This window comes from Ornithorhynchus anatinus, chromosome 17 (genome assembly GCF_004115215.2).
Source record: "Ornithorhynchus anatinus isolate Pmale09 chromosome 17, mOrnAna1.pri.v4, whole genome shotgun sequence".
Taxonomy (NCBI): Eukaryota; Metazoa; Chordata; class Mammalia; order Monotremata; family Ornithorhynchidae; genus Ornithorhynchus; species Ornithorhynchus anatinus.
The window spans coordinates 22,175,931-22,320,109 of record NC_041744.1 but is presented as its reverse complement, the minus strand read 5'-3'; positions in this window follow the sequence as shown (position 1 = coordinate 22,320,109).

Below are 144,179 nucleotides of genomic sequence, written 5' to 3'. Positions count from 1 at the left end.
AATCAAAACTGAATTCCTTACCCTCTATCTCATTGCTACTTGCAAAGCATGCAGTCAGGCAGATAAGACTAGGTTGATAACTAACCATCGAGTCCCTTGTTTCACCAGTCAAGACACAATACTGATCCTCTCCATATCCAAAGGGAAGGAAAGGCATTGAACAATTTTGGGCGGGCATGTTTGTTAAGTGTCATATGCCAGGCACTGAACTAAGCACTGGGGTAGATATAAGCTAATTAGGTTGGACCCAATCCAACAGCAGTTTGCCACTGCCATTATTCCTATAACAAGAATCAAGGAAAAAATGGAGTCCATCAATGAGATGACTATCTCTTAGGTAACAAGTTCTCATCTGAACTGGATTCTTCAAACTTGAATGCTTCCATTTTTGTGCTAGTGAATAGAGCATGGGCTTGTGAGTCAGAAGGACCTAATTTCTTAACCTGGCTCACCACTTTCACTGCTGTGTGACGTTGGGCAGGTCACTTAACATCTCTGTGCCACAGTTACCTCATCCCACAGTTACCTCATCTATAAAATAGGGATTAAGGCTGTGAGCCCCATGTGGTAGAGGGACTGTGTCCGACCTGATTAGCTTGTATTTACCCCAGTGCTTAGAACAGTGCTTGACACGTAGTAAGTGCTTAACCAATGCCGCCATCATCATCATCATCATCATTATTAACCTGGATCTAGCAAGGAAGCTCAAAGCTGTGAGGGTGGCCTTGCTTCCAGTCAGTAATTCAGGCACAGAACCACCTGCCCTGACATTGTTGTCCTACAGCCAAAGGGCCGTCTGGATTCCATTTTGGAATTTAAGCTAAATTCACTTCCACCTCTGTCCTTGAGCAGGATTCCAGGGGCCACTCTCTCAGGGCCCTAGCACACCTACTTCCTGCTGCTGCCTCCCGGGAACTCTGATCCTGCCCACTTCTCAGCAATGGGGACTTTTACCTCAGTGGTTTTCTAGCTGGGGGTTAAAGCCCCAGCGGCGGACTGGGCCGGACTCCTAGCTTCACTGAGCCCAAGTCCCCGACAAGACCTGAGAGCTTCAGGACAGGGATGAGAGGACCTAAACTTGCGTCTTTCTGATCCACTAGCTCTTTCAAACCTGTCTGCTGCTTTCCATCCTAGATGCTCCCCTGCCAAAACATCCCATTCCCTTCGGTTTCTACACTCACAATGAAAAAGGTAGTGCCAGGGCCCAAGGTGGATTTTCTGTTTGGAGAGCTTCACGTCAGCCCTTCATGTATTTCATTTGTGGGTGTGAGGGCGAGTATGTATATGAGGATATGAGGGGGAGAGAATGAGGGTGTGAGAGGGTGGATGTGTGAGGGTGAGTGTATATGATGGTGTGAGGGTCGTGTGTGTGTTTTTGGCAGGGGAGGTCACTTATGTGTTTTCTACTGGCTCCTTTTCTTAGGGACTTCAGAAGCGATTCCCTCATGATTTTAATGAAAAAATAATAAGGCTACTGATGATCTTGCCAAAGTATGTCAGTCAGTTAATCGCATTTATTGAGCACTTGCTGTGTGCAGAACATTGTACTAAGTGCTTGGGAGAGTACAATAGAACAAAAACCAGACACATTCCCTGGCCACAATGAGCTTACAGTCCAGAGGAGGTTTTGGGACAGGAAACTACTGCCTAAAACCCAAGTACTGTATTTGGGGCACCACATTTGTATCACTATGCTGAGCAGGGAAGCGCAGCACCCAAACACTGAAGACTCACTGCATGGGGAATGGGGGCTGGGACCAGAAGGGAAGTTCCCACTCTGGTGCCTGACACTGGACCCCGACGGACCTAGAAGGACCCATCAGCCTGAAGGGACATGACTCGTCCAAAGGGAAAGCAACTTACTCTTGCCTGCTGGGATCTAGCCCATTGCATGTACGTCAAATGGGATCCAAATGCAGGAACTTGCGTGGATTACATTGCTTGCTGTCAACTCTAAAAGCTGAAAGGTAATTACAAAGAGTAATTAGATGGAGTCTTGGAATATCAAGACTGGTGCATATTTGAATTTGATTATGTTTGGAGGCCTTTTTTCAAAGTGCCTTTCCGCTTTCGGAATAGGCTTAATAATCCATCACCTTCAGTTGCCTAGCGTCCTGTAATCGATACTTAGCCATTAGCCTCTCTGAGAATTAGACCTGATTGTTGGTGCCCTAACAGATGACTTCGCAAGATCCCTCCCAAAGACTCTTCCTCATTTTCACAAGGCTAGTAAATTGACACCCCTGTTAGACTGTGAGTTCCTTGTGGGCAAGAAATGTGTCACTTGCTTTTTCAATACTTCTCAAATGCTTAGTACAGTGCATTGCTCCCAGTGGATATTCAATAAACTCAGTGCTGTTACCACTGTTACTACTAACAGGTTCCACTAGTTCAGAGAACCTGGAAGAAGTGTGAAAATGAAGTCTTCACAACATAGATGTGATTTATATGGGAATTGAGAGTTGGACCTGGAAGGTGAGTCCCAGCCTGGAGATTCTTGGGGAGAGGAGAAGGAAGGGAGTGTCAGGTTTTCATGATCGCCTGAGGATGGGTGAGGAGAGCCCTGCTTGACTCTGGAATTCTACAAACATGTTACAACCATGGTCTGCCTGTGTCATGACATTTCTTGGTTCCACTGCTAACTTCAGCCAGAGCCCACAGCCCTGGAGAGAGAAGACAATTCTTTAGGATAAATAAAATAAAGAGACATATATTTTTTCTATATTAATTTCAGGTGTTTGTCCAGGGAGAAGAGGGGAGAACATCAAAATGTTCTGGAGAATGAAGCACTTGTCGGGCAGTTCCTTGTCTACCGTTTGGGTGGAAGAACTGGGCACGGTCACTGGCTAATGGTCTCGCCAGCCTGAGCTTCTGAGCAACGGAGCGTGGGAGGCAGTTTTCCAGCTCCATGTAATAGCAAGCAGAGAGGAAGGCTAGTTTGGAAAGCTAATGCCCAAGCTCTTTGGGTGGCTGTAAGCTTCAGAGCCTGGCTGATCTCTTCTGACTCAGTGGATCTCTGCAAGCCCCCTTGAGTGAAGCATTTGGCCCTCCACCCAACAGCGACCTTTCTTGGGTGGGCCTGGGAGATCTAGCTGACTAGTTCCTAAACTCCAGCCCGGTTTCTGGTCTGCAGATTTACAATCTGGGTTTGAACCCTACCACTGTCCTGGTGACTTCAGCTCCACAAAAATGGAATAGGCACCCCCTGGAAAGAGAGAATTGGGGTCAGGGGTTTCTGCCTGGGGCTCAGAACCCCTAGTTGGAGCCAGACCCCCCAGGACTGCAAACCATTCCCCCGCTCCTCGGCAAGTCACGTCCTCCGTGGGGGCTTTCCTCCCCTCCTGCAAGAAGGTGCAATTCAACTTGACATCTAGAGATTTGTCTGATAAAATATTTCTTGCATGGCTGCTTAAATTCCAGGCATCCTACGCCAACCCCTAAATTCTCCTTTTGGCATTTGGTGGACGCTATTTTTGTCTTTCATTTGCCCTAGCCAATGCCATCAAGCTAATGGAATTTGGGATTAATATAAATCATCTTGAAAGCCACCTCCCTCCCCACTTTAGAATTCTTCCCCAAGACTCATGGGCTCTGGAATGCCAGGGAAAGCCCTGCCACCCAGCCACCAGCCTCTCCCCAGCTTCCTAGAGCACAGCCACTCCGAACCAGTAGGGTGGAGGGGTAAGAGTTTCCGGTTGCACCTTATTAGTTGGGTTCCATGCTATGAGCTGTCCTCAAACTTACAACTCAATTGCTTCCTCAGCCCAATCGATGCAGAGGCAGTAAATCAGCCAGTCCCTCCCCAACCTGGTTCGGCACCTCCAGGTTCACTAGGTTTTTAATCTCTAAGTAATAAAAACACTTAAAATAAAAACTGAAACAAAGCAGCTTCCCAGCTCCCACATACCAGCTCGAGGTAAGGTGGTCAGAAATTTAGGAGGTGCAGTTAGAGGTGGACCCTAAAGGAGGTGGGGTAAAATTGGGTGTGAGTGAGAGAGCTGGGGAGAGGTAATAGCAAAAAAGAGGAATCAAGAGAAGGGGGAGGGGGAAGGGAGAAAAAGGGGACTAAGAAGATAAGGACAAAGAGTCAAAGGAGAGAAAACAAGAGAAGAGCATGAGTATGACCCATGGAACCTTAAGAGGTAGGCAGGACAGAGCCCCAAATTTTAGGACTTTCCCTCTGCAGTCAGGCTATATGGCCATCCAGGTTTGGAATACATATCCCATGTGACAATTGGGCCAAGAGAGAAGGATTGGAGAATCCCTCCTTAACCCTGCTGTCCCCTCCTGAGTGTCACATGTCCTGTTCCCCCAGCCCTCTTTCCCTCCATTCCCAATCACCCCTATTAGGTACCAGAGGCAAAGCCGTTGGAACGCTTCCTTCAGGCTCAGCGAATCCTTGCCGAAATCCAGTCAGAGCCAAAATCCCACAGACACAAAACCTGGCTATTTTAACACACTGCAACTCCACCTAGGATCTGGAAGACCCAGAGAGATAAATGTGGCAGATACTTTGGCTTAAAGTTATCGAGTGGTTGCTCCCTAAATACATTTACGTCTACTCCTACTTCTACTATGACTATCCAGATGCTTCCAAATCTTATAGCAAATTCCCTTCAGGCCTCACAGGGTTTGACTTGCCAGTAGACATTTCTGGACCAATTGTTTTCTCATAAAACAGATTATTTAAGCCAGGTGTGACTGCACCCCAAAAACAAAACACATTTTGGTTTTGGATACCCTACCAATAACTGTGGGAATTTAATGACTACAGCCTCCATGAATAAAACAATAACTCTACTACCACCTTTGGAGAGGGGGAAAAAATAATAATCTCTAATCTTTCCCAAAGTACAGCGCTTCTGCTCATGAACCGAAACGATGGGTTCTTCTTGAAGAAAACATCCTGAGAGTTTAGCTATCAACCCCAAAAGAGGATGCTGTGTTACTAATTTCTGACTGCTCACTGCAGTGATTCAGCTCGAGATTCTCAGAGAACAAGAGACTGGCTTTTTAGCTGTTTCATACACCTACGTCTCTGAACACAAATGCAGAGGGTTAGGGTGGAAAAAATTTAAACAATGTGTCTTTCTGGCTCCTGATGGGGTGTTACAGAATAATGGGGCTAGAGAGAGCTGGGTGCTTTAACTGAATAGAAGATAAGTAATTATCTATAATTCTTATTCTATGAAGGAAATAATTATAACGAACCCCTACTCTCGATCTCTGCTCCCGGCTCACAACTGAATACCATCTCCCAGCTTAATGTTAATCGAATAAATAGAACAAGATATCCCCATCTCTATTGTGGAGGGGTGGGGGTGGAATCAGAAGAGGAGCAAGGAATTCAATATTCTGCTAATTAATGCCTTTGAGAAGAACAACTCCAGGTAATTTCAAAATCGGATCCCCACCAGTCGAGTCTGCAAACCTCCTGAGATGACTCTGGGACGGAAACAAAGTCCTCATTAAGGACCCTTGCCAAATCCCCTTTCGAGCTCTGGAAGACAGATGATGCAAAAACATGGAAACGAACTTTACTCCCCTGGAAAAATACTATCTTCAAAAGGCAGACGGTTTGAATTGGAAATCCCCACAACGCCACAGTCTAGAAGGCTGACGTCTCTAGAAAGTCTTCCCAATATAGAAACTCAGAATAGCAGAAACAAAAAAGGCAGATCAGGAAAGATTCAGAGGAACGAAAGCAACTTGTTGAAAGTTTTAGCCTGTCCACTTCCCTGGTTAGAATGTGAGCTCCCTGAGGGAGGGGCGGGAGTGTGGGCTAGATTTGCTTGCTTTGTATGGTACTTATTAAGCTCTTATTATGTGTCGAACACCATTCTAAGTGCTGGGGTAGATACAGGTCAATTAGGGTGGACACAGACTGTGAGCCCCACACGGGACAGGGACTAAGTGCCTTGTTTCTATAATCCTTAGAGCAGCACTGTCATCCTCAACCTATCCCAACCCATGAGATGCACATAACATCAAGGTACAGTATGCGGTGAGACTTGATGACACCATACAGCCACCATGCTATGGAAGTTAATCAGATCCACCAGAACAGGCTTGAAACATTTCTCCAGGGACCCTTGGCCCCTCCCAATTGTCCCAGGAGGTCCGTATTTACTGCTGCACTCTGTCTGAGCTGTAATAATCATGATGGCATTCATTAAGTGCTTACTGTGTGCCAGGCACTGTTCAATGGCAAGAGCCACAGCAGCGATTTTCATCACACTGAAAGATTTTAAAATAACAGAAGAGGATCCAGTTCCATAATAACTCTGCACAGGGGCCAGCCCAGCTTCAAACAGGACTATGCAATCTAAATCTGGACAAATGGTCACCTTAACTGTACCCTCCCAAACACTTAGCACAGTCCTTTTACTTAGAAGCTGCTCAATCAAAACTGTTGACCTACAGATTGATTGAACCCCCCATGGTTCCAGAGGGAAAGCAAGGCTAGTCAATCTGCTAGACTGAAAGCTCCTTGAGGGCAGAGATCATGTCTACTAATGACTGCGTTCTCCCAAGAGCTAAGCACAGTGCCCTCCACAAAGAAGATGCTTAATAAACACTATGGTTTGATTGATTGATCAGCCATTCCCTATGAAGACAGACATGGTGGTTCCCTCAGATGATGAAACTGCCACTGAAGCTGGGTCTTTTTTGTTTTGGTTGTTTTTATGGTATTCGTTAAGCACTTTCTATATGTCAGGCACTGTACTAAGCACCAGGGTAGATACAAGCTAATCAGTTTGAACACAGTCCATGTCCCACATGGGGCTCACTGTAATAATCCCCACCTTATAGATGAAGCAACCGAGGCAGAGAGAAGTTAAGTGACTTGCCCAAGTGGCAGAGCTGGTATCAGAACCCAGGTCTTTCTGACTCCCAGGCTCATGCTCTATCCACTAGGCCATGCTACTTCCCTCTTCGTTCTTCTTGTCTCCCCCTTTTGCTTTAGGGCTAAGTTGGGGAGCATCATTATCTGTCTACCATCTCCCTTCAGGCTAAGGTTGAAGGACAGACAATGGTGCTTGCGTTTACCATGTGTATTGACTGTGGCTCTCTCATCCACTCTTCCTGCCCCTGATGGAACTGGGAATTCAGACGCCTGGGGAGAGTGGATACAAGGTTCCTTTCTTTCCTCTTGGACCCAAATCTGGGAACTGACAAACCCCATGAGTGAATTTTCAATCAAATAACAGAGGTAACTAGTTTTTCATCATTACAAGCTTACTTCTTTGTACAATTATTGCATTTATTAACCCATTTTCTACTTGCCAAGTATTGTCTTAAGGACTGGGGTTGATAAAGGATAATCAGAGCGGACACAGTGAGTCAGTGAACCATACGGAACTCACATTCTCAGTGGTGGGGAAGCAGATCTCTTATCCCCATATTACAGTTGAGGAAAGTGAGACACACTTGCCAAAGGAAGAGGGCAGGTGAGTGACAGAGCTGGAACTTGAATTTGGCCAATTCCCAGGCCCGTGTTCTTGCCACTAAATGCCTTCCCCCAATTGGAAGTATGTATCTTCTAACAAGATCAGCTGGTAAAATAGATAATTATCTACTGACCACCCAGATGGCACAGAACTCGCTACCAGCCCATGAAATGTGGCTAAGGGAACAGAGAAGTAGCATGGTCTAGTGGAAATAACACAGGACTGGGAGTCAGAGGACCTGGATTCTAATCCTAGCTCTGCCACTTGTCTGCTGTGTGACCTTAGGCAAGTCACTTCACTTCTCTGTCCTTCAATTTCTTCATTTGTAAAAGGGGGATAAAGACTGTGAGCCCCATGCGGGATAGAGACCTTGTCCAACCCGATTATCTTGTATCTAACCCAGCGCTTAGTACAGTGCTTGGCATATAGTAAATGCTTAACAGATATTATCATTACTATTATCATAATTAACAAACCCAATCGTTACCCTCAAGGGTTTTCCTTCTAAAAATGGCCTCCAGAAACACATCAACCCATATAAATGAATGTACCTGAGTGTGATGAGAAAAGGAATGGGACTATGGATTGTGCCATCAGATAAGATAACAACACTGGTATTCATTAAGCACTTACTATGTGCCAAACATTGTGCTAAATGCTAGGGTAGGCACAAGATCCTCCCATATAGAGCTCACAGTTGAAGAGGAGGAATGTGAGCCCGTTATTGGGTAGGGATTGTCTCTATCTATTGCCGAATTGTACATTCCAAGCACTTAGTACAGTGCTTTGCACATAGTAAGTGCTCAACAAATACTATTGAATGAAGTAGCATTAGAGAAGCAGCGTGGCTCAGTGGAAAGAGCCCGGGCTTGGGAGTCAGAGGCTATGGGTTCGAATCCAGCCTCAGCCACTTGGCAGCTGTCTGACTGTGGGCAAGTCACTGAACTTCTCTGTGCCTCAGTTACCTCATCTGTAAAATGGGGATTAACTGTGAGCCTCACGTGGGACAACCTGATTACCCTGTATCACCCCCAGCGCTTAGAACAGTGCTCTGCACATAGTAAGCGCTTAACAAATACCAACATTATTATTATTATTAAGTAAGGAAGGTCAAGTATTTTACAGATGAGAAAACTGAGGCACAAGGAAGTTAAGTGACTTCCCCAAGGTCACTTAGCAGGCAAGTGGAAGAGCTGGGACCAGAACCTGTTGATTCCCGAACCTGTGCTATTTCCTCTAGGCTACAATGGGTGGGGTACATGAGAGAAGGTTTCCTTGGGGAGAAGGGACTCAGACTGAAATTTAAAAGAGAGGTGACTGGAAGTCAGACAAAATCCCGGTCGCATACAGGATTTGCAAGTTAAGAGACAGGGAGGAAAAAGTTCCAGAGATGATAATTGGCTCACTGAAGGTCACACAGTATGGGACTGGCCCAGCTGAAATTAGAATTAGGGTCTGCTCCCAGTTTCACATTCTTTCCAGTAGGCCACACTGCTACTAACTCCCTGAGACTGGAATGTCTTTTTCATTTCAGGAACGCCAGATGCAGGAAACATGACTCCTGAAAACAAAGGCAATTCTGTCATTTGTTATGTATTCTGTAATTCTGCTGTTTTGAGTAGTATTAAACATTTCTGCTGCACTTGGTGGTTTCCTAGAGCATCCAAGTGCTGTCTACAAGAGGATGGTATCTCCTTAAAGCAGTCCAGATGCAGGCCAGTCCTCTGTGGCCCTCTTAATCCTGGCTGGTAGCGGACAGAGTCTCCAGTCTGCAGAGGAAGCTGAAGGCTCTGGTGACAGCTGACTAGAAAGCCAAAGTAAGAATGGTGTCAAGTCTACACTTTCCCAGTCCCACACCTCTTGGCGAAGTGTACAACTTGAAACACTTACAGGCCACGATTACTAGATAGCAGCCTGTCTCTGTCCTCATCCTCTTCCATACACTCCCAGCCTAACCCAGAAAATACAAAGGAATGAATACTGATATATAGGTAGTTTTAAGGTTAAGGCTTTGAATGAAGTGTTTTGGGTCCTGGTGATGATTCCCAGATAAGCCCCAGTTTTCCTCTGCTCTCCCTCCCCTCCCCATCGCCCCAACTCACTCCCTTTGCTCTACCTGCCCCTCCACCCCACAGCACTTGTGTATATATGTACGTATTTATAATTATAATTCTATTTATTTTTATAAATTATGTGCATATATAATTCTATTTATTAATAATGATGCTACTGATGCCGTTTACTTGTTTCGATGTCAATCTCCCCCCTTAGAGACTTTGAGCCTGTTGTGGGCAGGGATTGTCTATTTCTTCATTCATTCATTCATTCAATAGTATTTATTGAGCGCTTACTATGTGCAGAGCACTGTACTAAGCGCTTGGGATGAACAAGTCGGCAACAGATAGAGACAGTCCCTGCCGTTTGACGGGCTTACAGTCTAATCGGGGGAGATGAACAGACAAGAACAATGGCAATAAACAGCGTCAAGGGGAAGAACATCTCGTAAAAACAATGGCAACTAAATAGAATCAAGGCGATGTACAATTCATTAACAAAATAAATAGGGTAACGAAAATATATACAGTTGAGCGGACGAGTACAGTGCTGTGGGGATGGGAAGGGAGAGGTGGAGGAGCAGAGGGAAAAGGGGAAAAAGAGGGTTTAGCTGCGGAGAGGTAAAGGGGGGATGGTGGAGGGAGTAGAGGGAGAAGAGGAGCTCAGTCTGGGAATGCCTCTTGGAGGAGGTGAGTTTTAAGTAGGGTTTTGAAGAGGGAAAGAGAATCAGTTTGGCGGAGGTGAGGAGGGAGGGCGTTCCAGGACCGCGGGAGGACGTGACCCAGGGGTCGATGGTGGGATAGGCAAGACCGAGGGACGGTGAGGAGGTGGGCGGCAGAGGAGCAGAGCATGCGGGGTGGGCGGTAGAAAGAGAGAAGGAAGGAGAGGTAGGAAGGGGCAAGGTGATGGAGAGCCTTGAAGCCTAGAGTGAGGAGTTTTAGTCTGGAGCGAAGGTTGATAGGCAACCACTGGAGTTGTTTAAGAAGGGGAGTGACATGCCCAGATCTTTTCTGCAGGAAGATGAGCCGGGCGGCGGAGTGAAGAATAGACTGGAGGTGGGCGAGAGAGGAGGAAGGGAGGTCAGAGAGAAGGCTGACACAGTAGTCTAGCCGGGATATAACGAGAGCCTGTAACAGTAAGGTAGCCGTTTGGGTGGAGAGGAAAGGGCGGATCTTGGCGATATTGTAGAGGTGAAACCGGCAGGTCTCGGTAACGGATAGGATGCGTGGGGTGAACGAGAGAGACGAGTCAAGGATGACACCGAGATTGCGGGCCTGAGAGACGGGAAGGATGGTCGTGCCATCCACGGTGATAGAGAAGTCAGGGAGAGGACCGGGTTTGGGAGGGAAGATGAGGAGCTCAGTCTTGCTCATGTTGAGTTTTAGGTGGAGACGTCCCAGAGGCAGGAGAAGATGCGAGCCTGAAGGGAGGGGGAGAGGACAGGGGCGGAGATGTAGATCTGCGTGTCATCTGCGTAGAGATGGTAGGCAAAGCCGTGAGAGCGAATGAGTTCACTGAGGGAGTGAGTGTAAATGGAGAACAGAAGAGGGCCAAGAACTGACCCTTGAGGAACTCCAACAGTTAAAGGATGGGAGGGGGGGGAGGCTCCAGCGAAGGAGACCGAGAATGACCGGCCAGAGAGGTAAGAGGAGAACCGGGAGAGGACGGAGTCCGTGAAGCCAAGGTGAGATAAGGTATGGAGGAGGAGGGGATGGTCGACAGTGTCAAAGGCAGCAGAGAGGTCAAGGAGGATTAGAATGGAGTATGAGCCATTGGATTTGGCAAGAAGGAGGTCATGGGTGACCTTAGAGAGAGCAGTCTCGGTAGAGTGGAGGGGACGGAAGCCAGATTGGAGGGGGTCTAGGAGAGAATGGGAGTTAAGGAATTCTTAACTCCCAAATTCTTAATTTGTTGCTGAATTGTACTTCCCAAGTGTTTAGTAAGTGCTCTGCACACAGTAAGCGCTTAATAAATGCAACTGAATGAATGACAATTAGTCAATCACTAGTGTTTCCAGAGCACCTACTGGATGCCGAGCACAGTATTAAGTGCTCGACAAAGATCCTGTTTTATTGAATCATTTCCAGGACTTCAAGTGGGCAGGTCGGGGTGGGTCAACACCTCAGTTTGGCTTGTACTCTCCCAAGTGCTTAGTACAGTGTTCTGCACACAGTAAGTGCTTAATAAATACTACTGAATACTTATGTATATATTCCTATTTAGTTTTACTAATGTCTTGTTCCCCGTCTAGGCTGTAAGTTCATTATGGGCAGGGAATGTATCTGCTAATTTTGTTGCACTGTCCTCTCCCAAGCACTCAGGACAGTGTTCTGCATATAGATAGTAAGTGCTCAATAAATACCACTGATTGATTCCTTTACCAGGAGGGCTGAATCTTTCCATTACCTTTAAGGGATGGAATCCCCTTAAGGCTGCAGCACATACACTTCTGGATCCCCTCCCACTGCTCCTGGAGGAGAGGGAAGACTGATGGAATGAGAAGGAGGGAAGATTAGCATGTCAGCAGCCAAACTGACAATCACTGTAGAGGTAGCAACTGACAGAACTGCTGCCCTTCTCCTTCGAGCCCCAGCTTGTAATCTTTCTCCCTCTCCACACGTCCACCACACCTTTACCCTCCAACTGAGAGGGACAGCCTCAATCAATTGTATAATGGTGCTTGTGGGCAGAGCACTGCTCTAAGGCTCGGGGGAGTACAGTTCAATGGAGTTGGTAGACGTGATCCCTGCACACAGGGAGCTTACAGTTTAAAGGGGGAGTCAGATATTAAAATAAATTGCAGATAGGGAAAAAGCCGGAGTACAAAGATATGTAAAGATATGCTGTGGGCCTGAAGGAGGGGTATATAGCAAGTGCCTAAGGGGTACAGTTCCAAGTACACGGGTGACTCAGAAGAAGTGAGAACAAATAGGGAAAATGAGGGATTAGTCAAGGAAGGCCTCTTGGCAGAAATGTGATTTTTAGGAGGGCGTTGGAGGTGGAGCGAGTGATGGTCTGTCAGATATGAAGGGGGAGGGAACTCCAGGCCAGAGAAAGGATGAGGGTGAAGGTTCGTCGGCAAGACAGACGAGATCTAGGTGCAGAGAGTAGGTTGGAGGTGACTCAGGCCCTGAATACTAGCTGAATGATGCCCAAACACTAGAGAGGGGACTCTGCCAGCTGAAACACCAAACATGCCCAAGCAACTCAAGCATCAAAGCATTTGATATTGCAGATGGGCATTAATCTGCTTTTCCCCATTGCTAAGAGAAGATTAGTTCAGCATTCTAAGGATGCTCTGACAGTGACTCCATCAGTTAGAATAACAATGCCCTTGGTGTGTGCTTTTCCCTAATAGGATCATCCCCTTTATGAATGAGCCCAATCCTGGGTACGTTGGAATAAAACAAACTGCCCTTCCCTATGCATTTTACTGTTTACACATGAAAAATATTTGATTTTTGGTTTAGCCTATCAATAACGGTATTCCGTCTGCTGGGAGTCCCAGGGGATTTTAGCTGAAGGCAAGGTTATCTTACCATTCTTGATTTGGGGCAATCAGCCATCACAAAACAATTCCTAGGAGGCAGCAGTGTAGCGAGAAGCTGGAAAACAACTCAAGAATGATAAAGGATGCGCAAGAAGAAATAGATGGGGAGGGGAACTCAGGACAAAGCCAGCTAAGGGTGAACTGTCCAACTGTCTTCACCTGCCTTGCGGACCATGCTTTTGTCTCGAGGGGGGCGGTGGGTAGCCACCTGGTGTTCCCTCCGATGAGCCACCCCCTGTGCCTCTCAGCTTCCTTCACCCCAAGGACAAGTCTAGGGGACTCTTGGGGGCCAAGGACCAGTTATAATTTGCTTATATCCACCCTAGCATTAGTACACAACCTGGCATATAGTCAGAGCTTAACAAATACCACAGTTATTATTATTATAATTGTCACAGAGGCATTTTTTTCCAGAGCTTAGTATCATGCTTTGTCCCCAGTAGACACTTAAATACTCCTATCACACTCCTAAATCCTCCTGCAGCCTCTACTGTGGCTATTACTACTGCTGTGGAGGCTACAGCTCCTGCAGCTACTAGAGGAAAACTCAGGGATTGCCCACAGCAAGGTTCTGAACTATGGAGTTGTGCATCAGTACTGCCTAAGGTGAGCTCATACCCATGGGTGTTGAAGTAACACTGAGAAGCTCATGCCCATTTGCACACTGTGTCTAGGATAATACAATCTCTGGCTCCCTGTCTCTTGGTTAAGCACTGCTCAGACACCTGTGGTTAAGAGGCTAAAGTAAAGGTGTATTTCCCAGGACCAGCAAGATGTGTACTTAAGTGCTTTTCTGCAGTAGTAGTGATAGTTTGCACCAAGTCATCCACACTCTCTCATCTGGTCTTCCTAAGCCCCAGTGACACTGGCTGAGAGCCAACCAGTAGGGAGAATGGGTGCAGTCTGGGGTCATGGGACAGAATATGCTTCACTGTGTTTTGTACTATCCCAGACCACTGCACCAAGTGGGTGCTCGCTAAATACGACTGCAGTAACTACTAGACTTACAGGTTCCCTTCAAAGAACCGACAAGTCTCTTCCATCAGAGAGATTACCATCTGATGTACAGGCAATATAGACAGGGATAACTGTCGAAAATGTACAACTGCAGTAGCAATAAATTATTAAAGGGGGAGAGGTGGTAGTCACAGACTATATTGCTGGTTAAAGCCTTTGCAAGAAATTAACTGTTACTGAACTGATTGCAAGCTCCTTGAGGATAGGGAACATGTGTCTTGCTTCTATCTACTCTTCCAAGCATGTAGTACAATGTTCAGTAGACACTCAATAAATGCCATTAATTAATTGATGGATGGATTGAAGTCCTCAGACCATTAAATAGTTATTACATGCCATTCTAAAACAGGCCCAGGTTCCATGCTCAGACTTAGGGTGTCAAAGATGAGTCTCATTTTTGAAATCTACAACACACTGAGTCAAAATTGCATTTCTACTTTGTCCATCTTTGGGAAGTTATGAGACACCACCATTTTGGGGAGGTCTTAACCAGCCTCCATCTTATCAGTCAATCAGTGCTATTTATTGAGCAACTTACTATGTGCAGAGCACAGTTCTATGCACTTGGGAGAATGCAATACAAGAGAATGCGCAGACACGATTCTGCCTTTAATGATTTTACAATCTAGAGGAGGAGATAGACATTAATATAAATAAATGGGGGGGGGGGTGCCACCATTTCCTTTGACATTATGCCCAAAGGTGGCAGCTTACTTGGTTTACCACCTGAGGCAGGGTCTGAATGGATAAAGAGATTTGTGCACATAATTACAACTAGAAAGAACTGAACTCCAGGTGCCCTTTATGTTTATCAGGTGCAAAGCTGTTTCCATAAAAAAGGGTTCTTGGGTGAGGAAACAGAATCCAATATTATAAACAGACTAAGGATTCCATTAAATTTAATTCCCAGAGCGGCCCAATTAGAACTGTGGCCATCATCTAATAAATGAATTATTCCTCTTAAATTAGCTAGAGGCTTTTAAAACCTCTCCATCAGCATAAATTGAAAATTCAAAGTCCCTCAATATTCAGCTATCTGGGTTTTTTAAATTTTATATTATGAAGATCAAGAAGTTTTTGGCTCCAGAATGAACGAAAGCCACCCTCCCTTGCCTTTTTCTTTTTTTTTTTTGGATTTCCAAACAGGAACTATATTTCATTTGTCTGTGGGCAATCAAAGATAGCCCGCACTAATTAAAGATGTATTTACACTTTGCAAAGGCCAACACTAATCATGGAATATGTGTGCTATCAAGTAGTGACTGCGGTGCATAGTAATAAGTAGTCTAATTAATATTGTATTGTTGTGCTGCTTTTTTTTTTACATCAAATTTTAAACCGGGTGGTGTGATTAGCTGTTAATCTATACATCACTTGCTGGGAAACACTCAAGGGACACAACAACAACAGCAGCTTTCCAGGTTGCAGAAGACAATAGAGCAGCCATACAAAGAAAGGGGCATTCTCCGGAAGTGAGGGGCACTGCCCATTCTGGGGAAAAAAAGTGTCATTGGTTTATCAATGAATCCTTTCATGCAACTAAACTGTCAGATGTGAGATGGGCAGAATCCTTGGTTTGGAGGAAAATTGCAATTAAATCCATGAAAGGCCAAGAAAGTTACCTGTGGGACGGTGGGCTTCAACGATGAAAAAGGGCATGAACTATACTTCCACAATGGAAAGTCTGCTATAATTGTTCCTTTGACTTGTGCAATGGTCCCAACTTAGTTTTTACTTACATACAGCTGCATGGACCATTTTTCAATCAGTGGTATAAATTGAACACCTCTGGAGGGCAAAGAATTGCACAAGGAGCTTGGGAAGGTATAACAAAAGCCAACCCCCTCAATCTACTGTGTACAGAGCCCTGTACTAAGCATTTGTACAATACAACAGATGTGGGAGACATGATCCTGGCCCACATGGTGCTTACAGTCTACAATGGGAGACAGACCACTAGTAGAAGCAGCGTGGCTCAGTGGAAAGAGCCCGGGCTTGGGAGCCGGAGGTCATGGGCTCATATCCTGCCTCAGCCACTTGCCAGCTGTGTGACCTTGGTCAAGTCACTTAACTTCTCTGGGCCTCAGTTACCCCATCTGTAAAATGTGGATTAAGGCTGTGAGTCCCACGTGGGACAAACTGGTTACCTTCTATTTCCCCCAGTGCTTAGAACAGTGCTTGGCACATAGTAAGTGCTTAACAAATACCAACATTATTATTATTAGGATTAAGGGAAATAAAAGAGTATAATAGTAGAGTACAGAGTAGAGTTGGGGCTGGGGTGAGTATCAAGGTATTTAAAGGGGTGCAAAACTAAGGTCAAAGTAAACATAAAGGGGAGGGTGGATATGGGAAATATAGAACCTAATCTGGAAAGGCCTCTTGGAGGAGATGTGATTTTAGATGATTGGAGGGGAGAGTGTAGGATTGCTGGAAAGGAAGGGCGAAGTAGATCCAGACTTGAGAGAGAACATGGGCAAGGGGTCAGTGGTGGGATAGATGAGATCGAGGTACAGAGATTAGGTTGGTGAAAAAAGAGTGGAGTGTGTGGGTTGGGTTGAAGGATGAAGTCAACGAGGTTAAGTAGGGGAGAGAGAGCTGATATGGAGGAGGATGGGTAACGAGTGGAGTTTTTTGAGGAGTGGGGAGATATGGACTGAATGCTTTTTTTTCCTCAGGAAAAAAATGATCCGGGGAGCAGGGAGAAATATAAATTGGGGAGGGGAGAGAGAGAATGCAGGTAGGTCTGCAAGGGAACTGATGTAATAGTCAACAGGGGAAAGGACGTGTGCGTGGACCAGAGTCAAAGCAGTTTGGATGGAGAGGAAAGAGTAGATTCTAGAATTATGAAGGTAGACGACAGGATTTCATGACAGATTGAATATGTCGGTTGAATGGGTGAGATGAGTCAAGGATAATGCCTGCCAAAGTTATGGGCTTGTGAGACAGGGAGGACAGATTACAATGAAGTCGGGGAAGGACAGGGATTGGGAGAGAAGATGAGTTCTGTTTTGGACATTTTAAGTTTGAAGTGTTGGCATGATATCCAAGTAGAGATGTCCTGGGGACATGTGGAAATTCAAAACTGCAGAGAAGGAGATAGATCAGGGCTGGAAAGGTAGAGGTGGGAACCATCTACAGAGATGGTAGTTGAAGCTGTGGAAGTGAATTAGTTCTCCAAGGAGTGGGTGATTATGGATAATAAAAAAGGACAGAGGAGCAACCTGCAAAAAAGACTAAGAATGAGTAGTCAGAGAGATAGAAGGAGAATCAGGAACAGACATCTTTGGTGAAGCCAAGTTTAGATAATGTTTTCAGGAGAAGGGGGTGGTCCAAAGTATCTAAAGAGTTCCCTGGCCACAAGGAGCTTATCGTCAGCTGTGTGACCTTGGGCAAGTCACTTAACTTCTCTGTGCCTCAGTTCACTCATCTGTAAAATGGGGATTAAGACTGAGAGTCTCCCGTGGGACAACCTGATTACCCTGTGTCTACCCCAGCACTTAAAACAGTGCTCTGCACCTAGTAAATGCTTAACAAATACCAACATTATTATTATCTAATGGGGGAGGTGGACATATAAACAATAATTTACAAAATCTGAAAGTAGTGCAAAGAACAAGGAACAAACAGGAGGTACAGTGAATTTTCAAAGATCAAAGATGAACAATGGTGGTATTTGTTAAGCGCTTTGTCCAAAGTCATACAGCTGGCAAGTGGCGGAGCCGGGATTAGAACCCACACCCTCTGACACCCAAGCCCAGGCTTTTTCCACTGAGTCATCATCCTTCTCTAGAAGAAATAGATTAGGCAAGACTGACTGTACAACTGAGTATACAAAAATTCATATTCATTCATTCAATGGTATTTATTGAGCACTTATGTGCAAAGCACTGTATTAAGCGCTTGAGAGAATAAAACAACAAAGGTAGTTGGGAAGTACAGAACAACTAAGAAATAATAGTTAATCGTGCTATTATTAAGCACTTACTATGGGCTAGGCACTGTACTATGCACTGCATTGGGTATAGTAAGTGCTAAAAAGTCCCATCCTTCATCTCCCATGTCAGCATGCTCACACCCCCAAGAGCTTAAATACTGACAACCCACCTCCACGACACCTACGTACATATCTATTTTCTATTACTTCCTGTCTATATTTTAGTATCTTGTCTCCCCTACTAGATTGTAGGTTCCTGAGGGCAAGGATCATGTTTATTAACTCTACTGTATTCTAGCAAGTATTTAGTATAGTGCCCTGCACAAAGAGAGTAAGTCCTCAAAAAATACTATTGAGTGAGTGATGGATACCCTGACATTTCTGAAAAGCAGAAGTGACGTCTGAGACTGAGGTATTGTCTCTTCAGGCTAAGAATGGGCTGGTTGAGCCGGTAAGTCAGCGGTTCCAAGACTGGAGCTGAGATGGCCTTTCTAGTCTCCCCAGCCAGAATGATGTCCTGTCCTGACTAATATGGTTTAAAAAGTAACCCGAAGCTAAAATGGGATAAAAATGCAAATTCTTCACTGGAACATAACGCGTCACTATGCAAAGGGTGAAAATTAAACATTTTCTCAAACTACGGCATGGAACCATTTTCGGGTGAGTTCACTTGAAGGGGGCATTGAGATGAAATATTGATGTGAAATACTCCAGCAAGCTTCATAAACATTTAAAGAGCTCCCTAACTACAAAATCACACTTAAATAACACCACCCAGCTGAAACCACAACCTTGCACAAAAGTAATTTTCTTACCAAACACACAGCTACAGATTGCAGGCTAAGTAAAGGGAGCGGTAGTTTTCATATGAATGTAGCTAGCCGTGTCATTGCAGCTCTCAGAGAACAGAAAAATGCTTTTCTTTCTGTATGATTACAGGTCACAGGCCACATCGTGGGCAGCGATTAAACTATTTTACATTAATGACTTCAAATGGAAAATAAAATCCAAGAAATGAGTAGTAGTAATAGTATTTATAGTGTGCCCACTGAGGCCAATTGCACAGTGTTGAGTCCTCGGGAAAGTACAACATGAAGAAGTGATACATTTCCTACCCATAAAGAGCTTGTACCCCAAAGTGGGGAGACAGATATCAAAATCTTTCCATCTGGTGTCCCCAAAATAATTAAATGGCTTGCCTAATGATTTCATTTCTTTTGTTCTTTTCTCATCCTGAGTTCTCAGTGAAAACTGGTGATGGCAGGGGCGTTGAAAGTTTTTCTAGGAGAACAGATGTAATGCTCATAAGGTCATAAGCGGGGTCATTACAGTATCCTAACATTGGTCTATCCATCCCAGTGTTCTGTCTTAGACAGAGGCAATGGGAGATGTTACCTCCTTGACATCACCCTTACGGTTTGGGATGGACCATCCAACATCTCTAAATTTTCCCTGGAGAGAAATTGAAAGAGGAGTGGGATGCTAACATTTGGGAAGTTGAATTTGGCTAACACTAGTTTCTCTAATGATGACAGCAATAAAGATGGTATTTATTAGGTCCTTTCTCTATGTCAAGCACTGTGCTAATCACTGATGTAGATGAAAGAGAATCAGATCAGACTCAGTCCCTATACCCTTGTCTCTGAGGGAAAGAGAAGTGTTTAATTCCTATTTTACAGGTCATAACAGACACAAAGAAATACAGTCAATTGCCGTGGTCACACAGCAGGTGAGTATCAGAGAATGTGAGAGAACTGACTCTCAGTCCCCTTGTTTGTTCCACAAGACCACATTGATTCCTATCAGAGAGAACACCTGGGTTGAGTTCTAAATTTTTTTTTTGTATTTGTTTTGTTTCTGAAAGTCTTACTGTACCCAACACACTTCCTGAGCTAGCTCACTGACTCAGTAAGGCGTGGACCTCACCTCTGTTGAAGAGAGCAGTGCTAGAATGACAATGACAATCAAGGACGTTGATGACTACGATCCCCATCCTAGGTACGTTATTCTGACAGGTGGTTATGGGATGACACTTCAGGTCTGAAATACTCGCAATCACTGGAGCCAAGAATTTCCAGTTTGACAGGTTTGGCCTGACCTTTCACTCCTTGACAAAAGTGCAGTGCATTTCTCTGCCATTCACTCTGAGGAGGTCTGAAATCTTCAAACAATCTTTCCAAAGGCAGTGTGGCCAAGTGGAAAGACCACAGGCCTGGGAGTCAGAGGACTTAGGTTCCAATCCCGGCTCCTTAACTTGCCTGTTGGGTGACCTTGGACAAGTCACTTAACTTCTCTGTACCCCAGTTTCCTCATTTCTAATACGGAGATTAAATCCTACTCCTTCATCCTTAGATTGTGAGCCCCATGCAGGAAAGAGAATCTGTCCGACATGCATATGCTGTATTCTAGTATGTAGCACAGTGCTCGGCTTAAATAAATGTTTAAATACTATTAAAGAAAAAAAGGTGTTGCCTCTTTTTGAGGAATTTAAAGACTGCATGACTTTTTTTTTTTTACATTCTTCATATTTGGCAGGCATTAAGTGCTTGATAATAATAATAATAATAATAATAGTACTTAAGTGCTTACTATGTGCCAAGCACTGATCTAAGCAGGAGGTAGATACAAGTTAATCACAGTCCCTGTCTCACATGGATATCGCACTTTACAAATGAGTTCACTGAGGTCCAGAGAAGTAAAGTGACTTGCCCAAGGTCACACAGCAGATAAGTGGCAGAGCTGGGATTAGAACCCAGGTCATTCTTATTCCCAGGCATGCTCTTTCCACTAAACCACACCTATTTTCTTAGTCCCAAAGCTATTGGTCCTATAAGTTTTCTGTGGGCTGAGAACATTTGGAGAAGGAGCGTGGCTCAGTGGAAAGAGCACGGGCTTTGGAGTCAGGGCTCATGAGTTCGAATCCCAGCTCTGCCACTTGTCGGCTGTGTGACTGTGGGCAAGTCACTTAACTTCTCTGTGCCTCAGTTCCCTCATCTGTAAAATGGGGATGAAGACTGTGAGCCCCACGTGGGACAACCTGATTCCCCTATGTCTACCCCAGCGCTTAGAACAGTGCTCGGCACATAGTAAGCGCTTAACAAATACCAACATTATTATTATTATTATTAACATTTCTACCAACTCTACTGTACTGCACTTTCCCAAGCTCTTAGTACAGTGCTCTGTCCAAAGTAAACGCTCAGTAAATACCATTAACTTACTGATGGATGTAGGAGGAACTTCACACTTTGAAATGTGAAGAAACACTAGCACCTGAAGTTACATTTTCTTCTCCTTCATAATCAACAGCATTTATTGCAGTCCTATTATTAGTTGTTGGGTACTGTATTAGTTGCTTGGGAAAGGGCAAAATAAAGAATGACATTCCCTGTCCATGAGAAGTTTACAATTCAAGTGATCAAATAAATAAGTAAATAAACAAATAAAGGCATACGCATGAGACAAATAGGATGTGAATAAGTTCACGGCTGCTATAACATTATATTAGGCATTTGGGAACATTCAAAGGAAGTCAAATTCAGAGTTTCTGCCCTCCAGAAGTCCAATAAGGGAGACAAATTGACAAAGTGCCAAACATATAACTGGCCACGATTGGGCAACCAGTTTTATTTGCCATGACCATCCTGGAAGGACACATAAATGACTTCTGGTTTTAGTTTCAGTTGTTAGCTTACTATCAGAAAGTAAAGAGAAACTTAAAAAAATGACCTCTTAATTCTCTCAGAAAAAGTTAGCATGATACTTGAAGATAGACCAGGAAAATTGAATGAGAGTGCAGTGTGACTAACTGAGGGATTCTTGCAGAAGTAGAAGGAAAAAAAATTACGAATGCTTATTCTAAATTGTTAAACATGTTTGTTAACCCAACATTAAAAGTTCTTTTGAGGAAAGTCAGAGCCTTTTGGGGTATTTGAAAGCAAATTTATCTAATTCCAGCAGAAACAGGTAACAGCATCATTGATTTTCCAATGACAAACAGGCTTTTGCCTAATCCAGTCAAGGCCAGTTTCTGGCTCTCTATCTCATCAATCAGGATAAGTGGCCTGGTGGAAAGAGCATGGACCTGAGAGTCAGAAGACCTGGTTTCTAATCCCAGCACCACCAGGTGTCTGCTGTATGACCTTGCATAAATCACCTAACTTTCCTCAGTGCCTCAGTTTCCTCATCTGTAAAATGGAGATTCACTATCTATTCTTCCCCTACTAAGACTGTGAGTCGTAGGTGGGACAGGGCTATGTCCAACTTGATTAACTTTTACCTACGCCAATGCTTAGTACAGTGCTTGACACAAAGTAACATTGAATAAACGCTATAATAGTCATGACTTTGTGTGATAGGCCTTCAGAATACTCTCCCTCAGTCCTGTTGGAGCCGTACTCAGTTAAGAAGTGTGAGGAACTGCTTTAGGGCATGCGAAGATGCTGCCATACTGCATGCTGGGTAGAATATATATACTCAGTTCTGCCCTAAAAGCTGTTTCAATAAACAGCTAGTACTGTGATTAGAGAATTAAGGAACATTCTTCAGACAACATGAGCCTATTTGAGTTTGGTGCGCCGTGATATCGATGAAATGGCTAGTGTGTCGGCATGCAGCAACCCAAATGGCAAGTGCAAAAGCATGGGTTTTCCTTAATGTGAATTTTCATGAGAATGCAAACTTTGTGTGTCTTTGGGACTCAGCCAAGGGTAATAGTTTACTCCAAGGCCCAAGCTCTTGAAGGAAGATGCCATCCTGCTGGAGAAGCAGCGTGGCCTAGTGGAAAGAGCACGGACTTGGGAATCAGAGGTCATGGGTTCTAATCCCAGCCCTGCCACTTGTCAACTGTGTGACTTTGGGCAAGTCATTTAACTCTCTGGGCCTCAGTTACCTCATCTGTAAAATGGGGATTAAAACTGCAAGCCCCACACGGGACAACCTGATTACATTGTGTCTATCCCAGTGCTTAGAACAGTGCATGGCACATAGTAAGCACTTAATAAATATCATCATTATTATCCAAACAAATGGACACAAGCGTTTCTTGTGTAACAAAACTAAGATAAATAATTGAGGATCTTGAGAAAAACAGTAGGAGCAGGTGGATGAAAGAAAGTAGTGGTGAAATGGACATTTATGATTTACATGAATGCCAATATTAAGGGAAAACCTGCACTAAGCTGAATCATTACCCAAATTGGCAAACTTAGACTAGCTAGGTAACACATTTGTATTTTATCAATGACACAGAAATTACCCATAAACCTTAAAAATAATGACAGAAAAAAAGAAGTCAGAGCATACATCGAAAGGGGGTGGCAGTAAAGATGTTTAAAAGCTTTTTGATGTAATCCTCAACTAATGTTTTGAATCTCTGATTTTTCTCTCAGACTGAGCTAAGCAGCTGAAAAAAAGACAGTCAAGGGGGTAAGGATAGTGTGGGTTGGTTAATAAGGAATAATTTTCATGGCCATAAGAATTAACACTTTGATCAAAAACCCCGAGTTGGGAAAGTCCAGAAAGCTACAGATGTGCAGAGAGTTTCTATACTCTGAACCTTCTGTGATGATACTGCAATTTATTTTTAAACAAGTGCAACAAAATGTTTGCATTTATCCCATATGGAAAGTGGAGAAAAAATAGTCCTGTTTCCTTGTCATCCTCTTCATGGAAAATGAACATATTCACCACAATATGGCATCACGAAACCCTGAAAGTATGCGGACACATTCACGTGCGTTCATTCTCTCTCTCTCACATACACACACACAAACACACACACAAAACCTCAAGAGATCATGGAGAGCAGAAGGACCAAAAGACTACAAACTGGACAAAGAGCAAGATTTCCCCTGCATTTCCTACAATAGCTAACCCCTTTGGGAGCAAAGAAAGAATAGGTGGAAAGATAAGACACGCATGCCTGAGGCTGAAGAAAAGACTATTTGTACCCAGCACACTGAAGAAATTGTTCAAGAACAGTTCAGCCATGTAAAAATATGACCTGTAATAATGCCAAGGTCAACCAGTCCCACAGTGATCAGCTCAGAAAGCAGCAGCCCGAAGGGAACACTGCTAAGCAGTGCCTTCACTTTTACACCCAGTCATTACCAGTGACCCTAAAATCTGGGAGGGCATTTTAAAAGCAAAGGCCCAGCACTGAACTAGGGAATTTAAAAAAATTAAAAAATTTTGCTCCCACTGAGGGACAAGATATCAAATGTTGCCACCAGGAGGTCTTCCCCAATTATTTTTTCTTTTCTCCAGTCACCTTTTCTAACTACCGACTAGATGTTTCTGTGTCAACACCACATTTATGTACTCACATACACATAACACTTGTGTACCTATCAATTTATGTTTCTACTTAAGCACTTGCTCATTTACATTATAAAAACAAATGACAGATAAATGTGATATTTGCTTACTATGGGCTAAGCATTGCACTAAGCCCTGGGGTAGACACAAGATAATCAGGTCAGGCACAGTCACTTGTCCCACATAGGGTTCACAGTTTATGTAGGAGGGAGAATCCCCATTCGGTAGGTGAGAAAACTGAGGCCCAAAGAAGTTAAGTAATTTGCCCTGCAGGCAAATGGCGGATACTGAATTAGAGCCCAGGTCTTCTGCCTCCCAGTCCTGTGATTTTTCCACTAGGCCCCACTGCTTCTTAATAGGCTACAATGCTTCTATGATTAAAAACGATATACTAACAATTTTAATCATACACTGGACAACTCAAAATAGCCATGCTTCAAAGGTTTTGCAGAGAAAATCATCGCAGAGTTGCAAGACTGTGTTGTCCACCACCCACTTTGATGTGCTTTCCAAGGTGTCTGTCTCCTCGCTTATTGCCTAAGGCCAGCTCTCAGTGTGGTGTCAGAGCCAATATTGCCCCCCCAACCATTTCCTGGATTCTCTTCAAGAGGTGAGAATAACCATTGCAGGGTGACCTTATCTGTGACCCACAAGGTTCACAGATCAATTAATCAATGGTATTTATTGAGTCCTTACTAAACGCAGAGCACTGTACTAAGCACTTGTGAGAATATGACACAGATGATCCATTACAGTCTCATGGCCCTTAATGCCCATGGTATGGTTGCAAATATTAACTCGAGATGAAGTCAGGTTTCTTATTTTCTGCTTGAGCCCAAGCAGGGTTCTGAAAAAATCAATCAACAGTATTTATTGAGCCCTTATTGTGTTCAGAGTACTCTACCAAGCACTTGGGAGTTTACAGTCTGAAACGAGAGATCTGTTACAATGGGCTTTGGGGTTGGTATTAATAATGATACTATTTATTAAGCGCTTACTACAAGTCAAGTGCTGAGTTATACACTGAGCAGGTTGGACAGAGTTCCCAGGCCGAATGAGGTTCCAAATCTGAGAGGGAGGGAGAACAGGCATTTTATTCCCACTTTACTGAGGAGGAAACTGAAAAGAGAGGTTTGGTGTTTCACCTAGTGTCACCCAGCAGAGCTCGGTATACAACTCGTAAAGCTCTCAGGCCTGTGCTCTCTCCACTGGGTCACTCTGTCTCTGGGGGGCCAATGGCACAGGACTCCCATCTCCTTCCAAATGACTTCACTCATTACAGGTGATCTAAATTTTTGAAGGAGTTACTAGCAAGAGAAGCCAGTGAATCCAAGCGACTAGACAAAATTCAGGAAGTGGGTCCTGGTGAGACGGTCAAAAAAGACTGCTCTTAGCCACTAACTCAAATTCATTGTAGGAGAACATCTCTTGTAATCACCCTTTACCATCTTGGTATTAAAGTCAGCAAATATGTCATTTAGTGGACTGTTTTAAAGGTAATGACTCCCTTATAGAAGATCGACGACAGGTCCTTAAACAGAAATTGCAAGTAATGGATTATTGTGACCCTTCCAAGTTTAACAGAGTGGTAGTTTGTTTCTTTTTTTACCAATCCCTTTGTACATTTAAATCTGAGCCAAGCTCACATTTTGAGCCACAGTCGTATGCCAACACAGTTTTATCTACTGGGACCCAGCAGAACCCTTGTAATTCCAATATATAGACTTGGTAATGAGGGCATAGGGAGGAAAGAAAGGGAGAGAATGGATGGGTTCATCTCTTCCTAACAAATCAATACTGGTCTTCTGATTGCTCTTCCATTGAAATATTTTCCAAAATTAACAAGTCTTGTTAATAACCTTGCTACCAGAAAGGAGGTTGCTGAAAAAAATGCATCAAGTGTGAGAAATTCTACTTCTCACACTCTGTTCTAAAGAGAGTTATGCCTTTCCAACAACTTGGGAGTAGATTGGAGTTTGATAGACGCCTTATTGCACTTGGCAGGCATATTAAAACAATGGTAGAGTTGTTATTACAAACAACCTGCAATCATTCACCAGCTTTGCCTCCTTTATCAGATTATACACTTGTTAAAAATGCTTATATCAGAGGAAGTGCTCAATCTCCTTGTAAAGTGTGAGTTCCATTACCTTAGACCTTGAACAACTCAAGATATAAGAGATGAAAGGAAAACTTTCCAGGTGAGACATGGTCAGGCCTTTCTTTACAGGAGCCTAAGATAATGCTAATATTTCCCAGAACTTGGATGGGACTGTGAAGATTTGATCACTTGCTATTTTTATCATTCACCGAATGAGTGCTGAAGCACACAACGGTCTTTGAAGGGAACATGTCACTTTGTTATCCTGAACTTCCCAAGCGTCTGGAATGGTGCTTTAGATGCTGAGAGAACTTTAGATGCTGCTGCTTCTAGAGCTCTGACCACTACTGGCTAGAGCAAAGGCCTGGGAGTCAGAAGGTCATGGATTCTAAACCCAATTCTGCCACTTGTCTGCTGTGCGACCTCGGGCAAGTCGCTCGACTTCTCTGTGTCTCAGTTCCCTCATCTGTAAAATGGGGATTAAGAAGGTGAGTCCCACATGGGCACATCTATCTACCCCAGCACTTAGAACAGTGCTTGGCACATAGTAAGTGCTTAACAAATATCATAATTATTATTATTAATCATAAAATAAATAACAGGTAGAGAGAAGCAATAGAGTAATATTGGGCAGCAGAGGAATTCGAGCTGCACTGTCTTTTGAACCTGAAATTCCTCCTGATGGGTGAGGAGGACAGGGACAGGGGGATCTTCAGAGGAAGGTTTCAGCCGATGTCTCAATTTCACTCACAATCACTGCTGTTGTTCAACCGTCCGTGTAAAAAGAGGTCACCTGAGTTCGGTTCCTGACACCCTCTTTGCAAAGACCCACTAATGCATAGTGGCATTAATGAAACCTGTAGCTGTAGGGCCCAGCAGGAAGGGGAAGACCTTGGTCGCAGGACAAGATGATGACTCCAAAGTTGGGAACCCTCGGCAGAAGGGAGCAAAGAACCTCCTTGCCACTAGGCCATGGGAAGCAGAGAGGCCTACCGGATAAAGCACGAACCTGGGAATCAGAAGGACCTGGGTTCTAATCCTGACTCCACAACTTGTGTACTGTGTCACCTTGAGCAAGTCACTTCACTTTTTGGGGGCCTCAGTTCCCTCATCTATAAAATGGGGATTAAAACTGTGAGCCCCATATGGGACGTGGACTGTGCCCAACCTGATTACCTTGTATCTGCCCCAGCACTTAGAACAGTGCCTGGCACATAGTAAGCGCTTAACAAATATCTTTTTTTTTTAAAATCTGGAGTTACTGCCGCCTATATTGAGCTTTGCCTGTGGCTAAACAGGAACCTGTTTTTATCTCTAAGGTTGTTAATTCAGACATTCTTTTTTCCCCCAAGTTTGTTTTGAATGGATAAGGAGACACTAATGCTCAAATGCCACGTTTCTGCCACTTGTCTGACTTTAAGCAGAGAAGTCATTTTGTGAACTTGCTGACTAAGGTCTTTTTCCCCAACTCTATGCAATCCCTGTGAATTTCCTCTAAATCCTCTATACGTTGTTTGTGGTACTCAGGTCTGGACACAAAATTTGTTCTCTTCCTTTCATTTCAGTTCTGCCCAAATTGTCCCTTAAGCCTGGAACTGCTTCCTTGCTTCTGGACAAAATCAAGCAAACAGTCAAGTGTATTTAGTGAGTGTTGACTGTACTAAACACTTGGAAGAGTGTCTTGAGTTGGTAGACAAGTTCCCTACCCAGAACAAGCTTACAGTCTAGAAGGGGAGTAATCCATTAATATTAATAATCTATAGATATGTACATAGGTGGCGTGAGCTTCAGGCTGGGGAAAATACCAAATGCCTAAAGGGCACAGATCCAAAGCCACAATGCCACCCGCTTCCCTCCTCCCAGTGACAACAGTTCCAGGATCCCTCCTCCAGGAAGTTTTCCCTGATAAGTTCCAGGGCCACCTCCTCTGGGGGGCTTTCCCTGATTAGCCCCTCTCATTCCGCCAATTCATCAGTGCCACTCAACTTACTTCTTTCAATTCTTGCTTGTTCACAGTGACATGGACTAACTCTCTCTCCAGTTAGGTCACCCACTCCTTGCTCATGGTGGGTCTGTTTTGTCTGTTTTTCACACCTGTCCAAGCCAGGGTTCTACTACCCAAAGTATTCAATAAACACTGGCTGCTGAATAAGGGTCTGGTTGACTGAAAATAATGAAAACAATATTCATTGTGTACATACCTATTATTCTATTTATTTATATTGATGCCCATTTACTTGTTTCAATATCTGTCTCCCCCCTTCTAGACCGTTAGCCCAGTATGGGCAGCGATTGTCACTCGTTATTACTGAATTGTACTTTCCAAGTGCTTAGTAGAGTGCTTTGCATACAGTTGGCACTCAATAAATGTGACTGAATGAATTCAATACCACTGCCATGCCCAAGTTCTCTCAGTCTATCAATCAATGCAATTTATTGAGCGGTTAAACTCTGAGTACTGTACTAGACACCTGAGAGAGTACAGTTCTCTTGCAGCAGGACTTTGCTGGTGAGGATGATAATGATGATGAGAATGGAGCCCCTCCTCAGGAAGGAAGGACTAGCTGGTATTTAGTTGGTCATCCACTTACATTTTTATCCTCTTGATTCTTCCAACTCCTTAGATCACAGCATCTCCATCTTGGAGCTGATCTTGGAGCAATCTGTTTGGTGCCCTCCCTGCACTCGTCCTTTTGGGGTTCCATTTTGGCCATTTCTCTCCATTCACCAGGCCCCCAAAGAGCTCCAGCTTAAGCCCCAGGGTCCAGTCCATCCTTTGTGTTGTCTACAGATTTGTATTTTGTCTTCAAGGTCTTGGATGAGAAAGTCAAACACTGGGCTAGGGAGGAACAGTCCCCAAATCCATGTTGGTGCAAAGGTTGCTTCAGAACTGCCTCAAAAGAGCCAGTCCCACCCCCCGGGACCCACCGACCCCCATCTTCCAGCCCCCAAGTCTTCCAAGGGCCACCTGGAGAGGCTCGTGTGTAGCCCACATGATGCTTAGGAAGGCCAGTAAGAGGCCCGTCTGCTCAAACAATTCCTCCCACCTGAGTGAGAGCCTAAAAAATGGGCTTCACCAAGAGGAGAGCAGAAAGTACTCTGCATTTCCTTGGCACCACAAAGGACGTGACCACGAATTTGGAAATGCAATTTCCACACGGAGGAAGGAAAATCCAAAGGGCTGCTCCAACTTGGCAGTGAATTGCCTGCTCGATCTGAAGAAGAGAACGTTCAAACCATAAAGATGTCTGAAGAATGGATTGAGACATTCACTGGGGGATCACACTAGATACTGATAGAAATACTAGTCATTCGACCTCATGCTTCACAGCTCGTTTCAGGGCAGGACAACCTGTAAAACGAAGGCCTAGACAACAACAGCTCAGTTGATGTTTACAGATCAGCATATGTATTCTCACAGACTGCCTGTATGTGGATCCTTTTACCAGCTATAGTCATTGATCCGGTTCCACAAAATACATCAAATCAACAAATCAGATTCTCCCATTTCCATTTCTGGTGATCACGCTGAAATATAAAAATGAATAACAATGTGTGTTGAGGATGTTCAGGGGCTAATACCTTAGAAGGTGAGAAAATTGTCACTTATTATGTTAAGTAATGTCTTTTATCAGCATGTAAATAACTTTAGTGATTGCTTAGAAAGGAAAGCATTCCCAACAGAAAATTAATGAATCTGATTTGTTTATTCATCTAATTTAGGACGAAAAGATTTGGGGATGAAACTGTATATGAAAACGCCTCACTAAATTCATCACTGCTTGAGAGGACCTATAAAAATCTATTTAGGTAATGTGAGCGTGGTATCTCTGATAGGGGAACCAGATAAGATGCTTCATACACAATCCTGAATTGCAGAGTGCAGGCAGGAGTGGTTCCTCATCAACCCCAGATTTCTGTCACTGTAGCTTGAGCAGAAAATTAAAAGTTAATTCTGTCTTTGTCCTTTCATCTTTTTCCTTATCAGCACTGCCTCCGAGGCAAGCTCAAGTAGACTGAAAGTGACCTTCAGTTTACTCATATCATCTTGACACAAGTGATTCATTCGGCCCCATACTAGTCATTTTCTATATGAGCTGCTTGAAGGAGAAGTCACAGTCGCCTAGCCTCTCTCACACCCCCAGAAATGAGGGGCATTTGGGGGTGGGAAAAGGAGGGGGACAAGAAGAGCACTAGGACACTGACATAAGGGGGCTATTTAAAGGTGGGAAAGGCAGAAGGGGAGGTGAGAGAGTGCGGGGAGAAGAGGAAGCTGAGAAGGACGCCCACAGGGAGTTTGAGTTGTTGGTTCCTCTCCCCCAACCGGCAAAGGGCACATACACCATTATTAGCAATACAATAATTGTGTTAGGTGCATAGTAAGCGCTTAGCAAATGACATTGTTTGTTCTAAGTTCTGGGGTAGTTGCAAGATAATCAGGTTGGACACAGTCCCTGTCCCACAGAGGGCTCACGGTCTTAATCCCCATTTTACAGAGGCACAGAGAAGTGAAGTGACTTGCCAAAGGTCACACAACAGACAAGTGGCAAAGCCAGGATCAGAACCCAGGTCCTTCAGTAGTCAGCACTCCAAGAGCCCGAGGTCCTGGCCTAGGACAGAACCTGTGTGAAGGGGATGGGATTTGAGAGTCCCATGACGCATAGAGACAGTGGCTGACATGATCACCGTGTAACGACACCAGAACTTACTACAGTCCTTGGCCCATAGAAAGCATTTAAAAAGCACAATATTTTTCAAGACTCATCATGCCCCAGCTACCTCCTAATTTAGTACAGTGCTCTGCATAACAATAATAATAATGGTATTTAAGAGCTTACTATGGGCCAAGCACTGTTCTAAGCTCTGGGGGGGGGGGATACAAGTTAATCAGGTTGTCCCACGTTGTGCTCACAGTCTTAATCCCCATTTTACAGATGAGGGAACTGAAGCACAGTGTGACTTGCCCAAAGTTGACAAGTGGCAGAGTCAGGATTAGAACCCAAGACCTCTGACTCCCAAGCCCGGGCTCTTCCCACTGAGCCACGCTGCTTCCACTGCACAAAGTAAGCACTCAGTAAATGCAACTGATTGATTTATAGAACTGGCCAGCTCTGGTTTCTGGAGCAATTTTACATCAAAACTCTCTCTTCAGCTCTCCTCTCACAACCCAGTTCAGGCTTGCAGGGGGAGACTTGGGGACTTATTTTTTCTATCAGGGTGATGGGGAAGGGGGTGGAGGGCGGTGGCAGCAGAGAGAGAGTGACAAGAGAGAAACCCACCCTCTTTTCTGAGGTTTTTTGTTCTTGGAAAATTTGATTTATTTGAAATTTCCATCTGAGCTTTACAGGCTGTTCTCACCCTCCTCCTCACCCACTTCCATGGCCCTCAGAAGACACTCAGAGGCTCACATAGGCACTGAATGAAGGAACCGAGAATCCCACCCTCCCCCAGAAAGAGGGACTACAACATGTATGATCTCTTTAGATAACCTGACCAAGATGCTTTTGTTTTGCATCACAACAAAGGAAGGGGGGATTTTGGAGGGCAGTTCTTTACTGCTCTGGAAACTTAGGCTGGACTGCCAATGCTCATGGCCAAGACTCTTTGGCGGTCTAGCCCAAGGCCAAGAGAAAGTGAATCCCTTTCTACAGCTCCCGCCCATAATACCTTCAATCTGTACATTGTTTTTGTTTTTCCTAAGTGCTTTCCCATCAATTATCTCATTTTGTCCTCACAGTATCCCTGGGAGGCAGGGCACAGCAAGTATAATTACCTCCATTTTACAGGAAACTGCTGCACGGAGAGGTTAAGGGAACTGCATGAGGTCACACAGCAAGGCAGTGAAAGATCCAGGATTAGAATCCAGCTCACCTGACACACAGATCCTGGTTCCCACAACTAGACCACCCTGCTTCTTTCTGGATAACGAAGAAGAGGAGAAGAAAGCCTCTTTCTAACCCGATTACCACTCTGACATGTGAACTCAGGTTAGACTCTCACATTCCTCACTGGCAAAGGGGGCACATTGGAAAAGACATCTTGTTTCTGTGTAGCTTTAATAATGACAGTATTCATTAAATGCTGAGTTAGATACAAGATGATCGGGCAAGTTGAGGAAAATGAGGCACAAGTCTTGGTCCCCCATAGGGCCCGGGGCAGAGCTGAGATTAGAACCTATGTTTCCACTGGACCAGGCTGGCTCTTAAAGAAAATACAACAACTCCATTCAGTAGGCCTTACAGGTCACTGTTGGAGAATTGCGGGAAAGGAGTTCTAGTCATAAAGTGGCCCATTGATTCCCAAGTATTATTGCCTGGTCCTGTTTCTCCAGCAAGTTCTATGAGAACTGGATGCATCACTGCCTCGGTGTTTGGTCGTCCCACGCCCCGCCCCTGCCCAGCAGGAGGTGAGCAAAAGCCAGACTGCAACCACTCTCGCATCTTCCCAAAGCCAAAATATCCCCTTATATGAAAATATCACCATTTCCCAAGCACCCGCGAGGTGAGACCTAAGCATCGTACATCTGCAGCCAGCAGAAAGCTAAGGATCGTCCTTTCCCTCCAGGCCCGAGAGTTGCCACACACACCAGAGAGAATTAGAACTGAGGCTCCCAGTTGAATGCAGATTAAGGACCCAAGACCAACCCTGCAAGCTTTCACAGTCAATTAATATCAATCAGGGGAACATACTGTGAAAATGACAACCACCCAGTTCTGCCACAACATGGTTTTCACTAAGTGGTTTGGCTAGAATGTAGTTGGGAAAATAGGGAACATATGTCTGGAGACCGTTTGGATACAGCATGCTTTGGGGGTCAGGAAAAATGGTTCGTACATATTCAGCCTAGTGGAGAGATTATGGGTCTGGGAGTCAGGAGACCTGGGTGCTAGGAGTGGCTCTGCCATTTGCCAGCTGTGTGACCTTGGGCAAGTCACAAGCTTGCTAAGTCTCAGGCTTCTCAACTAGAATAGGGATAAAATACCTATTATCCCTCTCTCTCAAACTGTGAGCTCTGAAAGGGACACAAACCATGTCCACTCTAAGTATCTTGAACTTGCAACAGTGATTGTTGGCACACAGTAAGTACTTTGAATGGCCTACAGGGCAGATCACAGGAGTGGGAGTCAGAGGACCTGGGTTTTAATCTCCTCTCTGCTATGTGACTTTAGGGCCAGTCATATAACTTCTTTGTGCTTCAGTGTCCTCAAAGTAAAAAAGGGATTAAATTCCTATTTTCCTTCCCCCTTAGCCTGTGCCCTCCCTGTGGGACAGAGGGGCTAGGTCTGATCAGATTGTCTCATACCTAGCCCAGTGCTTAGCATAGGGTAAGCAATTAAGGCCACAGTTACTATTATTATAACAAAATGCAGGCAACTTCAGAGGCTGTGATTATTACATGAGCTTTCCTTAAGGTGGGTTTTTACGGCATCTGGGAATACTGGAAAGCCAAAAAATCATCAATCAGTGAATATATACTATGTATACAGCACTGTACTAAATGCTTAGGATAGTACAATTTAATAAAAAGCGCAATATAGTAGGTAGACACTTTCCCTTCCCACAAGGAGTTTACAGTCTATGGGGGTGACCAACATTGAGAAGCAGCGTGGCTCAGTGGAAAGAGCATGGGCTTTGGAGTCAGGGCTCATGAGTTCGAATCCCAGCTCTGCCACTTGTCGGCTGTGTGACTGTGGGCAAGTCACTTAACTTCTCTGTGCCTCAGTTCCCTCATCTGTAAAATGGGGATTAAGACTGTGAGCCCCACGTGGGACAACCTGATTCCCCTATGTCTACCCCAGCGCTTAGAACAGTGCTCGGCACATAGTAAGCGCTTAACAAATACCAACATTATTATTATTATAAAAATAAATTCCAGTTACATACATAAGGGCTGTGGGACTGAAGGCAGGGTGAATATCAAGTGCTTACAGGGCACAGATTCAAGTGCATAAGTGATGCAAAAGGGATAGAAAGTAGGAGAAATAAGGACATGGTCGAGAAAACCCACCTGAAGATGTGACTATAGGAAGGCTGTGAAGATGGTCTATCATATGTGAAGGGGGAGGAAGTTCCAGGCCCGAGGAGACTTGGGCAAGGAGGCAGTGGCAAGATAGATGAACTTGAGGTATAATGAGTAGGTTGGCATTAGAGAAACGAAGTGCGTGGGTTGGATTGTAGTAGATGAACCAAGTAAAGTAGGAGGGGGAGAAGTGATTGAGGGCCTTAAAGCCAATGATAAAGAGTTTCTATTTGAAGTGGAGGTAGAAGGACCACCACTGAGGTTTCTTGAGAAGTGGGAAGACGTGGATGGAATTGTTTTTCAGAAAAATGATCCAGGCAGCAAAGTAAAGTTTGGACTGGAGTGGGGAGAGACAGGAGGTCAGGGAGGAGGCTGATGCAGTAGTCATGGGGGGATATGATAAGTACTTTGATCAGTGAAATAGCATTTTGGATGGAGAGGAAGGGGGAGTAAGACTACCCTGCTACAAGGCATATGAGCCTTGAAGGAAGGAGTGCTGAGTGCAGGGGAGTCTGTCTATGTGGGCTTCAGAACGGCAGGATCCTCTTCCCCCTTAGTTTCCTCTCCTTCTGTTTTAGCCAACAGAAAAAGAGGGAGTGGTGGGACAGAAGACAAAAGACCCACTCAAAGCCAGCTTCCCACCCAACAGGCCCAGAGCAGTGTTTAAAGCCCAGCACGTTCTTTCCCAAGCAGCTCCCAAATAGAATCAGGGTCAGTGGGATCTTAGGTTACCAATTGTGTAACTTCTAGTTCCCTGAACCAACCACGCTTTCGCTCTGCCCTCGAGGTCTGGATTAACCCTCTTGTGAAGTAAATCACGGGAACTACAACGGATGCTCCCATAGGCAGAAGAGAGGAAAAATCACCCGTCAGGCCTTGAGAGGCTTATGTACTTCTCCAAGGCCCCTCTCCCCACCTTCCGCGGGCAGGCTGATGTGTGCCACTTTTAGGATGGCCAGAGGTCCACAGCCCATGGTTCTCCTTGCCCCACAAGGTGGTAGGAAGGCAGTGGGGCCTAGTGGAAAGCGCTTAGGGACCTCACAGGTGCTCTCGAGAAAAAGCAAATAAGGCTCTGTAATGGATTAACACGCTGATGAGGAAAACCAAAAGAAGACAGGTTGGTGGCTAAAATGCACTAAACTGAGAAAAGCCTTACCTGAGTAGAAGGCACCAAAAATGCAGTAGTGCCACAGCAGAAGCAGCGTACCTTAGTGGAAAGAGCACCGTCTTGGGAATCAGAGGTTTGTGGGTTCTAATCCTGGCTCTGTCACTTATCAGCTGTGTGACTTTGGGCAAGGCACTTCACATCTCTGTGCCTCAGTGATCTCATCTGTAAAATGGGGATTAAGACTGTGAGCTCCAAGTGGGACAACCTGAGTGTCATGTATCTACCCCAGCGCTTAGTACAGTGCTTGGCACATAGTAAGCGCCTAACAAATACCATCATTATTACTATTACTGTCATTACTATTATTCCCCTCAGGCTGAGAGTGAGTGGGGGAGTCAATGTGAGTATCTTTCCTGCTCTGTCTCTGGACAGCTCCCTCCCAAACACTATTAGGGGCTCAAACCCCACTTTGCAACACAGATGTCAGCTCCCCGTTCCCGCAAGCAGACTGCAAAACACAAGTCCCCACCTTTCCTGCGGCTGTCTCCCGCTCTGCCACTCGGGGTAACGGATTCCTTCCTCTGGCCATAGCTGCTTGTGGTTCCACCCTTTCCTCTCCAGAAATCCAGGCACCTTTTGCCTGGATTTCAGCAAGTCTCTCTGTCACCCACTTCTCCCCACTCCACCCTGTTGGGCAAATGGCACAAATTAGGTCAATCTGACTGGGTCTTTCCCCACCAGGGCAATTCAGCTCACACAAACCCTGACCCCAAGACTTGAGGCTCCTCTTTACCAATCGACACCCAGCCTCTCCTGGCTTGTGTGCTCCCGCCCTGAGTATCCAAACAAGTCACTCTCACCACTGAATCATTTCTCCTTCCACCCTGATGCCTGAAATGCCCTCCCACTTCCTCTTTGGTCATCTGGGCTCCTTCTCTTCCTCGAGATGCTCAGCTAAAGCCCCCTTTCTTGCATGAGGCTTTCCAGCCCTTTCCCCACTCCACTGAGCATTTCAATCACCCCCATGCCTTATCCCTTCCCCCATTGACCTTGTTACCCCTGCCAAGGATATGCCCTGCCTTTAGGCCTTGTCCACTAACTGACCCCTCTAGCATTGCTCAAGTCCTTAAACTTGGCAAGAGCACAGAGGCAAGAATGAAACTTTAAGAGCCCTTAGTACAGTTCTCTGCCCATAGAGAATTCTCAATAAATGCCATGTATTGATTGATTTTAAGACTTCCTCCTCTTCTTCTTCACAACAGCACTGTTGGGCCACCTACTGAGCACAAAGCCTGTGCTAGACCCTCGGGAAATATACAGAAAAAACATATAAGGCAGGAACCTGCCCTCAGGGATTTTATAACCTTGGGGGAGGGCTAGTCATCAGGCTTAGGTATAGTTCTCCCCCTGCATCAGTGCCAGGCCCTGTTAGGTAAGTCAAACCCAGCCCTTTAACAAGATCCCAGCTCTGTCCGTTGTTTGTTTTGTTTTGGAGGGGGCACGGGGGTTTAATGGTATTTGTTAAGCACTTAATATATGCCAGGCACAGTTCTAAGCACTGGGATAGATACAAGGTAATCAGGTTGGACAGTCTATGTCCTACATTCATTTATTCACTTATTCATATTTATTAAGTGCTTGCTCTGTGCACAGCACTGTACTAAGCACTTGGAAAAGTACAATACAGCAATAAAGAGTGACAATCCCTGCCCATAAAAAGCTCACAGTCTGGGGGCAGGGAGACAAACATCAGTACAAATAAACAAATACCAATATAAATAAATAAAATTACAGATATATACGTAAGTGCTGTAGAGCGGGGAGAAGCAAAGGGAGCAAATCAGGTGACACAGAAGGGAGTGGGAGATGAGGAAAAGTGGGGTTTAGTCTGGGAAGGCCTCTAGGAGGAGATGTGCCTTCAGAAAGGCTTTGAAGGGAGTGAGAGTAATTGTCTGGCGGATTTGAGGAGGGAGGGCATTCCAGGCCAAAGGTAGGACCTGGGCCAGAGGTGGGCAGCGAGACTAGCGAGATTGAGGCACAGTGAGTTGAGCACCAAAAGAGCAAAGTTGGCAGGCTGGGTTGTAGAAGAAAAGTGAGGTGAGGTAGGAGGGGGGCAAGGTGATGAACTGCTTTAAAGTCGATGGTGAGGAGTTTTTGTTTGCTAGGGAGGTGGATAGGCAACCACTGGAGATTTTTGAGGGGCAGGGTGACATGTCCTGAACATTTCTGTAGAGAGATGACCCGGGCAGTGGAGTGAAGTATGGACTGGAGTGGGAAGAGATAGGAGGTTGGGAAGTCAGGGGTCACAGTCTTGATCACCATTTTACAGATGAGGTAACTGAGGCACAGAGAAGTAAAGTGACTTGCCCAAAGTCACCCAACAGACAATTGGCAAAGCCAGAATTAGAACCCAGTTCCTTCCGATTCCTCCCTGCCATATGACCTTCGGCAAGTCACTTAACTACTCTGTCTCAGTTTCTTCATCTGCAAATGGGGATTACACTGGGATTCAATTCTTCTGTTATCCTTCCGACTTAGACTCTGAGTCCCATGAGGGTCAGGGACTACGTCTGACCTGATTAACTTCTCTACCCTAAAGCTTAGAGAGTGCTTGACACATAATAAGTGCTGAATATAACAATAAAAATTAAAAAATAACAATAATAATAATCTCCTTAAAATAATTCATCTGCCTCCAAGTTTACCTAAGTGCTTGTTTACAAATTCCTTTCACAGACAATTCTCTAGATAAACTACCAGAAGAAAAGAAGCCTCTGCAGCCATCACTGAATTTTAATCACTTTCTTCAGCTGTGGCACAGATGCTTCCAGCCAACTAAGCAGTTGGATGAATTTTTGGTTTGGTTTTCTGGAGGGAGAAAGCAGACACAGAAACAGAATGTCCCAGTTAGGTGATTTGGGAGGATAAGAGAATGCTTCCGGAAATGCAAATAGACAAAAGAATTAGGATGATAATGGCATTTTTTTTTAAAGGATAGGAAGTGTTTCTAAACAGACAAAAGACTTTATTCATACAGGTCTCTGTGCTTTCTGTTTGGGTTGTGGCTGGGGCAAGGAGGAGAAAGGGAATGGATTAGAGTTGCTGGCTTCTTGGTTCTGCTAACCACTTCTGCTGCATGTCCCGGGGTAACTTCCTGATCTGGGAGATAGCCAAACTTCCCTATTTGACCTCTTTCCTTAGGGAGCACCAGGGCTTTCTGACTATAAAGGGGGAGAGGAAAGGTCGGGGTGGGAAACAGTTGCATGACAATGAGCTCATAAGCAACTCTAGAGCTGATTTGTGGAAGCCAATGAGGCATGGGATTATATTTTTCCCAATAGCACTCACAGCCAAATACCAACTCCTTTTCATGGGCCACCTCTGCTTTGGGCGTTGGCAAGTGTGAGGTGAGACAGGATCAGAATCAACCACACTCATATCAATAACAACAGAATACATGGGTTTTCTGAGCCATGGACAAAAAGACCTGGTTTTAGGGCAGCGTGCGGAAAGGCGATGGTGAGTAATGAGTGTGTTTTGACCTCTCTTTCCAGGGACCCCAGAAAAAAACTATTCCCAAGTAGACTTTTAAAACACTGAGGCTGCAGAGAAAAATTCAGCCAATGAGCCTTGCTGATCAGTGAATTTCAGAAGTACTCGGACTCCCAACCCTGAGTGGAGATGAAGCGAGTGAGATCAGAGATCAACCTCATGATTATATTGTAGCCTTGGATTTTGAATTTCTTTCAATAAAGCACAAACTCTTCTTTTTAAAAAACTTCAATTCAGAAAGACAAACCTATAGCAAATTTGGCTATTCAGATTATCATGAACAACTGTTCTGAAAAAATAAAAAATGTTTTAAGTTTGAAAACATAACCCAGTGGCTCAACAGAACCTATAAGCCTTTTCAAAAATATTAACACTGCATCACAAAAAATCGAATATCTATAGAAAAAGGAGAAACATTGAGTAATAATCAATTGTTATTCAGGGTACGTCTATCTTCATTTGCAGGATGAGTGGGGCGCTCTATAGATCTTTGAGGAGCCTAAACTCCCTAAAGCACTAGCAAGATTAAACTTACCTGAGCTCACACAAAAGTAAAATCAGTCCACTGTACCAAGCTTCTAAACTGCAAACTAATTATCCTGAGCAATGTTTTGTCGTCTGGATGATCCAGTTATGTCTGAAATAATTACTGACTTAAATTAAGTGGGTTTAACCATAGAGGAAGAGAGAGGGGGAGGAGAAAACACGGTATCCAAGCAACCACTGCAGATAGGGAAGGCGTAGAGAGTTTTTATGTTCTTGACTCTTCCAATGAGAGACTCAAGACTCCTTGCCTCTCTCTGATTACCCCCTCGTATAGAGGTACCCATCATAGCCAAAGAGGACCTGGTGGAAGGCACATGCTTTCTGGGACCCAGAAGTGACCCAGAGTGGCCCAGCACCTTCCCACCACCTCACTCAGCGCATATTATTATCATCTTTTATTTATGGTATTTGGTAAGTGCTTACTATGTGCCAGGCACTGTACTAAGTGCTGGGGTGGAGAGAAGTTAATCAGGTTGTACATAGCCCATATCCCACATGGAGCCCACAGTCTGTATCCCCATTTTACAGGTTAGGTAATTGAGGTCCAGAGAAGTGACATTACTTGTCCAAGTTTACATAGCAGATAAGTGGCGGAGCCAGGATTAGAATGCAGGTCCTATAGACGCCCAGGCCTGTGCCCCATCCACTAGGACATGCTGCTTCACCCCAGGAAATACCAACTTTTAGCTTGCAGGTACAGCCACTCTTAAAAGAGGTTGGTCCCCTTTGAGATGGCCATAGACCTCAACCTGTCTTCTAGACTGTAAGCTCCTTGTGGGCAGGATATGTGTCTACCAACTGATATATTGAACTCTCCCAAGTGCTTAGTACAGTGCTCTGCACAAAGTAAGCACTCAGTAAATACCAGTGATTGAACTGGATTGTTCCAGGTAAGGGTTATGGGCTACCCAATGGGCCATTTTCTTTTCCTTGCTGAGCAAAGAGCACAGTTGGGTCTGCATGTTTGGAACTGTCCTTACAAGGAACCTGGTCAGTTTAGAACTCCACCCTCTCCACTAGTCCTTATCCATTTCTCCCAGGGCCACAGGCTTTTCTCCTTACAAAACGATGAAAACACTCATCAGAAATCACCACCGTCCATTCTGGAGCTTGGGGAGATACAAGACAGGATGGGCTCGTCGCAAGACCTCCCGTTAGAATACACCCTCCTGTGGGTGAGTGATGTGCCCTATGCTTCTGCTGTACCTTCCCCAAGTGCTTAGGACCATCTATTTCATCCAGGAAGCAGTAGATAAGTCTGGCCCTCTAGACTGTAAGGGGAGGGAAAGCAAAAATCCCTGTTGTATTGTACTTTCCCAAGTGCTCAGTACAGTACTCTGCACAAATTCTTCAGGGGGTGGTTCTTCACTGGGAAAACTGATGTGGTCTCAGTCAAGGAACAGAATTAGCTCAGCTCTCGCTCAATCATATTAATTGAGTACTTACTATGTACCAGAGCACTGTACTCAGCACTTGGGAGAGTACAATAGAATTAGCAGACATGCTCCCTGCTCATAATGAGTTTACAATCTCACATCTGTCCCCCTCAGGAGAACCCACTGATCAACCCATTGTGAATACAGACAAATGCACACTCTACACTGTGATAGCCAGCCTCTTCCCTGACAGACCCTTTCTTGGGCCAAGCCAGTAGAAGGACATGGAGTTAGCGGGAAAACAACATATGAAGAGGGGTGGCTTACCCAGCTCACTGCTTTGGCTTGGAATCAAAAAATGCTTCTTTGTCCCTCTTATATTAATGTCCACACACCCAGAGTCAATCAGTCGGTTTTATGTGAAGCAGTGTGGCCCAGTTGAAAGAGCCCGGGCTTGGGAGTCAGAGGTCATGGGTTCCAATCCCGACTCTGCCACTTGCCACTTGACCTGTTAGATGCTATCCCTGGCCAGAAGAAGCTTACAGTCTAGTGGAAAAGACAGGCATTAAAAGCTCATCTCAAACTCATTGTGGGCAGAGAATGTGTCTGTTTATTGTAGTATTGTACTTTCCCAAGTGCTCAGTACAGTGCTCTACACACAATAAGTAGTCAGTAAATACAATTGAATGAATGAATTAAAATAAATTTCAGCTTGGAGAAATAGTAAGGTATAAGGATCTAATCATAAGGGCTGTGGGGATGGGGTCTCTCACACTCCCCTCCTTTAAAACTGCTTCCATTTTGTCATCAGTGGCATCTAGGTTTCAATCCTGACCCCTCCTCCTCCAACAAGTAGACACTCTTCTTTCTACAAGCCAAGTCTACAAGGGACCCAGGGTAAATCTCATTAAGAAAACTTTTCAAATCCAAATAGTGTTGTTGTTGTTTTTAGGGGAAACCAAATAGCCCTATAGAAGACTCAACTTTTCCTCAGATGACTATTTTTCAAATCGGAGAAAGTTAAGGTAGAGGGGGCAGCTGCTAGAACCAGATGCAGTATCGGCCAATTCTCTATGCCAACAGGGCAGAAGTGAGCGCTCGGTTAGATCGAGCTTAGTGCTGGCTTTCTGAACTGGAAAATCTTTGATTGAGGTGTCAGCAGTGACCAGGGTGATACCCAAGCTGGCTCATGTACTAAGCCAGGATTTGGGCTCACGAATGCCCAGGGCTGTGTGATAGGTTCCAGAGCACATGAAGGGCTTCATCCAGGTGGATCAAGCCAAAGCTTAAAAGTTTTCTATTCCTCGCTCTGCTGCCAAGTATGTGAGTGTGACTGAGGCCAAGTCACCAGGATGCCCCATGGCTCTCTCTCCCTCCGCTTCCCACGATTACCACAATTATTAGGGCAGTTAGCCCCCCGGTGCACCCTGCCGGGAGATTGGTCACTAATTCTTCATTGGCCAACCTAACAGCAGGGTAAGCCAAGGGTGCTGGCTGGAATAATTATTATAATACTTATTAAGAGCTTACTGTCTGCTACTATGCCAGTAATCTGGAGACCTGGGTTCTAATCCTGACCCTGTCTCTATCTGGTTGAAGTGGGCGAAGACCTCACAGCTACTTTGCAATGTGCTGCACCCCTGCCCAGCTACTCCTTTGTTGCACTCCATGCCCCAGGGGCATCATGACTGGCTAGGGAGGAGAGAGCATGAAAGTCATTGTGCAAACCCTGAGTACTGTCACCATTTCCTCTGCACAGATTCTTGGTGTCAGGACTGAGGCTCAACCTTCGTTCCTGACAGGGGACTCCATCCATCCTGTATGCTAAAAATAAAAGGATACTAATTGTGGTATTTGCTAAGTGCTTACCATGTGCCAAGCCCTGCGCTAATTAGCACTGGGGTAGATGCCATACAATCAGATCAGACACAGCACCCGTCCCCCATGGGGCTCACAGGTTATATCCAAGATAGTTCTGTCAGGCACAGTCCTTGTTATATAGAAGGCTCACAATCTAAGAGGTGGAGAGAGCAGGTATGATATCCCTGAGGATGTTAAGTGACTTACCCAAGATTTCAGTGGCAGAGCTAGAAGTAGAACCCAGGTCTCCTGACTCCCAGCCCAAGCTTTTTCCACTAGGCCGCATTGACTGAATGAGGAGCTTGGAGTGAGGAGGTCAGTTTTGCTACTGGGAAAGAAGATGTGTTATAGTTTCCAGAAGACCAGTCTCCTGCTTTGTCCCTTTGTCCTCATCCTGAAGGACAGCACCCAGAATCCTTTATTCCTATCCTGGAAGCCATTAGTTAGCCAGTTGATAGAAAGAATTCCTCCATGGGCCAATGCTAGGCAAGATGGCTGAAAGCCTGCTAGTCCTAAATTCAAAGTTCTAGAAAGGGATCACATGCTTCATCACCTCTCCCTTCCCTCACCAGCTCTGGTGGCTTGGCCCAACAGGACTAAGTGATGGGAGGAGGAGGCAGTCCCTAAGAGCTGCCCACCCATACTCGAAGATTCAGGGTCTTGGGCTTCAGTGCTTATCAATCAGTGGTATTTATTGAGCATTTACTGTGTGCAGAGCACTGTATTAAGCCACTTGGGAGAATACAACATAGTTGGATGACACACTACATCAGATCTACATCTCCGCCCCTGTCCTCTTCCCCTCCCTTCAGGCTTGCATCTCCTCCTGCCTTCAGGATGTCTCCACCTGGATGTCGGCCCGCCACCTAAAACTCAACATGAGCAAGACTGAGCTCATCTTCCCTCCCAAACCCGGTCCTCTCCCAGACTTCCCTATCACCGTCGATGGCACGACCATCCTTCCCGTCTCTCGGGCCCGCGATCTCGGTGTCATCCTTGACTCGTCTCTCTCGTTCACCCCACACATCCTATCCGTTACCAAGACCTGCCGGTTTCACCTTTACAATATCGCCAAGATCTGCCCTTTCCTCTCCACCCAAACGTCTACCTAACTGCTACGGTCTCTCATTATATTCCGGCTAGACTACTGGGTCAGCCTTCTCTCTGATCTCCCTTCCTCCTCTCTCACCCCGCTCCAGTCTATTCTTCACTCTGCTGCCTGGCTCATCTTCCTGCAGAAACCATCTGGGCATGTCACTCCCCTTCTTAAACACCTCCAGTGGTTGCCTATCAACCTCTGCTCCAAACAAAAACTCCTCACTCTAGGCGTCAAGGCTCTACGTCACCTTGCCCCTTCCTACCTCTACTCCCTTCTCTCTTTCTACCGCCCACCCCGCACGCTCCGCTCCTCTGCTGCCCACCTCCTCACCGTCCCTCGGTCTCGCCTATCCCACCGTCGACCCCTGGGCCACGTCCTCCCTCCTCACCTCTGCCAAACTGATTCTCTTCCCCTCTTCAAAGCCCTACTTAAAAAACTCACCTCCTCCAAGAGGCCTTCCCAGACTGAGTTCCCCTTCTCCCTCTACGCCCTCTACCACCCCCCTTCACCTCTCTGCAGCTTAACCCTCTTTTCCCCCTATTTCCCTCTGCTCCTCCCCCTCTCCCTTCCCATCCCCTCAGCACTGTACTCATCTGCTCAACTGTATATATTTTCATTACCCTATTTATTTTGTTAATGAAATGTACATCGCCTTGATTCTATTTAGTTGCCATTGTTTTTACGAGATGTTCTTCCCCTTGACTCTATTTATTGCCACTGTTCTTGTCTGTCTCCCCCGATTAGACTGTAAGTCCATCAAACGGCAGGGACTGTCTCTATCTGTTGCCGACTTGTTCATTCCAAGGGCTTAGTACAGTACTCTGCACATAGTAAGCGCTCAATAAATACTATTGAATGAATACTTCATTCCCTGCTTAGCCTAGAGAAGCCCACCCACTGGCTTAGAGATTCAGGGAGGCCAGAAGCTGTTTTCAAGTCCTGGGCTCCCACCTCACCTTTCCCCAGGCCAGATTCACACTGGTTGGATCCTTAGGACATGCCGGGACTAGGAAAATCTGCTTGGGTCCAAGCAATTTATGGCTCGGCTGCCTCCTAGTCAAGGATCCAGGAAAGAGTATGGAAAAAAGCCTTCCTGGAAAAAGAATGAGAAGGGCGGCTCCTCACACCCCTTCCCCTGTGCCTGCTGTCCATCAGGCCCCCAACCAGTCTTGTTCCAGGTCATGTGGCCCTGTCCTTTCCTCGCTTCTCTAGGTCAGACCTTTGACCTGGTCAAAATGAGAGGATTCGTTTTACTTCAACATCTCCTCCCTTTGCGGTATAAGTGACAACCAGATGTTCCCAGCCCAGGGCTGAGACCTGGTCTACACAGCCCAAAATGCACTGGAGACTTGACAGATTCCAAGTGGGTGTAGTCAGTGAGGACAGCACATTAGATAGCTCAGGCCAACATTTCCATTCAGTGTCCTGAATCATCCAATTGAACAAATGCACCAAAAAATTGCTAAATCTTCACTTCAATTTGGGCTGTTTTGTTACAGCAGGCGCCTTCTTCGTGGACTGTTTTCTGCTGGCTAATCGGGCGGTTTGGTGAGAAAGGCATTTTCCGGAAATTGCTCTGCTCAGTCCTTTCAACATCAGCATTGGCTTCCTTCCACATGTAGCCAAGAGAAGGTGAAACAGTCTTTTAACTTCACTGTACCATGAGGTGGGGAAACCTTCATAAGAGAGCATATCTACAGAGGATAGACCTTTCGACACCAACACTGTGGGCCGCAGGAAGACAAAGGTCAGCTTTTAAGATCTAGACACTGGAGCTGCACTTTTTCTTCTCCTCAGCGCTATTTACTGAGGGCTTACTGTGCACAGAGCACTGTACTAAACCCTTGGGAAAGTGCAACACAATTTTAGCAGACAACTGTGTGAATTTCATTTTTACAATCATCCCAAGTGGAAGATAATTTTTCATTCTTGCAACTGTTATTAACTCGGGTTGCTACAGGAAAACCAAGAAACTTGAAAGTAGATATTAGCTTGAAATAAATTACTTTGGGGGTGTTCAGAAGGTTTCATTTTTGAGCTAGTGCAAAACCCTCTTAAGGCTGTGAGAAATGCATCTCCTTCACAAAGAGGTTTTGACACAGCTCTCTCCTCCCCCTCCAGGGATAAGCTCTTGGAGAGGGGAAAGCAATGATCAAGCAAACAAAGAATTCAGGTCCAGTCTGCTATTATATCATGACCTAGATTGACCTCACAACATATGCTCTGTGTTCTACCCAGAAATTAAATTTATAAAGTTGGATGTGGAGGAAAGCTGCATCAGAAAAAAAACAAAACGTGGGTTTGAGTGACTTTCTTCAGCGAAGAAACTTAGAAATAAGTCAGACATTTTCATTCAAGAAGCCAGGATGTACGGGTCCAAAATATGCCAGAAAGTCACTCCTTGATCAGATGCGCGGTTGTATTAGTCCAATAAGTGTGTCAAAGTCTCACCAACTTACTGACGGAGAATACACTTTGTCGCATGGAATTCACGTAGGAGGTGTTTCTTCTTTAAATCCCTGTTAGCACCAGCATTTTCATACTATTCCAATGAATGTGTATAAAGCCAGTAATCCAGCTCCAGTGAGCCTGTACTAGAAATTCACTTGGTGTTTGAGTTCATAGAAGATGTATTCAAATACATGTTTCTCAGTGCTTAAGTGCCCTCAACCCCTCTCCATCCCCCATGTAATCTTAACCATCTGTTGTCTCAAACGAATCTTGACATTCATAAATTGTGTGGTTGTCTTAGGACCATGGTGGAAGCAGAACCTTCAGCCTTAATATAGAACTGGATACAGTTGAAAGAGTTGACAACCATATGGGCTGGCCTTACCAAAAGAATATATTTCAGAGTTTCTGACCACGCTTTCATCCTTAACCTTTTGGATTAGTTCCCAATTAAGCCTGCTGCTGTCTTCCTCACAACTCTCTTTCAAATGTAAAATAAGGTTTGGCATTTGGTAAACAATGCCTATGCCTAGAGGTCAGGAAGAGTCAGGCACAAATTTCAGCAGAAATAGAAAAGATTGTCTCAGGATCATATATGCTAAATTAAATTGTATTTAATTCGGTCCAAGGTCCGGTCTCTTCCTACAAGGCTGTCCCATACCTGGGGCACAAGCTCAGGGTCCTCACGGTATTAGGGAGTGAAGAGATTGGTGGGGTGGGATCTAAAATCTCAAGTTCTACAGATGAATAATGCCCAAATAAGGTGAAATGTTGTTTTAATCTCACCAGTTGGAGCCAGTGTACATAAATATAAGTAGATACCACATGCAAAACGACCAGTAAGATCTATAATCGAAGTAAGCTTCACAGACTAGGTGGGGTTGGGGGGAGTCATTCTTAGCAATAAATCACTCTTCTCTGCCCCCAGAAAATAATTGGTTGGCCAAAGTGGATCTGCTTAGATTTTAGTAGTCAGATTAATGGTAGAAGTAGTATTTTCATTTTTTACAGGACTAGGTTGGTAAGAGACAGAAACAGAAAGGACCGAGTGCACAGAAAGAGCAGAAGTGCTCTAGATGCCGACAAAGATGCTAAAGACATTATTGATCTGCAGGGAGAATGCAATGCCACTGTGGCACTATGGAGCCTGGCTGCCCTGCTTACTGCAACGGGTGTCGAGCAACTAAAATTTGCAAAAGCAATCTGTGTGATTCCAAAACGCAAAGAGGCCCTAGACGAAACACAACCCCATAAGACCATTATATAACCCTTGATTTATTTTAATAACCCTTGAAGAGCAGATGTCATAGCTGTTCCTGGAAATCTTTTTAGGATTTCCAGGATGTGTTCCCGTTAAATAAAAAGAAATGGCACCTACTATATTGTGCAACATATAGCTCTCATTAACTCATTTATATCATGTTTCCCCCAGCGGCTGACTCAGGGTCAGTTGTTATAAAAGGGTTTCTCACTCATCAGACCAGCATGTACAGTCATATGCAAACAGGCTTCTCTAGGCAGGACCGAGAACAGCCTCAGGAAGGTCGCCGAGGTCAAGCCGGATTACCTCTTCCAGCTTTGGCAAGGGGAGGTCTCAGCTGGGTTACCCAAGTTCACAACAAGCTATTGACATTCAGAGGCCCTGCTTACTCATTACCAGATCAGCAGGGGACTGTCTGGGTCTCAAGTTAACTCTTGGATGCTCTGATTTAGGAGGAGGGCACCGTAAAGTTGCTCAGGGAACGACCTTCATAGTAATAATAATAATAATTGTGGTATTTGTTAAGCACTTACTGTGCACCAGGCACTGTACTAAGCACTAGGGTAGAAACAAGGTAATCGGGTTGGACACATTCCCTGTTCCACTTGGGGCTCACTGTCTTCATTCCCATATTACAGATGAGGTAACTGAGGCACAGAGAAGTGAAGTCACTTGCCAAAGGTCACATATCAGACAAGTGGCAGAGCAAGGATTAGAACCGAGATCCTTCTGACTCCCAGGCCCAGACTCTTTCCACCAGGTCACGCTGCTTTGTGGATGGGTGCTTACTGGGTGCTTCCTTTGGAATGGAAGCTCTCTGTCACTGGCCTATTGGGTGATATAATAATGTTGGGTCGCTTACTATGTGCAGAGCACTGTTCTAAGCGCTGGGGTAGATACAGGGTAATCAGGTTGTCCCACATGAGGCTCACAGTCTTCATGCCCATTTTATAGATGAAGTAACTAAGGCACAGAGAAGTTAAGTGACTTGCCAAAGGTCACACAGTTGACAAGCGGCAGAGTCAGGATTCGAACCCATGACCTCTGACTCCCAAGTCCGTGCTCTTTCCACTGAGCCACGCTGCTTACTTCACCTCTCTAGCCTTCTCTGTTTCTTCATCTGTAAAATGGGGGAGAACATAGTTTGCGAGCTTTGTTTCTACCTCAGATCTTATCACATAGAAAGTGCTTCATAAATGCTATTATTACTTCAACAATCACCTCACAAACAAGTTGAATTTCTCCCTCAGGAATCAAGTCTTAGCAGTCTAAGAAAGCGGAATGGGATTGTTCACCCTCTGGTTAAGCCCTTCCAAGCTTGAGGTAGGGGGTAGGGAGTCGGGGGGAGGAGGGAAGGCCAGAATGGGGAGAGGGCAGCTGGGCAAGCAGCAGCTGGGATTTGCCCCTACCCACTTTGGAGTAGACAACCTGCTCCCCCTTATGGTAGGGGAAAGAATCTTGCTTTTATTCCCCCTTCACCCAGTTCTGATTGATGAGCTCCCTCTAATCCTGTCACATTTCCATCTCAATGCTCAGCTCTTTGTCCGTCTATAGTCATTTGGAACTGGGCTCCTAAGTAGTTGATTTCAAAACAGCCTGTTTTACAGAAACATAACTGACTGCAAGGTCTTGTTGGTTCATAAGTTCAGGCTCCTCTCCTCCCTGATGTAATTTATCGATACCTAACTGGCCTTGGAGAAGCAGCGTGGCGCAGTGGAAAGAGCACGGGCTTTGGAGTCAGGGCTCATGAGTTCGAATCCCAGATCTGCCACTTGTCAGCTGTGTGACTGTGGGCAAGTCACTTAACTTCTCGGTGCCTCAGTTCCCTCATCTGTAAAATGGGGATTAAGACTGTGAGCCCCACGTGGGACAACCTGATTCCCCTGTGTTTACCCCAGCACTTAGAACAGCGCTCTGCACATAGTAAGCGCTTAAATACCAACATTATTATTATTATTATTCTGATGACCAAAAGTTTGCTGCCTGGTGCAGGAAGGATGAAGAGAAGCAAAAAGGCTAGAAAATCCACAAGCCTATCAACTAAAGGAAATGCACCTCACTAGACCAATCATTCAAAAGGAATTACTGATCACCTCCTAGGTAAGGAGCACTGCATTAAGCCGCAGAAGAATATTATAGAATTAAGTAAGTGAGCTCCCTGTCCTCAGTGAGCTTACAGTATATGCAGTTCTTTTATTCCTTCAGCAAAGTCCAGGAATACATACTCCTGTGCACATGGGAGCTGAGAAGCTCACCTCTGTGCTCAAACTTCAATTATTCTGCTGGAAGAGTTATAACCCTTAGTTTGGGGAGAACTCAGTGGAGGAAGGAGTTTTGACAGAGAAGTCTCTGTCACCCACTAGCTGTACGGAAACCACTTTGCTTCAGGAGCAATATTATTTAGAATTCTTACACAAACTTACACCCACATTCTTACAGCTTACATTGAACCTGCATATTTGACTTTTTGAAGGGGGAAAAATAAACCCTAGTTATATGGACCTAGCTAAGTGAGGTTCTATCTCCTCTAAGATTCACGGTCATCTAGCAGCGAGAAGCAGCGTGACTCAGTGGAAAGAGCACGGAGTTGGGAGTCAGAGGGCATGGGTTCTAATCCGGATCGTACACTTTTTTGCTGTGTGACCTTGGGCAAGTCACTTAACTTCTCTATGCCTTAATTACCTCATCTGTAAAATGGGGATTAAGACTGTGAGACCCACATGGGACAACTTGATTACTCTGTATCTACCCCAGCACTTAGAACTGTGCTCGGCACATAATAAGCGCTTAACAAATACCATGATTATTATTATTACTATTTTTACATACAATTCACCCATCAGCACATGGGAAGGTAATGTGACCGGCTACTTGAGGAGTGGAAAGAGCATTGCTCAGGGAATCACGACCTGAATTCTGGGTTCGGTTCTACCTGCTGGGACTAGGCCACCAGGTATGAAAGTTTCTGACAAACTGCCACCTCACCGCGCTTCCCAAAGTCTTCCATGAGGAAGATTCATTCATTCAATCATATTTACTGAGCATTTACTGTGTGCAGAGCACTGTACTAAATGCTTGGAAAGTACAATTCGGCAACAAAGAGAGACAATTCCTACCCAACAATGGGCTCACAGTTTGAGAGCCCCTGCAAGGATTATCAGAAATGGAGAGCAAATTCCTCAGCGGCTATGAAGGCTAAGACGACTACCTGCTGGGTCCTGGCATTAAAAAACTGTATTGGCACCATGTTGTGGTCACTTTAGCTGGGACTAGAGGCTCAGTCCCCCACCTTGCCCTGCCCCATAGTCTATAAGCTCCCTCTGGGTAGGGGCCATGCCTACCTCCTCTAATGCATTGTATTTTCCCCAAAGCATTTAATACAATGCTATGTACACAGTAGTGCTCGGTAAATCCTATTGATTGAATGGGTCCTGTACATAAGTCTTGATTAAACTTTAAAATGATGCTTCACTGCTTTCCACCTAATAACTCATTGCATTCATACCCCAGGGAGAGAAAGTCTGGCTGGGACAAGAGGGCACAAGTGTCTCCATGCAAACCACTTTGCTGGAATCCATTCTTTTGCACAGTTTTTCAGGCCTCAAGTCTCAAAACCAAGGCCCAACCATCATTCCTGTGAATCAAGACCCATCCATCTTCCCTGATGGGAGGCTTCACCACCTGGAGGGACAGGTCTCCAAGGGCCATATCATTTAGCTAGTCTACACGCCCTAGGATACCACAACTTGGCTGGAACTTGGACATCACACCTGCAAAATATTGTTTCTTATCCATCCAGCTTGCAGAGTACCTGAGGAAATTGTGCTTGGCATTTTGCACCATTATTAGTGTTGGACAGAGCTATAGTTATGAGGCAATGTGCTATTGGACTAATCATTTCTAATCACAAATAGAAAGGAAAAAGCAAACGAATTAATAGAAACAGGAAACTGATCTTCAGCAGACTCTCAACCCCCATTCAGCCACACAGCACAGTTCAGACAAACAATCCACCATCCTTCCTGTCTCACAAGCCCTTAACCTTGGTGCTATCCTTGACTCCTCTCTCTCATTCAACCCACATTCAATCCATCACTAAATCCTGTCGGTTCGACCTTCACGACGTTGCTAAAATCCGCCCTTTCCTTTCTATCCCAACTGCTACCACATTAATCCAATCACTTATCCTATCCTGCTTTGATTACTCTATCAGCCTCCTCGCTGACCTCCCAGCCTCCTGTCTCTCCCACTCCAGTCTATACTTCACTCTGCTGCCTGGATCATTTTTCTACAAAAACATTCAGACCATGTTTCCCCACTCTTCAAGAACTTCCGGTGGTTACTCATCCACCTCCACAACAAACAGAAACTCCTTACCATTGACTTCAAAGCACTCAATCATCTTTCCCCCTCCTACCTCACCTTGCTACTCTCTTACTACAACCCAGCCTGCATACTTCACTCCTCTACTGCTTATCTTCTCACTGTACCTCAGTCTCATCTATCTCACAGCCAACCTCTCACCCACAATCTGCCTGTGGCCTGGAATGCTCTCCCTCCTCTCATCTGACAGGCAATTACTCTTCCCCACTCCAAAGCCTTATTGAAGGCACATCTCCTCCAAAAAGACTTCCCTGACTACCTTTTCTTTCAACTCCCTTCTGAGTTGCCCTGACTTCCCCTTGATTCATCCCCTCTCCCAGCAATTATGTACATATCTGTGATTTTCTTTATATTCATGTCTGTCTTCCCCTCTAGACTGTAAACTCATTGTGGGAAGGGAATGTGTCTGTTATATTATACTGTACTCTCCCAAGCGCTTAGTACAGTGCTCTGCACATAGTAAGCACTAAATAAATATGATTGACTGACAGAGTAATTCCTAACCACTCTGAACAAGTTTTTCAAGAGAATATTAACAGGAATGTCCCCGCATGACTAACTCTGTGATCAGAGCAGTGAGCACATCAAAGGAGGAAGGAAAATGAATTAGGCAGGATTATGATAGTGATGATATATAATATTGGTGCTCCTGAGGATATTGGACAAAATTCTTCTGTTATGCCAGTGGTGATCATTTAACCAGGTTAAACAACATGAAACCTGGATCTTTTATTGGCAGAGAGCATTGGTTTGGAGGGAAGAGGTGGGAAAGAGAGAAAAAGGTACAGAGATTTAAAACGATCCACAAGAAGCCATTTTTGCAATATACAAGTCAAAATCTTTCCTGAAACTGTCCTGAAAAAAAAAACAATCTTCCCTACAATATTCCAATTTCCGGTGTCTGAAAAAATGCAAAGTTGAATTCATTCAGATGCTTCATTTACTGCTCGGGGACCAAATCAATCAACCCTCCTTTTCTAGAAAACACATACTTTATTCCTACTTTTCTGAGAATAAATTAATGTGTATTGTCCTGGTTTTTTTTTCTTTATCCTCTGTTGGGAATAGTTTGAGGAAGTCACTAAGCTTGGTGAAAGTCTAGCCAGCTCTTCAAAGTCTGCCCTAGCTCCTTTCTCATTCACCCACAATCACCATCTCCCGCCCCCAGAATACTGGATGCCCTTCATTTCCAGGATGAATTGTCATCGACAATTAACTTCAAGTCTTTGTCCTCTGAATCACCGCTCCATGAAAATCATCACCAATATGTTGGAAATGGTGAAAACATCCAATTGCTAATTGAATTGCTATTCCTAAGAGTCCCTCACTATGCCCTCCAAGTTCAGAGTCATAGGTTTAGTTCTGAGAAACTGAGGCAGACATGGAATTTGTTCTGGTGATTTCCACTCTAGTGTTGCTCCTTTCCTTTCACACATAAAAATTTTTTTTATTTCTATCTCTTTCTCTCTCTCTCTCGTCTCCCCTCCATCTGAGAGAACTGATGTCTGATAGGATGCCTCTCTGGAGGTTACATGGTTTAATCGGTTAGTCTGTGAAAACACCAAAACCATTCAATTTGCTAATTTGGTGCTGCAGTGATTTAAGTATGTCCCTCTCATTTAGCCACTCAGTTATGACACAAACATGATTATAATGTAATAAGATAAGACATTTCCTTTGCTGCTTTTCTTTAGTTCTAGTTTCACTGAACTGAAAACATCAATCCATTTGGGAAACAGGGGAAAATTATATAATGACTTATGACCAGATGAGGTGTTGATTCAAGCGTTTCTAATGATTTTTACAGCAACAAGGGGATGGGGGCTTAGTTAAGACCTAACTATCCAGGCTTGAACCTATTGCTAACTGGCTGAAAATTCCTCTTTTCAGAACATACCTAAGATACCAAGGAAAAGGGACCAGTTGGGGGGCAAATTGGCCATCATTTCTGGATTTGGATGCAGAAGAAAGATGGGGGAAGGATTTGAGGAGAGGAAGTATTAACCAGTGCAGTGTTGACCTGTAAACTTTTCCCCCAAAATCCAATCCCTGAATTACTCCTTCCAGTGCTTCACACTTTCTGAATGGTTTCCAGCTGACCAACTCCACCATCTACACAGGGGAAGAAGGAAGCTCTCTAAAGCCTGGACCCCAGAGCAGTGTCAAGTTTTAACAGATCATAGTTGGGCTGGCTGGGGTGGATGGTGCTTAAAGAGTGCCTAGCAGAAACCAGTTAGCTGATACCCTCTGGCAACAGGAACTAAATGCCTAGAATGGGTGGATAGTGGAAAACGGGCCCTGGGTCTGCTGAGTTTCAAAATAAGGCTGTGAATTAATTCCAGGCAGAGAAGTTTCCTCAGGAGCTTTACGGTAAAAAAAAAAGTAGGGCACTCTTAGATCGCACAACTAATCACCATATGCTCCTTCACTAACAGATTGATTGGTGACGGTATAATAATCAAAATGACAGCAACTTTGGTGTATGCCAAAGCACTGTCCTTAGCACTTAGGCAGATTCAATGTAAGGAGATCAGATAAGGTCTCTGTCTCAATTAGGGAACAAAGAAAATTGAAGAGAGAGGGTGTCTTCCCCCATTTAAACATAGAAGGAAACTCAGGCAAAGACTAACTTAACTAAGCTCACATAGGCAGCGTGGTTCAGTGGAAAGAGCCCAGGCTGGGAGTCAGAGGTCATGGGTTCGAATCCTGGCTCTGCCACTTGTCAGCTGTGACTGTGGGCAAGTCACTTAACTTCTCTGTGCCTCAATTACCTCATCTGTAAAATGGGGATTAACTGTGAGCCTCACGTGGGACAACCTGATTAACCTGTATCTATCCTAGTGCTTAGAACAGTGCTCTGCACATAGTAAGCACTTAACAAATACCAACATTATTATTATTATTGTTAGGCAAGTGGCAGGGCTGGGATTCGAATCCAGATCTTCCAACGTCCAGGTGCACTAGGCATTATGAGTGGAAACATCTGATTCATTCATTCAATCATATTTATTGAGCATTGACTGTGTGCAGAGCATTGTACTAAATGCTTGGAATGTACAATTTCAATTCCAATCTGATCTTTGGATTACTCTCAAACCCGAACTCTAGTTCTAGGTAAATCTTTGGTCATGCTCCAGAATAAGTTCGGGAGCCACTATCAGAGAAACGATATGATCTAGTGGATTGCCTGCTGTGAGACCTTGGTCAAATCACTTCACTTCTCTGGGCCTCCTACAAGGAGCTTGCACTCTAATGGAGGAGATACATCTACAAATAATCACCGCCAGTGGAATCGTGGTAAGATTCAATGTTCAACTGAATATTCATATTTTAAGAAAATGCTGAGGATGGCAACAAATAAATGCAAGAGTGAAAGAAGCAGCTGAAGGATTAATAAGATTTGGGGTACTGATAAATAGGGAAGGCAGAGAGAGGTGACTTCTGGCAGATTTGGGAGGGCAGGAATTCCAGAGAGAAGGGAAAACTTAGCGAGGGAATGGAATCAGCAGAATGAAAGCAGTGTACCACAGTCTACCTGATATATTGAAACCAAACTATCCCAGTGAAAGCAGATATGTCTACTCATTCTATTGTACTCCCCCAAGCACGTTTACAGTACTGTGCGCATAGTAAGCACTCATTGAATACTACTGACTGATTTAGGACCGTTGGTTCTTAATACTTTTTTTCTTTAGACAGAAAATACAAGTTTGCTATAACTACCCAGCAGCCTCCATTCTGTGTATAAAACAGTTAAGCAGCTGTTGTGCCAAACTGTGAACTCTGATTTTCACAGTGATTTTGAAGCCATGTTATCATGGAATAACTGAGCATTTAGGAATGATTTTCAAGATGTTTCATAGTGCTACTACCCACAGAAAAGGCCTTCCATTCACAAACAATATTAATGCCCCTTTGGATGATCTCTGAATTTTCTTGAAGAGCCATTTGAAGCTGATTTTATAAAATGCAGCTAAAGAGGAAGAGAAAGAGAACTGCATGTAGCACTTCACCTGTAGAAGATGCAAAATGAAATTTTGCTTAATTTGAGATTATCCCCACTCTCCTAGTTAGGCTGGGTTTATAATAAACTAACAAAAGAAAACCCACACATCGCATCTGGAAAGTGATACTTTGGGGTCTTAGAATGTATACTTTCTGATAGGCTATCCCAGGTCAGAACAGGGAAGCTTAATAAATAACAGTTAGGAACAACAGGGATTGAGCAGTAATGCAGTGCATTTGGGATTATACTATAATCATATTGGAGTTAACTGGAACTGTGTACCAAAATGAAACTAGACTCCAGAATCCAATTTACGACCAAATGCCGATTGGTACCAAAAATATAATAAATTACATGAAATTCAAAATCACCTTCATTTTTGCTGTTCTAGACAACTTTGAGTGGGCCTGCATCAATGGGGACATGCGACAGAAAGCCATCCTTCAGACTAACAGTTCCCCTCTGCCCATGCCCCAGCAATCATCTGTAAAAGTCCTGAAGGGAGACAAGTACATCCAGGACCTCAGAAAATAAGCACAGAGGCAAGTGACAGAGACTCCGTCAACTCATCCCTTAGCTACTTGAGCAAACACCTGGGCTTCCTCTGTGGAATTCTGAGTGACACAAGGAGCTTGGAGTTTTGGGGGTAAGCTGGTCTTGTGTTGGGCCTAACTCACTGGCTGAGGGTAGGTAGGCCCAGCCAGACATTCCTATCTTGACTGGACGAGGCCTTTGCTCAAGTTTGCTGCTTCTGACGCTTTTCATAAGCAGGAGTCAGACACACCCGAGTAACCCCCAAAACTGCTGATTGTGGCGGAGGAGCAGGGTCATTGCCAAGACCCTGGAACCAACACTAGAGAACTTCCCTTTTGAGCTGACCTGGTCTTGGTGACCCCACTATTACCCGATAGGGACTTCAGTTTACAACAGTGGATGCTGCTCATGATATCCTAAGGAGATATCCTGATCTCTGCTGCTCCCAATATTCCCAGCTCTCCTTATCAGCCAACTCACAATGCGGCCACTGGTCCCACGGAGAACAAGGTGAGAAAGTGCGGAGGGCTTAGCACAACCCATCATCACTACAGCAGAATCTACTTAAGCATGTGCTCACAGATGGTACTGGAGGAGACAATAATTGGCAATCTGATAATAATAATCATAATAGTTATAGTATTTAAGTAGTTACTATGTGCTAGACACTGTTCTAAGCACTGGAGTAGATACAAAGCAATAAGGTTAGACACAGTCCCTATCCCACATGGGGCTCACATCCTAAATCTCCATTGTACAGATGAGGTAACTGAGGCACAGAGAAGTTAAATGACTTGCACAAGGTCTCAGAGCAGACAAGTGTAGAACTGGGATTAGAACCCAGAACCTTCTGACTCTGAGGTCCATGCTCTATATAGTGTATGTTCAGTACTAATAATACTGGTATTTGTTAAGCTCTTACTGTGTGCCAGGCACTGTACTAAGTGCTGTGGGGGATACAAACAAATCATGTGGATGCGGTGGGATTCACAGTCTCCATCCCCATTTTACAGATGAGGAAACTGAGGCACAGAGAAGTGACTTGCCCAAGGTCACACATCAGACAAGTGGTATCTTCCCAGGTGGTGGCAACAGTCTGCAGACCCAGCCGACCCAGCCTGGGGCTGACCGTTTCCCCCTCCCCCAGGCTTCGATCTTGGCTCCTACCCATGTAGCATACACTAGTGTGAGAATAAAGCAATCGCTAAGTACGGCCATGCCGTCTCTCTAATGTACAGTCTGTCAGAATGCTGGGTTTTTCTACACGTACTTATAATAATGATGGTGGTATTTAAGTCCTTGATATGCACTAGTACTAGTACTAAGTGCCTGGGTAGATCAAGCTGGACACAGCCCCTATCCTTTATGGGGCTCACCAGTCTAAGTAGGTTGGAGAACAGGCATTGAATCCCCATCTCACAGATGAGGAAACTGAGTCACAGAAAAGTTAACTGATTTGGCCAAGGTCACAGGCAAGCAGGTGATAGGGCCAGGATTAAAAGCCAGATTCCCTTACACCTCGACCCATGCTCTCTCTACTACGCCTTGCTGTTTAGGTCTGAGCATTGCTAGGGAATTGGGGATCTTTTGTCCAAAAGAGTATGCCTCTCATCCTCCGCTACTGGGCAACACGACAGATTAACTTTGTTGGAAACTGGTCTGATCTCCAGCTTCTGCAGAATTCTCCAATGAATATTAGAGGGTCTCAGTGATTTTCTGAAATTTAATTGCTTGTTTTTCTTCCTATTTCTCATCATAAATCATCTTCACCAGCCATAGATGCCAGGAGGTAGCCAAACACATGGGGATTTACTTCTGGTAATCAGGCAAACAAGCTTTGCATTTACAGTTTTAAACTTCAGTGCTTAAAATATCAATCTGCAAACCTTGAGTTTGATATTAACTGCTGTTATTATTTCCCAGGTACATAGATTAGATCAAGACTTTGGTCATTATTTGGTTTGAGTTTCTGGCTCAACATGACAGCCAGGGCCTTCCCAGAGCCACCAACTGGATCCTGGCCTGAGTTTCTAAACCCACACCTTCTTTGGCTTGTTCTGAATATGGGATAGTTAATTTTAATATTTGGTGTTGTATCCTCTAGACTCTAAGCTCATTGTGGACAAAGTACATATCTACCAACTGTCTTATATTGTACTCTCCCAAGAGCTTAGTAAAGTGCTCAGTAAATATGATTGATACAGCTAAAGGATCCCACTCTCACTTTCGTGAAGCAAAAGTCTCAAACTCTAGTGAGGGAATGGAAGTACTTGCCTGGGGGAGAAAGGGGGCAGGAATAATGGCCTTGCCATGGGTGAGGGTGAGAGCAGGGGAAATGGGCAGTGCTAACAGATTTCTTTTCTTCTCTACTATACTCAGGACAATTAAAGTTGGGAATTTTGAGATGAAGCCTGATAACTGGGCCTTGTCCAACAGGTACAATGCCCCTCTTTACATCTTTAATTGCTTGAATTCTTCTATTGTAAGGTTCTGGAGGTCAAAGCCAATCTCCACTCATCTCTTAACTCCCTTATGGGGAAGGAGAAGGGAAAGAGAAGAGGAGGCCTGAGAAGGGCAGCAAGAGCTTATAACTTATCAAAACTAAACCTCCAAGAGAATCCCCGCCCTCGGTTTCATGGGCAAAGAGAACATGAGAGCAGGAAACAGTTACCCAAGTCAAGTTCACAGCATCCATATTTGAGTGAGAGGCAGAGCAAGAATTTAAAGTGAGATTTACTGCTCTGACTATGGACCAATAACCCCCATAGGGTCCTGTGATTTGTCATGGATTCTTTTATATAATATGCTACCAAAGCCCACAGAAAAGCATGACAGCTAACAGAGGAGATCTGGGTTCCAGTCCTGCTGACATCCTTTTTTGAATGCCCTGGGGCAAATCACTGTACCTCTCTGGGCTATTGCTCCCATAAAACCTAAAGAGAATCACCCCACCATCTGTCCACCACTTCAGTGAGTTCCAGGAGGATGGAGAAATCTATTCTCTTTAGGAAAATGCTTGGGCTGTTACAACTTTGGGGGATAAGTGGAGCAGGATGCTGGATGTAGTGAGCACTTCCTCAAGTATGGGAAGCAGCATGGCGTAGTGGATAGAGCATGGACTGGGGAGTCAGAAGGACCTGTGTTCTAATCCCAGCTCTGCCACTTGTCTGCTGTTTGACCGTGGGCAAGCCACTTAACTTTCTTGGGCCTCAGTTCCCTCATCTGTAAAATGGGGTTTAAGAGTGTGAGGGACTGTGTCCAATCTGATTAACTTGTAACTACCCCAGCACCTAGAATAGTGCTTGGCACATAGTAAGCACTTAAGTACCATAATAATAATAGTAGACATTATTATTATTATTAAAATAAGCATCTAAGTCATATCACCACTGGGCCAGATCAAACATCCATTCTGCCAAGGATCTGTGTCCCACTGTGGCAACGGGGTGTTTGGAGGATCAGGTCGAGAGCTTCTCTTCTTGATCTCCATCAATACTTTCAAACACCCCTTAATCTTCTCTCTACATTCCTGGCATTGTCATTAGAAGTCTGTTGTGTTGCTAGCTCATGTTCAAGAACTGCTCCAAATCCTCCTTAAATAAACTGATACTTTAATAATTTTGTCCCAAAGCCTTCCTCTGATGATATTTTCTTACCAACCACTGGATGATGAAGTGTTTCCTTTAGTTTGTTTTGAAACGACCAACTTTGAGTTCCAGTGGGTTTCCCTTGGTCCTGATGAACAACAATTCCAACCTGTCCACATTCATGACTGTGGAAATTGAATTCACATCCCTATAAAGGTGGTATTTGTTAAGGCCTTTCTATGTGCCAAGCACATAGATTCAGGATAATCAGATTTGACATAGTCCCTGTGCTTTATGGGGCTCCCAGCCTAAGGAGAAAAAAGAACAAGCCTTTTTAGCTCCATTTTTTGAGATGAGGCAACTGAAACACAGAGAAGTAACTTGCCCAAGGTCACACAAAAGGCAAGTGGGACAGCCAATCCCCAATCTCAGACTTCAAATTCAGCATGGCCTAGTAGAAAGAGCACGGGCCTGGAAATCAGAAGGATCTGGGTTTTATCCTGGCTCCGCCACTTCTCTGCTGTGTGACCTTGGGAAAGTCACTTAACTTCTCTGGGCCTCAGTTACTTCATCTGTATAGTGGAGATTAAGACTGTGAGCCCCATGTGGGGTATGGACTGGGTCCAACCTGATTAGTTTCTATCTTCCCCAGTGCTTAGTACAGAGCTGACATAAGGAAGTATTTAAGCACTATAAAAAAAAATTCCACCATAGATGAGCATCCAATCCTTTTTCTTTTCCATACAGAGGCCACTCCATCTTTGGGTTCACTTTGCTATATCTTATCAACTGTGAGCAACGCTGCAGGTTCTTCTATGTTGAAAATCTAAATGCTCAAGGCTCTCATCTTCCCCTTCCTACAGTACAAAAAGCTTGGCATAGGTAGGAAATGGAGGAAATACAGGAGTAGAGGGCACATATGCAAAAATGGAGAAATCTAGCTCAAGGGAGAAGGGGAGTGAAAATGTCCCCCCAACCTTTATTTTTGATGATGATGATGATGAAGAAGGTATCTGTTAAACGCTTACTATGTGTCAAGCACTGTTCTAATTGCTGGAGTAGATACAAGCTAATCAGTTTGGACACCAGCCCTGTCCTACGTGGGGCTCACAGTCTTAACCCCCATTTTACAGATGAGGTAACTGAGGTACAGAGAAGTTATGGACCTTGCCTAAGGTCACACAGCAGACAAGTGGCAAAGCTAGGATTAGAACCCATTTCCTTCTGACTTCCAGACCTGTGCTTTATCAACTACACACACACACACACACACACACAAACACACACATACATGTGCCTGGGTGTAATGTATCCTTCTGAATATTACAGCATAGCTAGTCTGGGCTGGCTATTATATTTTAATGGGCAAAAGAAAAAGAAAGACCCAACTGATGAATGATGGGAATGCCATGAGAATGTATACAGTTGATATTCTCATAACCTAAATATAACTAAGATATTTCACAAGTTATTCTCTTGAGAGAGGTAAAAATGCATTTAACTGTTACATGACTAGCATGCTATTGTGGGTGTGCATAGCTTAAGATGTAGATATATTGGGATGTTCAGCTGTCTGCCAAGGACTATCCCAAATTCTCACTGTCTATAAATCAAATGAGGCATCCTGATATAAATCAAAGCAGTCAGGAGTCAAGTCATATTCATCTCAGAACAACTTCCACATTACAATGCTTTCTGTGTTTGGAATGGCATGGAAGGCTTAACATGTGAAGAGGAATTAAGTATTTTATATATATACATTATATATTATTTATATACATATATATTATGTGTGTGCATTTGTGTATGTGGGTGTGCAAACTTGGCATTTTACTCCCCCAAACTGCGCTAAACAAGTCTGACAGCACTACCATTAAAATTGTATAAACCAAAAAGGAGATGTAAAAGTAAAGTCCGACAAACCCTTTCCTACTGTCATTTCTGACTTAATGGCCAAATACTGCAAGCTAAATTAATGCCCAAAGATTATTAAAAAAAATAATCTCTAAACTGTGCAATAAGCTACTTGTTCATTTGTTCTAATGTCTGTCTCTCCCTCTAAACTAGAAGCTTGCTGTGGACGGGGAACATGTCTGCCAACTCTTTTGTATTGTACTCTCCCAAGTACTTAGTACAGTATTCTAGACACAGTAAGCACTCAGTGAATAGGATTGATAATAGGGACAAGAATTGTGTTGTCTAATTCTAATGCACCCTTTCAAGTGCTTAACATACTGAACAGCACAGAGTAGGTGCTACATATCATCAATTGATAATAGTTTAGGCATCTAACCCTTGAATTTTAGGAACAGTAAATATTTTAACATTATATAAATCCTTATTGGATTTCCCCTGAATTCAAGCATTTCCATGTTTGAAAAAAAATCACAACTTCCATCATTCTTAAAAAAAAAAAAAAAAAGCTGATTTTTTTTCCTGGTTAATTCTTTAACACATTACAGAAACCCAGCTAAAATAATGTGGGGTTCCTAGGGACAGAACGGGTACTTTTGTGGGTAGTCCACTGCCATTTAGCTTTACCTAATGGACAATTTAAGTCTTAGTGATTTTCCCCAATGACACATAATAATCTGGACTCTCCCTGAATAATTGTACTGTATAAATGGAAGTTAACAGGGTCGACTACTCTCAGAAATATTCTAACTAGCTCAATTTGGAATTTCTATAATCTCAAATGTACTTCCAATCTTGAAATTCTCCAGAATTTTGACCAACCAGACAGATTTTAACCCAATGGCTGGAATTTGATTGTTTGGATTCTTGTAGGGGAACACTAGCCGCAGTGTGCCGTGAAGCGGCTGTCTGTTGAACAGATTTACTTGTAAATCTGGAATTAAAATATACCTGACTGGTATGTCCCTGAATGAATGTCTCAATCACAGGCATTCCCAGTGGAACCATTTCCAGCACAATCCCACTTGAGAGATCGCTTTATTCAACCCCCCATGTCTATTTTGCTACCCTGGTTGGTTTTGGATGGCTATCAGGAGGCCTTGATCATGGACCACCAGGAGAGCAATAACCTCCATCACTGCCTCACACATTCCGTTGTGCTTCTTAAAGGGATCTGTGGAACCAGATTTTATCCCGGTATTTTAAAATCCGCTCAAGTCCCTCTGAACATAGAAGAAACTAGATAGGCCAAAAAAAAAATACACTTGTATGTAATTGTATCCTTCCCACTGAGTTGACACTAATGTGCCCAGGAATTTTAAAACATGTGGAAAGATCTTTCTTCAGATGGAAAAGACTAAGTGTCTTCTGGCACCAAGAACTGTTCTAGGGATTGAGCTGAAAAATCCCAAGAAAAGCTTGCAAGATGGTCCCTGGCCTTCAAGGATCTGACGATCCCAAGAGGGCAGCCCGGCATTTTCCTTGGGCTATCTTTTTAACATGGAACTGGGACTACCTCTTAGCCCTTGGAAACTGGTTCCTCTCTGACCCTAATCCTGTGCTGGTGCACAATCCTTTATGCACAATGTGCAGCACTGCAGATGCAGCTCTAAGAAGCCAATCCACCACCACTAACCCCGGAGAGGGGAAGAAGCAGTGTGGCCTAGTAGATAGAGCACAGGCCTGGGAGTCAGAAGGACATGGGCTCTTATCCTTGCTCCACAATTGTCTGCTCTGTGACTATCCTCTGTCTCCCTGTTTCTTTGTCTCTCCACAAAGAAATGAGCCATTCTACAAAGCCAGAGGAAGGCAATCCCCAATCAGAGCACAGAATTGTATGGCCCCAGCAACCTCTAGGAAGACAGAAAGCAGAGTGACCTAGTAGAAAGAGCACAGGCCAAGGAGTCAGAGGATCTGAATTCTAATCTCTCTCTGTCTCAGTTCCCGCCTCGTAAAATGGGCATTAAGACTGAGCCCTGTGTGAGACAGGGAATGTGTCCAACCTGATTATCTTGTACCTACCCCAACACTTAGTACAGTGCCTGTCACATAGTAAGTGCTTAACAAACTCCACAGCTATTATTTCCTCCATCTGGACTCCAGTACAATCTTCCAATTGGCAGAAAGATGCCAAGGCCTCAAAATGCACTGCACTAATTTTCACTCTTCATTTAACTGAGGGCTGTTGATACCAGGAGGAGAAGGGGAGGAAAGTTCTTTTTTTTCCGCCAATGCTATGACTTGAAAATATTCATGGGTCAGCTTCAGCGTCACATATTTTCAAGTCCCAATGAATGCCTGTAATTCTTCCATGCCAATGATTCCAGGCATGTCCATTCCTGGCACTGAACTTCACCTGGGGAGAGTTTGGCTCCCGGTGCCAAGGAGTTCATTAAGCTGGCCTTGGCCTCTCACGGTCCTTATGATGTTTTCGGTAAAGCAATCCAAAAGCCTCTTCCCTCCCTGATGTCGCCTTCATTCCCCCAGCTGCAATTTTCATCTCCCTTCCCTCCTCCAGTTTGCTTAACAGTTATTTACCAAAGAATGGAACCAGGGCGCCATCCATTTCTGGATCTTTATTACTACTATTGTTGTTGTCATTAGTAAGAATATTAATAATAATGGTAATGTGTCAAGCACTGGGGTAGATTCAAAACAATTAGGTTAGGCCCAGTCCTGTCCTAAATGGGGCTCACGATCTAGAGAAGAGGGAGGAGGATTTAATCCACATTTTACAGATGAGGAAACTGAGGTCACACAACAGAAAAGTGATACAGTCAGGATCACTCATTCAATCTCATTTATTGAGCACTTAGTGTGCACAGCACTGTACTAAGCACTTGAAGAGTACCATACAGACACATTCCCTGCCCACAGTGAGTTTACAGTCTATCCTCTGTCTCCCTGTTTCTTTGTCTCTCCACAAAGAAATGAGCCATTCTACAAAGCCAGAGGAAGGCAATCCCCAATCAGAGCACAGAATTGTGTGGCCCCAGCAACCTCTAGGAAGACAGAAAGCAGAGTGACCTAGTAGAAAGAGCACAGGCCAGGGAGTCAGAGGATCTGAATTCTAATCCCAGCTCCTCCTCTTGCCTGCTGTGTGATCTTGGACATGTCACTTTACCATGCCTTATCTCATCTGCAAAATGGGGATTAAAACTGTGTGTCCTATGTGCTACAGGGACTGTGTCCAACTGATGAGCTTTTATATACCACAGCACTTAGTACAGTGCCTGACATAGGAAGTGCTTAAATACCATAAAAAAAAAACCAACTTGCAGGAGTGATCCCAGTTCAAAAATTGACAAAAAGAAATGCACCTGTCCAAGGCTAATGGAAATACCTTACACTTCTGTACTATATGGATAAAAAACTAAGAGCCCTTTATCAAAACATTTGGTAATCTGGAACTCTCTTAATGTCCAATGAAAATGCCACACTCAGTAATTTATTCTTAGTTTCAAGTGTGCATGTTATCAGCATTAGGCACAATTATTAGGCAAAAATTATTTTCTAATAATTTACTTTGGTAAATTGGGAGACTGTTACACAAGCATAAAAACTGCTGATTCACATCATGAGGATTCCTCCATTCCCTTCCTCCCTCCAAACAGATCTAGTGTAGCCACTGAAATAAACTCTAAAGCTATGCCATATAAAATTCTAGAAGCATTGGGTCCTGTGTTTTTTTTTCCATGGCCAAATTAATCTTAATTAATGAAATCGTAATTGGCATTGGATTCTCCAGGTGGTTTTAAAACCATTCACCCTTTGAGGAATTCTGTGACCTTTTGAAAAATCCCTGGAAAAAGCAGTGCCAATTTGAAATGGAAATCCCAGTTGGTGACCGAGGGCCAAACTCAACTATGTGGGAGGAACTGATAATCCTTAGGGCAGCTTTGTGGAATGATTTTTTGAGGTTAAATTAGACATAGTCTAGCCCCTGTCCTCAAGGAACTTCTATTCAAAAGGTGAAAAAAAACATACAAAAGACTCAGCAGTGTGTGTTTAAATACACTCGGAATTGTGGAGTCAAGCTGGTCATGGTGAGAAGTGAGTTGGCTCTCAGGTTCCGAGCTAGACAAAACACTTCCAAGAGGAATGGGTTTTTGAGCTGTGAGAAGCAGTGTGGTCTTAGTGGAAAAAGCATGGCCCTGGGAGTCAGAAGACCTGGGTTCTAATCCTGGCTCCACCACTTACCTGCTGGGGGACCTTGGGCAAGTAAGTCATTTAACTTCTCTGTGACTCACTTCCTTCATCGGCAAAATGGAGATTCAATACCTGTTCTGCCTCCTACTCTGAGCCTCATGGAGGCCCTATTATCTCATATCTACCCCAGCGCTTAGTACAATGCTTGGCAGATAGTAAGTGCTTAACAAACACCACAATTATTACTATAATTATTATTTTCCAGCCCAGACAATAAGGTGGCCTGTTGAACGGTTTCACCATGGTGCTCAAAAAGGCCCCTTGGCATCGATTTGAGACACCGCTGCCAAGATCAGGAATGACGGGAAGAGCCTCCTCTGGCACCGGAGCTGAGCCAGATCTCTCGAGATAAAAGATCCTACACTCCAGAGCCCTCAGGAGTTACACAGCTTCCAAGCCTCCCCACCTCACCCACCCAAAAAAGGTACCACTAGGGTGATCTGGGTCCTATCTGCTCCCCCCCCCCCACCTTCAAATGAGTTAGACTGGACAAAGGGGTTATTGCATGCCCATTTCCTTGCCCCAGGGGAACTACGTCTACCAGCACACACACACACACTGGCTCAGGAAGACACTGCCCAAATCACTGAAGTTCTCAGGTGGGCTTGCGTACACGTTTGGTCCTTGTCTGGACCCTTACAGGCTGCGGACCCTCCTAAGTCTCAATCGACTGCCCTGTCCTCCCTCCCTTCCTGCCTCCCTCTCTCTCTCACACACACACACACACGCGCATACACACACACACGCATACACACACACACGCACACACAGAGGATTCTGAGGAACTGGATTTGTGGAGGTAGAGGTGGCCCAGAGGAGAACAAAGAGGAAAAAAAGAAGTGCCATGCCATGCACAAACAGAGCCGCAGCAGATCCAGCCATCTATTTGCGTAAAAGCATGCGTGCATGCACACACACACAAGTCTGAGCCTGAAAGAAAAGGGATATGGGGTCACTTTCCAGCTCTTGGCAGGGAGGTTCTGCAGGAAGACAGCTGCACAGTTGTATTAGAGTGAAGAGTCAGAGGAAAGCAGGAGAGTGACGGGCAGGTTCTCCAGAAACTGAGGCCTAGCTCACGCCGGCCTGAAGACGATCCTGCCAGTGACAGAGCACTTCACAGCTCTATTTCAGTATTTCTGATACTCCATGTGAAGAGAGAGAGAGAGAGAGAAAGACTGAGAGGAAAAAAGCCCACCTCATAAAACTAAAAATGGAAGAGACCACCAGATTTTTGTTTAGGGATACAATTCTCTGCTTCTTATTTAACCCACAGGTCCATGGAAGCCAATCTGTGGGACCCTTTTCCATTTGCCAGATGAGCCATTTCAAATATTTGAAAGGAATCAGCATTGGTTACCATAGCTATCAGGCAGAAGGAGGGGGAACTGGACAGAGGAGGAGAGAGGACGCTGAGCCTGCAGAAAACCACAGACTACCAAGCTCTACTCGAAGCACTGGCTCTCAATTCATTCTCTCACCGCTCAAGGAAACGTAAACCGAGACGGCCGTGGGTCAGGCAGCGGGCCACAGACCCAAATCACAGCGCGGCAAGATCAAAGGCAAGCATTGCGTGCGAACTGACAGGTGTTCCTCTCCTCCACTCTGTAAGGGCCAGCGGCCAACTCCAACATCACTCGGAACTGCCAGCAGTGCAGTAGCGGGAACCTGAGCCCTCTGAAGCGATGCTCGCCTTCAATGGGTCCTGGAGAACCAAGAGAGGCCCGAGGCGAGGGGTCACCAAGCAGAATGGAGTTGCATTAAGGTGAGCCAAATGGACATCCACAATCCATTCGTTGTCTCACTTCAAAAAATGAAAGCAAGGTGGTCTTAGTGGTTCTACAGAATGAATGTACAGCACTTTCAGAATAGGGAGCCCTGCCTCACTCAACTGCCGAAAGGTCAGGCAAATAAGTCATTTGGGTCCAAATCCCCAAACGTGTTTCAATATGTGAAAGCATTTTATATTAGAAAAGTGGCTTTCCACAGTCTCCTCTCCTTCCAAGCTAAACTTCTAACCTTACTTATCTAGCAACCCTAACCCATTGCTCTCACCCATGACTCTGCAGGGAGCTTCTTCCCACTCAAATCCCTCAAATCATTTGCCTCTCCTTCTCCAAAGCCCTCCTAAAGAGCTGCCTTCCCCCCCTTCCAATTTCTTGGTCAGGTTACCCACCATCCATTCTTGGAATTCACCAGTCTGTTTAGTTATCATCATCAACATCTTCATCATCAGTGGCATTTACCGAGCGCTCAGTGTGTGCAGAGCACTGTACTAATCATTGAGAAGTAGCAGGACATATCAGATAAAGCCCAGCAATGGGAGTCAGAAAGTTATGGGTTCTAATCCCAGCTTTGCCACTTGTCTGCTGACCTTGGGCAAGTCACTTCACTTCTCTGAGCCTCAGTTACTTTATCTATAAAATGGAGATTGAGTCTGTGAGCCCCAAGTGGAACACAGACTTTGTCCAACCTGTTTAGCTTTTATCCATCCCTAGGCTTAGTAGAGTGCCTGCCATATAAGAGCTGAATAGATGCCACAATTATTATTATTATTACAATACAACAGAGTTGGTGGACACATTCCCTGCCCATAAACTTACAGTCTAGAGAAATTGTAGTATGTACTTGATGGCTTCTTATTTTCATCATTCTTGTCATTGTGGCAGAGAACACATTAGGCCTCTGGCTCGCCCTCTGCAGAGAGGCCACTGGCATCATTTGCTCCAATTTATTTATTGTAATTTTTTATTTATATTAATATCTGTCTCACCCTCTAGACTGTAAGATCAATGTGGGCAGTAAATGTGTCTATTTATTGGTGCATTGTTCTCTCCCAAGAGCTTAATACAATGCTCTGCACACAGTAAGCACTCAGTAAATACAAGTGAACAAATTATTAATGCAATAGAGGTAAAAATTCCAATCCCTGTTTTCAAGGATCTTACAATATAATTAGTTTGATGCTAATTGGCAAAATACTGTCATCAGAGATTGATCTGAGGCTTTGGAACTCAAAACTGCCAGACTCCAGTTTAGCGCTGGTGTTGGCACCAAACCAGAGGACATTCCTCTGTACACGAGGAAGTGGCAGGTGAAGCTACCCAAAAGTTAATCGTCTGGCTTCAACAAAGCAAAATCTGGCAATAGGGTCAGCCCACAGTGCATTAGGCAGAGCATCTAATCCATTCCTCATCTAAGGTTTACTCATTCAAAGTGCAGCCTCTATGAGCCATTCTCTTCCAACCTGAATTACAGGTCCATATTGACTCCATCCCGCAGAATTAAACAACTGCTTGGGGGTGTTTCTTTCTTTTTCCTTCCCCCTTTATCCTTCCCGTGACTGTTCCACCGTTAGAACCACAACTAGGGGTCACAGCACTTTCCAGAGTGGATGAGGCAACAATTCTTTACCATAACCACTCTCATTCAAGGGGGTCTTTCGCTCCTGCCTAGTAGACCAGGGAACTTGTCTACCAATTCTGATATATTGTACTCTCCTAAATGCTTAGTCTACACACAGTAACCACTCACCACACTTCCTGTATTGATTTACAGTCAATGCACCCTACACCGTAAGCTTGTTGTGGACAAGGAGCATGTCCGCCAACTCTGTTCTATTGTACTCTCTCAAACATTTAGTACTGTGCTCTTATACCAGTAACCACTCAATAAATACTACTGCTTGAATGTGTGATCGATGGATCAGCGGAGTATGAATCTTCAGAGCTTTTGGATCATGAGTGACTGTCAGAATCCAAACAGGATGATATTAGTAGGCTAAGAAGAAGGGAAGTGCACAGGAGGGAGAATGGCCAAAGGTGAAACCTCAATGACTAAGAGGAGAAGGGATATTTATACAGATTCAGGTTCTCAGGATGGAAGTTCTACAAGAGCTGGAACACTTTTTATGGGGTCCGTGGAATCCTCAAATCCGGAGGTAATTTGGGAGTCCAGCTGGTAGGTGAGGTACTCTATGCCACTGTATTTAGGAGTTCATGATCTCCAGGTCAGCACCGAGCCAAAGATTACTTGTAGGGTGCTAGGAGGTGGAGGAAGTGGGGAATGTTGGAAGGTAGATGAAGGATAAAAGTGATAAGCAGTGTGCTTAGTGGATAGAGCAGAGGCCTGGTGGTCAGAAGGACCTGGGTTCTAATCCTAGTTCCACCACTTGTCTGTCATTTGACCTTGGTCAAGTCCCTTAACTTCTTGGGCCTCAATCACCTCATCTGTAAATTGGGGATTAAGACTGTGAGCCCCACATAGGACAGCTTTTGTCTCCCCCAGTCTTAGAATAGTCCTTGGCATATAGCTGGTGCTTAACAAACGCCATTAAAAAAATGAGAGGGGCAGTGGATCTTGGCAGCTACAACTTGGAATGTGTCAGAGTAAGTTCCCTTCTAACAATTTCCAAGCTAGGAAGTGGTGAAGAGTACGAGACAGTAGTAGGCTTCATTTCAAGAAATGACAGCCTGCCTCTGCCACTTGGTCCTGGCAACCTGAAGCTCAGAAGGAAGCCCTCCGCAGGTCAGGATAGAGATCTGATTCCCACTGGGTGGGCTCAGGTAATGGACAGAGGGACCAAAAAGCTCCAGGAGAAAGGGTTTCTGTCGATCCTCCGGGAAGCCAGATATACCCCAAGGACTAGACAAGAGCAGAGCCTCCTATGAGAAGAGTGCATAGGGACAGTCAGAGTCTGAGCAAAGCAAGGTCAGGTGGACACCAACTTCCCCATGGAGTTGTTAGTCTAGGAACATGCCATTCCCACCACTGAGGGGGCAGAGGTAAGAGACACTGAGGCCAGTTGGTGGGACAAGCCCAAAGGAATCGTGTTTCTGAGCTCCCTGTGCTATTAGACTAGGGCATGATGACTCAGGACTGCCTTGACTCTATTTATCTTGACTCTATTTATTGCCATTGTTCTTGTCTGTCCGTCTCCCCCGATTAGACTGTAAGCCCGTCAAACGGCAGGGACTGTCTCTATCTGTTGCCGACTTGTTCATCCCAAGCGCTTAGTACAGTGCTCTGCACATAGTAAGCGCTTAATAAATACTATTGAATGAATGAATGAATGCCATGGCCCTCAGAGTTAACCCATAAGCAGCTGGGCTCCTGGCCCAGGGCTGTTACTGGGACATGATGGCCATTCATAAAATCCTCTAGACTGTAAGCTTGTTGTGGGTAGGGAATGTGTCTCTTTGTTGTGATATTATACTCTCCCAAGCGCTTAGTACAGTGCTCTCCATGCAGTAAGCACTTAATAATTACGACTGAGTGAATTGAATGAATTCCTCCTTGTCCCTGGCTTTCCTTTGCCAGCAGGGAACAAGGTTCATGGAAGTGGGTATATGCACCACCCACTCTGTTCCCACCCCAACCCTCACCCACTTATGCCTTCCAGCTGTTGCCCACCTCCCAGGCCATCAGTTGGCAGATGCAAGGACCCGCACTCCCTAAATGTACTCCTCCCAGGTCGCCCCCATTTCCACAGAAACACACCCAATTGTGGCAGCTGAGATAGATGCCCTGCTCACAGTTGGGCTATGACAATTATCCTCCAGGTCCATTTACAGACAGCAGGAAGTTAAGGCATGTTTGGCTTAACTTCCTGCTGTCTCTAAACTGTTAGCTTGTTGTGGGCAGGGAATGTATCTGTTTACTGTTAGATTGCACTCTTCCAAGTGCTTAGTACAGTACTTTGCCCACAGTAGGTGCTCAATAAATAAGATTGAACAGCTTCCATGTAATAATAGTAATAATGGCATTTGTTAAGTGCTTTCTAAGTGCCTAGCACTGTACTCACTAAAGGTGGAGTACAAGATTATCAGGTTGGACACAGTTCCTATCTCAGAAATGGCTCACATTCTAAGTATGAGAAAGGACAGGTATTGAATCCCCATCACGCAGATGAGGAAAGTGAAGCACAGAGAAGTCAATTTCCCCAAGGTCACACAGCAGGCAAGTGGCAGAGGTAGGATTAGAACCCAGGTCCTCTGACTCCCATGTCCATGTTTTGTTGCTAGGCCACGTTGGGTACAAACAAGGAAAAGTGACCACACAAGAAAAAGAAGTTGTACTCTCCCAAGGGCTTAGTACCATGCTCTGCACATAGTAAGCAATCAATCAGTAGGATTGATTGATAGAAATCCAGCTTCAACCTGGGAAGAAAATACCTCCTATCTGATTCTTTCTTTCTCAGCTCTCTCTTCCCACAGGAAATTGGGTATGAAAAGTGGGTGAATATCCAAACCAGTAAAATCTCCTTGTCCGTTCCCTGAGAAGCAAGTTATCACTGCACCTCTAACGCCTCTCTCTTCATAAAGTGCCTTTGAAATCAGAGTCTATCCCTCATCTTAGCAGTTATTCAAGATGAATTTATTACATTTTTAAGAGTTTGTTTTTCTCTCAGCGGGTGTTTCTATCTACCCAAATTGGCTTCTCTGCCACCTCCTTTGTTAGCATTAGGCAGCTTCCCTACCTTCCAGATCCTATAAATAAAAGCAAGCTCTGGTGTAGAATCCAAGAAACAAAAAAAGTCATTGTGCTTGGGGGCACTGGAAGAGTGGAGGAAGAGGAGGAGGAGGTGTTAAAAAAAAAAAAAACAACCCACAGTTTCCTAGCCAAATGCCGAAATCTCAGCCCTCGAGGATCACGCCTGGTCCAACAGCCACAGAGCTCAAGGAGGCTTAGAGTCGGTCTTCTATCTTGCCACTTGCAAGGGAAGCACCCCCACAATAGCAGACTTTCTTCAAAGCTGGACGCCTAGCTCAGTTTCACACCTGCTCTTGAGGTGAGCCAGGTTGGCAGGAGAAGGGCAAGTTGCAGAATCCCAAACACAAAGCCTTCACCAGTTGTGGGATTGCTCACCTTCCAGGGCAAAATACATCTAACGAGAATAGACTCCGGTTCCAAGCCCAGTAAGCAAGGATGCTGCATTATCCATTTCTCAATATTTAATAAATATAGGGCTTGCTCAACACAGATCTCTGACCTTGAGTTCCCTTCCCCTGTACCCGTCTATAATTGTACACCAGTCCCAGAGGGCCGTCAAAACTATTTACAAGTTTGCTATTTATACTGGCAGCTACAAAAGTTATCGTCGCCATAAAGCTCTTCGACAGGTGGTTAATTTCAATATGGTAATGATCTGTTGGAGACACTCAGGCATTGGCAACTACATCTGCATCAGAGCACTCTCCCTTTTGACGCGCCTTGAAAGGATGAATCTTCCTTGCCTACTAGAGAGGTTGCCGGCTTCGACTGGGGGCCTGGACATCTCCAGAAAAGAGTAAAGCGTTCTTACTCTCAGACTAATTGTGCCAGGTGGACAAATGTTTCCAGCCAATCCTTTGGTAATAACAGAGGTGAATTCCAGATTTAGGAAAAATGATTGGGACCAACTTCCTCCATGTGTTTTGTAATGGAGGCATTCAAGATCCATGGTTCAGCAGCAGTGACAATGCCAGTGATTCGATTAATTGTATTAATTGAGCACTTACTGCCTGCAGATCATTGGACTAAGCACTTGGGAGACTACAAAAGAATTAAGATGGTAGACACGTTCCCTGCCCATGACAAGCTTACTCTGGATGGTGGCTTGCTTATTCTCAATAGGTCAATTCCACTGCTAATCTCCCAAACTAACTGAGCCTTTTGAGCCCTTTAATTTTTTTCCAATTCCCCTTGGACGGAGGATGGGGTTGGTTTACAAGAAGAATGTTGTTGCAGACACAGATTAATGAGGCTGGTTCTTTCTTGGAAGGGCAACTAGTCTTCCCAGATTATTCCCTCCACCCCATCCAATCCATCTCATGGAAAAAGCAGAGAGGCAAGAGAAGGATTTTCAACAATTACTTCCTTGACTGGTCTTTCTTCTTCAAAATGACCAATCCACAAGCTGGTCAAAAGGCAAGCACTGTGAGGTTCCTGTGATTTCCCTAGATCGGTGAGAAAACGAGGTTTCCCTTCATGAGAAATTTAACAAGTGCCCACCTGCGAGGACATGTCCTGAACACTCTGTACTCTGAAAATTCTCATACCACACTGCCCGCTCTGGGGCGAGCATTTCCCCTATAAACCCTATTGAGCACTATCTCTGCTTGGTGAAAAGCATTAGCCAATCACTGGAGTGTTATACCCTCCATGAAGGAGAGGCCTCTGCCTGCCTGTGGACCAAAAAGCTGCTAGCTTCTCCAAAAAGCTGCTAGGGCCGATTATCTGAGGAACAGGCTGATTTAAAACACTTTGTAAATGCCGGTAACCTTACATGTAATTTGGGGTTGAAACCATTTACAAACGGAAGATCTGTCAAGAAATCAAGGACTAGAGTTCTGATGAGAAGCAATGCAAGATCGAGGGAACTACTGAACGAGTCAAGTGTAGTCAGCTCATCATACTCATTTGGCAAAGTTTTCCTCATCAAGTCTAAAAGCAAACAGAAACCTAGGATAGCCCAGACTGGGATTCCTGAAGTGAAAGTTGGAAGAGCAAAAGGAAATTCAGAAGGCAGGAAATGAAGGTCAAAAGGCAGGAGAACAGGAGAACAGTAGAAGAGGAAAATCACCATTGCTTTTTGAATCAACCTATGTATGAGTGGATGAGCCCCATATTCTCTGCTTAGACAAGGGCATCTTCAGAGGAGCCTAAGAGTTCTGGATCAGGAAAAAGCTGAAATGGGAAGACCCAGGAGCCATAAGGACTAGAAACATCCATTTATACCAAAAAGGGCAACTCCAAGATGGATGGCAGAACTCTGTTGCTGAGAGTTTCTCACACAGTGTAGGGCTGATTTGGGATCAGACAAATGTATGTCCTATATGTCTTCCAATATTTGCTTTGCTTGGGCTGTGAGCCCCAAGTGGGAAAGAGTCTGTGTCCAATCTGATTAACTTGTTTCTACCGCAGAGCTTGGTACACAGTGCTTGGCAGATGGTGAGCACTTAACCAATATCACAATTATCATCAGAGATGTCTCAAAGCTTTTTAGTGCTCCTGATTCATGATGGAGATATATTCAAGAGAAAAGAATTCAGGGGGATTAAAGACCTTTAAAGATATCTTTATAAATTAAATCTAATATACATTATATATGTGTGTGTATTAAATGGTATTTATTAAGTGCTTACTATGTACCAGGCACTGTACTAAGCACTGGAGTAGATACAAGATAATCAGGTTGGACAGAGTCCCTGTCCCACAAAAAGTTCAGAGTTGTAATTCCCATTTTGCAGTTGAGGTCAGGGAGGCAAAGAGAAGTTAAGTGGCTTGTCTAAGTTTACACAGCAGACAAATGGCGGACCTGGGATTAGAATCCAGGAACTCTGATATTTCTGTGCTTCCTTTCCTCTCTTAAATGTGGTGGGCAGAAAATTCCTGTCTGGCCTAACATTTCCAGCATCCTCTTTGGTAGCTCAACAGGAAAGTCTCATCTTGCTCTGGGATATGAGTCAACTCTATCTAACTCAAAACCACTGAACCACAGTAATTTGACTTGTTGCCCAACAGCCAAACATCTGACTCTCATCAGGGTGAGAGCTATATCTCTGAGCACCTGGGGACTGTTTTCCCAGCAGAGCAAACCTGTTGGGGCATGAATTGGCCAAAGGGTTTGCCTCATTAAATCTCATTTGCATGAATATTCTTTAAACTCCTGATGGGAAGAAAGATGCTATGTTAAAGTTTAAAAACAAAACAGATGAAAGAGTTCATGACACACCTTAGAAAATGTGAGGTGATTTCTTCAGCGATGCTCATTAAAGGTTATTTTCATTTTCTAGGAAAGGTTTTTGGCAATGGTATCTTTTCTGTAGTTTTTTCTCCCCTCCCCCCACTAAAAACAATGTGAATTGTGTGAGTTCAGTAAACAAAATGGGTTAATTTTAAAGAGGTTACTCAAAAAGATCTTTGGGTTCACGAACAGTGTAGTTGTTCCTCCTATCATTCAGTAATTGTGCTGTTGAAGAAGCTCCTGATATGGGAAAAACCTTGCTAAAGGAACCGGGCGAGCTAATGGTTTAGCTGGTAGCTGGTTTGAAAATTCCATGCTGTCATTTTTCAGCACAAATTCCTATATCATCATTATGGTCACCATTAGTAGAATGCTTTACACTGCTTAATGATTAAACTCCCTAAAACTGTCTGCCCCATGTGGGACAGGGACTTTGTCTGATCTGATACTGTACTACTTTAGAGCTTATTACACTGCATAGCACATAGTAAATACTTAATACTACAATTATTAGAAACAGTGTAAAGTTGCAAAACCACAAAGAATCTGCATGGCCTAATGGATAATGCACAGGTTTGGGAGCCAGAGGACCTAGGTCCTAATCCCGGCTCCACCATTTGCCTATGTGACCTTGGGCAAGTTAAGTTCTCTGTGCCTCGGTTTCTGCAACTGCAAAGTAATATTCAGTCCCTTATTAAATCCCTCCTGCTTAGACATGTGGGCCAGCCTGATTCACTCGTATCTACCATAGTGCTTGGAACAGAGCTTGAAAGAGAGTACTTCCTTCTCTCCTTCTCTCTGCCCACTCTGATCCTTGGAGACTTCAACATCCATACGGATGTACCCGACGACTCCTCTGCCGCCCGCCTGCTATCCCTCCTCGACTCTGCCGACCTCCTCCTCCACCATACCGCGCCCACTCACCGACTCGGTCACACCCTCGATCTCGTCATCTCCTACCGCTGCACTATCTCCTCCCTCACCAACTCTGAAATCCCTCTCTCTGACCATAACCTTCTCACCTGCCTCATCTCTCACACTCCCTCCCCCTGCAAATCTTCGCTACTGCCCCACAGAGACCTCCGCTCTCTCGATCCCATCCGTCTTTCCAATAGCATCTCGCCTCACCTTGCCTCCCTGTCCTCTCTTCCCACTCTCGACGAGCGGGTCTCCGCTCTCAACTCCACCCTCTCTACTCATCTCGACTCTCTCGCCCCCCTTTCCCTCCACCACTCTCGCTCCACTAACCCACAGCCCTGGATCACCTCCTCCGTCCGCCTCCTACGCTCCTATGCTCGAGCTGCTGAGCGCTGCTGGCGAAAGTCCAAGCACCAAGCCGACCTCACACACTTCAAATTTATCCTTTCCTGCCTTAACTCTGCCCTCTCCTCCGCCAGGCAAAGCTTCTTCTCCTCCCTCATCGACACCCATGCCGGTTACCCCCGCCGATTGTTCCGGACCTTTAACTCTCTCCTTAGGCCCCCTGTTCCTCCCCCTCCCCCATCTCTCACCCCCAATGATCTGGCCACCTATTTCCTCACGAAAATCAACACGATCAGGTCTGAGCTCCCCAAAGTCACCCCTCCGCCTCTCCCCTCCCCCTCACCAACCCCCTCCCCTACTTTCCCATCCTTCCCTGCAGTATCCTCAGAGGAGATCTCCTCCCTCCTCGCAAGTGCCACCCCCTCCACCTGCGCCTCGGACCCCATTCCCTCTCACCTTCTTAAAACCATCGCCCCTGCCCTCCTCCCTTCCTTAACTTCTATTTTTAACCACTCAATCTCCAAGGGCTCCTTTCCCTCTGCCTTCAAACATGCCCACGTCTCCCCCATCCTAAAAAAACCCGCTCTTGTTATCGTCCTATCTCCCTACTACCCTTCCTTTCCAAAATCCTAGAACGAGTCGTCTACAATCGATGCTTAGAATTCCTTAACTCCCATTCTCTCCTAGACCCCCTCCAATCTGGCTTCCGTCCCCTCCACTCTACCGAGACTGCTCTCTCTAAGGTCACCCATGACCTCCTTCTTGCCAAATCCAATGGCTCATACTCCATTCTGATCCTCCTTGACCTCTCTGCTGCCTTTGACACTGTCGACCATCCCCTCCTCCTCCATACCTTATCTCACCTTGGCTTCACGGACTCTGTCCTCTCCTGGTTCTCCTCTTACCTCTCTGGCCGATCATTCTCGGTCTCCTTCGCTGGAGCCTCCTCCCCCTCCCATCCTTTAACTGTTGGAGTTCCTCAAGGCTCAGTTCTTGGCCCTCTTCTGTTCTCCATTTACACTCACTCCCTCGGTGAACTCATCCGCTCTCACGGCTTTGACTACCATCTCTACGCAGATGACACGCAGATCTACATCTCCGCCCCTGTCCTCTCCCCCTCCCTTCAGGCTCGCATCTCCTCCTGCCTCCGGGACGTCTCCACCTGGATGTCGGCCCGCCACCTAAAACCCAACATGAGCAAGACTGAGCTCCTCATCTTCCCTCCCAAACCCGGTCCTCTCCCAGACTTCTCTATCACCGTGGATGGCACGACCATCCTTCCCGTCTCTCAGGCCCGCAATCTCGGTGTCATCCTTGACTCGTCCCTCTCGTTCACCCCACACATCCTATCCGTTACCAAGACCTGCCGGTTTCACCTCTACAATATCGCCAAGATCCGCCCTTTCCTCTCCACCCAAACGGCTACCTTACTATTACGGGCTCTCGTTATATCCCGGCTAGACTACTGTGTCAGCCTTCTCTCTGACCTCCCTTCCTCCTCTCTCGCCCCGCTCCGGTCTATTCTTCACTCCGCTGCCCGGCTCATCTTCCTGCAGAAACGATCTGGGCATGTCACTCCCCTTCTTAAACAACTCCAGTGGTTGCCTATCGACCTCCGCTCCAAACAAAAACTCCTCACTCTAGGCTTCAAGGCTCTCCATCACCTTGCCCCTTCCTACCTCTCCTCCCTTCTCTCTTTCTATCGCCCACCCCGCACGCTCCGCTCCTCTGCCGCCCACCTCCTCACCGTCCCTCTGTCTCGCCTATCCCGCCGTCGACCCCTGGGTCACATCCTCCCGCGGTCCTGGAACGCCCTCCCTCCTCACCTCCGCCAAACTGATTCTCTTTCCCTCTTCAAAACCCTACTTAAAAATCACCTCCTCCAAGAGGCGTTCCCAGACTGAGCTCCTCTTCCCCCTCTACTCCCTCTGCCATCCCCCCTTTACCTCTCCGCAGCTAAAGCCTCATTTTCCCCTTTTCCCTCTGCTCCTCCACCTCTCCCTTCCCATCCCCACAGCACTGTACTCGTCCGCTCAACTGTATATATTTTCGTTACCCTATTTATTTTGTTAATGAATTGTACATCGCCTTGATTCTATTTAGTTGCCATCGGTTTTTACGAGATGTTCTTCCCCTTGACGCTGTTTATTGCCATTGTTCTTGTCTGTCCGTCTCCCCCGATTAGACTGTAAGCCCGTCAAACGGCAGGGACTGTCTCTATCTGTTGCCGACTTGTTCATCCCAAGCGCTTAGTACAGTACAGTGAGAAGCAGCCTGGCTCAGTGGAAAGAGCACGGGCTTTGGAGTCAGGGCTCATGAGTTCGAATCCCGGCTCTGCCACTTGCCGGCTGTGTGACTGTGGGCAAGTCACTTAACTTCTCTGTGCCTCAGTTCCCTCATCTGTAAAATGGGGATTAAGACTGTGAGCCCCACGTGGGACAACCTGATTCCCCTATGTCTACCCCAGCGCTTAGAACAGTGCTCGGCACATAGTAAGCGCTTAACAAATACCAACATTATTATTATTATTATTACAGTGCTCTGCACATAGTAAGCGCTCAATAAATACTATTGAAGTACCATAAAACATACAAAATAAGCAAAATAGAAACTCTGGGGTATACACATCTACCCCAGGAGGAGGAGGGCATTTTTCAAGTGCTAGACAAGCAATATTAGTTTCACTGGTCTCCTAGTTAGTTAGTCTAACCGGGATTCCTGCTGTTTGAGGAGCTTATAGTAGGGGATGAGGGTTGGGTGAAACACAGCAGCGAAAGAACACTACTTTCCTTATCTTACATTAACAATGATAAGAAGACAGGTATGAACACACAAACTTGTAGTTTGAAGTGACTTTGAAAACACAAAAGACAAAGACACAGTTTCCCCTGTCCGTGGCAGGGGTTTATGAGCATTCTGCTCTGTGGGATTGACTGGCCAAATCATGTGTATGTGAACACCCATCCACCCACTCTCTCTCTCAGCCCTAGTTCACTTCACCTTTGCCCCATCCAGCCCCAGTTATCTGACTTTATAGGCTCCTCTACACATGGGAAAAAAAAATCAAACCCATAATTATTTTACATTAAGACTGAGAGTTACCCACATGATGGGGGTGACCCTAGCAAGGAGGGCACCAAATTCCCCAAGTGCTCTCCAGGGTGTCTTAAATTCCCTTGTGAGACCAAATCACCTGCCTCCTCTAGGTTGCATGAGGTATCTGTTAATTTCATTTAAGCAAATAAACCATTTCCACCAAACAGTTCAAGGTTACAGGTGAGAAATCTAATTGGGAGGAAGAATCCAGACTCATTCTTATTTATCATGGATGATAATTCAAATTGAACCCTGAATATTAATTATCTGTGTGCTTATCTCTCCTTTCACCACAGTGAAGCATGGATACGCATGTCATAGCAAGGGTTAGACAGCAAGGACTCATTGGATAGGGGTTGGCAAATACGTCTGAGAATCTTGCTTGTTGTGTGACCCTGGGAAAGTCACTAAGCTTCTCTGTGGCTCAGTAACCTCATCTGTAAAATGGGGATTAAGACTGTGAGCCATGGGGGACAGGGACTCTGTCCAACCCCATTTGTTTGTATCCACCCCAGTACTTAGTACAGTGCTTGGCACATGGTAGGCACTTAAATACCACAATTATTATTTTTTATTATTACCTCAAATCTACGGCCTCATTACTGGGTCCGTATGTCCCTAGTTTAGATGTGTGAGGGTGGGGCGGGGACCCAGGTGAATGCTCTATGAGGAGATATTGACTCCACTTCCATTCCCAGAAGACATCTGGGGTTGTGGGGACTCTTGACATGATCTTAAATTTTGATAGTGTGAATGGGGATTTAGCAAACATGCACTGGAATCCTTACCCATTAAGCACTTACGTAAATATCTTTATAAACTGCCATTTCCTCTCTCTGTAATTTCAGAGACTGCCTCCCCATCTAGACTGTAAGTTCCTTGTGGGCAGGGAGCATGCCTACCAACTCTATTGTATTATTCTCTCCCGAGCACTCAACACACAGTAAATGTTCAATAAATATCACTGAATGTTTGATTGATTAGGGGTGAGAAAGTGGGATTCTCTGTGCCCCCGCTGTGGCCGGCAGAAATCTCTGACCCCAAAAGCATTGTAGGAGAGTTGTCTAGAAGACAAAAGGTTAGTCATGCTAAAGTATCCTGGAGAGGCCTTGCTTCTTGACAGGCCCAGGCCCTGCCAAGGCCTAACTGTGACTGTGGTGAGATTCTGACTGAAAGACAGGGAAGGAGCTGTCCACAGGAAGCGATGGGCTGTGTGGCTTAGGTTTCTCAACAACACTGGGGTGGGGCATGGGGGTTGTGAGGAGACGGGGAACAGACACCAACCACAAGCCCGTTAACATGAGAAGCAGCGTGGCTCAGTGGAAAGAGCCTGGGCTTCGGAGTCAGAGGTCATGAGTTCGACTCCCAGCTCTGCCACTTGTCAGCTGTGTGACTGTGGGCAAGTCACTTCACTTCTCTGTGCCTCAGTTCCCTCATCTGTAAAATGGGGATTAAAAGTGTGTGAGCCCCACGTGGGACAACCTCATTACCCTGTATCTCCCCCAGCCTTAGAACAGTGCTCGGCATCTAGTAAGCACTTAACAAATACCAACATTATTATTATGAGGATAAGGTCACAGGTGAAAAAGATTTGTAGCCCCAACACCCAGTGCAATCAGGGATTTCAGAGTGGAATCAAACAAAGGTCTGCGGCACAACTGCTGAGTTGGTGAGGCAGAGGTGGAAGACAGCAGGGCTTGAAGAACAACCCCCAGATGAGAGGTGTAGAGCAAAACCAGGGAGAAAAGGTGGGCAGTTCTAGAGCAGGGGCTTCAGCAGACTGGGAGAGTGAGAAGTAAAACCAACAACAGCCCCAGGCACTGCGCAAGGCAAATACAACAGCCTGGGTGATGTTTTCACATGCACAGAGGGGTAGGGATGGTTGGATGCATATTAAAACTCTTCAGCTGCCCCTCCCCACATCTCAAGGATATTTTTATGTCCCCATTTTACAGATGAGGAAATTGAAGCCTACAGAGGATAAATGACTTGCCCCTAATCATACAGTGGGCCAGTGGCAGAATTGAGAAAAGAGTCTGGATCTCCTGCCTCCTGGAGACATAGGTCTTGCCCCGGGGCCCCAGTTCCATTTTCAATTCAAAGGTTATTGTTCCCTGCAATGTTTGCATACTCCAGGTGCGTCCACTCCTTAACTTTCCACAGCGCGAGAGAAAGCCAATTATCCAGCTACAAGAAGCAATCTGTCTCGACATTAGGGAGGAGAAGCATTTAGCCAAGTTCAGAACTCACTGGAGAGCTCAGGACTGAAGTTTTAATCCAATTTAAGACTTTTGATGTCAAAGTCCATTTTCACTAGCAAACTCAGCCAAATGGAGCGAAGAGGCTGAAAAATGTCTCAAAGCAGCAGCTCTTGCCAAATAGTATTTTGATGACATGTATAAATGAAGTTTAACCAAACTTCTGTTTGGTCTCTTTTCTTAGACCAGCGACCGTCCGGTCTTGCCAACCAGCCTCTCCCAGAATCCCTGGAGAGTACAACAACTGCAGAGCTCAGCGTGGGACCACCGATGCCACCCCTACTACCCGCTGGCTGCAGGAGGAGGCCCTGCTGGGGAGCAGATGTGGGCAAGACCCCCCCTGGGGTCAAGCGCCCCCCAGTGTCACACAGCCAGCTAAGAGAAGCCAAACTCCCTGGGGGGCTGAAACAGTGGCTTCCCTTGGCAGATTGGGGAGCAATGGCACGTGTTCTCGGGGGAGAAAGGCCAGGAAGGACCAAGTCGATGAAACAAGTAATAACATCCCCAGGCTCGTGTCCAGAGAGGAATAAAACAGATGAAGTCTTTGAGCATTTTGAAAAGGCAAGTAGGGTGACTAGAGCCTTAGCCAGATTGCAGAAGAAAGTCTTCCCCAGGGCACACACACACAGCCTGACAGGGAATGTGTGTTCTTACTGTTGTATTATACTCTCCCAAGTGCTTAGTACAGTGCTCTGCACACACTAAGTGCTCAATAAATACCACTGACTGGCTGACTGCCCCACTTCAGGAAGACCAGCTGTCTGGGCCGCTGTGAGCCTGCAGGTAGATGACCTTTGACTACCCTCTAGGCCACCAAACTCAGACACACAAACCACTAGTAAAAATAATACTAATAGTATTTAAGCACTTACTATGTATCGACTGCCATTCTAGACATTGGGATAGATACAATATCAGTGCATTAGTCTGTCCCTTTCCCACTAGACTGTAAACTCCTTGACTGTGTCCACTAACTTGATTGTACTATACTCTCCCAAGCAGTTAGTACAGGGCTCTGCACACAATACATGTCCAATAAACCCCACTGGCTCTCATCTAAGCTGGAGTGAGAACAGGTATCCTTAATTCTCTCTAAAATGGGGTGACTCGCCAAAGATCACACAGGCAAGTGGTGGAGCCAGGATTAGAACCTGTCTCCCATTCTCTTCCCACTAGGCCACACTGTGTAATGCAATGTCACTTGCATTCTATTGTGGGAGTAAATATGAACTTAGTGCATCATTCATGGGGGAAACTCTGACCCTTCCCCCAACTCTTGATACTCAGATCAGGGAGGAGAGTGGTCCTCTCTTTCCCCCACTGAGCAGTGTCCCCTGCTCAGACTCCCAAGGTGAAGCTTCCATCTGTTTGGCACAAGTCCATGACCAGCCCCATCTTGGGGCACACCAATGGCCCTTTCAGACTAGGCTTATGTCTCTGAAAGAGGCATCAAAGTCTGCTTTGGAGGAACCAGATTATATTTGATTTGTCATTACCCATCTATTTTCTATCATTCCTAACTTTTCCCTTTCATAGCCCATCATAGACCCTGCCCAGGGGTAGGATTCGGCTTTACTCCTCTCCTAACGGGCTTAAATTATTTTTTTAAATGATGCTTTCTTCTCCACCAGTTGTCTGAGCAAGAAATTTCTGGACCCTTCGCACCAGCCAGAAAGAACACAGGCAGGAGATTCCATGCAACATGCATTCAACTCTTATTTTCATGCGATGCCACCACAAGGTTACTGGAGCATGTAGGAAAAAAAAAATAGAAATCAAAATCTTTTGTTGAAAAAACATTTTACTCCACTGGCCTCTTTATGCAAACCCTCTTCCTGTGCTATTCAAAACAAAAAGAGACATCTTTAGCGAGGAGAATGCTCTTGAAAATCATTGCTTAACAATGGAAACCTCATCTCCCTCAAGAGAGGTTAAGTGCTACCAGTTTGGCTTCTGAACTCTGAGAATAAAGCCAAAAGTGTTTGTGGGTGGTGGAATCAACAATCGGGAAGCGCTCAACCCACTGTTCTCTAGAATTCAGCCTTGCTTTTCTGGATGGGGTTGGGGGTTTGTCTCTGTAACACAACTCCAACCAGCAACATGGCCAACTGCCGCCACTGAACATAACATTCCAAAGCTAATCTTTAAACCTCTTCCCTTGCCCCAAGAGACCCAGGACCCCATCAGGGCTCTACATCTTGAGGTTCCAAGTGATCCGTCAGCTTGAAACCAAGTGACACCTTCCCATCTCTGCTTCCCCCCGGCAAAACCCCAACAAGTGATCACTGGCTGGTCAACCTGCAAAACAGTCTAAAAGGATCTCTAGAAAGAAACCCCGGGGCTGGTTTCCGTGTCAGTAAAGCTGGGAAGGAGACGAGTTGACCATGAAAGCCTCCTGATTGCAGCGACCTTCAACCCTTCATCCTGGAAGGGTTGGCGGCAAGCTGTGAAAATATTCCCATGACCCGATTTCCTCCTTGGAAACCTTGCATGCAGATAAAGATGCTCGTATTGTCTACCCAAATGCCACAATCAGCGATTTCTTTCAGTTCCAACAAAGTGTCGGGTTGGGACGATTTATCCTTCGAGGCTAGGGAGGAGGGGACACCGTCAGCCCTCACAGATGCCTGTCACAGATACCCGGGGCATCGCATGCGTTGCTCCACACACGGTGCAATGTCATGATGTCACGTACACCATTTCATGCAGTATGCTGATGTAGCCCCAACCTAAGGGTGTTTCTCTGGGGAGGGCCACTGAACCCAACCCTAGAGTTCTCTATTGGGCTATAAGCTAGAAAAGCGAAATGTCTTCCCCAGCCCAGTGTGACCAGATAGATTGACTTTCAGTGAAGTCACACTAAAGCTTCCAAAAAGGTGAGGCTGGGTCCTTCCTCACTGCCCCAGGGTATTCAATCAGTTGATCATAATAATAATAATGATGATGAAGGCATTCAGGAATGCAGGAATTGTGTTTGCGCAGAATCCTACATTAATGAGAATTTACCTTGTACTTCTTACCTGTGTCAAAGCCATGCCACACACACACGCAACTCTGGCGTCCAACTCCGTGACACACTATGGTCATGCAGGCTCATGCTGTCAGATTTACATTTCTTATTTCCCTATGTCATCATAGCCAAAGGCCATCGTGCAAACACCGTACGTTGCATGAGAAGAGTTTCTTTGACTCCTTCAGCTGCAAATAATTTTTATGCCTGTCTCCTCCCATCCCAACCTCATTGGAGTACAGGCTCCTCGTGGGTTCACAGTGAACACTATTACTAGTTACAATGACAACTGAATATATATTAAGTCTCTCATCGAGGAAATTGTGATTTCCTTATCTCCTGCCTAGATATCTTTGAGGCCCTGTATATGTGGCCCAGATTGGAGTTTCAGGGCCACCCTACTCTGCTCAAACTCCAAAGAGGTCAAATGAAGCTCCTCAAAAATAGCTTGCCCACACGACCTCGAAAGAATCACTTATGGCTGGATTCCAGTCAGGTTTCCCAGCTGAAGGAGCGTTTTCCCAGGCCCGGGCCGACGCAGAGGCTTTTGCTTCCAAAACGGGAATAAGATGCCTCGGCAAGCATCCCCTGAACATGAAAAACCTCTTCTCAAAGGCCTAAAAGGGAAGGGATTATCATAGGCTCTGTAATTCTGAAGAGACTGGAATAAATTCAATGCACAGGAAAATATAATTGAATTGCATAATTAAATGTTCATTTTTCTTTCATTTAGTGGAACCGAAAGACAGCTTGGAAAATGGCTTGGATCCAGTATTTTCCGCCTGCTTCCTTCTTCAAGGAACCATATTGACTGCAATTGTAGAAACAAAGCCATTTAAACAAAATCAATTAAAAATGATATTAGGAAGGTCATGCACATATTATGTTTATAAAAGTCCAATGATCTGTTAATTCAGAAGTACAACCCATTAGTGAAATAGCAAGCTGCGCTTAGACAAATTTCCATGACAACATTTTATTAACAGCACAAATCTGATTTCGGTTGGAAAAGGGATAAATCTAGTGAAGCACATGATAAGGGCTGATTCCAGCCCTAATGGTGTGCTTGCAAAAGTGAGCAGAGAAGAATCTTAAGCAAGGCTGGCTGAGATGAAGGAGGCTAGAAGCCGAAGACAAAGGGTATTAGCCTGAGGAAGCTCCAGACACTATTCAGTGGGCCTCACTGTGTAGATAAGAACAGTAATTGTGGTATTTGTTAAGCTCTTAGCATGGGCCAAGAGCTGGAGTACACAAGTGATAATCAGAACAGATGTGGTCCCTGTCCCACCGGGCACTAACAGTCTAGGGGGTGAAAATAATACATAAAAGCAGCATCAAGTATTGCAAACATCATACATGACAGTGCAATAAAGGACGGTCTTCTTGTGCACAACGTGGCCAGGAATGCTTTGCCCACAGTGGCCTCCACAGCCACAAATGCACTTATAGGTGAATTTAAGCATCAGTGGTGTCATCTTTGAATACATGAAAGGTGCACACACAAACACACACCCCTACCTTATTTTAAAACAGTTTTTCATCACTCCTCTAGTCTCAACACATTTTTAGAGTTTTCTCAATTCTTTAGGCCAATTACTTGGATTCTGCTTTGGTTTCTAATCTCTGGCATTACATTTAGCATATGGAGCCTCTTGGGTGACAAGAAGGACTATTACCCAGCCTTGGTTCTCACAGATTCCAGAATCCTTGGGGCCCAGAAGTGAGGAGAAGAGTTTTGTGGTCTTGTTCAGGGTCTGTCCACACCACTCATCACTGAACATCAAAATGCTCTCCGACTTCTGTAGCGATTGCCCAACCCGCCATAGCTACACATGACTAATACAGTGTTCTGCACACTATAAGCGCTGAATAACTCCAAATGAATGAATGAATGACTACAGTGAGTGGTTATTATGTCTAGAGATAAGCTAGAGGGGAAGCTTGATTTGTCAACATAGATCTTCCCATTCAAGAAACTCCAGGGCTCAGAGGAGAGCAAAATGCTAGAGTATCACAAAAGAACATTTTAAATCCAGTCATTTGGTTGCTTCTTCCTCTACCTCACTGATCTACTACAACCCAATTGACACTCTTTACTCCTTTAATGTCAACCTACTCCCTGATCCTCGACCTCGTCAACCCCTTGCTCACTTTGTCCCTTTAGCCTGGAACTCCCCCCGACTTCATATCCAATAGACCTCCATTTTTCCCACTTTGAGAGCCCTAATAAAATTCTATCTCTAGGCTGTAAGCTTGCTAAGGGCAGGGAGCCCATCTGTTAATTCTGCTGTACTCTCCCAAATGCTTAGTACAGTGCTCTGCACAGAGTAAGTGCTCAATAAATACAACTGATGGACTGATATCTCCTCCAAGCGGTCTTTCCTGACAGATTTCATTTCCACTCTCTGCCCTCCCTTCTATCCATGCACCGGAGTCTGAACTTTTTGAGCACTTGCTTTTCATGTAAAAGCACCACAGAACATACGTACATATCTTTCTACTCTGTCATTCCTTTATTGGTAATTTATTTTGTCTGTCTCTCTAGGCTGGAAGCTGTTTAAGGGCAGGAATTGCGCTGACCAACTCTATTATCTTGTACTCTTTCAAGTGCTTAGTGCTGTGCTCTGCACTCAGTAGGTGCTCATTAAATACCGTTGATTGATTGGTGATTGAATTCTAGAATAAATAAGGGTGTATCCAGAGGGCAGGAGTGGAGAGTTTTCTTGGTTAATGCAAGAGTGTCAATCCCGATCAATAGTTACTGGGAAATCCCCCCAATGACAGTGTCAAATGTTGGCCAGAAAGATTAACTTTTTGGACACAATTTCAATATCTGTACCCTACTACATGGACATAGATGTCCTCTGACCTGTAAGAACATGCCACTGATGGCAAAATTTAAGCAGCTCCTTAAATATGCCACTGAAAAGGGGTAATACAGGACCAACAGGTCTGCACCTGCCCTGCTAGGTGGCCTACATTGGTAGGCCAGAGCTAACCCACGCCAATCAACTTGATTGAAACTATCTGGCCCAATTCATGTCTTCAGTAAAGGTTCCTGATAACATTCGGCTCACTGATCATCATCATCATTGGCATTTATTGAATGCTGACTATGCACAGAGCACTGTTCTAAGCTCTTAGGAGAGCACAAGACAACAGAATTGGCAGACACACTCCCTGCCCACAGTGAGCTAATAGACGAGACAAACTCAAGAGAAATCCCCTTTTCTCATCCCTGTGAGTCCCAACCAGTAGTCAGATGCACACCCAGGAGTACCGGATTAAAATATGATCAAATCATGTCTCCGCAGCAAGGAAGTTTTTCCCCCTCATTCTATGCATATATGCAGATGTTGCTAATGATAAGAGTGTGAGAAATCAGTTGAGCTCTGCTTAGAGAGATTGCTCTTGGCAGGGTAGATTAATGCACCTGCCTATACAAGCGGAGAGGAAGAAGTTAGGAAAAGAAATAGGTTTGATCCTGCTGCGTGGAAGACCTGCAATATGATTACTGCACTGGCATCACCCTTGGGCTGAGAATAGTAACCAGTGCAATAAACCAAGATCTCTAAAAGGATGACGTTCGATACTAGCCAAGGGCCAGTTGCTTCTTGGAATAATGTGTTTATCCTCTCGGTAGAGGTGGAAGGGAAAAAAAAAAACCCACCAAGAGGTTAAATTACAGTGACCTTGCAATCCAGTCCTCTCAAAATACTGAGGCCTGGATTCTGTTGGTGGGGAGGGGACAACTCAAGGGGAGACTGAGGTGGTTACCCCGAAAAGCTGAAAATAATCTGGAATGGAATTCCCCCCTGCCAAATGCATGGGAGAAATCCATAGTCTAGTCATCTCCGGAAGCACGGAAGAACTTTTCTTGGGAAGGGATACAGAGGGGCGACATAATGCCAATAATGCAACGCTCCTCTAGCATACTAAAAGGACCTGTAGGCAGCCTGGATGCAGGCCACTGTGGTATAAGTCACCCAAATCTGACTGGAAGCAGCACTTGTACCCTACCCCCCGGGAAACATGGCTTCTCCCCTCATCCAGAGAGTCTCTGTCTTCAAAATCTCCGAGCTGCCAAGCCCATACCTCAGCTTGGCTTTCTGCCACGACTCTAAGAGCTCTCAGTATCCAAAAGGAATATCACTACAGAAAACCCTGGTTTCCTTGCCCACCACCCTGGCAGGCCCTTCTCCCCTGTGCTCTCTTTGAAGCCTGTATTTTGACATTTAACCAGTGACAAATGAACCAAATGAGGCATCTTTAGAGCAAACACGCTGGTCCGACAGCCCAGACCCAAGAAAGGAGTGAAACACGGGATTCTTGCTCCCCAGGACCCACCCGAGTGAGGTCCTAATGGATTGTCCCTCTCCTAGACCTCTGCTGCCCAAGTAACTCCATAGCCCAGGCCTCACATGCTTAGTCAGTACTCTTCCCATGCCCTCAGTCCTTCACCCTACAGAGAATGACCAAATCAGACAAAACTCACCATCGTGTCATGACCATCAAGACTTAACCTGGCTATGGGACCAGTAGTTGTTTGGGAAAAGAACAGCCAGTAAATAGCCACACATGGACTTCGTACCTCTGACCAAATCAAAGCTTCCTGATGGACAACTCACAGAAAGAGGCACAGTGTACTCAGTCTTCCTGGTGTTAGCTTTAACATCAAGCAGACACATGCTCAGCTCTTCCCGACTTTCCCAGAAACATTTGCATTAATTGGTAGGTCACCCAAGGCCTAAGACAGAAGCCTGCAGGCACCTGCATCAACAAACTTGTTCTTTAAAGAACTCAGTCAGCTTGCCTGCTCCTACTTTACCTCACTGCTCTTCTACTACAACCCAGCCCACACACTTCACTCCTCTAATGCCAACATACTCACTGTATCTACATCTCGTTTATCTTGCCACTGACCTCTCTCCCACATCCTGCCTCTGACTTGGATCACCCTCCCCTCTTCATATCCAACAAACAATTACTCTCCCCACCTTCAAAGCCTTATTTGAAGGAGCATCTCCTCCTAGAGGCCTTCCCTGACTAAGCCCTCATTTCGTCTTCTCCCACACCTTCGTGTAATACCCTGATTTGTTCCTTTTAACCACCCTTCCCTCAGCTTCACAGTACTAATGTATGTATCTTTTATTTATTTGTATTAATGTCTGTCTCCTCCTCAGGACTGTGAGCTCATTGTGGGCAAGGTCGCTGTCTACCTACTCTGTTATACTGTTATATTGTTCTCTCCCAAGCACTCCGCATGCAATAAGTGCTCAGTAAATATGACTGACATTTGTTCTCCCTCCTTCTTAGACTGTGAACCCCAAGTGGGACAAGGCCTGTGTCCGACCTAATTATCTTTTATCTACCCCAGCGCTCAGTACAGAGTTTGGCACCAACTAAGTGCTGGCATGTGGCAGTGAGGAGAAGAAAAGATTCTAGAAGCATCCGGAAAGACTCTTCCTAACCATGCCAAAATTCAACAAGCTGTCACGGGAAGTTTCAGCTAATAACTGTGATATTTAAGTGCTTACTATGTGCCAGGCTTGGAGTAGATACAAACAAATTGGGTTGGACAGAGTCCCTATCCCCATTTTACAGGTGAAGTAATGGAGGCACAGAGAGGTAAAGTGACTTGCCCAAGTTCACAGAGCAGACAAGTGGCGGAGCCAGGATATTGGAACCCATGACCTAACTCCAAATAGCAGTGCTGAAAGATGGAGAGAAGACACTGGGGCCACCAAGCACTGGACTGTTTCAATAATAACAGGCTGAGTACAAACACTCTCTTCCACCTACCAGATGAGGGAAGACCACCAAGGAAGCAGCAGTGACCCTTTACTGATGACAGAGTCTCCTGTCAGGAACGACAGAAGGCCTAAGGCTCTGGGAATGAAAACCCAATCAGAAGAATCAACTCCAGTGATAGTGACTTGGGCAGAACCAACTCCCAGCCCCTGGTCCCTGCCAGCCCCCTTTCCCCCTGGTGAGGGGATGCAAACAGCGACTTAGGAGGGGAAGGGGACATGATGTCTTTGTCAGCGTTAGCCACCTACAGGCAGGGTTGGGTCCAGAATCCAGGTCTCCCAATTCCCAAAGCAGTGCTCTTTCCGTTAGCCCGACAGCAGGGCTCTCTGGCTCCTTCCTGCTTGTATTCTTGTATGACTGCGAATCCTGATGGATCTTCATGTTACTGCAGTTACGTGTGGCACGAAGGGCTGGCCTGCTCACCGCTGGACACGGTCCAAACTTGCCCTAGTGAATTACACACCACGCAGATGACTGAACAGCCAACTCCCAGAGAAGGAAGAATTCTATATCAGGAGCCTCCGGACAAATCCCAGCAGTCTTCCAGGCGAGCAATATCCCATCTGCCACTACCATCGCAAAGTGAAAGTGGCGTTGACTCCACCTTTATCACAGGGAAGGAGGGAATCCTGTGGAGATGGCAGCCACTCGGTGATCTTTTGAAATAAGCTGAGCATATAATGTTTCAAGAAAATTGGGACACTGCACTTAGCTGGTGGGGGGGGGGGAGGTGAAGATGATTTCATTATAAGGCTACTGAACATAATTTTTAATTGCAATATCCAAATTATACTGGACCACACAGGGAAAGAAAAAAGAAACAATTTCAGGATTCAAAGTTATAATGAAATAAATTACTCAGAAGAAAATCCAGCTAGAAGGAAGCAGGTCTCTGGGTGATCGATTACAACTTTGGAAAGGGATCTTAGAGATATTGCTGACAGTTCTTTCGGATCACTGGTGCAATATATCATGGGAGCCAAAAATGACAACCAGCTCTCTGATGTCCTCTTTCCACTAGCATGGCCTGGTGGAAAGAACCCAGACTGGGAGTCAAAGAGTCCCAGTTTCCAGTCCCAGCTCTGCCATGTAATTGCTGTGAGACCTTAGGCAAGTCACTTAACTTGTGTCTTGTTTCCTCACCTGTAAAATGGCTTCTCCCTCCTTCCTAGAACTGTGAGCCCCAAGGGATCCAATCAAAGGTAGTTACTGAGTGCTAACTGTGTGCAGTCCAGGGACTGTGTCCAAACTAATAACCCTGCAACTCCCCCAAGACTTAGCACGCAACAAGCATTTAATGCCGTCGTTATCATTGGGGAGTGTTAGAAAAAACAATAAGGGGCAGTTTTGCCACTATAAAAGAAGATGAAATGCCCACCCCTGGAATACTGTTTCCATTCTGATTGCAGGATTCACAAAGGACTCAAAAGAGGTGGAGGAAGGAGAAGTGGACAACCAAGTCGGTTAGGGCAGCGGAGAAGCTTCCACATGAAGTCTGAAAAGATTAGAACGCCTCCATCAGGAAAGACAGAGGCTGAGAGGGGCATGATTGCCCTCTATAAGATCAGGAAAGGTGTGGCCAGAACAAACACGGAATTGTTTGCCAGATTCCACAACAACAGGATGAAGGAGAGACTACTTCTGAAGGAGGCAAGTTCCACACAAACTAAAGGAAATGTTTCTCCACGCAGCAGGTGGTAAGCATGTAGAATTTCCAGGAAGTTATACAGGCATAAAGATAGCAGTATCTCAACCTTTTTGAACTTAGATTCATAATAGAGTGTGCCAAGAGAAGGTGGTTTATGGAGAAGGAAAAGTTAGAGCTGTCAAATGGCCTATAATGATGGATGCCAAAGATGGATGTCATATGATTCCTCCAAGCACTCTGGTTGCCATGGTCAGAACCAGAATCCCGTTTGGGAATGGGCCACTGGGTCCCATCTGATTGAGCTTTTAATAAATGCCATAACTCTAAATAAGAGTACTGCTTATATTCTTCTGACCTCAATTGACACACAAATCAGAAAGTGAAAAAAAATGGAAGGAGAATATAAAGAGGGAGCAGAAGAAATGGATGACTTGCCCAGGGCTAGGGGGAGGAGTAAGAGATGCCAAAGCAGGGACTATCCAGATGTGGTGTCTCTGGTCTTGTTAAACCTATTCTTAACAGCCGTGCTCAAGACTGCTACACCGACCCATTAGCTGGTGTCAGAATAAGCTTCTAGTCATCTTGGAAAGTATCCCAACTCAGAGGCTACAATCATCATCCAAAGTCCTTCCATCAGCCATAAGGTTGACACCAGATGGTGGTGCTCTGAAGAGGCACAGTACTTGAGGCAGCAGAAAATCAGGGACACAGAAAAATTCCAAATCACATTTTCCAAATGCTCGATGACCAGCGAGCCAAGCTAAGTGTTGTGTGATAGATCTAATTTAAAAATGTCATGTTTTGAGGCCCTAATTCTTATGGATAGTCATTTATCTGAATCAGTTTGAACCTTAAACTGGGGGTAGTTAGATCAATCACAATAAAAGTTATGAGAATTAGGCAAATTGAGAGGGTCTGTCCATAGTGCCGAAACAAATTTTGTCTGATTTTCTGAACTTTCAATCATCTGGACTGCCTTTTGCCTATGCTAACCTGGATCAAGGCATCCTATTAGCCATGGAATGATAGCTTTATAAACTGTAGTCAACATAACCTGAGCACCCTGCAGTTTTCCAGACCCCAGTGAGGAAAAGTGCTCAGAGAACAAACTCCCCTTGTACATGCCTCATATGTAATCAGATTCACAGTACCCATGACTGAGTTTCTGTGAATAATGAAAGGAAGCAGTGAGGCCTAGTGGACAGAGCACAGGCTTGGGAGTCAGAAGGATCTAGATTCTGATCCCAACTCCACCACTTGTCTGCTGTGTGACCTTGGCCAAGTCGCTTCACTTGTCTGTGCCTCAGTTACCTCATCTGTAAAATGAGGATTAAGCCTTCGAGTCCCATGTGGGACAGGGACTGTGTTCAGCCTGATTACCTTGTATCTACGCCAGCGCTTAGAACAGTGCCTGACCCATAGTAAGCACTTAAAAAATGCCATTAAAAAAAAAAGTAATCCTGAAAGGCTCTTTGGCTGGGTTTTTTTTTGACACTTCCTTAGCTAGGGAGGCTTTCTGAATGACCTTCCTTGATCTGGCTGTCCTGGCCTTTGGTTTTCAGTGACTCAAGCCTTGGAAAATGCATACCTTCATCTGATGCGATTTCTAAAACATCCTCTAGCAAGGCAAAACAAAATGACCTCTGATTATCTAGTGTATAAATCTAAACTTCTTGATCCAAACCTTCAACTTGCAAATATTTTTCATGCATCCTGGTTACTCCTGCTCTCCTGAAAGAAATGTGAAATATCCAGGAGTCCTTTTCTTTCATGGGCATTTGATGCCTCCCCTTAGATTATCTGTCGGTAGATTCCTCAGTAACTTTTGGGGTTAACAAAAGACAGGGGCTGTTTCTGTCAAACCAGCTTTCAAGTGTAGCATGTGGTTGCCATGACCCAAGAGGGAGAGTGGTTTAATGGGTACATCTCGCTGTTTTCTTCTGACTAGTGTCCATTTCATTTACATACTGACAAAAGGACAGGGCCTGAGGGTTGACCTTTTAACCCCAAAGAAAGCAAAGCCTTCCGCAATTCTGAGATTTGAGGTAATGACCGTTTTTATTGTTTTCCAAATGCAAGGGAAGGACCTACCTCTGTCGTGGGTTAAAATTATGAAAGTAAACTATTTAATAATTAACCAACTCCACTAAACTGAATATATTCTAGCATGTGTGATACCGAACAGCCAATAGTGTTTTATAATACAATCCACCATAAAAACCAACGGTCGTAAAAATAGCGAACACCATTGCCCATCAAATCAACAAACAATAAAAGGAAACAGCTCTACATACAACATCACCTATTAAATCACAGAAGATTTATATTTCCCTCACAACACACTGTAAGGCCACAGAATCCAAGCTGGCAAGGGTTTTTCCTCCTGGTTGGAGAAGAGAAGGTAAGAACTTCTCCCACCCATCAGGGATTAATCTAACCTTTGGAACATTCATCTGATAATCTGAAACAGAACAGAATGACCTAGTGAGATAGACACGGGGGTCAACTCCTGCAGAAACTATGGAATAGATCCAACAGAGCAATCAAATAGCCAACAGAACCTGAAAAATCACATCTTTGGGGCACGGAGAACCGGGCTAAACTAAACTGAATGAAACCTCTTGCAATCATTTTTCTGAAACCCTGGTGCAATCGAGCACCCGAATTGTACTCTCCCGCTTCATCCTGAGGAAGAAGGAGGTGGAGGAATTTGACAGAAGCTGATTAAGGCTGAGTTTTCTTAATGCAACCACAATAAATTCATGCATTAAGACTACAGCTGTTTATTCAACTGGAAAAGGAGGATGGGAATACCAAGCATGGAAAAAATAAGCTGGGGCTAAGCTATAAAACTTCTTTTGCTATTTTACTTAATATGCCTTAATTAATACAGCCCCATTGATTTCTCTCAAAGGTTAGCTCTGCTAAGTTTATTGAAAAAAAACCAAGACCTATCTGATACATCAGTATTTCTCAGATCATTTTAATTTGGCAGTGGATACGACGACGAACAACAATGCATAATTCAAATCATTCTACATTAGGAAAAAAGAATAATCCAAAGAAAACCCTCCAAGTAAGACTATGTTTAGTTTTTCAATATCTCTATCTTGTGATCTCAGCTGAACATGACCAAGGGAAATGAACGGAAGAGAAAAAAAGAAAAAACAAAGAGTCTCTGGGGAAATGCCAGACGAATCTTAAGGACGAAAACAAACACATCCTAAGAAACACAAGCTTGTCCACAGGCAACTCAGGATGGCTACACCCCCAACATAAGGCTGCATTTGGATTGTAATAGTGATAGCATTTACTGAGAGCCTACTAGAGATAATGGACTGTACTAAGCACTGGGGGCTACAAAAACAAGAAGGTTTTGCATTCATTCATTCACTCTGCACAGCCAACTTTAACTCTAAAGGAGATGACAACAAAAATAGTATTATAGGAACCCAGTGACATTAGGCCACATGTACCATATTATGTCCCATATGTGGTACACTGAGAGTAACCTAGGAACTTTGGAGACAGCAAATATCATAAAAAAGGAAAAAAATGTATTAAGTGCTATCTCTCTGTCAAACATTTTTCTAAGCACTGTGGCAGATATAAATTATTTTGGTTGGACACAGTTTCTATCCTGCAGGGGACTCAGTCTAAGGAGGAGGGAGAATGGGAGAGCTGAGGCACAGAGAAGTTAAGTGACTTGCCCAAGGTCATACAGCAAGCATGTGGCAGAGCCAGAATTAGAACCGAGATCCTCTAACTTCCAGGCCTGTACTTTTTCCACTAAACTATGCTGCTTCTCAGCTTCCAAAATTGTGGGCAAACTCAAATTCCACAAAATGCACTTTGTCCAAGACAATTTACATGGCAAAGATTACTCAGTTTATTTCAAAGTTCTGATAGATGAATTTACACTATTTCATTCTGAACATTAATAATAGTAGTCATAGTATTTCTTAAACACTGACTACAGCGCCAGGCACAATACTGAGTTATAGGGTAGATATAAAATAATCGGATCAGACTCAGTCTGACCCCAGTAGGACTCAAGGAATAGGAGGGAAAGCAAGCATTGAATCCCCATTTTATGGATGAGGAAACTGAGGCACAGAAGTTAAGTGACTTGCCCAACATCACCCAAAGCAGGAAAATGGCAGAATGGGGATCAGAACCCGGTTGTTTTAATTTCAAGGTTGGTGTCCTTTCCACTAGACCACATTACTTCCCTGTAGTTGAATATTAACTACTGAATTCTGATTGCCCTGACTCTTTCTGAGACTGGGGTACATCCTAACTCAGAGAATGACATAGTCTTTGCTGGAGGCTCTATAATAAGTCATCAGCCATCAAATAACTAATGGTTAAGCGTCAGACCAGCCTATCATCCAAGAAGGAGAAAAAAAAATCCACCAATCAATGTTATGAGTCACCAAACCACTCATTAAACTCTTTATCTAACCCTAGTCCTGACCCCTGACCTCACCTTAACCCTAGGCCTAATGCATTCTTTTTGGAGATTGATTTAAACAACGATTGAACTTTGATTTTTGACACTGATGAAACGTACTTGTCAATGCTTGAACATTAGTGGTTTATATTTTGATTATTTGTCACTGAGCATTGCTAGAGACTTCACACTAGTTTCTGGTGCATTAATAGAGAAAATGGCATTTTCCATATAGTTTTAATATTTACTTGGACACCAGTGAAGCAAAATATTTTGGGATATGTGTATTCGAAAATAAGCTCCTTCATATTTATTGTAAAGATTGGATATTTGACATCAACTTTCTTTAAAGCACCATTTTGAACTGCCAAAAATATTTCCCTGACAAAGAAGGAGGGATTAGGAGCAGACAGTTGTGGAGGAAATGGCATCAGCCTAAGGTCTTAAAGGTTTGGTTGATGTAGCTGGTAAAAAGGAGCACAACGAATGAGGAATGCAGAGATGTAAGTTTGAAAAGTGAGTGGTAGGTCATGAGGCCATGTGGGACCAAAGAGGGAACAATTTTCACAGCAAGTAAATAAGCACTGTGCTATGAATTAAGCGTTTACTATTGTGCCAAGCTCTGTATTAAGCTCTAGGATAGATCCAAGATAAATAATAATCCAAGATAAATAGAGAAGCAGCATGGCTTAGTGGAAAGAGAGGGCTTGAGTTCTAATCCTGGCTCTACCACTTGTCTGCTAAGTGATGTGAGGCAAGTCAATTCAGCTCTCTTGGGCCTCAGTTGCCTCATCTGTAAAATGGGGCTTAGGACTGCGAGCCCCATGGGGGACATGGATTGTGTCCGACCCGATTAGCTTGTATCTACCCCAGAGCTTAGTACAGCGTCTGGCACACAATAAGAGCTAAACCAATACCATTAAATTAAAGAATAAAACAAAACAAAAAACAGTCCAACCTGATTCCAGGTCTCACAGTCTGATGAGGCGAGGAATTCATCTCCCTTGGAATTTTCCTAAGAACTTTATGGCTAGTGCTTTGTTTGGGCTATAGACTATCTCTTGGTGAGCGATACAGAACAGAGTCAAAACTTAGGCAGTTGCACGTCAAAGCCAAATGCTGTTACCGAGCAAGGGGTTATTATTCAAGAGACTTAGAGCTACCGGTTACTAGGGTGACACAAAACTGGAATCGTGGCAGGAGGATGGGAATTAGATGACTAACTATGTTTACCTGTGAAACAGGCTCAAAATGTGCATAGGAATCCTCAGAGATCCTCTTAATACCTACTTTATGAACTCTGAAAAGGTATCAGGCAAGGCCCTTTAGTCACATAGAGCATAAAACATCCTTCTACCGTATATCCACCTATGAACTCGGGGTCCTTAACAAACCCAGCTTTTCAAATAAGAGCATCAGATTGATCATAAAGGAAAGCAAACGAACCCTAAATGTGAGAGATTCATCCCACTCCCTGGTCTTGTCAGGGTTTCCCAACTCTAGGCTGCTGGGTTTGTGCTTAATCTGGCCTGCGGAGAGGCAAACAATAGCCAAGTGTCTTAGCATCTCCAATTCATAGGGTGGCCATTCATCTGGCTTGACACTGGACAGTCAGTTTTCAGCTGGCCTGTCCCCATCTGATACAGCAGACTTGGCACCGGATGACTTTCTGTTCTGTGCTTTTAGTTCAGGCATCCAACCTCCCTCTAATTCAGCTCCCAACATCAAGGCCCACAGTTCTGAAGAGGCATCTGGGTTCACAGGAAGATGGGAGGGGAGATGCCGACCCTCTGAAACAGGAGTGGGGGTCAAGGACTTCGCCCCTCACCCAGAGAAATGCTACAGAAACTGGCACACTCAGCATACTTCTGGAAAATGGCAGATGACATCATCACGTTATACTCCTTGCTGGGCATAACGTTTCCTGTGTCTATCTGGTGGTGTTCACGGGGACCAAGAGGGGGCCCACTCCGGTTCATGCTAGCACCTTTTTTCTGACTGAGCAAAGTCCTGAGTTCTGTTGATCAGAGATTGTGGCCCCAACCCCAGCCTGACTCCAGCTGAGGAAAGCTTAGTCTCCTTGATGGGCAATTTTAGGGTTCTCCAGGCATATCCTTCTACCCAGCCTGCCTTAGCATAGGAACTCTTCTCCCAGCAATAGAGAGTGAAAAATTGACCAGAACTGCTCTAAAAAAGTCACCCCATTTTAAAGACTGGGCATCCTCAATGTCCTTCTGGCACTCTCAGAAACTGCCATCAGCAGGAAGGCAGGGAAGTGGTCACTAGAAGTCAAGGAAAAAAAGATAGCTCTCTGTTGAAGATTTTTCTGTCCCCTTTTAACATCTCTCTCAAGAAAAAAAAAATCATACTTAGTCATAAGGATCTCGGCCCAGTTTCAATTATTGTTACTGACAAACATTTAAGGGCGAAAAATGAATAATGACTTCCCAATAACGTGCTGTTCTCTGAGAAGATCACTTAGAATATCAGAGTCATCTCCAATCCATTATAGGATGTTCGGAATGCCTCCTTTGGATCATTTATTTCCCAGACTTATACCTCTGATCCATATATTGGCCCGTTAAACAGCAGGGACAGCTGGACAATATTGGGCGGGGAGGGAAGAGAGGGAAAGTAAAGCCATGTATCAAAATGCACCCATTATGATACTGCTAAAATATTTATAACAACGAAACTAAATTCAATGTGTTCTTTTTTCCTAACATAACATTAAAGAATTCATGTTTAATTAAAAGTGATATATAAATCATACTGTTTGCTTGGGCTATTGGCTGTGCAGGTCCCGTCCTGCCAAACTTAATATAAAATTAATTCTTAATTTCCGAGCCAGTAGCTCGCTCTTCACCAAGACATATGCTGATTGTTTAGGCATGAGTCAGTGAAATATTAACTTTATAATGGACGTTTCTCTCCATATTGCTTTGAATTTGCTCTCCAGAATTGACACAAATCTCAAAGATTTGCGTGGTATTTAAGTATGGCATATTATGATTTATTGAAAAAACAATCATTCACCATCAGATGAGATCCCGAAGCCTGATTCAACTGTTTCTTTCAGGGAATTGGCTAGAGTTAAATTAGCGTTAATAATAGCATGGCCTTCTTTGGAAGGGCTGACGCTTTGCATATTACCATACAACTGAGTCTAAACTATCAGCACCCTATAATACTTCAAGACCTCTGGGTTACCCTGACCTGCATAAACACATCCAACTTTTCACATGTCGGGTCTGGACGAAACCTCAAACTCAAACAGCCACCGACTCCAAAGGCGGCGATGATTAACTCAAGGGAGTGTTTGGCCTCATCTTCCAAGAGGTTAGCTTGACCTTGAACAACAAAACAATCTAATTTCCTAACCCTGGATGCATTACATGCAGAATTCAGGGAGTATGTTCTTCCCGGAGGTGTGCGTGGGTTGGCTAGAAAACCTTGACCCAATCTCTATTTCTCCTTGGAGCTGGTTGGATCAAGATGTCCCTGAAGTCTAAAGAAGAGCTCTCCTTCCTTCTGCTTAGCAAGGGTGGACACTCCTGGATAAAGTCAGATTCCCATTCTCAGATCAGTTGGGAGGGTTTTTTCCAACCTCTCCCTGGGTCAGATCCCAGTTCCTGATTGATTCTCAGGACCCTCCAAGCTGAAGAGTTGGGTAGATTCAGTCAAAGAAAGATTAAGGGACGGAGAAGCTTATGCAATTCATAAGTAGTCTGGAGTCCTTAAACTTGCTCCTAAAGTGATCAATGGTGTTATAAAATGAATGAGCATAGTTTTGTAGGGGTTTTTTTCCATCCAACTGACAGACCAGTAGTTCCCTGAGGGCAGGAATCAGGTATACTAATTCAGTCAATGGAATTCTAGTGAACTTCACACAATTCATAGGTACTCTGGAGTCTTTAAATTTGTTACTCAAGTAATCAGTGATGTTACAACATGAGTGAACAAAGTTTTGTTGGTGGGGGAGGTTTCCATCCAACTGATAGATGGTAAGTTTCCTGAGGGCAGAAATTTCCTATACTATTCAAGTACTAAGTACAGTGTTCTGAACAGAGCAACACTCCATAAATACTATTGCTTGATCGATCAGAAGTCCCTGTGGTTTTCATCATTAATATACTATCTGGAGCTGTGATGTTTACCCCGCTTAATGTCAGAGTGGCACTGGGGGATATCAACCTGCACGTGAGATGCTGGTAATGGCAGTGAAGGTTAGCACCTGGGCCAAACGAGCTTGGAGAAGGAGGAATAATATAGAGTGGCCTATGAAAGGGGGATGGAGAAGTTAGTGCTGCAGGAATTATGAGGCAGGAAGATCTGGAGAGCCACAGGACTGAAATAGCCCGTCATTCCCAAAGCAATAACAGAAAACTCTCAGGTATTTGAAGAGACCAGCATCACCTGTTTTGGAAAAAAATAAATTTTCCCTGAAAACTAGAAAGACCTTGCCATCTGGGGTCGCAAAATGGAAAACATTCTGGCTAATAAACCCTTCATAAGAGAGTTAGAAATTTGTGCCTATATGTGCCAACTTGTCATTTTGAGGATGGGAGTAAACAGGGGGACTTTAGAGGACAGATTTTCAGAGTTGTAACAGGACACAAAGTCAGCATTTTGGGGCTTTCCAGACCTCATAAGAAACTCTCAGATCTTGTCCCTGATTCCCAAGAGTACATCTCCAGCCCTGATTTCTCTCCTCCTCTACAATCTCTTTTTTCCTTCTTTCATTCAATTGTATTTATTGAGCACTTACTTTGTGCAAAGCACTATACTAAACACAGATGTCCAACTTCAAGACATCTCTACTAGAGAAGCAGTGTGGCCTAGAGGATCAAGTACAGGCCTGGGAGTCAGAAGGACCTGGTTTCTAATTCTGGCTCTTCCACTTGTGCAATATATGATCCTGGGCAAGTCATTTCACTTCTCTGAGCTTCAGTTAGCTCATCTGTAAAATGGGCATTAAGCCTGTGAGCCCCATGTGGGACATGGACTTTGTCCAACCTGATTAGCTTGCATTTACCTCAGTTCTTAGAACAGTGCCTGGCACATAGTAAGTGCTTGAAATATCATTAAAAAAATAAAAAGATGTTCCATCAGCACTTCAACTTGTCCAGAATAGAATTCCTCATAATGCCACCCAAACCCTGTCCTTCCCATTACTTTTGCATCCCTGTAGACAGCACCACCACCCTCCCTGTCTCACAAGCCAATAATCTTGGTGGTATCCTCAACTAATCTCTCTCATTCAACTCACATATTCCACCTTTCACCAAAACCTGTAGGTTCAACCTTCACAACAAAGCTAAAATCCACCCTTTTCTCTCCATCCAAACTGCTACCCCATTAATACAAGCATGTAGCCTATACTGTTTTGATTATTGAATCAGCCTCCTTGCTGACCTCCCTGCCTTCTATCTCTCCGCACTCCAGTCCATACTTAACTCTGCTGCCCAGATCATTCTTCTACAAACTGTTCAGTCTATGTTTCTCCTCTCCTCAGGAATCTCCAGTGCCCATCCACCTTTGCATCAAACAGAAATTCCTTACCATACGTTTTAAAGCACTCAGTTTCATGGGAAAGAAGCATAGATGCAAAATCCAAGGGGACCATTGGAGCAGGAATTAATCATGATATTTGTTAAGTGCTTACTATATGCCAAACACTGTCCCAAGCACCGGGGTAGATACAAGGCAATCAGGTCAGGAACACAGTTCCCATTCCTTATGGGGCTCACAGTCTAAATAGGAAGGACTAAGGAATTAAATCCCCATTTTACAAATAAGGAAAACTGAGATATAGAGACTTTATGACTTGCCCAAGGTCACCCAGCAGACAAGTGGAGGAGCTAGAATTGAAACCCAAGGTCTCCGGCTCCCAACCCAATGCTCTTTCCAATTGGCAACACTATCAATCAATGGTATTTATTGAGCACTTTAAGTGTGGAGCACTGAATTAAGCACTTGGGAGAGTACAGTGCAACAGAATTACCAGACACATTTGCTGCCCATAATGAGCTTACAATCTAGATAGCTATTCCTTATCTGGACCAGATTCTAAATGAAATGATATGCTAATTCATTTTAGGAATTGGAAGAGGAAACTACCTAAGAATTCCTGGTATAGTGACTTTTTTATGGTATTTATTAAGTGCTTACTATATGCCAGGCCCTAAAAGCAGCGTGGAGAAGCAGCGTGGCTCAGTGGAAAGAGCATGGGCTTTGGAGTCAGAAGTCATGAGTTCGAATCCCAGCTCTGCCACTTGTCAGCTGTGTGACCGTGGGCAAGTCACTTAACTTCTCTGTGCCTCAGTTACCTCATCTGTAAAATGGGGATTAAGACTGTGAGCCCCACGTGGGACATCCTGATTCCCATGTCTACCCCAGCGCTTAGAACAGCGCTCGGCACCTAGTAAGCGCTTAACAAATACCAACATTATTATTATTATTATTAAAAGCTAAGAGCTGGGGTAGATAAAGCTAATCAGTTTGGACATAGTCCCTGTCCACATGGAGCTCACAGTTTTAATCCCCATTTACAGCTGAGGTAACTGAGGCACAGAGAGGTGAAGTGACTTATCCAAGGTCTCACAGCAGACAAATAGCAGAGGCAGGATTAGAACACAGGTTCTTCTGATTTCCAGGCCTTATCCACTAGACTCTGCTGCTTCTATTTCAATGCATCCTTCTATTTCAATGCATCCTAACTTGGGAAATTTAAAAGGCAGCCTCAAACACCATGCTCTGTGTTATGAAATTGCAGCCTTGGAGAAATTGTGGCTATCATTTCAAAAAGTCTCATAAACTGGAAGAGAGAAAATGAGATGAAGCATAACTGAAACAGCATAGGCTCACAGACATGGCCCCTAACTCACCTCTGAGATCTGGTCCCTTCTCTCACTGAAGGGAGGAACGGACCTAGATCTTCCTGCCTACACCCCGAGAGGGAGAAAGCAGGGGGACAAGGAAAACTGAGAACGGGGGAGAGAAATACCTCTAAACTGGGTTTCATAAATCTCTGCCAAGCTCTTTAGAAAATGTGTACCACAAGCAATATTAACCCCAGTTGTCCTAGAAGGACAGTAGGAAATAAAAGACCAAATGTTTTGAAATGGGGCCAGTGTCCACCCCTCCTTAGTTTCCAAGATACCCCAGTCCTCTGCCTTTGCCAATGGCTGGGTTGACACATGGATTCTGCAAACTTTATTTTGAACAACCCAAATCTATTGGGGCATAATTGCATCTTCTTAATGCAAGATGGAAGTGATGGAGACTATTTAAACCATCTCTATTTCACCCCTCACCCCAGGAACTAGCATGAGAATCAGTCTGGTGGGTACAGAGTGTTTTGGACATTTCCAGCTCCCACTCCTCTCCTTCCACCTCTCTGCTGACCTAGCTTGTGGCATACCACATAGGCCCCAGGGAGCACAAGTGGTTCAGGCATCAGGTGTCAATCTGGGTGACTTCCCACCAATCTCATTGTTAAAATCCCTGCTCTCCACAGCCTGCACACTGGTTGGACTTTCAACCCAAACCCCAAATTTTGCAATAAAGAGGGAAAAGCTAGAAAATTTAGATGATCCACCTCTAAAGTGAGGGCAAGTTTGTCCAGGAGGGCAACCATCACACAGTTTCTCCAAGTATCCTGTTGCCACAGTCAGACATGGAACAGTGGGCTAGATGGACAACTAGTCTTCCCCCAGATGGCAGTGGCTTTATTTACACTGGCACCTCCTGAAGCAACAAATGCTTTTCCATCCTTTTCTACTTGCTCTTCACCTCTCTGGGCAAAGAAATCAATGGAAATGCTTTTCTCAACATTAGCCTGAGGACCACTGTAAGCTCACTGTGGGCAAAGAACATGTCTACCAACTCTGTTATAATGTACTCTCCCAAACATGTCATACAATGCTCTGCACACTGTAAGCACTCAGTAAATACGATTGATTGCTTGACCATTGTCTTCGAACTAGTGAATTACAACAGCAGTCACAGCAGGAACCCTAGAAAACCCTCAAGGAGGTTCCCTGGCTCCACTGCAGTTATAACTCACTTTCAGGGAAAAAATAAGCAGTTCACATATAAACAAGGAAACAAGACAATCAAAAGGTAGCTTACCTGAGAGAGGACAAGAGAGTTGGATCTGTTCTGGAAGCCAGAAGACTAGGGTCTGCTATAGAGGCTGGGTTCTGCGGTGTAGACCGGGAGGCTAAGGTCTGTTGTGGAGGCCAGGAGACTGGAGTCTATGGTGAAGGTAGCAGTGCTCAGTGGATAGAGTATGGGCCTGGAATCAGAAGGGCCTGTGTTCTAATTCTAACTTCACTTGTCTGCTGTGTGTAGCCTGGTCAAGTCACTTCTCTATGTCTCAACCTCTTCATCGTTAAAATGCGGATTAAGAGTATGAGACCTATGTGGAACAGGGACTGTGTCCAACCTGATTAACTCATATCTACCCTAGTACTTAGAACAGTTCCTGGCATGTAACAGGCACTTAACAAATACCATTTTTTAAAAGAAGGCCTGGACACTGCAGTCTGTGGCAGAGGCCAGAGATTTGAGTCAGCATACCTGATGGAGTCTTCCTGAAACCTCCTCTGAACCTGGACTAGGCAGAGGAACAGTCAAAGTGACAGTTCAATCATACCTATGGCCAGCACAGGCCTCCTTTGAAGCCTCATTATCCCTAGAGTCTGACTTGCCCCTTCCTGAACCACATGGGCCATTGAGTTCCTCTCTAGGGCCATCTGGAACAGGCAGTCAGCAGCCCGTGATCCCCAGTGCATGCTGGATGCTGTGGGAACCACCTCGTTAGTGTGTTGATACCAAACACCCACCCAGTTTTTAAACCCAGAATCCACAGATGGAGAACCTTAGGAGTTAATTTTGAACTCTGCCAATACCTGTTATAGAATAAATATTAACAGATGCTACTGTTATATCTTAGACTGTGAGTTCTCCATGGGACAGGGACAACCTGCTCATCTTGTATCTAGTTATGGGCAGGGAACATGTCTAGAAACTCTGCTAAACTATACTCATTCAAGCACTCAGTAAGTGTTCTGCATTCTTAAAGAGCTCAATAAATACCATAGATGGATTATATCTACCTCAGTGCTTAACACAACACCGCTCCACCTTTCAAGTATCACAAAAATCTCCCTTCTTCATCACCTATGCATTTGGATGTGGACCCTTTAACCAGTAGATAATCACCCTACTTACAGCTCCACAGCACTTACCCATAATTTAATCTGTCTCCCCCTATAAACTGCAACCATCTGGAGTACAGGGAACATGCCCAAAATTTCTGCTGTATTATACTCTCCCAGTAATGCTCTCAATGAATACCATTGATAGGTTGAAATACCAGTGAATCAATCATATTTAATACTCCACTTAATGTCATTGCAACAACTCCAGAGCCTGCTGGGAGAGGGAAGGGAGGAGGAAAGGAAGGAAAACAGAGAGGAAATCAACCTCCACCAAGCTGATATAACTAGTGCTCCCCCCAAGAGACAGACGGAAATATCCATCAGAGAGGAAACGTACGTTTTAGGAGAGAGAGAAAGAAGACAAATTGCAGGATTCTCTTTAATCCTGCCCCGTGATCAGAGCAGTTTCATCCCTGTCTGGCTCATCAGATGAGAAGGGCCCGGAGGAGTCCTCTTGGCTAGGGAGGAAAGGGGAGAGTCCTTTAGGGGCTAATCAATAACCCCCTGGAGAGCTCCTCCTGCCTCTCATTGCCGGGAGCCAATGGAAGGAGAGAGGACTAAGTGATCTCCCGCCCAGCCTCAGGCGCAGCTGACAGCTGAAGGAAGCCTTGTAACCCTTTCTCCTCGACTTCAGCCTACCACTGACTTCAGAGGCAAGGCATTTGCATAAGTTTAAAAGGCCCCTCCAGGTAGTTTGGGTCAAAAGCTTTTAAAGCACTCAATCAGCTCTCTCTGCCACTATTAGCCAGTTCCCTTAGCTCCTTCATCACCAACCTACTTTTTTTTTCCCAGAGATATTTGTTAATACCATGAAAATACCATATTGAGAAGGAGCATGGTCTAGTGGAAATTTCAAGGACCTTAGAGTAGGACACCTGGGCTTTAATCCCAGATCTGCCACTTGGCTGCTGTGTGACCTTGGGAAAGTTACTTAACTTCTCTGGGACTCAGTTTCCTCAACTCTAACTAAAGTGGAGATCCAATACTTGTCCCCTTTAGACTGTAAGCACGTTGTGGGTGGGGAATGTGCATGTTGTATTCTCCCAAGCTCTTAATACAATGCTCTGCACACAGTAAGCACTCAGCAGGTATGATTGACTGACTGTTAAGTTCTTACTATATGTGAGCCAGGCACTGTTCCGAGTGCTGGGATAGATACGAGGCAATCAGGTTGGACACAGCCCATGTTCCACAGGGCTCACAGTCTTAATCCCCATTTTACAAATGAGGTAACTGAGGCACAAGGTCACAGAGCACACAAATGGCAGAGTGGAGATTAGAACCCAAGTTCTTCTGACTTCCAGGCCCATGCTCCACCCAATGTGCTTGGATCTATGTCTCTCTTGCTATAGCCTCTTGCTCTCTCTCTCTCCTGCCTGGAACTCCTTCCCCTTTCATATCCCAAACCCCAGGACTCTCTCCTTCCTAAAAATCACATCTACTCCAGGAAGCCTTCCCTGACTAATCTCCCATATCCCCACCCTCTCTTGTCTCACCTGTGCACTTTTCTGACTGTAAGTACCTCTACCGTGTCTTATTTTCATCTGTATATTCTTTTCCAGGGCTTAATACAGTGCTCTACAAACTATAAGTGCTCACTAAATACTGCTCTTACATCTACCATCACAACGACCACTCCATAGACCCTTTAATACCACCTCCACCTCCCTTGCCCACAGCACTTATGTTCATATCCTTATACTCTGCTGCTTGCTTTAGCTGTAATTTCTAGATTGTTATCTTATAGCAGGCAAGGATCAGTTGATGTCTACCAACGCTTCTGCACTCTCCCAAGTGCTTAATAGAGTATTCTGTGCACTGCAGATGTTCAGTAAGTACACCTGGATGATTAAGTGTGTCTTTTTTAAGTGGAAGAAAAGTGAACCACAAGGCAATCTGGAAGTTTGGACACTAGGATCCCTGTCTTTTTTGTCATTATTTCCTTCCAGGGAAAGGAGCACTGCTCTGGGAATCAAGAGACCAGGGCTGTAGTTATGTTACGATCTAGGATTCAGTGTCTTTTCATCATTATTTCCTTCTCTAGCCCTGCTATTTATCCAGGGGGAAGAGCACTGCTCAGGGGACCTGATTCTGCACTCTGAGGCTCAGAGAACTTAAGTGACTTAACCAAGGTCACACAGCAGGCAGGTGGCAGAACAAGGAATACAACTGAGGTCCTCTGACTCCAGTTCAAATTAATCGCTGCTTTTCTTTTCTGCATCAAAAAATGCCACAGGGCCCTGTCTGGTCTTTTGGCAGTATGGAGCCAGCCAGAAGTCAAGAGAGGAGTTGGGGATGAGTAGTCCCAGAAAGGAAAAGAGAATCCTTTTTTTGTTTTGACTAGCCAAAAAATTCAGAAATGGAAATGTATTGTTTTGTTTTCTAAAAGGGTGGTGGAGAGCTAGTTCCGTGTCAGACATCAGGGGTTTCTTCAGGATGTAAACATTTCCTGCCAGCCAAGTCTGGTTTGGAAATGGTAACCCCTTGGGTTGTGTGTTACTAGCACAGAAATTGAGCCAGGAGTTCCTGTATTCAACAGGGGAGGTTAAAAGTCAGTCTGGCATTGCAGCTGTTCTCAGACAGTATCCGCTCCCCAGCACCTCTAGAAGCGCAGAGTCAGAGGGCTGTAGGTGAAAATTAATCAGTGTATGTTCCCTCAGAGTGACCCCATAACAGCCCAATCTGCTTATGGGCTAGGACAAGAGACCCCTGGCCCACATCCTCCCGCTGGCCTGAAATGCCCTCCCTCCTCAAATCCACCAAACAAGCACACTTCCCCCCTTCAAAGCTCTACTGAAAGCTCACCTCCTCCAGGAGGCCTTAACAGACTAAGCCCCCATTTCCTCTGCTCCCCCTCCTCTCCCCATTGCCCTGACCCACTCCCTTTGATCTACCCCCCTTCCCCACCCCCAGCATTTGTCTATATATATGTACACATTTATAAATATAATTCTATTTACATTTATTAATATGTATTTATCTATCATTCTATTATTTTATAATGATGCTACTGATGCCCTGTTCACTTGTTTTGATGTCTGTCTCCCCACTTCTACACTGTGTGCCCGTTGTGGGCAAGGATTGTCTCTGCTGCTGAATTATACTTCCCAAGCGCCTAGTATTTTGCTCTGCACAGTAAGTGCTCAATAAATGCAATTGAATGAATGACCCTCTTCACTTTTCTGCATTCTCCCCCTGCCACCAGTTGGAGCAGGGCTGTTAGAATCATAGGTTTTCGGGAGATAAGCACTTCCAACCCCTGACCCCCCACCATAGCTGCTCTTCCCTGACCCCCACAGGACAACATGTTTCTCCCGTTTTATTTATTTATAGCGTTGGCATTGGGAATTATGTGCTGCTTCTGATAAATGTAGCAGGAAACTGCAAAGCAAATATCAGCAACTGATTTAAAAGCACACAAGACAGAGAAATTCCCAAGAGTTTTTCTGGCTAAAATATGTAGCACTGCTTTAAGGAACAACATAAAAATATTACTGGGTTCTAGGTTGTGGAACATGTAAATGTTTTAAAGAGATCAAGATAGAATCTTAACCTCATCTGGGTTCCCTAAATTCTATATGCAGAAAGGTTTACCACACTACCACTCCAGGCCTTTCAAGTGAGTAATGGAAGGCCAGATCCATCCAGAATCTTCTGGCCATCCCTCAGTGATTCAAATTAATCTAAGCCTTTGGCTCTTGTTCCATTAACTCCCTTCCTCTATTTCTAGACTCCCGCCATGGGGCAACTGCCGAAGCACAGGCTTGGAAAAAATTTCCAGACCAAGTAATGAAAGGAAGAAAAGAAGTCAACTTTAGCCCCAAAATGGTAAGAGTCTGGGCAGAGATAAAGGAGAGCAGAAGACCTGACCGTGGTTGCTGCCTTTTCCCAGTGTTCCGGGATTCTAAGTGATTTTAGTGACACTCTTCTGCTTTTCTGTCGCTTCCACTATCTCATGCTTCCCCGGCTCAGTTGGCAGAGAAGTGAGGATGGAAGGGATGGGAACCACTAAGAGACCCAGGAGTCCCTGGAGAAACAGTCTCTTCTCAGCAAAACTCTGGTCAGAAGTTGGAAAACTCCTTTTCCACCTCAGGCTCTACAGAAAGGATGCAGCAAGGAAAAAATCCCTCCAGTGCCTAGAGAAGAACAACTAAATAGGGACTAATAGAGACTCCTTTCCCAAGACTTCAGGTTTTCAGGCTCTGGATCCTGCCTGGAGAACCCCCTAAAAGACCTAACCCCCTAAAAGACCTGTGAGTTATCTGTTTTAATCCAGGCAGGACATCGATTACTTCCTTGGTTTGAGCTCCCTCCCTAATAAGTCCCACCAAGACAAATGACTTTGCAAATGACTTTGCTTTCTCTTTTGGTATTTCTTTTAGCATAATGAGGTGGAATTACTTCAGTCCGGCAAGTTTGTGTCATTATTATTGAGCGCCCCCATAGCCCTATGCATTGGCAAAATGGTTTACGGTCATTTCCTCATTTTCCCTCATAATCGACATTAGTCATCTCACACACCCCAAAAAAGCCTGGGTCTGTGGAGTACGAACAGTTTAAAGAATCGAACTTGAAGTTCACAACTTTCACAGGTCACTTTTCCCCTTTGTTACCGAATGGACTTTGTGTGGGTCTCCAACTAGTTGTCAAGGTGAACACTGGAGGCTAGATTAAAAGCTCCTCGAGGGCAGAGAACGTGTCTCTTGCCTCTGTGGTATACTCTCTCAGGACCTATTACAGCACTTCACCTGCAGAAGGTGCTCAACTGATTGACAGGGATAAGAGGTAAACGTTGAAGAAAAGGGCTCCTACAGTGGTCTTCACACCTTCACCTCCAGAACTACCAGAGTTTAGGAAATTAAACAATTCATCTTTCTTTTAATTGTATAGGAACATGGCTGAAGTAAACACAACTCATTCGACTCATGCTCAGTGAAAGATATCTACTGTGAAGGATTAGCTGCCTCTCTCAACAATAACGAAGCTCTTGTTTTCCAATAAAGAGGTTAATTGGCTTCATAGAAAATACACGTACACAGCACGTAGTCCCAATATTGGTTTTGCAGCGGCCCTGTGTGAGGGAAGTTAGCGTATCCTGTTTGTTAGCTGTTTTACAATAATCTGTCCTTGACCAATAATTGTGCTTACATCGCCAGTGCTAATAGGTGGCAGCCATACAGCTACTTAATGCGGTGTGTGCACCTGCCTGCTATCAATCTGTCTTCATCGCCCAGAGCCATTGATGTGGATTGTCTGGAGTTTTTTCTCTTTCATCCTGGACTTCAGCCCGGGCCTCAAACCCCAGGGGAGCACCGAGGAATGGGTGGTCTTTCTGAGGATAATGTCCATTTCCATCTCCAGCCCCATCCCCAAGATGGATGCGTGGCCTTTGAGTATCCTGCGGGGCTAGAGTTGGAGGCTAGACGTGAAAAGAAAACCTTGTCAGAGACTTTTAAATCTTCACCAAGTAATGCACTTGAAGGTAAATTCCCCAAGGGCTAATCCAAACTGAAGGAGTTTACTCAGGGCCATTGTAGGGGGCTGGGAAAGAAAGTCAGATGGAAAGAAGAATGAGTGGTTGAAGGAGGAGACCAGAGAGAGCTGGGAGAAATGCTGATTGAGAGCTGCCGTGGGAGAGGGATCTGAAGGTGGATGATTGGTCAGAAGTCCCTGATATCTACTTCTACTAAGGAGAACCCAGAAATTACTTCTTTGTGCTAACCCCTCCCAATTTGTTCTGATCCCAGGACTGGAGCCTCTCTCACCTCTCTCGTTTGTGCTGTCTTGGGTCGGGCAGGCCGAGAATTTGGGGAATATCAATTCCTGGAGATTTTATATCAAAAAATAAGACACTCACCTGTTCCTCAGGGGCCTGTCAACCAACCAAATGGAGGCATTAAAGGAACTACATAGCCCACTACAGACTTCTGTGAGCTGGAAATCTAAAGCCCAGACAGGCCTGGCCTGGTTTGACCTAGTCCCGACCCCACCCAACTCAAATGAAAGGACGTCCAGGTTGTTGTCTTCAGGGAATGCTGCAGCACCTATGCAATTGGTATTTGGTATTTGTTAAGTGCTTACTATGTGCAGAGCACTGTTCTAAGCGCTGGGGTAGATACAGGGTAATCAGGTTGTCCCACGTGAGGCTCACAATCTTAATCCCCATTTTTACAGATGAGATAACTGAGGCACAGAGAAGTTAAGTAACTTGACCACAGTCACACAGCTGACAAGTGGCAGAGACGGGATTCGAATCCATGACCTCAGACTCTCAAGCCCGTGCTCTTTCCACTGAGCCACGCCGCTTCTCAATTGCCTTTGAGGCTGCTGAGAACTTTAGTCTTGGTGATTCTTATGATTCTTACAGTTGAATAATCAATATAGACCCAACTTCCCAAGACCTGAAGTTACTCCCTCATAGTAAGTGAGGCATCTTGAAAGAAGCTTTAGCTCTTTCGGTACACTAGTATTCACATGTGCCTTCCCTCCTCCATTCCAAAACTCTCCAAAACAGGAGAGGGCACCCATGGAGCAGACCTGCGGTTGGCTGGACTCACCCTAATCCAGCCCAGTGTCACTGGAATAGATTAGCCTGGTCCCTCAGAATCAGAATCCAAGGGACCCAAAGGTCAGGCCAGATTTATCACCCCTCCTCCCTGCCCCACAACACTTGTGTATATATGTACATATCTATAATTCTATTTATTTACATTAATGCCTGTTTAGTTGTTTTGATGTGCATATATCTATAATTCTATTATTTATATTGATGCTATTGATGCCTGTTTACTTGCTTTGATGTCTGTCTCCTCCCTTCTAGACTGTAAACTTGTTGTGGGCAGGGATTCTCTCTCTTTATTGCTGAATTGTACTTTCCAAGTGCTTAGTACAGTGTTCTGCACACAGTAAGTGCTCAATAAATAGGATTGAATGAATGAACCTGTGCAAGGCTCTAGAGTTCATCACCAGGGTCTGGCTCAAGAAGGATAAATTCCCACAGCTTCGGTGCTACCAAGGGAAGATGAGGACAATCTCTTTCTTTGCCTTTTTAATGTTAAGGGCTGTTCATGGTTCAAGTTCATTTTAACTCCATATTGTTCTATTATTCCATTGTGGATCCATCAGGTAGGATGGGACTGATTTTCATCCTAGTTCTACTAGGCCGGAGACAGGGGTCTGGACCAGATGACCTCTCTGAGGTCTTTCCAGTACTCTGGTTTGAAAAACTTCCCAGCATAGGATTTCCAATTTACACCTTTATCCAAGAACGTGCCTCTAGAAAATCCTGGTGACATGAGTGATCCACTAGAAGCCTGCCCCCAAGTAGTCACATTCCTGTCAGTCTCTCAACCCTAAAATGAAGCTTCCCCAGGTCACGGAGTGGGCTCTTAGCTCTGCAATTTCTGCTGCTGCTTTCCAAACGAATCATATTAATTTCCAGATAAGTGGAGTCCAGGATAAAGAGGGCATTTCTAACTAGATTAAAAGAGGAAATGGATCGAGAGGGCAATCACAGTGCTAAGCCTTTATTTCAACATTCACATTTGCATTGACAGTCCTAAACTAGCAACTTTTCAATTAAATTCGATCTGTCATGGTGGCAAAAAAAAAAAAAATGAGGCCCTCAGAATCAGCAGAGAGATTTGGCTGGGAAAGGCAAATTTAGCGGTTTCTTGCGAAATACACAATATTTGCTTAAAGCATTGCTCAAATAACAGGGATGAGGCCTCCTGTCTGGGCACTGTTATTCTATATAGTGGTCATTTGGGCACTGAGAGTTTGGCACAAGGTTGATTCTCCCCATAACTTCTCTCCCTGCTGCCATCGTTTCCCCACTTGGTGGAGCGGCAGTGGCCCAGTGAAACAACCATTTGTTTTCTTCCACTCGGCAAAGGATCTGTGTCCTTGAGAAAGTTAAGTGCTCAAGTCATCTCTGCTCCTGGTCCATGTGCAGGACTGAAGTGAACCATTCAGGACGGGGGCCGCCACTTAAACCAGTCTACCACAAATCTATTATGATTTAAAAAGGCAGCAAATAATGCATTCCTCCCTGCTTCCAACTCCAACAACACTGCATACATCATTGTAAAGTACCTTCTCCTCAAGGTTGTTCTTAAGAGCTGCGGCTTCATATGTTTCAAGGGACTTTGCATTATTAAAAAGGTTTGTATTACAAAAACATGGGGGTCATAAATTAATGCATTCAATATGCTTTGCGACTAGACATTAGCTGCATTTTGTTAGAGAGATCCTTATTTATATCGGTCTAATAATGTGGGCTCGTATCTGCTTATCATATTTCTGCAATTTGGAACGGCTCGATCATTAGTTCTACAGAGCCAGTTTAATAACATTAGATCAAAGCTCAAGAGACTGTGTCAATCAACCTTCAGTCTCTCTCTCTCTTTCTCGCTCTCTTTCTCTCTCAAGCGTTCAGATTTAATTGGGGCAGCTTCTCTAGTAAACATAGGTTAGATGGAATTCCATCCCCTCCCACAGCAGCAAAGTCCATATCCCTTCCAAGGGCTCTTTCCAGTATGGTAGAAGTGGAGCAGCTTTTAGGTCATTCTGACTATGGTGGAGGCCCTTTCGGTCCAATATTTCTCTGTTGGATGAGAGAGAAGAGGTGGAGGTGAGCTTCCACTTCCATCCACCATCTTCACGGTATTTACTGAACACCTACTGAGAGTGAAGTGCTGTACTAAGCTCTTGAGGGAGTACAAGAAACTATAAACTCATTGTGGGCAGGGAGCATGCCTATCAATTCTGTTGTATTTTAGTCTCCCAAGCAATTAGTACAGTGCTCTGCACACAGTAAGAGCTTAATAAGTATGATGGATTGATTGATTGAATAGAAGAAAGACACATAAGAGGGAAATATTGTGGCCTAGTGGATAGAACATGGGCCTGGGAGTCAGAAGGACCTGGGTTTTAATCCTGGCTCCACCATTTGTCTGCTGTGTGAACTTCAGTAAGTCACTTTACTCCTCTGTGCCTTAGTTAGTTCATCTATAAAATGGGGATTAAGACTGTGAGCCTCACATGGGCCATGGACTATGTCCAACCTGATTAACACATAGTAAGCACTGAACAAATACCATAAGAAAAAGAAAAAAAAAAACAAGAAGTAGCATGGCCTAGGGAAAAGAGCACAGTCCTGGGAGTCTAAGGACCTCCCAATTGCTTGCTGTGTGTCCTTGGGCAAGTCATTTCACTTCTCTGTACCTCAGTTTCCTCATCTGTAAAATGAGGGCTCAATGCCTGTTTTCCCTCCAACTTACACTGGGGGCTCCATTTGACACAGGAACTGTGTCCAAACTGATAGACTTGTATTGACTCCAGTGCATAGAACGGTGGTGACACATACTAAGCACCTAAAAAAATAGTAGAAATGACAGTCACTTGCCTGCTCAACACAAAGTAAGCACTCAATAGATAATAATTATTATTGTTATTATGGTATTTGTTAAGCGCTTACTATGTTCCAGACACTGTACTAAGCAAAGGGGTGGACACAAGCAAATCAGGTTGGACACAGTCCCATTGGGGGCTCACAGTCTCAATCCCCATTTTACAGATGAAATAACTGAGGCCCAGAGAAGTTAAGAGACTCACCTAAGGTCACACAGCAGACAAGTGGCCGGCATTAGAACCCATACCTTCTGACTCCCAGGCCCGTGCTCTAACCACTACACCATGCTACTTCTTATCTTTCCATCTAATGGAGTAGAGGGAGTGACAAAATCATTCACAAGTAGTGGGAGCAGGAAGCAGAAGCTTATAGATCCCACTGAGATAATTCCTACATTGATAAAATAGTAATAGTACTTATTAAGCACTTAGGGTGTGCAGACCAGACTAAGCGCTGGGAAAGAGTATACAACTGGGAATTAGACATTGACCCCTACCCTCGAGGGGCTTACAGTCTACGGGTGTTAAACGGCTCCCCTATTGTCACCTCTTACAACCCGGTCTTATTTTGGCCTTGTCGTATGTAGGGAGATTGTGTACATAGACCAGCAATTGCGAAGGAGCAAATTGCTTGTTCAGAACACAGTTGGAGTTGCTGTTTTGAGCGACTGGTTTCACAAGCTACTTAAAAAGACAGAGAACTTGATAGGGGTGTCTGAGAGCCACAGGACTTCGGCCATGCCAGAGCTGAACCTCGTTTCAGCTCTGAAACAACTACTCCCTACCAAGTAAAATCATTCCACCTCTGACTACGTTGCAAGAGACATAAGGTCTGTCACAAGAGATCTCAAAACAGTCAGTAATGCTAAATGCTACTGGGAAATTACAGTACTGTGGCACATATGGACTGCCTCGGTGGCAGCATATATAAATATTTCATTTGCTAATTGTAGTAAGTTATCAGATTGCACATGCACAGACAGATTGACACATGAGATGTTCCAAGAACACCACGTAATAGGACATACAGCTGAGATATATTTTTCACATCCACTTGGCACGTGGTGAAAACGTGGCCCCCACACATAGTCCTTCATCAGATTCTTTATTGAAAAGGAAAATGTTTAAACTGACCTAGCATGTAGCAACAGGAAAAGAGTCTGATCAAATGGCTAACCAACGAGTTCTGAGTTCAAAACCCAGTCACCCCTGCTGTGTTGCTGCACTTGAGTTCTTGGGCTACAGCTGCCTCAACCGTAAAATGGGACCCACAGCCCTTATGTCCATATCCGTAATTTATTTTAATGTTTATCTCCCCCTCTAGACTCTAAGCTCCTGTGGGCATGGAGTGTGAAGTGCTGTACTAAGCTCCTGAGGGAGTATAATAACTATAAGCTGCCATTCTGGACAGGGAAAGTTTCTAGCAATTCTATTATATTGGACTCTCCCAAGAGCTTAGAATAGTGCTCTGCCCACAGTAAGCACTCCATAAATACAATTGACTGATTGATTGGGAGTTCTGTGGGGAAACCAAATGATGACCGCCAAGGGTCAGGTGATGGGAAATCCTCACATCCGGCTAAGTTTATAATCACTGTACGTGCCAACTTCTCATCTAGTGGAGAGGGCACTGGCCTGGTAGCCAGAAGGACCTAGGTTCTTTTCTCGGCTCTGACAATTGCTTGCTGTGGTAACCTTCGGCAAGTCACTTAACTTCTCTGTACCTCAGTTTCCTCAGCTGTAAAATGGGGATTAAATACCCCTTCTCCCTCCTACTTGGACTGTGAGCCCCATGTGGGATGGGGACTGTAATTGACCTAATTAACTTTTACCTACCCCAGTGCTTAGAACAATGTAAACTGTGTAAGCAGTGTACACATAGTGCTTAACAAACATTATGAAAGAAACCCTAAAAACTTCTCATGAAGGAAGAGCTCAGCCAGGACCTCCAGCCACTGGGGGGGGGTCTCTGAAGCCTTGTACCTTTCCCCCCAACCCGTGAATACCCTCCCCTCCCGGCCCATGGACACAGTAGCCATGCTAAAGTCCCAGGCTCTGTAGTAAGGGAGAGCTGGTGAAGGAGAGATGCAACCTTTATACTCTCTACAGTGGTGGGATATCTCTGCTTCCTGGACCAGGGATTGGGGTTGAGGAGCAAAGGGGAAGAGAATGGGGAAGGAGAGAGAAAAGGGAAGGGCAGAGGAGAGAAAAAGAGAGAACGTGATAGTCTGAGGAAATTTTCCAGGTTGAGTTTAAGTGTCTCATGTTACATTAGGCTTTGTCATTCAGCCTTCAGCCTACTGTCTTGCAGCATGCTTCCAACAGAGAGCGGGTGAGGTAACCACCTCGGGGTACATTGTCTTGGGGGCAGCCATGGCAGTTTAAAGATTGAAAGCCTCCGGCCTGCTTCAGAAGCAGTGTCTGCATGAACAGTAAACTGGGAGGGGAATGTGATGCCTTTGGAGCAAAGAGGGAGATCAAAGGCCCCTCCAACCCAAGAGAAACTAGATTAAGGGGTTCAAGTGGACTCCTGCATCCCACCATCTTGGCACCCTACAGGGGGAATGCAATGTAACCTGATGATGTCATAGAGAACCCCAGCAAATTTCTTCCCACCGCCCCCCCCACCCCCAACTCTGTGTGACCTAATGCCTGAAGCCGTCCCTGACTGAGGGCACCAAGAAAATAATAAGGGAGCTAAAAGACCACGTTCCACTGACCCATAAACAAATGTCTTTGACCCCTCCATGGAACAGAGGACCCTCAATCCCCAGGCCGGTAGAAAATGGAACTTCCTTTCTCCTTGATTTTTCTGCTCATTTTGTTTGCCTCATTTATAGAACTTGTTACTCTAGCTTCTGGAATATTTGCTAACAGGACCCAGAAATCCATAACCTGAAATGTGATAAATCAGCCCCCAAATCTCTGTTACAGCCACACATGCAGTTGGAAAATTCAACAGATTACCCGGTGAAATTCCGTCTTCTAAACTTTCTCTTCTCCACCTATCCAAACTCAAACAGAGGCAGCTTCCCCTGGGGAACTGCCAATTTAATTAAGCTTGCTAAGTGGTAGGGCGAGGTGGCCTTGTGCCTGATGTTTTTTAATTAACGTTACACAGAACTGCCCCCGAACTCTCACAACTGAATATTCAATCCTACACTGGTAAAAGATAAAGTCTCTGACACCAGCGCTGGTGAAATGTCCGAAAGGAGGCAGGATTCGCAAAGGATGCTACCGCCTCTGTGAGAACCCTCCAGGAGACATGTTCCTAACATTTAATATATCAAGGTCAGAATGATCCGACCGAACGGGAGAGTGAGGAGCCTCGCTGGATAGCATGAGAAGATTGTCACCTGCCAGAGGGGGCTGTTTAAGAGGGACCAGCCAGAAGGCAGGGGGATGGATTGGGTGACCTCTCTTGGATCCTTTCCAGCCCCCAAAATTCTATGGCCATTCATAACAGTATCTCCCGGGGAGAATGACACTCTAAATGAACTAGTAAGAGCAACTTCTAAGACCGGTTCTCATCTGTGATCAGTAGTTTGCAATCACCTCTGCGATCACACCTTGGCCTTTAGACTGCAGCTCTGTAAAAGCTGCATTCTGATGTTTCGGTGACTTGCTTTCCATTTATTGGCATTGGTGCCTTTGTCTCATTTCCCCCAATGTAGCTTAAATTCTCCAAAAGGTGGTGTCCTATCTTCTTTTTCCTTTCTAATCTCACCCAGCATCTGTTCAGCATGTTCAGCATCCCACCAAAATCTGTGACTCCTCAAAAAGTCAAAAAGTTCTGTTGACTGACTGTTCAGCCTTTATAGACTGGAGGTACAGAGACATAGACAATCTACAATATAGATTGTAAAATCTTTGAGAGCAGAGAATGTGTGTCGTTGTTTTTGGTGTATTCTCCCAAGTGCTCGATGCGGTACCTAGCACTCAGTAGACTTTTCAATAAAACTACTGATTGACAACTGATTGATTTGGACTGAGTTTTGTTGATTTAGTAGCCTCTGCCTTTACCTGCCCAAATCCCCCAGACACACCCTTTACTATCTATTATCAGAGCATAAATTTTGAGTTTCAGTGAGGATTCATAGCCTCAGCCCCAAGGCCAGAGAAAAGTGTCAGCTGACGCACATTCAGGGCCCCAAATTGGCCCAAAAGGTCAAAGGAGTGAGTGAGACTAACCCTTATCTTCTAATTTAACTTTTTAATAAAAGTACTTTGTTAAGCATTGACTATGTGCCAAGCACTGTACTAAGCGCTGCTGTAGATCCAAGATCATCAAGTCAGGCACAGCTCCTCTCCCACAGGAGGTTTACAGTCTAAATTGGAGGGAGAACAGGGATTGAAATCCTATTTTAAAGATGGAGAAACTGGGGCCCAGAGAAGTTAAGTGATTTGGCCACGGTCACACAGCACTAAAAGGGCGGGCCCAGGATTAGAAAGCCAGGGCTTCCAACTCCCAGGCCCTGGCTCTTTCCACTAGGCCCTGATGCTTCTCTGGGGGTATCACACACTCATTTACAAACTGAGGGATCTAACCTGTTTCTAGGACATATGATTTCACTCCCATGGGGACCAATAGAATCCTCTTGCCAAAGTGGACCAGCTCCCATAACTTCTAAAAAAAAACCCTCAAGTAATATTAATGTTTGGCAAGAAACCACTGACAAGATGGGTCTCAGTGAGAAGACTTAAAAGCAGAGGTATATTTTGGGGCTTAGGCCCACAACTCTTTTACATGATGTGGAACTTCAGCAAATTTCTGGAAATGGACCAGGTCTGTAATGAATGATGCAGGAGATCAAGACCACAGTTGAGGAAGGAGTAGGGCTGAAACCTGCTAGATTGCATGCTGTTGAGGGCAGGGATCAAAGAGAGTACTTTATCATACTCTCCCAAGGAAACAGTGCCCTGGACACGGTAAGTGCTCACAAAATCCACTGAGGTTGATTGAGATCCTATCTACGTGTCTCAGCTTGGTTGAGAAGGGTCAGGCATGACCGACAATCTGTCCTACATTGACCACTTAGACAAGCATCCATATGAAGCATCCAGAGAAGCAGCATGGCCTAGTGGCTACAGCATGGGCCTGGGAGTCAGAAGGTCCTGGGTTCTAGTCCCAGCTCTGCCACTTGTCTGCTGTGTGACCTGGGGCAAGTGATTTCACTTCTCTGAGCCTCAGTTACCTCATCTGTAAAATGGGGATTAAGAATGTGAGCCCATGTGGGACATGGACAGTGTCCGACCTGATTAGTTTGCTTCTACCGCAGCACTTAGAACAGTGCCTGGCACATAATAAGCACTTAGCAAATACCACAGTTATTATTATTATTATACTGCAAAAAGCCTCTGCTGTCGGAGAATGACCTCTGTCCGATTGAAGCCCGCTGTCTGCTGGGCTATCATATCGTTTGAAACCTGTAGATTGTAAGCTTCTTGTGGACAGGGATCACGCTACCAACTCTGTTGCTTTGTACTTTCCCAAGCACTTTGTAGAGTGCTCTGCAAATAGTAAGCCCTCAATAAATACCACTGATTGATTGACCAGGCTTCAATCTCTCTAAACAGCATCCTACCACTTAGAACGGTGCCCAGTGCTTAGAACAGTGCTTGGTACATAGTAAGAGCTTAACAAATACCATGGTATTATCCCACACTCCCTGCTTTTGTGTAGCTCCCTTGCAGGACACACTGCAGCAGCTGCTTGGGTTTCCTGACCTCATTCCTGGCTCATCCCAGCCCCAGAGAGGCGGTACTGACTGACTCCCCCACTAGACTGTATACTTGTTATGGGCAGGGGACGTGTCTGCTAATTCTGCTATATTGTCCTCTCCCAACTGCTTAGTACAGTGCTCTGCACATAGCAATCGGTTGATTGTTTGACTGAATCGTCAGCCAGCTTTAGGCAGGGAAGGAGCCACCGTGAGCAGATGCCACTGCAGCCCTGCAGACACTGACCGCTCAGATCTACCCGGGGGCTTTATCTGACCCCTCTGACTCTAACCCTTCCTGTCAGGAAGGCATCACTAGGATAAGCCATTCCACCGTATGCTCTTTCCGCTTGTCACGACGATCCTCGGCTCTTCCCTTCCCGTTGATGTGAGAGCGAAGGTCCCAGCTCCCATGGTCCCAAGTGGCTTTCGGCCACAGCTAAAGAACCAGGAGGCCTCTGTCGACGCTTCCAACTGCTGCCACCACGCCTAAACCCCAGACCGCAGAAGTGATCGTCCTAGAAGAGGCTCCAGCTGCTCTTCTCTGTTCTTCGAAGAGTACAGACAGAAGAAATGGAAAGCAGGAAGCTAGGATTGTTATTGTAGGTTTTTCCTCCTCTTAACTGGCTTTGTATCTGCTGGAGATGATGGAGAAGGCCCGAAACCCAAGGACTGTCATTTCTGTAATTAAAAAGAAGCATTACTGTGAGAGAAGATTCATTGTTTGAGCTGGTACTGAATTATAGCATATCTTTAATTACCCGTGCTTTCTTCTCAGTTATTTTAATGTTTTATTAATTCTAGCTCTCAACATATCCTTTCCATTTACAATCTCTGATAGAATAAAATGTGACAATTTGTTTTCTTTTTGGCCTAGTAGATGGTGTACTCTCTACCATGATGGGTCATCCTGACCTTAACTTTAGTTTTATTGTACGCTATCTACAATGGTGTGTTATCAGCGCCTCCAACTCTTTTGTGTTTATGCAGTATTTTTTTTAATGAGCATGGTTCAGTAGACCTTAACCCTTAGTAACAGACAATCAAATTAGGATTCTTTAGCAACGATTTGCTTACATTTCTTCCCCGCTGAAATACAAGGAAATAAATCACCCTTAAGCTGGGGGTGGAACGTGAGTGAGAGCTAATTGGCAGTCGGCAGTGTTAATAGGATTTCAGGGAGCATATCCATTTCAAGCAGCAAAGGCCCGCTTATGTGTCAGTTCCATTCAATGCGACTCAACCCATTGGTATTTATTTATTTCGTTTTTACTCCTTTGTGCTTCCAAGGTGACTGGTAGGATTGGGATGGGGGGAGGGAGGTGACTGGGGACAGGCAAGGGATGCTAGGAAGTGATGGATTCTCCTCCGGAAGGCCGATTTGGTGTTTTAAGAGGTTGCTTACGGTGAAACCCAGGCACATGTGATATGTGTGTCTTGCCGGCCAGGCAGTGTAACATAATGACAACATATGCACTGTTTTGCTAAAGTCCAAACTTAGCGTCTCTCTGGGGAGCCCCTGACCAATCCCAATAGCTCCAGAGCTGCTGAGCTTCCTTTCCAGGTCTCTGTGAACTTGGGTGCCACTTCTGAGCCTTGGGACTTGGTGGCAGGAGCCCAGGTGGAGAGAGAGTGGGCATCAAAAATCAAAATACTGGTCAGGGGACGGGCCAGCCTGAAAACCGGACTGTCAGGCATAAACCTGGAGGAAGAGTCTCCTTTCTGGGCTCCATGTCCTTTCACAGCCCTGATTTTAGAGCCATCTATCTGCACCATCTTAGCCCTTCTTCACCTAGCACTAGAAGGTCCCACCTGAAGTGCAGGGTAGACTAGCGGAATGAGCCCAAGCCTGGGAGTTAGGAGACCTGGTTTCTAATCCCAGCTCTGCCACTTGCCCGCTGTGGGACCTTGGAGAAGTCACATAATTTCTCAGTGCGTCAGTTTCTCCATCCGTAAATGGGGGGGAGGGGGAAATACCCACTTGTTCTCCCTCCCCTTTGGACTGTGAGCCCCATGTAGGCCAGGGACTGGAGCCAACCTAATTACCCTGTATGTACCCCAGCACTTAGTCCAGTACTTGTCACATAGTAAATGCTGAATAAATACCACAATAATTATATATTTTTCTAAAATAATAATAGGGAAGCAGCATGGCCTAGTGGTACTTAACAAAGGTAATAATTATAATAATGAAAATAATACTTTTTACTATTATTATTTAAAGCTGGACAGTTTGAGCCCCTCAGTACTCTGTCAAATGGGGACATGGACTCAGAAGCTGAATCCTACTGCCAGGGATCATGGCCTGAGGAGACCACTGATCCCATATGCTTTTCCCAGAAACACCCTGTTCTCAAAAACCCGGCTCTTGGATCCTGACCAGTGTGGGCACTGGATGAACCAAAGATCCAATTATCCTACAGCAGATGGATTCATCTCCATCTCTTCTTGTTATTTAAAGTGTTTGCATACCCCAAAACAAGATTAAAAAAAAGAGTTTTAATCTTACCTAAGACAAAATTGCTTGGGAATAGTCTGGATGGGGGCCAGTGGTGGTGTTTCCAGAGGTTCCGGAGAAGCAGCCTGGCCTAGTGGTTAAAGCACGGGCCTGGGAGTCAGAGGACCTGGGTTCTAATCCTGGTTCCTCTATTTGCCTGCTATGTGACTGTGGATAAGTCACTTCACTTCTCTGCACCTCAGTTAGCTCATCTGTAAAATAGAGACTGAGACTGTGACCCCCATATGAGACATGGACTGTGTCCAACCCGATTAGCTTGTATCTTCCCCAGCGCCTGGAACACAGTAAGTGCTTGACAAATACCACTCACACCAAAAAAAAAGCGTTCTTGGAGGGAGAATCCAAGCAGCAGGCATTGACTGGCACCAACCACTGTCAAGAGATTCAGAGCAGAGGCCCTGAGGAGCTCAAGCCCCTGAACAAGGTTGGACTTGACCAAGGTTAATTGAAGGGTGGGAGTTGAAGAAGCGACTGTTGGAACAAGGTCTTGAAACTTCCTTGAAAGAGTTGTACCTCTTTTGAGGGAGATACCAATCAAAAACAACCCTTTATTTAAGAACATGTTACTCTTCGAAACTTCCTTGAAAGAGTTGTACCTCTTTTGAGGGAGATACCAATCAAAAACAACCCTTTATTTAAGAACATGTTACTCTTCCAATCCTCTGAAGGCCAGGGTCACTTAAGACCGGGTCTTCCTATTCATTCTTGGCCATTTCACAAGTCATCCGCCAGCCTTTGGTCTCTCTCTCTCTCCCTTCTGTAACACGGTATTGTCGCCTGGAGCTCAGAGAGTTCATCTCCCTGTTCCTCCCACCTCAGGTTTTGGCCCTCACTTACCTCCATCAACAAAAGGCCATTCGATGCCTTGTTTGGTGGCCACTTATATGCAAAGGTCCCAGCCACAGATACCTCTACCTACCAGAACCGGGCCTGGTAGAGACAGAGACACTCAGCTTCCCCCTCAAACCCCTCCACCTACCAAACAGGGCCTGACAGAGACAGAGACACTCAGCTTCCCCTCAAACACTTCCCCTGCTTTCCTCTCATACCATTGGGGACAGCTTCTCAGCAAGGAATGTCAATGCCATCCTTCACCTGCTCCCACAACGCACCATCAGGCAGTTTCTGCCACCATTTCTCCCCTCCCTTTCTTCTCAGCCTTCCCCAGTCAGACCCCTCCTTTCCACATTTCAATCAGCTGTCCAAGACAGTGGTGGGTGTCTAACACATCACTGTGGCCCCACGTATCCTTGATCACTGCTACATAATGGGAGTGGTTAAGAATCCTTTTAGTTAGGTCTCACATGTCAGGTTGGGCCACCTGCTTTTTGATAAGAACAGTCCTTTCTGAAATCCATCCTGCTGCTGTGCTGTGGGTGTGCCAGGTGTGGGATGGGTGATGGTGGTGCAGTGAGAGAGGAGCAGGTCCCTGACCATATTAGCCCATCTTTAGTGTCACCATCAGCTTGCCCTCAGCCTCACAAAAGGAGATCTCAGACAAAGGAGAGGAGAGATACGGAGCGGAAAAATGCTGGAGGGAGCTGTAGGATTTTGGAGGGAGCAGGAGCCTGGTGGAGAGAGTGAGAATGGAGGTGGCAGGGGGAGTCAAGTATCCAGGTAAATGAATCCGAAAACCAGCTTCTTCTGGAATGAGGAACTGAGGGCAGAATCTTCTGCCAGAATACCCCACTATACTGGCTTTTCCTCTGCTCCCCAGAGCAGCGCAGACATCTTACCAGACTCTGATAAAGCCCAAGCCACAAGTTATGCAATTGAATGTGCCACTTGGCATTTAGGTCACTCTTGAAGATCCAACTCTTTGGAGAGAAACTTCTGGAAAAGGAATGGATTTCTTTTTCCCAAACTCTATTACTCATTCGGGCTCTGTTCCACTCTAAGCTTCAGAGAACTGAAATCACAGTTATTTATCTGACAGAGAAGAGGTGTCTGTGGCTGTTTCAGTAACCAAAAGGCTGACAATGCCGCTCTGCTCCAAGCAGAACAGCAAATCCATCCTTCTTTGTCCAAAGAGTCTGCTGGTGCGAAGAGCAGAGTATAATTGGAGAAAGGTCAAGCCATCTAATCACAAAATGATTGCCTTTAAGGGGAAAGTCATATTTATTAAGCCAAAGAAGGACGGGTTTTTCCAATCTGTGCACCAAACAGAACTCAGTTATCTGTCTCCATCACTTTAGTCCATGTGGGCACCTGGGTTTCACCTGACACAACCAACAGAAGTCGGGACTCCAGTTATTTCGAACTGTTACTATGCATGGGAGGCAAATACCTCAATCTATAGAAGGTGCCTGGCACTTGTACTGAGCTACGGGAAGGGGAAACCAAAGACATTTATCCATTCCTAGGGGAAGGTTTCGAGGGGTGTTAGCTACAGGAAGGGGGAACTGAGGATATTTATCCATTCTCAGGGGAAGGTTTTGAGGGGTCCTAGCTTCTTGGGCCACTTAGCAGGCTCCCCCATGGCCAAAATCAGGTTCCTAAAGGCAAACAGTTTGAGCCTGCTTTCACTTGCGTTTACCGGATGGTTGAAGATGTCTGTTTGCCTGTACAGCCAGAGAACAACATGCCTACATGGCAATGGGACCCAGATTGTTCAAGCATCAGCAAGTCCAAGCGTGGCATTCTGTTGGCACGACTACAAAGGAAGGGGTGGGGCGTAGGTAGCAGGTGTACACTAGGGACCCAGTCCTCAAATCCTACCAGAAACCAACTCTTTCTCGAGGGCACCTGGGATGCCCTGGGATTGTCTAGGCAATGAATCGGTTGACACCTGCTGCAAGAGTCACCTGTCGGCTTGGCAAAATGCCCACTGCCTGCAACACCTGTCCTCCTTGGCTTTGCAAACACTTCCCTCCTCGCTTTCAAAACTCTCTGGAAATCTTCCTCCCTTCTCCCTCTCCCTGTAGAGCATCGATTTGGGAGTCAGAGGAGGGGGGGTTCTAATCCCGGCTCCACCACTTGTCGGCTGTGACCTTGGGCAAGTTACTTAAACTTCTCTGTGCTTCAGTTACCTCATCTGTAAAATGGGGATTAAGACTGGGAGCCCCATGTGGGACAGGGGTTGTGTCCATCCTGATTACCTTGTATCTACCCCAGCACTAAGAACAGTGCTTGGCACAAAGTAAGTGCTTAACAAATACCATTATTATTATTATTATCAAGCTTCTAGCGTGCTCTCCCAATAACAACAATAATAATAATCATGGAATTTGATAAGCGCTTACTATGTGCCAGGCACTGTACTAAGCACTGGGGTGGATACAAGCAAATCAGGTTGGACACAGTCCTTGATCCACATGGGGCTTACAGTCTCAATCCTCATTTTACAGATGAAGTAACTGAGGCAGACAGAAGTGAAGTGATTTGCCCAAGGTCTCACAGTAGACAAGTGCCAGAGTCAGCATTAGAACCCAGGACATTCTGCTCCCAGGCCCATGCTCTATCCACTAAGCCTTGCTGCTTCTCCCAAATGCTTCATGCAGTACACTGCACACAATACCTGCTTGGAAAATACAATGCTCTCCTGTGACACAGAGATTACATTCTCCGTGCAGATTTATCTACACCACCTCAGCGCAAAAGCCCATTTCTCCCCAAACCGGTTCTTGTTCCTGCCACATAGCTACCTGTTGTCAGATGAACGTCCCCCCACTCCTTAACAACATTCTCTCCAGGACCCGCATGCAAATGTGACACAGTTGAACTGAGGGTGCTAATGACAACTGATTGAATCTCAGTCCATCAGTTATTTATGGATTTCTGTAATCCCTAGGGCCTGTTATTCATATATATTTTTATATATCTTTCCTTACTACCCAATGCCATTGTTTTTAGGAGATGTTCTTCCCCTTGACGCTGTTTAGTGCCATTGTTCTTGTCTGTCCGTCTCCCCCGATTAGACTGTAAGCCCGTCAAACGGCAGGGACCGTCTCTATCTGTTGCCGACTTGTTCATCCCAAGCGCTTAGTACAGTGCTCTGCACATAGTAAGCCCTCAATAAATACTATTGAATGAATGAATGAATGAATGAATACTCCTCACTCTAGTCAGTTCTTCAGTTTCTATTTACTGTCTTCTGCATTCAATTATAAGGTCTTTATTGTCAGGAATTTCCCCTTTTACTTCTTCTGGTCCATTCACAAGTGCCTCTGCACCCAATAGGTATTCCATCAGTAGTCTCACTAATAACAATAATGGTGGCATTTGTTATGCACTTACACTCTGCCAAGCACTGTACTAAGCTCTGGGATAGATGCAAGATCATCAGGTCAAGATCCAGTTCCTTCCCTACATGGGGCTCACAATTTAAGGAGGGAAGGAGAACAAGTATCAAATCCTCATTTTCTGGATGAGGGAACAAAGGCCCAGAGAAATGAAGTGACTTGAGCAGGGCCACATAAACAGGCAAGTAACAGAGACTGGGGTTAGAACTCTATAGGCCTTTGGATTCAGCTGGATTGCCCCTAACTGGAGCTAGGTTTTAATGGGAGAACCTTTGTGCCATTGAGGAGACCCTCTGGGGGCAATCAAATTTGCATGTAATAAAAATCGCCTGTAATCAAGTGACATAGGTATCCCTAAAGTTTGCTTTGGGCTCATCATTCCTCAAAAGGAAAATAAGAAGAAACAAAATATAGGCATTGTAACTCTATCAGTTTCAACTTGGAAAAAGTTAACATTTAGCATGGATATTATTATTTCACCAGCAACAGGTATGCTTCAGTGTGCTCCTAACAAATTAGTACCAACCAGAGCCATCAAAAAATTAAGACAAGTTGAAAAGCAATTGACCAATGGGCAACTCAAACCATTTATTGGTAGGAACTGGAATCTTTTTTTTTTTTTTTGGTGATAGGGGCTCTCTCAAACCCATCAGATAATTACCGGTTTTATAAGTGGATAGATAATGTTTGTTTATCCATGACGCTGCTGTAAAATAAGTGACCTGGAACTTCATTTGAACAGTGGTGAAACGTCTGCCTCCCCTATTCAAGTGGAAATGCTTTGTGGGCAAGGGATGGATCTCAACCTTCTGACATAACTTGGTTCAGTGTTTAGTACTGTGTACTGCACTCAGTGGGTGCTCAACACATATACTATTCCTACTGAAGGGCTGCAAACGCTGGAGATGAACTGCCCACAGCTTCTCAACTCACAGACGGATCCGCCAATGAAGAGTGATGCCATGCCTCACGCTCCTGGCATTGCCCCTGCAATTTTCTAAGAACTCTCTCCCTTAATTATTAAACCTGGGGACAGGAAGGCCAGTGGGAGTGGAAAATGCTCCAGGGAGAAGTTGTATGCAAAAACAGATAGCAGTTCAACTCTGACCCCTTCCCTGCCAAAGTTCAGGAAATAGCTTACGTTCTTGAGAGCATTTTCAGAACTTGATAGCTTGGTTGAGACCAAAGAGTGAAGAAGAATGGCTTTGTTTTATCTAGGGGTTTTTTTTTCCTCCTAAGACAGCTAAACAGGCCCTGGCTGTAGAAGGCAGAGGAGTTTAGGGTCAGCTCCAGTTTAGGGCAAAGGCTCAGTTAGGTTTGCCTCTAGCATTGCACTTATTTCATCTTTTCTTCAAAGAAAAGTCCTTGCTTGGTGCCGCTGTTTACCTCAACCTGGGCCTCTGGGCCTGGTATTCTCCTCTTGCAACTCGGTGGGGCAAATGGAGTCATTCTGTCTGTCCTGCTGAGGCAGACCATCAAGGCTCCCTTTTTTTTCTGAGGTTATGATTATTTGTTCATGTTGGGTCACTTATGACTATAAAATTCTCAGTGCCATTCCCTCCTTCCCTCCCTACTCCCTTCTGGCAGGCAGACAGATGCTTGGGAACCGGCAAGAAAGCTATTTGTGCTGGTCATTATTTTCTTGGGGTGAAAGGGGATACCTGTCCCCCTATTGCCACAGAGCAGGCAATTCATTCATTCATTCAATCATATTTACTGAGCACTTAGTCTGTGGAGAGCACGGTACTAAGCGCTTGGGAGAGAACAATGCAACATTAAACAAACACATTCCCTACCCACAACGAGCTGGCAATGGATGAGAAAACACAGCACAAACACATGCACACGCTCCCAATCCAAGAGAACACAAAGAGCAAGCCCTCAAAAACTTAATTCCTTTTCTTGGAACTGTTCTTCTTTCCTTCTGTGGGATAAACCATTTCTTGAAGGTCTCTGCCCCTCCTGCCAGCCATAGCATCAGTGGTCATAAAAAAGATCACCCGGTGTGAGGTATTTATATATTCAGAAAAAGACACTGGCAATTCTGAATGTCTGTGGATCGGCACTTTTAAGATTAAAATCGAATCTCTGCCGAAACGCAGTGAGTCTTCATGCTTGATGTCCTTTCCTCATTCTATTTAGTGTGCAGCATTTTAAATTCTGAAGTAGCTTTGTGTGCCTGTGCATGTGTGTGTTGTGCAAGGCCAAGCAACAGAGGAGGAGAAAAATGGCCGTTTCCCCTTCTAACTCCAACGAGCCAGTTCTTTCACTTGAGCTCCTGGAGTCATGCAAGACGCATTGACGCCCTGCATTAACAATGCCAGCTTGGTGCCCTGCCAGGACACCACAGATCAATGACCCAGCAGTTGCAGGTTCCAGCCCACTGGTGCCCAAGTCATTTTAACTTCTACTGTCCACTGCCCAACCTCCTAAGGAGAAACCTTCTTGCCCGGGGCATTAGCTACTGGAAAGTCCTTGTTAATCATCTTGGCGGGCCAGCGGAGCCCAAGCTTGGAGCTTGTTGCTAGGATCTTAAGTGTTGTTTCTCAAGTGCAATGGCCCTAGGCAGGTTAAGGAACCTCATTTTGCGGGGGCGGGCGCCGGTGGGGTACGTCTATGTTATCACCAAGATTGGAGAATAGAGTGTGATGACCCAGGCTGGTGCTACAATGAGGTTTGTTGCCAACCGGGCACGTGATTCAGTGAAAACCAAGCACAAGAGACATTTTCCTGGGGACATAAATTTTGGGAAGTTCTCGGAGGATCGGGTACACCTCTCAGAACTATTAATGTTTGCACAAAGCTAACCAGAAAGGCAAGGGATAGAAAAATGTGTCCAGCTGTATTTTCTTGGGCACTAAGTTAGTGTCTCAGTGACAAGCAGGGTCTTGGTGCAGTCTCACTGTCAACTGGATCCTCTTTGGACCATGGAATAACTCTACTGCTACTACTATTAACCGAGTGCTGGCACTCCCGGGGTATATAAGTGGGCCTCTACCTGGCAAGACAATCTCTGCCCCCAGCTTGGCTTTGGACACCTATACCTTTCCTTTCAAGCATCACTAACCGTGACACTGCCTGGAAGTCCACTGGAGTATCAGTGGTACCATGTCAGGGCAGAAGAGCAGAGAGGATTCTGGGATGGCAGCACCACGGCCACCACCGGGAGACCAGGCACCTCCTAGCCCCTTCTTCAACCAGTCTGGCAATGGAAAGATCCAATCAATGAATGAACCAGCCCTTCTGAGAGGAAAGTGTTCCAAATGAGAAAGTTCATTGTAATAGTAAATTTACTCTCGCCAAACAGCTGCCCTGAAATCATTTCTATCTGCAAGGCAGATCTTTGTAAATTGGCAGCTTTCTCAGTGGTCACTACTGCTCCTTTTTATACTCGTTGTGGTCAGGGAATGTGCCTGTTTATTGTTATAATGTACTCTCCCAAGCATTTAGTACAGTGCTCTACACACAGTAAGTGTTCAGTAAATATGATGGAACGAATATAATGCAATTACCAGGTGACTCCTGAGCCTGCAAGTGATGAGGGGGTTTCTACCTCAAGGTCATAAGAAGACCTCCAGGCAGAGGTTTGCCAATATATAAATAAGTATAGGGGTGAACTGGCCTCCTCTGAGAATCAATAATTGTCAGGCTCTAGAATTCTCGGTTTCTCCTTGTTTCATTTGATTTCTTGAAAGGAGATTTGCAAAAAGTGTCTAACAGATGCCAGACCTGGAATCCCATTGCTTTATCTCTGCTCACCAGTGAAACCTTCTGCTGCCCTTAATTAGTTCATTTGCATAGATATAGCCGATTGATCCCTAAGCAACTTGGGTACTGGAGGGATTGGGTCCTGAGGGGAAATTCTACCTGCTCCACTTGTTACAAGAATCTGATCCTGAAAATGAGAAAGAGAGAGAGCGAGAGAGAGAAGGAAACAGGGAGAGATGGAGAGATGGAGGGGAAGAGGAAGAGAGGAAGACAGAGAGAGAGAGACTATTTGAAACTTAGATTGGCTGATAATTATACAGGTGGTTTGCAGATCTTTAGAGTGATGACTGAGAGCTCATGTCATCTTTGGTAGATAAGATCAACTCTGTGAATTTAAAAAATGAGGCAGCATCAAGTGATTCACCCAAGATCACACAGCGAGGACCCAGTTTCCAACCAGAGGTCCAGGGATTTAGGCTATGTCACCTCCTGTAACAGCACACTGCCCCCCCAAACAGCCCTGTCATCGGGCCAAAGCAGCCAAATGACATCATCCCCCAATCATCCGCAATCACCTAGGTGATAAGTGATTTTCCCCACACCCAATCTGTGACCCCTGGGGTGATTCGAGGTGGCCCACAGCCCCTCTGGTCAAGCACCTGAGTTCACTTTCCAAATGGTGGCTCCTGTTCTGTATATTCAGTCATTCAATAATATTTATTGAGAGCTTACTGTGTGCAGAGCACTGTACTAAGTGCTTGGGAGAGTACAATACAACAAATAACAAACACATTCCCTGCCCACAAGAAGCTTATAGTCTAGATGGGCCCTGGGGTGTCAGGGTAGTGCTTGTGTTGCTGGAATTACAACCAGGGCTATGTCAGAGCACTGAACTGGGCTTTGGGGAGCGTGGAGAAGAAGAAGCAAAAGGTCTAACTACACCCAAATGAGGGTTCAGGACAGAGCAAGTAGGAGGCCAAGCTTTTGGTATCCTACAACTCCACCAGAAATGGCCAGAACCATTTTTAGTGCTTTAGGTTCAGGCCTCTCACCTAAACCTGGCTTCTGGGAGGGAAGTAGAGCAGGAAGAGAGAGAGATGGAGGGAAGGAGATAATATCTGGAGGCTTCCTCCACTATTCCATGTCTCAGTGGCAAGACCCTGGGCTTGGGAGTCATAGGTCATGGGTTCGAATCCCGGCTCTGCCACTTGTCAGCTGTGTGACTGTGGGCAAGTCACTTAACTTGTCTGTGCCTCAGTTACCTCATCTGTAAAATGGGGAATAAAATGGTGAGCCCCACATGGGACAACCTGATCACCCTGTATCTACCCCAGCACTTAGAACAGTGCTTTGTACATAGTAAGCACTTAACCAATACCAACATTATTATTATTATTACTCCCTAACTCAACACCCTGTGAGTCAGAGCATGGGCCTGGGAGTCAGGAGGTCATGGGTTCTAATCCTGGCTCCACCACTTGTCTGCTGTGTGGCCTTGGGTAAGTCTCTTTACTTTTCCGTGCCTCAGTTACCTCATCTGTAAAATGTGGATTGAGACTGTGAGCCCCACATGGGACAGGGACTCAATTTGCTGCTATCCAGCCCAGCGCTTAATACAGTGTCTGGCACATAATAAGTGCTTAACAAATACCACAATCATTATTATTATGATTACTACTATTATTAGGACTATGGGGCACAGTTTACCATATATAAACAATGGCCAGTCACTTTACCGAGCTTCTCAGAATGCCGCAGACTGGAATTTCCTGGTTCCTGAGGGGCCGTTCCACAGCTTCGTCGAAGGAACCCGCAAGTCACCAGAGCACTTTCTGGGATGGGAGGAACTACAACACCCAGAAGGGAGCCTCCGATGGGTGAAGTAGCGGCAGGGAAAGAAAGGCATGGGGGCTTCCACCGTGGCTGAGCACATCTGAAGAAGAAAGGAAGAAGACCTCAAACGAGTCTGCTTGGTCCTAAGCACCTCATGGCCATTTCTCGCCTACTAAGCACATATGTAGACTGTAAGCTATTTGAGTGCAGCAATCATGTCTACCGACTCCATTGTATTGTACTTTCCCAAGTGCTTAGTAAAGTGCTCTGCACAGTGCAAGCGCTCAATAAATGCTAATGATTAACTGTGGGTCCTCACACCCCACTCAATAGGGCTTACATCTTTTACTTCCCTTATCTGCAAAATACTCTAGGACTGCTTAAAGCAGTATTCTGCACACAGTAGGTGCTCAGTAAATACTACTGATTGAGTTATTTGTTGACTGATTCCTGTTAGGGCACCAGCCACCTACATAAAAATATGAGGCAAAGGATGTAGCTTTTTCCCAATTAATCAGGTCCAAAAGGGATTTGAGCATTTTCCATCCCAAACCAGAATTCTCTACAGATGGATTTGTTGGTCTTAATCCCAATCAATGGATCTGTCTCTCCATGCTAGGCTCCAACATCTGGCTAGGAACATGTATGCAGGACATGTTATGGGGTCTTGTCTTATTCTGTCGAATTGTTTTCGACCCATAGCGACTCCATCTCTCCCAGAATGCCCCATCTCCATCTGCAATTGTTCTGGGAGTGCATCCACAGAGTTTTTTTGGTAAAAATATGGAAGTGGTTTACCATTGCCTTCTTCCGTGTTATATTTTATCAGCTTTCTCTCCCTTGTGGGTCTCCTCTAGCAGCTGGGAGCTGGATGGTGCAAAACCCACAAAGAGGGGAGAAGAGCCTCAGATCAGAGAAATAATCCAGATTAAAAGCCAGAGGGGTGTTGGGAGGTCAGGGTGTAGATGGTAAGCCTGCACTTGATCAGCATTTCTAAATATTTTAACCAAGAAATATTGATTTATGTTTATTATGTCTTATGGCACTTTACAGCAATTTATAACACTTACATTAAGGAATAGATGGGCCAGGATAAAAGCCAATGTGGGCCTGAAAAAGATGAAGAGCTGTCAGGATTAGCATCTTTCAAGTAGCAGGTAGAGCCCTCGTTGTTACATTATAGCTGGGCTATTTCATCAACAGCAGGAGAATTCCTAATTCATTTAAAGCTACAAACCCCGGAAACAGTGGAAACTCAACACAATCCTACCAAAAAGCAGAGAAGGATCAGGCCACAATCTCAAATGAAAAAGAAACTTTCTCTAACTGTGGGAACAGAAAAAGAAGAAGAAAACAAGAAAATATGTAGGCAACTTTGAGAAAAAGATATGTAGGAAATACATAGAAAAACATTTATAAGAATAAGGGTGAAAAATAGCATACTTTTGCCAAGGAATTCAGAAGAACAGGACCCAGTCCTGACCCTTAAGGATCTTACGGTCTAAAGGGGAAGGGGGAGGACAAGCAGTTGAGGAAGTATGGAAGCACAGTAGTTAGCACAAGTGTATCATAAATGAACAGGCAAGTGTTTGCTTGGATGTCACTCATCCCAGGTTTTTACAAGAGCTGAAAACTTCTAACCAAGCCTGAAATGGCCCAAAATGGGGACTTTCTAATTAGTAGCAATATATTAAGTGCTTAACTGTGCAAAACAGTATACCAAAAGTTGTAAAAAAATTAAAAAGTATGTCGGAGGGAGTTGGACATTGTCACTGGCCTTCAGGGGGCTTTTACCTACTCTATTTTTGATAATTTGGATCTGCTTTCCTCCTCCATTATACTATGAGCTACTTGAGGGCAGAGCATGTATCTTGGACTTCTTCTATGTGTTTCCAAGCATTAGTGAGACCGTGGGTCCCATACGGGACAAGGACTGTGTCCAACCCGATTATCTTGTATCTACACCAGTGCTTAAAAAGGTGCTTGGCACATAGTAAATCCTTAACAAATATCATTATTATTATTATTATTATCATCATCACGGTCATCATCTAGAACAAGGCAGGGCACACAGAAGAGCTTAATAAATGCAGCTCTGGTTGAGGATGAGAATGACGAGTGGTAAGGAAATCTGGAGCTACAGCCCAAGTTGTTCTGGCCAAATTCCCAACAGAGCTACTCGTGGCAGGGCTACTCGTGGGCAAGGTTTGGGGCTTTCTAACTCGCTGCACTACTGACCATTTATGTCCTGCTGTGCAATAGCAGAAAATTGGGAGAAGATATAAGAGAGTAAAACGCCTCCCATGACACTAGGGCCAAATCTTACTGAGCATTGTTTTTTTGTGTTTTCATTTTAGTATTCATTAAGTGCTTACAATGTGGCAAGCACTGGACTAAGTGCTGGGGTAGATACAAGTTAATTGGTTGGACAAGTCCTTATCCCACACGTGGCTCACAGCCTAAGTAGGAAGGAGAAGTATTTAATCCCCATTTTACAGATAAGAAAACTGAGGCCCAGAGAACTTAAATGACTTGTCCAAGGTCATTGGAAAGCAGCGTGGCTCAGTGGAAAGAGCCTGGGCTTCGGAGTCAGAGGTCATGGGTTCAACTCCCAGCTCTGCCTCTTGTCAGCTGTGTGACTGTGGGCAAGTCATTTAACTTCTCTGTGCCTCAGTTACCTCATCTGTAAAATGGGGATTAACTGTGAGCCTTACGTGGGACAACCTGATTATTCTGTATCTCCCCCAACACTTAGAACAGTGCTCTGCACATAGTAAGCGCTTAACAAATACCAACATTATTATTATTATTATTATTCAGCAGACAAGTGGTGGAGCCGAGATTAGGACTCAAGTCCTTTGGCTCCCAGGCCCATGCTCTATCCACTAAGCTCTGCTGCTTCTCTTTTCCCCTACTTTCACTTCTCTCCAAACAATCTCTTGCCCCTTTCTCTGCATCTAGTTGACCTGATCCACCCGGGAGCCAGAACCATGGAACTGTAGATTTTCCCCTAGGAAGCCCCAGTGGAAAACAAGACTTGGAGCAGTCTTTGGACCAGGGCCTCAGGGATACAGCCTCCCAGAGTTAATAGCTGGACAATGAACATATTGTGAAGAGCCAATCTGTCAGAGAAATCAAAACATAAAGGAGGGAGAAATACAATTAGACCTTGAGTCTATTCAAAACTGATCCCAGTTTGGCAAGAATTCTCCTGGCAAGGAGTCAAGAGATTGAAGTCCGTCGGTAGGTCCCAAGAACCTCCACAGAGCTCGCTGCTTTGGTACAAAGGTGGGAATGGCCAACCCATGCTAACACTCGGCAGAAAAACTCAGCCTATTCATTAGATGTTACGATAAGCCAGATCACCCCCCCAGACTCGGCTCCTCTTTTTTTTTGGCCCCGTTCAGACAGGCTTTCAATGTGAATTAAGCAGAGGGATAACATAGTTATAGGGCCAATTTCCCCTGCAGGGAAATTGGACTTTGTAGCTTCAACAAGTCTCCCAGCAACAGAGACTGGTTGCAATACCTCATGGGGGCTGAAGCCTCCAGTGGGACTGTTTGGCAGCCATTTTCTTCTCAGACACCATTTCCCAGAAACGGACTCACTGGGAAAGGCCTCCTGGAGGAGATGTGATCTCAGAAGGGCTTTGAAGATGGGGAGAGCAGTGGTCTGTCGCATATGAATTGGGAGGGAGTTCCAGGCAGGGGCAGTGGGAGTGAGAAAGATGTAGGTGGTGAGAGGGTTGAGAATAAGGAAACTGAGTAGGTTAGCTAGAGAGGAATGAAGAGTGTGAGCTGGGTGTAGTGGGAGAAGAGAGAGGATAAGTACAAGGAAGGGAGCTGATTGAGAACTTGAAAGCCTACAGTCAGGGTTCATCAGATTTGCAGAAGGTGCTAAATTGGGAGAGATTGCTAAATCAGTGGCTGTCAGGAAAGAAATCCAAAGCGACTTAGGTCACTGGAAAAATGATCCCACAAAAACAGGATGTTACATACGGCCATGTTCAAGACAGTGCATAAGGGATGAGAAACAAACCCAAACATAGGATGGGAAAAGACTGTTCATCAGCAGAAGAATGAGGGTCAGAGTAAACCACAAACTATGTTTCAGTAATGTAGGGTTGTTATTTTAAAAACCAGCTTGGTCACCAGATATGAAAGAGAGAAGTAAGCCTCCATTTGCTGTGTACTGGTCGTACCTGTGTTTAATTTTAGCCATTGTACTTTAAGATGTGGAAAAATTGGAGAGGGTCCAGAGAAGAGATTGAAAAAGGGCACTTCGAGAAAGAGTTAAAGCCCCAAAGAAAATAGGGCTGAAGAGTGACTTCATTCCTCTCAGTCTATGAAGGGATTTTATAGGCAGGAAGCAGAGAACAAGGAGAAATGAATTTAAAATTTAAGCACAGTCATTCAGATGGACATGAGGAAGAACTTCCTATCAGTGTAATCAAGCCCCAGAGTAGTCTAAAAGAAATTACAGTGTTTAAGAAAAGAATCAGTACCTGGATTAATGTGGATGTGATGTCACTTCACCCCTACGTGATCAGCCCCTCTGCTGATTTTATTCATTAATTTATTCAGTGTTATTAATTGAGCAACGCTCTGTGTGCAGAGCACTGTACTAAGCACTTAGGGGCTTACAATATAACGGAGTTAGCAGACCTGTTCCCTGACTTGAGAATCAGAGGCTGAAGTCGACACAGACCGGAATCTTGTGTACTTTCCCAAGCGCTTAGGACACCGTGCTGCATTTGTTTGTGTTGAACACCAATGGATTGACTGACTGACCCGGTTCTTTTCACGCCTGGGACTAGATTCTGGCCAGAAAGATCTGGAAAAATCCAGCGGAACCAGAGCTCTGAAGGACTGAGTTTGTGGAGGCTGAAGTTACATCAGAGTGCATCTCTGAGGTGAGTTTAGGGAGAAGTTGCCACCAGTGGCCTGGGAAAGGTCAATCTACATACTCTCAGACAATCTCTAGAGTTCGTTGGTCCTTTGATCACCTTTTCCACATAGAGCCCTTTTTCTCTCTCCGATCTATGATTCAGCCATTAACATTACAGCAGCCAAGAGACCCTCTTTCTTCCAGGTGGGAAAACTAGACCTCTCGATGTGAGGAACTGTGTTTACTGAGACGACACGTCCCTAGTTCCCCATGGGATGCATGGAGAATCGGGACTGATGAAGGCCAGGAAATAAGGGTCTCGGTGTAGGGTGGGGATGGGAGGCTGGGGGGCTGCTCTAGTCTCTTCAGTGTTTGCATTCCACGTTGGCTTGTTGGTTTCATTTGAATAGGCCTACGGATCCAGCCAGCCATTAAAACCCTGTACTTTCCACCCTTCAAAAAGGCCTCTATTTAATACCCGTCATTTCTCACCACCTCCAGGCAATGAAGGTTTTAAATAATTCCTTAGTCTCTAAGTGTCAAGGTATGAAAACTGGTGGTCTTTAGAGCAAGGAGAAAAAAATGGCTCTAGCTGTAAAGCAAGTGGCCAGAGGCATTTACCCTGGAAATGGTGAGCCAATCAAAAATCCCTCTGTACAGATGCATTGCTACTTGGTGCTAAGTGTCTCTCCTCAGTAATTATGGAGTTAACTGACCTGAGACAGAAACAGCAGCGTACCCACGCACAAGCCACGTTCCCTCCTCTCTGCTTTATGCCGCCTGGTGCTGCCGTGTAGTTCAAACTCAAGCAAGAGGGTCAGGCCTGGCAGTGTTGATGGTGGAGAATCCAAAAGGCCCTCTCTGGACTGCTGAAGACCCCAAGATGATGGGAGAGTGATCTAGTTCTAGTCCAACACCAGTGTGGGAAGCTGCGTGACCTAGTGGCAAAAACAAGGACCTGGGATTCAAAGGACCTGGGTTCTAGTGTTGGCTCTGCCGTGTGCCTGCTGTGTGATCTTGGACAAGTCACTCAAGTTCTCTGGGCCTCTGTTACCCCATCTGTAAAATGAGAATGTAATGCCTGTTCTCCTTCCTACTTACACTGAGAGCTCCATGTGAGAAAGGGGTTAAGTCCAGCCTGATTAACTTTCATTCATTCATTCATTCAATAGTATTTATTGAGCGCTTACTATGTGCAGAGCACTGTATTAAGCGCTTGGAATGAACAAGTCGGCAACACATAGAGATAGCCCCTGCCATTTGACGGGCTTGCAGTCTAATCGGGGGAGACGGACAGACAAGAACAATGACAATAAATAGAGTCAAGGGAAAGAACATCTCGTAAAAACAATGGCGACTAAATAGAATCGAGGTGATGTACATTTCATTAACAAAATAAATAGGGTAATGAAAATATATACAGTTGAGCGGACGAGTACAGTGCCGAGGGGATGGGAAGGGAGAGGGGGAGGAGCGGAGGAAATTGAGGGGAAAAGAGGGTTAAGCTGCGGAGAGGTGAAGGGGGGGTGGTAGAGGGAGTAGAGGGAGAAGAGGAGATCAGTCTGGGAAGGCCTCTTGGAGGAGGTGAGTTTTAAGTAGGGTTTTGAAGAGGGGAAGAGAATCAGTTTGGCGGAGGTGAGGAGGGAGGGTGTTCCAGGACCACGGGAGGACGTGGCCCAGGGGTCGACAGCGGGATAGGCGAGACCGAGGGACGGTGAGGAGGTGGGCGGCGGAGGAGCGGAGCGTGCGGGGTGGGCGGTAGAAAGAGAGAAGGGAGGAGAGGTAGGAAGGGGCAAGGTGATGGAGAGCCTTGAAGCCTAGAGTGAGGAGTTTTTGTATGGAGCGGAGGTTGATAGGCAACCACTGGAGTTGTTTAAGAAGGGGAGTGACATGCCCAGATCGTTTCTGCAGGAAGATGAGCCAGGCAGCAGAGTGAAGAATAGACTGGAACGGGGCGAGAGAGGAGGAACTTGCATCTTACTCCAGTGCTTAGTACAGTGCTTGGCATATAGAAAGCACTTAACAGATAGCATTATTATTATCATTGCCCGAGTAGCCATAGAGCAAGCTTGGTGTCTCTTTGTCAATCCACTTGGCCAAAGTTCCACTCTTTCTGGGAACTCAAGGTAATCCCAGGCCCTGTGCTCTCAAGGCTAAAACACATCATAGGAGTGTAAGCTTCTTGTGGGCTGGGAATGTGTCACTCATTTGTTTTGACTTTCCAACCAAATAGTACAGTAAAGTATAGGGTTCAATAAATATAATTACAATTTCTACTACCATTCCAAGACTCCTGAAAGTGTCCATATGCTAATGTGGAATGCTGAGGGGGGAAGATGGGTGATTTCTTCCAGTTTCCCCTAAATCTTCCCTTGCAGCCCCAGGAAGCAATTGGAAAGGATTTCTAGCCAACCCTAGAGTGAGCAACTGATCCTTCCATCTCTACAGGCAAGGGGAAAGACCTCAGGTAAGCCCTAACCCCATCTCAGATGACCCCCTGCCCAAAACCTCTTAGATTTCCATGAATGGAGTGAATTTGGAGATGTAAGGGTGGCAGCCCCCAACTGAACCACCTCACCATCCTCTGTGAAACTTCTTTCCAGAGGAAAGAGGTGCAACCCAGTGATAGCACAGCGCTGGGCACATAGTTAGCGCTTAATACCATGGTCCCTCTGAGCTTGTTCACTTTGGCTCTGCAGCCAAAATTGACCATCTCCATTCCAGCCTGGAACCCACCGCCCCAAGAAGACAACATTATCCCTTAGAAACCAAATTTCAGTCACAAAAGAAATCATGCTCAAAACTCATTTTTCTCCCCCTAGATGATTCCACTTGGCTATAGCCAGGTAACACCTCATAGGCGATTTGTCCCTTAGATAACTGTAAAAGTCCAAAGGGAGAGGAGCTCAATTCAGTGATAATACAATAAAAAGAACAGTACTCTCCCCTGCTGAAATGCATCCTTAGACCCATTTGGGTTTAAGAAACCTGGTCTTCTGAAAAAAAAAAATATGCAAGTCATGTTTTCAGGGATTTAAAACTGAACTGTCTTGAAATAATTTAAGCACTAAAGTGCATGCTGAGTAATTTCAGGACTTTTTTTTAGGTAGTTGTATAATTTAAACGCTGCTTAATTTAAAAATGCATTTTTGGCTGAGAAGCTTAATGTTGAGAAGTGGTTACTCAGCATGCAAAGTACTATAAGTACTTTTCAGAGGAATTTTTATTTGAAGAGGAGTATGCACTTTAAGAATTGTTACTTACACAATAGACGCTAATGGCCTTGATAGTTTATCAGCTCAATAATCAATGGTCTTCAAAGATATTTAATTTGAGTTTACATAATTTGCATTATGAACTGATCTATACGCACATCTTTACCTCATCAAAGTTAATGGGTCTTTCCTAGCCAATCCTGCTACTGGGGTTGACTCGTGTGTGGGAATGGAAGAATCATTCCACAGAAAACCCCAAGAAACAAAGATGATTTTGATGCCCAGGAAATGAGGGGGCAAAACCCTTAGGAAAAAAAGTGAAGGGAGGTGTTTACTTGGGGTTGGGCAGGACCACTTTGTCAAACTCAAACAGGACTGTAATTCCAAAACTACACAGCTTCCTCCAAATACAGTTTGCTTCAGTGGGGTCAAATCCTCAAATCGCTCCTTGTGGCTGATGAGCCTGGCAGACGGGTTTTGTGTCTGAGCTCAGCAAGATGTGACTGATGATTCCCATACCAGTCACTGGCTCTCTGGGGTTGTGTCTTGTCTGCCCTAGGATTGGGAATTCGGTATGTCGGCGGTACGCACATCGGCAACAACTGGGTAGAATTTGGATGAGAGACAGGGCTGGGTTTGGGGAGAGAGAAAGATGGAGAGAGAGTGTGGGAAGCAACATGGCTTAGTGAAATGAACATGGGTTTGGGAGTCAGAGATCCTGGGTTATAATCCCGGTTCCCCCACTTGTCTGCTGTGTCACCGAGGGAAGAGTCATCTAATTTCTCTTGTCTCATCTGTAAAGTGGGAATTAAATCTTCTTTCCTCCAATTTAGACTGGGAGCCTCATGTGGGACAGGGATGGTGTCCACCATGATTATCTAATTATAGGATTATTAAACTCTTACTATGTGTTGAGCACTGGGGCAGAGTCAAAATAATGAATTCAGACACTGCACTTGTTCTACACCGGGTTTACACTGTATTAGGCAGGGAGGGATGGTATCTTGTCCTTGTTTTACAGGAGAGGAAACTGAGGTCCAGAGTGTTTAAATGACTTGCTCAAGACCACACAGCAAGCCAGGGGCAGGGCCGATGCCATGCATCACATGCATTTTCCACCTAGCCACTCTGCCTTCTTTGGCCATGGGAATAAGAAAATAAAATTATATGTTCTTGTCATTTTATCCATTTTTTCATTCAATTCACATTTTTCATTAACTTATATTTTTAATCTTCAAGAACTTTGTAAATCACATGATTAACTCTCAGACCAAGACCTGTTTATGTGAGGAAAGGAATTGTAAATGGGGTACAATCACCCCCTTACAGCTGTTCTTTACAGCATTTTCCCAGTGCTTAGTACAGTGCTCTGCATAGAGTAAGCACTTAATAAATACATACCTATGCTGAATGTGATCTAAATTACAGACACAGCTTTCTATTGTGACACTTTTTTCCACTGTGTGTGTGGTGCCACTTTACTTGTAATGCTCGCTTTGCTTTTAGTAGTATAAGTATTTGTTAAGTAATTACTATGTGCCAAACACTGTACTAAGCACTGGGATAGACACAAGACAATCAGATCCCACATGAGGCTCACAGTCTAAGTAGGAGGGAGAACAGGCTTTTAATCCCCATTTTGCAAATGACAGGACTGAGCCACAGAGAAGTGATTTGCCCAAATGTATACAGCGTAAGTGTCAGAGCCAGGATTAGAACACAGGTCTTCTGACTCCCTGGTCCGTACTCTTTCCACTAGGCCATGCCGCTTCTCTGAAATTAGCTGCTCTCCAACTGGATCAAATTCCATTCTCTTTAAAT